At 50.6% G+C, this 121,896-nt stretch overlaps 1 long non-coding RNA gene across 1 annotated transcript; it reads left to right on the top strand.

The window, feature by feature from the left end:
• Positions 1 to 18,245: 18,245 nt before the first annotated feature.
• On the top strand, positions 18,246 to 73,655 carry LOC118543635 (uncharacterized). Its single transcript, XR_004921181.2, has 6 exons — positions 18,246 to 18,540; positions 20,687 to 20,791; positions 23,861 to 23,989; positions 27,046 to 27,175; positions 33,408 to 33,483; positions 73,451 to 73,655. It is a non-coding gene; the product is annotated as an uncharacterized LOC118543635 (long non-coding RNA).
• Positions 73,656 to 121,896: the final 48,241 nt, after the last annotated feature.

Genomic DNA, 121,896 nt, shown 5'->3' with positions numbered 1-121,896 from the left:
GCAGGGGCTGGTGGCCCCTGGGACCCCTTTCCACAAGGACAGAGGCGGCACCAGCTGCTCCACAGAAGAAATATTCCCCGAAGTCAGAGTGGTCGTCTCGTATTTTAAGTGGTCCTTATTTATCACCGTCCTCCTGGGCTCCCTTTCGTGGCAAATGATGATAAAAGACGGCAGTGAGGGGGGCGCGGGGGGCTGTTCCTGGCCGGCCCTGCAGCTGTCGGAGGTGGCAGGGCCCGGGGAGGTGCAGAAAACAGCAACACATGGGCACAGAGACCCCCCCAATGCTCGTGCACAGTGGCGTGCACACACAGACGTACAGTACCACGCATGCTAACGGCGCGCATGCACACACGCACACACACACACACGCCCACGCACACACCTGTACCAACACACAGGTCCGGCGACCGACCCGCCAGCACGTACTCATGCGCCGCACACGTGCACACTGCCCGGAACGAGCATGCGTCCTCGTGCCCGTCCTGGGCACTCCTCGCGCCCACCGTGCAGATGCAGTCCGGACCTGCAGCGGGTCTCGGCGCGGGTGTCTGCCTTCCGTGGCCTCTGTGTGCGCACCTGCAGGGTAGGCCACTTCCGCTAAGTGGCAGACATGGGTACGCACACGTATTCACACATGTGGACGTGCACATGCACTCATAGTCCAGCTGAAAAAAAAAATGAACACCTCACCTCACACCTTGCACAGAAGGTAACTCAAAATGGAGCATAGACCTAAGTGTAAGATGGAAAAACAATAAAGCTTCTGGAAGGAAACACGGAAGAAGGCCTCTGCAAGGTTGGGGCAGGCCGAGCTTCCGTGGGTAGAACACAGTGATAGCTGGAATGGTATAGTTTTAAGCACGGGCTTTGAAATCAGGAAACCTCTCGTTGAGCCCTGTTTTATTACGTAACAGGCTGCATCGGCCCTGGCCAGGTTGCTTGCTGTGAGTCAGACGCCCTGTACACTGAAAGTATTAATATTACCTACCTCTCTGGATGCCTGCAAAGCCCAGAGAACTAATACAAGTGAAAATTAAAAGCTGTGACCTGCCATACAAAAGAAATAAATAGAAAAATGGAGATAGAAAAATAGAAAATAATCAAATAAATAGAAATAGAAAAAATAGAAAATAGAATAGCTAAATAGAAAAAAATCAGTTTTGTGTATTGTAATTATTCACACACGTCTACCTAGGCACAGCTCCTAACTGGCAGTCCGTGACCCGTACACCTTCTAGCCGAGGTGGGGGGGCACGTGGACCTTCCCCCTACCCAGGGAAGCCCCCTCCGGTCCCATACCCTTCTCCATATTAGCCGCCCAGTTGCCAATCAACCTCCTTCCCTATCCTCAGCCCATTAGTACAGCTCCCTGGGGGAATCTATTTTTTAAAGGTTATTAGCAGATTATTGGTTCTTTATCAACCTCGGGGCCCCAATCTCCAATCTCCCAATGAAGCCATGTCGCCTAATAAGATGCACTTGATGATCTTGGCATGAAGGTAGTAGAGGGCCCGGTGGGGGTGGGACAGCCAGAAGGAGGGAAGGGTTAACAGCGCCGCCCCAGCCCCCACCCCCTTGGTCCTCAAATAGCTGAACTACTGTATGTTGTAGTTTTCAACTGCAAATCATCTTTAATAGCAGACATCACGGGATGGCTCATTACATTAAGCTATTTTTCATGCTATCTGCTGTAATATCCTCTAATCCAATGCGTTTCAAATCACCTCGGGCTAAAATAAGAGACATAGCGATGTAATAGCCTAGTGTATTAGTGGGTTAATTGCCCTGTTGTACTCTTTCTAGTAGCTATCTCTGGAATGACTTCTATATTAATTGTAAATTGCTTAATACATTTAACTCCTTGCCATCGCCCTGTCCCCTAACGAAGGAGGCCACTACCCAGTTGCTTGATGGGAGGGCGTGTGTGTTTTGTGGGTGCTCCTTTCCAACCCTGGCCCACCTCTGTCTTCTCAGCCCGAGCTGACAGAGCAGGCTTGGAACATACTTCCCAGACTGATGAGGGGAAGGCAATGAGACGGCGGTTACTGAACACCTGCTATATGCCAGGCCCTGGGCTAGGCCCTTTCACCAAAAGCCGTCTCCTTGGAGCCTCATAAGACCTTGAGCAGTGGCAGTATTCTCTCCAGAGGTCATGTGACTTGTTCAAGGTCACAGAGCTAAGACCTGATGAAGCTGGATCTGTGGCCAGACTTGAGGGCTCCTAGAACCACAGTGCCTGGGAGTGGGACAGGACCCTAGTAGGGCTTTGAACACTACGTCAGCTGTGGTCAGTAGGGTCCTGGGGAGTACCCTGTGGTCTGGAGGGGAGACACACAGCCCTTGACCTGAGGGGGTCCTTCATCTGTTGGGTGAGACAGAAGCCTCTATTCTGGGGAGCTCCAGTCTGATGGGGGAACAAGATCCCCTGACAAGGGAAAGTTCCTAGGCACATGGGGGACACAGCCCCCTTTCTGGGGAGCCCCCTATCTGATGGGAGGGATACCACCTCTGTCCTGGGGGCTCTTCAGTCTGATGAGGAAAGCAATTTCTGTCCCCGGGGGGCAGGCGGGTACCAATCCCACTCATCCACACAGCGGAAGCAGAGACAAGGTACAAATGAATAGATCCGAGGCCACTGCCAATAGTGGATGAAGGAGGATGAAGGCAGAACTCGGCCCCTTGGCATGGCTGGTGCTTCAGACCCAGACTGGGCAGGGGGCCTCTCCGTGGGCGGGTGGGGAATGGGGAGGGGGGTGGGCGTTGGGGGGGTGCGGGGGTGGGGATGTGTGTGTCTCAGCTCAGTGCCTTCCTCTCCCTTCCAGGGCAGATGTTCTCTTCATTTCCCTCTGGACTGACCCCCTCCCACGACTGACTGGAGGGTGGGGGGCGCCTCGGGGTGGGGGAGGAGGGAGGTGGTGGGAATGGAGACCTCCTCCTCTCATGGCTCTAGTTCTAGGTGCCAGCAGCCCCCACCTGCTCCCCCTTCTCCAAAGAGGCCTCAGATGTCCTGCGCTGCCAGGACCCGGGGTCTCTCCCGTATCCCCGCCCCCCCCCCCCCCCCCGCCCTCGTCCCCTCTGGAGAGAGGGCCAGGGGAGATCCCCGAGGCAGAGGAACGAGAAAGATCAGGGAGGGAAAGGGGTGAAGGAAGGGAGCAGGGCTAAAGCAGCCATGTCAGAACAGAGCCACGGAGATGGGTTAAATGGTCACCTTCCGCGGATTAGCACTTTTCCCACACGCACACTCGCCGCATTGTGAGCGGCATTGGATCAAAATCTACGCACGTTGCGTGTGCTCCAGGCCCGCGGCGGGGCGGAGGGGCCCACCGGGAAAGTTGCGGTCGCACGCCGGGCGCCTGGGGCCCGCCAGGGTGTCCTTACAACCCCGCTCTGGGCTGCAACCTAAGCTTGACGCCCGTGCTGCGTTTGGAGCGGGCACTGTGGCCGCCTGGTCCCCAAGATAGGGCTTGGGGACAACAGAAAGAGCGAGAACGAAGAGGAGGAAGGGGAAGGGGGGCGGAGAGGAAGGCGGGGGGCGCCGCCGCGGGGCCGCAGGCGTCCCCTCCTCGGGTCGTCCCGGTGGCAGCGGGGGGCCGGCGGCGGCTTTGTTGGCGGCCGCTCGGGAGCAACCTTGAGCGCGGGCGCTGCGACAGTGATTTAGGTGCTGGCATTGGAGCGTGAAGGTAAATGGCCACATTTCACCGTCAGAAGGTGAGCCGGCGGCGCCCGCCCCTGCCCTTCCCCCAAGGCCCCGGCGGGGTGCGGGTGGGCGCTCCTGCCCACCCTCCCTGGACCGGGGCCCCAGTGCCGGGGCTGCCGGAGGAGGGAGCCCGGCCGCCCCAGCCGCTCCCTCCCCACCCCTCCTAGGAGGGGAGGCCGAGTGCGCCCGCCCTGAACGCCGAGGAGAGGGCTCCCGCAGCCTGGCCTCCTCCCCGAGCTGCTGCGGGAGGGAAGTTGAGAAGACTTAGAGCCAGGGCACTTGGGGGGGGGGCGGGGAGCCCTGCTTCTGCGGGGGAGGGGTGGGTGGGAGGCACCTTCTGGGTGCTGGCTGGTGTGCGGGGAGCTCACATACCCCACCTTAACTCTTCATGGGGCTCCTGAGGCAGGGCCTGCCTTGCGTCCACAGTGCAGATGTGGAAACTGAGGCTCAGAAGGTTAAGGGAGCTGCTGAAGGCCGTGCAGCTGGGAAGGGGTGAGGAGGCTGGGGACACAGGTCCAGGGGACTTTTCAGTCCATGTGGAGCCCTCTCTCCCCCCATACATTGCTTTCAAGAGCTCTGGGATCTAGATGAGGGTGCAGGAAATGAGGCGTCCAGCAAACCTTCTGCTGTTTGGGGGTGTGGCTATAAAAATTAACACACGGTCTTGATATTTAAAAAATCCAGGAATGTGGGCAGGTAACTCTTCATCCTGACCACTCTACCCCTTCCTCCTTTGGACCCAAGTTTCCTGCCCCCCACTCCGCCGCCCTGTGCTGCCCCTTGGGCCTACCAGTTCTGAGTCAAGCACATGTGAGTGCAATGCTGAGATGAGTAATTTAATTCACTTTGTTATTTTGTTGAAAAAAAGAGAGGGAAGAAGAAAGAGGACCCAGCTGGGGGTATGTGTGCATTGCTTGAGCAGGGGCATAACATGGCAGGAGAGCCCCCAGCCCATCACTTTCTAGACTTGGGGCAGGGCTGTAGAGTGAAAGGGAGAATGGGGAGGAGGTGGGAGAAGAGTAAGCCCAGGGCTCAAGGTCTTGGCCACGGAAGCCTTCTTGCATTGCCAACCTTCGCAGAGGCCTCAAGCCAGTGGAAGGGAAGCAGCTCCCTGGCTTCACCTGGGGCAGCTTTGGTTGTTATTGCTCATAATAGCTGTTCTTTGGGGGCACCTCCTACGTGTTAGGTATACCTTTAATCATGCCAGCAACCTGTGTGAAGTGGGTATCGTTATCCCCATTTTATAGGTGAGAACACTGAGACTAGTCCCTTGTTCTAAGACTCCATTGCTGTGAGGTGGTAGAGCTGGGATTGGACCCAAGTTCCATTAACCCTAAAGACTCCTCTCTCTGTAGCCCACTGCCTCTCTACTCCACTGTCTGTGTCTTGGGGGATGCGAGGGGAGCCCACCCAGAGCTCAATGGGAAAGGAAGCTGGCATTTACCTCCTGGTCAGGGCAGAGAGTAGTTGGGTGAGGTGAGTGGAGGTCTGAGTTCTCAGGTGCTCTCTGGGGTCCTGGTCAAGGGTTACCCTTAACCCTGGGCAGACAAGACAAAGGGACGGACAGAAGAATAGGGTCACACTACCGGCTGTGACCTGAGGGGCTATAGGTTCTGGGATCTCAGAAGAAGATGTCCTGGATGGGGCCAGGGGGGAGAGAGGTTCCCTTTCATGGTCTAAAGTACTGCTAGAGGGGCCAAAGAAACCAAGTAGACATCCTATGGGGGTGGAAGGCAGGCGTAGACATCCCAGGGAGTCCATCCTCCCTGGGACAGGGCGTGGGTGGGAGCCAAATTAGCCACAGGACCGAGCTGCACAGCGGGTGGGGTGGTAGTGAAGGTGGGCCCAATCTCAGAAAGTCCTAGTTCCTCAGACCCCAACAACTATGACAACTTCTACTAGCTACCATTTATTGAATATCTACCATGTGTCCCAGACTGGGCTAAGCCTTCCCTCAATCCTGACCACCACTGTATGTGGTAGGAACTATATTTTACTCATTTGACAGATGAGTAAACAGAGGTCAGACTCCCCTCAAGCTGAGACTCTCCCCGGTCTGCTTTCAACCCCCATGGGGGTGGGCAGGAGGGCGCAGCATGTAGAGAGGGGCTTCCAAACCCTTTTAATCTCAGCACAGGGCCTGGCTCCTGGAAGCCCTCAGCAGTCACAGCTCTTACTATTTTGGCTTTAAATGGGTGAAGGCGTCAGGATGGGGCCATCTTGCCTTTCAGCCCATTATTTCTACAGTGTTTGCTCTGAGCACCTGGGGTCCAACTTCCTATCTGGGGCTTCAGGGTACACCTCTCCCTCCCAACTTCTTCTCAGTCTGCCTTTGTGTCCCCATCTGGCCCTGGATCTGGGGAGATGCCTGTGGGAGCATGTGGGAGTGTGTAAACATGCCAGAGAGGGAGTGGGTGGTTTGAGAGGGGTCGCTTGTCCTGTGAAGAAGGCCAGGCAGAGGGCAGGGATGCGTGTTCCCTGGAAAGCCCTTCCCAGGACAGGGTCTGATCCTAGGTCCAGGATTTTCCTAGCTCCCACCTGAGCGAGGAGCTTCAGGATCCCCAACCCCACCACATGGGACAGTCACATGGATGGAGGTGGGCTGTGTCAGGCTAACCTCTTTTCCTTTCATTGGTCTTCACATGGGTGACGAGACCAGGGTTCTCTTTCTGGGTCCTCAGCTCCCTGCTGTGCCCACTCTGATTCTTAGAATCTTTGATTTGCCGGGATGCCTGGGTGGCTCAGTCGTTAAGCATCTGCCTTCGGCTCAGGTCATGATCCCAGGGTCCTGGGATCGAGCCCCGTGTCAGGCTCCCTGCTCCGCGGAAAGCCTGCTTCTCCCTCTCCCACTCCCCCTGCTTGTGTTCCCTCTCTCGCTGTGTCTCTCTCTGTCAAAAAATAAATAAAATCTTAAAAAAAAAAAAAAAGAATCTTTGATTTGCCCCATGCCACACTTATCAGGGATCCGGACCGCAGCTGGCCCAACCCAGTCTTTTGAGAGAGAAGGAGAGGGAGGCACAGAGAAGGGAGTGACTTGCACAAGGTCACACAGCGAGTCAGCGGCAGGTGTCCAGATGATGCTAGGGAAGGCAGCCAGATGAGAATCTCGTAGGTCCCCCACTTTGGAGGGGTCCTGAGTATTGAGGGGTGCCCCTCCCTCCTCTTTCCTGGGGTGCTGTCAGCTTGAGCACTGGCCACCTCCTCCCTCTCCCCACATACCGGGCGGAATTGTCTTAACGCGGCAAATTGTTCATATGTGTGTAAGCAAATATCTCCTGAAATTACCTCTTATCACCAAACAGGCTGCGATACTCACCGGCTGGAGGGCTGGGGTTGTCTTTCAATCCTGTGACGCCGGGGAGGGGGCAGGGGAGGGGGGCTGGCTGACACCAAAAATAAACCGGCGGAGCGGGGATGGTTGTCGCGAGGGGCAGAGCGAAGTTGTCAGGCGGGGAGAGCGTGTGAGGCGGCAGGACGATAATGTGGCATGACACTTCTGAAATGAGCGGCCCGTTGCCATGGTGAGCAGCCAGGAGGGACCGGCTCTCCCGAGGCTGAAATAAAACACGCTTTAAATGATGTTTGATTAGAATTTAGATCATGTAACCGAATACCTCAGTCCTTCTCTTCCTTGTGCTTTTCTGCTTTTCTTCTCAGTTCTATCTTTCTTCCCTCCATCCCCTCCCCTCCCCCACCCCAGGGCAGACAGAGACACACGCACGCACACGGGCACACACCCACACGCACGCACAAACATGCAGTGTGCACACACGTGCACACACACGCACCTACATGCCCTTCTCCTCCCCCTCTTCTCTCCCCCCTCTTCTCCCCCCCCCCGGTTGTTCTACACCTTGGAGGACCTTGTTTCAGAAAATGCAGCTCAGAGCAGATGCCAAGGACCCCTGGGGGTGGGGGGTCAGAGCAGTGGTCTCAGGGTCACGGGTTGGAGTCTCTCTCTTCTGCTCTGATGACAATAGCACTAAAAACAATTAGAATGCGCTAAGCCTCTTGTCTGTGCAGCCCTTCATCCTCCACAAAGCTCTTCCAAATGCAAGTGCACGTGTTATTCTCATCCTAGCGCTTTGCCTAGTTGCGATCATGCCCATTTTCTAGATGATGAAGCTGAGGCTCGAAGAGTCCCAGTGTCTTGTCCAAGGTCACACAGTTAGCGGGAGGTGAGCCCAGTGCTTCTGTAGGCTGCCCTTTGGGCTCTTAGGAGAAACCCCTATAGGAAGAAGGGAGCACAGCCAGCTCTCTGTCCTCTGGGCCCTCAAACCTGTGCTTGTCCAATGCGTTTTCTATTGGTTCTGACCTGTGCGAACCCTTGGAAGGATGGGCGGAGGGGCCCTGACCTGCTTCCAGAGGAATTTGGGACACGTTTTATGATTTTCTGGCCACGTGCCCCACTTTTTTGTTTGGCAACAGATTGGTATCATATTTGTAGTGGTCCTTCCAGAGCATGCTGCCCACCAGGGGCAGACAGCCAGTCCTGCGGCTTGAGGGCCCTGCTGCCGATCACCTAGAGTGGGTCATGGAGGGCAGGCTGGCACGTAGAGACAGGGCAGGCAGGGATGCCCTCAGAATCCCCATTATCTCGCACCCTGGACCTCCTCCGAGGCCCTGGACAGGTTATCAGCTTCCTATTTCTGTGTCAAAGAGACATGGCTTGATCCAGTGTCCATTTTCCCTAGCAGATCAACGTGTCCAGCTTGTCTCCCATTATCAGCCAGTCCATCCATCCATTCAGTCCCATAGCCACCACGGACCTGGTCAGCACCAGCGGTGGGCCAGGACTCTTAGCCCAGGGGCAGGCCTGGTCTCCACCCTCACAAATGTGGGGCTTTGTGGGCCAGGGGCCAGGTAGCTGGAGACAGACACCCAAACACGCACGCACACACAAACACACTCACACACACGCTCACACACACAGAGTCTCCTTTGGCGCAGAGTGTGAAGTTGTCTGATAGAGGAGGGAGCAAAGTGCTCTGGGAATATCAAGGATGGAAGACTCCTAGTGTCTCAGAGGAGGTAATGTTTGAAGGAAGAGTGGGAGTTCTCCAAAGGTCAGACAGGAAGGGGCAGCTCAGGAGAAGAGATCTCGATGTGCAGAGATCCACCCTTCCCCAGCAGGGTGGAAAGTCCCTGGACGGATTGTGTCTCTTCCATAACACTCTAAGCTTTTGAAAGGTAGAGACTGAGCCCCTGCACACTTCTCCCCAGACTGGGGGTTCCCTGAGGGTGCGGTGGTATCTTCTATTTCTTTTGTCTATTGCTCCAAAGAAAAAGGCATTTGTATCTTCGCATATCATGTTTGCTCTGCAAAGACACTCCCTTAAATGTACAAGCATCTGGCCTCCCTAGTGTCTGGCACGGGACCTGTTATATACAAATGACTCGACATTTACTGAGTATTTACTGTGTGCCTGGCATTGTGCCAAATGCTTTACGTGTTATTAACTCCTTCGATCCGTACAATAGCCCTATGAGGTGAGTACCACCATTGTCCCCATTTCACAGATGGGGAAACTGAGGGTCTGGGAGGTTAATTAACTTGTCCCAGGTCACACAACTAGTGGGGGGCAGAGTCAGGATCCAGATGTAAGCAGTCTGACTCCAAAGCCCACACTCTACCCTGAGCTCTTACAAATAGATTTTATTTACCTGTGAAATCAGTGAGCTCAGCTTCCCTTTGTGAGGTGGTGGAGGAACGGGACTTGACCACAACAGCAACCCCCACCCCCGCCGGTGTTTTCAAGGGCAGGGAAGAGCAGGTGGGGGGTTTGGCCCCTGAAACCGACACAGCGGGGAGGTGGTGGTGGCACAAGGGCCGGAAGAGGTGCAGGCTGAGAGGCATCCATCACCTACAGCCCCTTCCCTTCACCTCCTCTATCCCCGTCTGGTCTCTGCCAACGCTTGACTCCAGCCTTTCCCTTCCACCCCCACAGCCCCTGCCCTTGGCTAGCCTTGAGCACCTCTCACCTGGACCTCTGCCTGCCTCCACTGGCCACCAGTTAGCTTCCTATAACTTAGATTTGATTGCTTTATTCCTGCGTGCCACAACCTTCCATGTGTCCCGAGACCCGGGGGCTGCCGCCCAATCACCCAGCCTGCTCTGGAGCCCCCCTCCAACACGACCCGTTCCCAGACTATCTTTCTGGCCTTGCCTCTCTCAGCTTGTCCTGTTCCAGACCGGTCAGTTCTTGCTGCCCTTTCTTCTCCACACCTGTGCAGACTCAGAGTGCCCTCCAGGAGTGCCCTCACTCATCCCCTAGCCAAAGGCCCCCCCCTTTTTTTTTTGGTGGGCTCAGCTCAACTTTTCCCCACTCTGGAACACCCTCCCTGACCAGAAGTTTGGGTCTTAGCTCGAACTGCCTTACAGAATACCATAAACTGGGTGGCTTGAACAATAGGAATTTATTTCTCACAGTTCTGGGAAGCCCAAGGTCAAGGCAGCAGCCGATTTGGTTCCCTGGTGAGTGTCCACTTCCTGGCTTGAAGAGGGCTGCCTGTGGGTTGTGTCCTCACATGGTGGAGAGAGCGCTCTGGTATTGCTTTGTCTTCTTCAAATGGCATTAATCCCTTCTTGGGGCCATGCCCTGGTGACCCCATTAAACCTAATTACCTCCCTAAAGCCCCATCTCCAAATACCATCACACTGGGGATCAAGACTTCAACAGATGGATTTTGGGGGGACACAGATGTTCCGCTCACACAGCATGTCTGTCGTATGTCACGTGGATGCATTCAGATTCCCGTGTTGTCCAGTTGTTTTGGGTTATTTCTTCAACTTGACCATAAGCTCCTTGAGGAGGAAACTGTGGACGGCGATCATCGTGTGTTGATATACCTGATAGGAACAACGACCTACTACAGGACCACGACAAAGTTTACCTCCAAGGATCCCAGCCCTTACCCTTCTGCTGCTGCCAAAGGAGTTTCTGTGTTTGGTCTTTGGGCCCCGTTGGGCTCTGTTAGGGGTAGTGGGTTGGAAGGGAAATTGAAAGAAGCCCAGAAATCTCAGATGAACTTCCTTCACAAGAGGCAGAGCATCCGTCCTGGGTGAGAGGATGGAAGAGGATAAAAGGCAGAGGGGAGAGCAAGGAGACTCAGGCAGCTGCAGGGGCTGGGCTTGGTGAGCCTTAGGGGAGACTGAGGCACGATGGCTGAGCTGCAGGAGGCAGTGGGCGATGGAGGAAGAGGACTCCAGGAAACGCTACTTGGTTTTAGGATTCGGATTTTGAGATGCTTGGACCGCATTTCCATGTGCTTTGGTGATGGACTGCTCTTTTCCTCTGAATGCCGCACCGAGACTGGCTGCAGGGGGGCCCGGAGTTAGCTGGGTCATGCTGTCATTGGGGCCCAGGTGCCCTGCGGCCAGGAGCTACCTTTCCCTGGATTGTTTCCAGTTCTCTAGCAGCACAACAAGGTCAGTGCAAGGAATGATGAGAAAACTGAAACACTAAGGAGGGGGAGAGAGAGAGGAGGAGAGAGAAAGGGGAGGGTCTGGCCCTGACTTAGACCTTTAACCCTTGACCTCTAGCCCCAGAGCTCTATCTTAGGATGGGGCCACCATGCCATTAAGCTGTGTTTTGTGGGAGATGTAGTAGGCTCATTAGGCTGCAAAATGATCATATCAGCTCCACTCTGTCCGTGGGGTCAGAGGTGGCCCAGGCCCAGGTCTCTGCAGCGGTGAGAGCCCAGATGACGTGGGATTCGTGACCAGGGGAAAGCCCTCCTGTGAAGCCTGAAATGGGACGGAATGGAAGGCTGTTCTGAGAGATGTGTCAAAGGAGCAGCTGGGCAACTGGATTACGGGTCAGGAGGCCTTGTGGCCATGGACAATCTCGATCGCATGGGCCACCGTATCCGCAAGCTTCACCTGTTAGTGTGTGGGGCCCCTTTAGTGAGGGGAAACCTTACAACTAAGAATAACCTTATTTGGGAGGTGAGAAGGAAGGCTTGGTTCAGCCCAGTAGGGGAGGAACGGCCAGGGCTTGGAGGTCAGAAAATCTAGGTTCTAGGCCCCCCAAATTTGGTTGTAGAAGAGCCCTGAAATTTTGCTATCTGCCTCAGTTTCTCCACTGATAACTTGTGGATGCAAGAGCCCATGTTGCTCACCTCAGAGGATGCCATAGAAGTGATGATGATTTGGGGGTGCCTGGGTGGCTCAGTCGGTGAAGCATCTGCCTTCGGCTCAGGGTCCAGGGTCCAGGGATCGAGCCCCGTGTCGGGCTCCCTGCTCAGCGGGGAGTCTGCTTCTCCCTCTGCCCCTCCCCCCCACTCGTACACTCTCAAATAAATAAATAAAATCTTTAAAAAAAAAGAAGTGATGGTGATTTGAGAGGTCAAGTCTACTGTTCTCATGTGAGCTTGGTGAGAGTGGGGTCACAACAACTCTTTGGAGGACCAGCCCCATCACAGGCTCACCCTTGGCATTTATAGCCCCATTATGTCATTAATGAGATCCCCACAGGGACAAGAAGGGGACCAGGCATGGTTGGAATCTGGGGAAGGACAGAGCTGGAAGAGGGGATCCTGGCTGACATAGGCTGTCATCCCTGCTTTTCAGGACCCTGGGGGAGAAAGAATTCTTTGTCACCCCCTCCGCTTCCGTCAACTGACTTGGAGCCCAGTGATGAATGGTAATAGTTAAAAATACAGCATCCATCTATTGAGGGCTTACCATATGTCAATCTCTGTTCTAAACACTTTACCTGGATTGGCCCATTTCTGCCTCAGGACAATCCTATGCAGAGGGTACTATTTGTATCCCCACTTAATGGCTGCAGAGACCAGAGCAGTTAAATAACTTTCCCACAGTCGGAGCTTATACGTGGTGGAGTCATGACTCCATCTTGGATGGTCCAGGGGGCGTCCTGAGCTATGCTGTCAGGAAGTAATCCTCAATCATTTACACTTCTGAGCATGAGTCTTCAGCTAGAGGCATCTCACCCCCCCTCACCCCCTGCCCATGCTAACACTAGGCAGAGGCCCTCTCCTCTCCCCCAAACGGAAGACCCAGATTTGAGTTCCCTCAGGTTGCTGCTCACTGCTTATGTGTTCTTGGGCAAGTGAGTCCATGTGTAAAATGGGTGAACAAGCATTTGTTGAGTATCTATTATGTAGTGCATTTATTTTTATTTTATTTTATTTTTTAGAAATATTTTTTTTAAGATTTTATTTATTTATTTGACAGAGAGAGACACAGCAGAGAGGGAACACAAGCAGGGGGAGTGGGAGAGGGAGAAGCAGGCTTCCCGCAGAGCAGGGAGCCCAATGCGGGGCTCGATCCCAGGACCCTGGGATCGTGACCTGAGCCGAAGGCAGACACTGAACGACTGAGCCACCCAGGCACCCCTATTATGTACTACATTTAATTTAAACCTCACCATAACCTTTTGAGATTGGCATTATTTCCTCCAATTTACAGCTGGGGAAGTTGAGGCACAGAGGGCTTAAGCAAATTACCCAAGGCCACACTGAAACAGGCTGCAATCGAACTTAGTCATCTGATTCTGGAGCTTATGCTTTTTTTTGCTACTCTTCATTCCTCAAAGTGTGATCTACAAAGCCTCCTGGGGTGTCCATAAGTGTTATGTGAAAAAAAACAAACAAAACCAAAAAAAACCAAAAAAGGTTCTATGATCAACTGTGTTTAGGGAAGGCTATTTTCTTCCTTCCTCCCTCCCTCCCTTTCTCTCTCTATTTCTTCCTTTCCTTCTTTTTCTCACAACCCCAAGATCAAGAGTCACATCCTCTACTAACTGAGCCAGTAGGGAAGGCTATTTTCAAAAAGTTAAATAGGTCTTGGGACGCCTGGGTGGCTCAGTTGTTAAGCGTCTGCCTTCGGCTCAGGTCATGATCCCCGGGTCCTGGGATCGAGCCCCGTGTCAGGGTCCCTGCTCCGCGGGAAGCCTGCTTCTCCCTCTCCCATTCCCCCTGCTTGTGTTCCCTCTCTTGCTGTGTCTCTCTCTGTCAAATAAATAAATAAAATCTTAAAAAAAAAAAAGTTAAATAGGTCTTTGCAGCAGGACATCTCAGAGCCTTTATTATATTGCTATGTATTGGGTTGTTCCAGGAGAAGAGCAGAGTTAGTATCAACTTCTTCGCCGTGAAAAATTTTGTTGAGGAGAATCTTGCGGGGGGGAAATGTTCCCTGGAGCTCACTTTGGGAAATGCTGTGCTTCGCCCTGCTCCTTCCCGGATGACCGTAGCAATAACAGTAACACCATGAAAGAGATCATCACTATCATGTTAGCTTTGTCTCAGTTGCAATGATATTTTTCTGTCCATAATATGTTGGAGCTTTTTCAGGAAATGGCCCTTCTCATTGTGCCTCCCCGCCCCAGACCTAAGCACCCTACTTCCTTTCTTGAGCTCAGGCAGTTCAAGCCTGTGGGGGCTCATTAGTCCTTGTCCCCGCAGCTCTTCTCCCCTCTAAGTCTTTGCCTGGCCTGTGCCTCTCAGGTGTCCTCCTCTTCCTCCCCCTCTCTGTTCGTGAGGAAAATGAGAGAGGTTTGAAGAGGGAAATGATGTGTGTGGGGGGGTGTGGTGAGACAGGGACCCTGCTGTGCCCTGCATCCACTGCTCACCTCCGCAAGACACCCTTCTGAGAGGCTGATGCTCATGGGTTCATCCCAGGGCCAAGCCCATGGCTACTCTGGGTCTCTCTCCGTCCTGTAATACCTAGTGTCCATTGTACACTGTGCTAAGCCAAGGAAGGGCTTTCTTTGGGCATACCGTATTTAATTTTTCAAAAACAGGTTTGTTGGGGTATAATTTACATATCATAAAATTCGCCCATTATCATTCATTTTAAATTGTTTATTATAATAATTTTTTTACACAAGGAGCACAAATCAGTACCCAGAGCGATGATTTTTCACACAGTCAGAACACCGGGGTGATCACCACCCATCTCAGCCGCAGAACATCTCCAGCCCCCAGAACCTCCCCCGCGCATCCCCCACGGTCGCTCTCCTGCCTTCTAACCCCACAGAGGTTTGTTTTTCAAAACTCACCAACCTTTTCTTTTCTCTTTCTTTTCTTCTTCCTTCTTCCTTCCGTCCCTCCTTCCCTTCCTCACGCTGCCTCTCTTCCTCCTCTACCCCCTCACTCCCTGCTTCCTTTCCCCACCTCGACATGCCGGATAGTCCTCCCGGGGTCAGAGGTGGGGTTCTGGGGAGCGGATGAGTTGCCCAGGGCAGCGCATGGAGGGGACTGCCTGGTGGGAGAGGGTTCAGACTGCCCTGGGGGGGGGGTGCCTGGGCCTCTTAGAAGCATGACCTTCAGCTCAGAGGACACTGAGCTCTGGGCAGGGGTTGGCCCTGTGGGGTGACTATATCCCACCACCCCGGGGCATCGGAGAAGAGCAGCCCCTCCTTGTAGGGCGCTGTCTTGCCAGACGGGCTTCATGGGGTCGGGGATATGGAGGAGGGCCAGGAAGGCTGGGTAGGGGGGTACTTGTGACTCCTTCAGCTGGGGTGTGATTTGTCCTCTAGCCCTGCTGAATGGTCAGTAGACAGCGGGTCACAGACGGAATTCCTGCTATGTCCCCTCCAACAGAGGGAGGGCTGGCCAGGCAGGGGCCACACTAGCTCCCTAGGCTAGTCCTGAGGCCCCGACACCTCCTTCCCACCCAGCTCCTAGAGCCCGTGTCTCTGGGTGTGGCCCCAGGGTGGAGGGCAATGGGGGCATCCCTGCCCGGTGCGTCAGCCTGCCCCTTCCTTCTGGGTGGGCTTGGTGGGAGTGCTTGCCGGCCCTAGCCGGCCCTGTCCTGACCCCTGGGTTCCCTGGGGCCAGCCCGGACATCTGTATCCATCTTGCCCCAAACTCTGGAGATTCTGACACATTTCCTTTCGTTGCTTCCAGCCATGTTATTTAAAGTAATTAACCTTAATTTATAAATTTTTATATCAAACTGCCTTTTAACTTTTAGAACTGGCAGGAACAGCCTTATCCCTGGGCTCCTAATAGTTCTCCATTTAATCAAAATTCATCCATCAGGTTCCAGTGTTAAATCATCTTTTAATTGGGAGTTACATTCTGGTTAATAGTTTTATAATTCGCCTCCTCTAATAGTTTTTACCACAGGGATCTCTACTCCATTTTTCCTCACTCTATTATTGCGGCTCGCGGTTCTGCGGGGACGGCTTTGCCGGGCCCCGCCTCTCTGGCCTCTGCTGGCCGCCTCTTTTGTTCTTGGTGGTCTCATTAATTCCCGAGAAGAGTTCTCGGGCCTCCCCGATACGGGGGGCAGGCCTGCTCTCCTCGCGAGGGGCAGCCCCTTGCTGCCACAGCCTTCCCGCGGCCTCTCTCCCGGGGAAAGCCAGAGACCCAGAACCGGAGAGCAGGAGACAGACTCAGAAGCCCCGAGAGACAATATGGGGAGGAAAGAAGGTTCTGGAGGCCAGCAGGTCCGGCCCACGGCGGACAGGCCAGACCATGGATGAGGAGAGGAGAAGCAGAGGAGTTTGCCAATGGTCGTGGCCGCGGCACGGGCTCTCTCCTGGCTCCTGCCCACCCCCCGGCCATGCCCCCTACTGTCTGGGAGTCGAGGTGGAGGAAGGACACGCTGAGACCCCAGGGTGGCTGGGGCTGTGGAATTCCTGAAGGCCGGCGGGGAAGTCCAGGGCCTCTCCCCATTCACTCTGGGCTGCCCCTTCAAAATCTTCACAGAGAAGCCACCAGGCCTCCTGCCCACCGGTGGGACAGGGCATGGAGACCACAGGATGGGGGTGTGGGGGGGACCCCCGGAAAGCGAGGGAAGGAGGGCAGACAGACAGAGGAGGGGTGTGGAGAAGGCGCACGGAGGTCCTCCAGTCAGGGAGCCCTGGACTGCGAGCAGACACACCTGATGGGCACACGCACACGTGCGTGTGCACACACATGTGCTCCCACAAACCCACACGCTTGCCCAGGCCTGAAACCGACCTAGGAGATGCGAGTGCTGGGTGCTGCCGGGCTGGGGGCCGGGCCTGGGGCCTGTGGGTGGGGGTGGCCAGAAGGGGGAGGGAGGGGCCCGGGAGAGCTGGAAGCTGGGGACCCAGGGCCTGGGCTGAGGCCGCAGCTGTGGGCTTCCCTGGGGAAGAGGTACTAGGAGGCTGGCTCGACCCTGAAGTCACAGCCTACCGAGTCTCCCTCCTCAACCGCCTCTAGTTGGTGACTTTCCATCTCAGTGGGTCGCAGCCCTGACTGCGTGCCGGTGTCCCCTGGAGAGGGTTGAAAATCCCAGTGTCCTGGCCCCCCCTCCCCCACCCTGTGGGGGTTTTAAAATGTATCCACAGATCTTTTGATACTTCTCCCTTCTAGAGATGGGATCCCATTCCCTTTCCCTAGAGTGTGGCCTCCTTCTAAGAAACACCAAAAGCAGACGTGACAGTGTGCTTTAGGAGGTTAGGGCATAAAAGGCCCTGTGGCTTTCTCTTCATGCTCTGTTCAATCACTGACTCAGGGAGAAGCCAGGGGCCATGGCCCAAGGACGCGTCGGCAGCCGCAGAGAGGCCCTTGCGGCAAGAAACTGAAGCCTTCTGCTGAGAGCCAGGGGAGCGAGGGGATCATCGGGCCGTGGGCAGCCTTCAGATGCCTGCGACCCCGTCCGCCGGCTACACTACAACCCCGTGAGAGAGCCTGAGTCAGGACCACCGGCCGCTGCTCCCTCCAAAACCACGTCAGAGGAGAAGTGGTGTTTCAAGGGGCTACATTTTGCAGAGGGGGGGGGAATTTGTTACGCAGCAATAGGTAACTAATATACATTCATTCCACCAGCTTCCCCGGGGCTGGGGCCGGACACAGGTGTGTTTCAAACCTCCCCGGGGCCACCAGTATGTGCCCAGGGGTGAGAGCCACTGCCCCGAGGCCTAGGTGTGCTAGTGTGAGTGTGTGTGCTTGTGCCCCTGGGTGTGTGCACATGCCGTGTGCCTGCGTATGGGGGGAGGCATTGTGTCACACAGGATGCCTAAGTCCCAGCATGCCCCTAGTGTGTCCCCCTCTCAGAGTGTGTCAGGGCATGTGCCCCAGGTCCCTGGCTCAGAGCCTGGCTCAGGAAGGTCTGGGGCGTGGAAAGAGCCTTAGAGATCTTGCGGCCAGACCCATATGGGTCCTTCAGCACTTCCTCTCTGTGAACCTTGGCTGAGCCTCAGTTTCCCCACTGGTGGAATGGGACCCTACAGATCACTGTTCTGCCCAGCCCTGGGAGGAGGCACCATTTGTGCTGGCTCCTGGCCTCGTTTTGGCAATATTTTGGTAGCGCCAGGACTTGCCCTACTGACTCTGCAAGCCATGGCATCAACCCGGTGTGAGGCCTTCTGCAGGACTGGACCTGAGGGAGGGTCTGCCCGGGGGGCATTCCTAAGAGGAGGACAGTTTTAGTCATGGCTGGGTTAGGCTTTGGGATTTGAGACGAACGGCCTTACGCTCCCAGACGCTAGCTGGCTCAGACTGGCAGGATGAGGAGTTGGTCTTCACGTGCTGGAGACCGAAGCTATTGCTTCTGAAGCAGGAAGCAGAAGAGCTGACTTCCTTTTAGCCGAGGTGGGCTGGTGGTTCCAGCTGCGTCGAGGCCACCCCTGGCTTTGTGTCCTAGGCTGAGCCTCTCACCCTCGCTGGGCCTCTGTTTTCTCATCTCTGCCGTGCAGGAGTAAATGTTCTCCTGCCTTGTGCGTGTGACACACTGCCTCTCTTCGCTGCGGCAGCCTGTGAGATTGGGAGAGGGAGACTCTGCCTCAGGGGGAAGCTCCCGACAATCTGCAGACAGAACTGATTCCCGACCCTGGCTCTTACTTGCTGTGTGACCTCAGGCAAGCCACTGCCCCTCTCTGGGCCTTGGTCATCAGATGTAGGTAATAATGCCTGCCTCATGGGGGTGTGAGGATGGAATAAGATGCCACGTGGAGTTTGCCTTGCATGGTGCCTGGCATCCGATAAAGGGCAAATTTGCTTTTTACAAGCCCCAGCCAAACTTCTTCAGGAGTAATTGGAAAACATGCTTTCTTTTCTATGGAAAATGGCTTCTCATTTCCATGGGGCAGGGGGAGGAGGGGATGGGGAGAAGGAGGAAGAAAACAGCCACTATGTGGGCTCAGATTTCCAGCCCATTGTGGCATTTAAACCTCATGACAATGAGGATGATTGATCCCATTTTACAGATGAGGAAACTGAGGCTCAGGAAGGTTAAGGAACTTCCTTGTTCAGTGTCACATTGCTGAGGAATACAGAACCAGGGCTGAAGCCCAGGCCCGGTGACTGCAAAGCCTGGGCTTTTTCATGGGCACTTGAGGGCTGGGAGAAGTCCAGGCTGTGGGCCCTACCTGTTCCCGATGGGGCCCTTGACCTCCTTTCTTGCTCCTTCCGGAGGCTGTCACCAGGGGAGAGGTGGGTGTAGAATTGGTGGTAGAAGAGTCAGTGAGAGGTGTCCAGGAGTGCCCTGGCGCTTGAAGGATATAGGTTAGACATTCAGGAAGAATGCAGTTCCTGAATGCTGCAGGGAGCCTGTGGGGGACTTCTTCCCTGGGGCATTCGGGGACTGTGCGGAGCTGTGAGGAGCCAGGCTCCCCTCCCACGCAGTCGGTCTGAGCTTGGGAAGAGGGCGAGGCTGGTCCTTTGGGGAGGCACAGGTGTTGTCAGATTGACTTCCGCAGGGACCCACCAGCCTGTATTTGGATGGGCAAGCCACCTCTGATTTTGCTGGTGCAAAAAGGTGGTCAAGTTCACAGGCTCCATGTCCCGGAGCTTATATTCCAACCCCCAACGCTTGTGAGCAGACTGACTTGGGACAAGCTGCCTAACTCCCTGTGCCTCCATTTCCTTATCTGTAAAACAGGCAGAAGAAAACCTGTTTCATAGGTGGTGTGAGCCTTAAATGAGAAAAACCCTTTATAGCGTTTGGGCAGGGGCTTGACATGAAAAAAAAAAAATCACCCAGCACGTGGTAATCACTGTTAGGAATTATCTGAGAAGACAGGAGAAAGCAGTACATGGCTTCAGTCTGGAGTCCCACCTGGCACGGCTGATTGGCCTATCTTCGTCCTGCCTCTCCCCTTCTGTGAGATCTTGAAAATAATCCATCGAACCTCTCTGGGCCTCAGTTTCCTTAACCGCCAGATGGGACCTAAGTCCTGCCCTTCTCTGGGGACAGAGAGACATCAGTGGCCAGAAATGTGTTACAGATGCTCTGGGCTGGAGCAGACAGAGCCCACCCCTCACCCTATTCACATGGCATCCCTTATGGGGCTCCCCATAATAATCTTTGTCTTCACCCCCAGAATAATTTGAAAAAACATTAGTTGACCCCCGCCCTCTGGTGCCAGGCTCTGGGCCCATGCTGCCGGGAGCACTTGCTGGGTACTAGTTCTGTGTCCATGCCGCAAGGCCATCCGTAACCTGCAGAAACCTGGGGGCAAGGACAGTGATGGCTCTCGCTATAAGGATGAGGACTGCAGCCTTGGGCTCTCAGGTACCTTGCCCAAAGTCACAGAGGAAGACAGGCATCCACCTCTCCCTGCCTCCTAAGCTCCATTTCTCACTCCCTCCATCCTGTCACCTCCCGCTGCATCCACACAGGGCACTCCTGGGAGCTCAGGGTTATTGTCATTTCTACAAATGAGCAACCAAGATTCCCAGAGGTTCAATATCTTGTCCAGTTCCCTTCCACCGTCAGGTGGCCAAATCCAGGTACCTTTGACCCTGGACTCCTGCTCCCTCCTGCCCCAGGGATACCTCGCCCCTGTGGGACACAGATGCCTTTGGTCCTAATATCTGTGTTCCTGTTTTCTTTGCTACCCTCTGTGTCCCCGAGCAAGCCCCTGATCGCCAGTGATTCTGCCAGCTAGGGAGCTTTATAACTTCACAGGCTGTGTGTAACTGACCTGGGAAATGAGCTCCGTGCAGTGACATCTAAGGATTGTTGGAGTCACAGTCCCCATGGCACATTATCCAGTGCTGCCCCTTACCTTTGACACGTAAACTCTCATTGAGCCCATTTCACAGATGAAACAGCTGATGCTCAGAAAGCCTGAGCTGGTCCCTGTCATCCAGGAGCTTGAGCTGAGGGCCAGGGGATCTGGCCGCCTCCCGTCTCAGGCAGAACAAGAGGTGAGTGCAGGGACAGAGAAAGAGCAGGGGAGAGAGCATGGAATAAGCGAAGCTCAAAGCAGAGCTGGCCCCGGGGGTTGCAGGAGCCCCTGCGTGTTTGTGGAGGTCTGAGGAAGGGGACAGAGGGATCTGCTGGTCCTTCTAGTGCCCTCGGCTGCTGGAGCCAGGCCGGCATTCCCCGCTCAGCGCCAGTGGGGTGGGCCGCTGATCAGCCTCCCGGCCCACTTTGCTACCTCCCCAGCAGGACTGTCCCAGGGGTGGTGGAACCACTGATCGGACAAAGAGGGGACCTAACAGCAGAAGGGGAGCAGGGGAGAGAGGCTCTTCTCTTGAAATCTCAGGGCGTTTAGCACTGCCCGTGGGGGTGGGGGAGGTGTTAGAGCCCCGCCGGCCTTATAGAACGGAGTGTTTCTTTTCCCCAGTGGGTGAAGCAGGTGAGGGAAGAAGTGAGGAGAAGAGGCAGGAGGAGTGGAAACTTGGAGAAACCCAGGGATAGAAGGAAAGAGACCAGGGAGGTCCAGCGACAGCCTGACCAGAGGCTGCCTGAGAGGCAAAGCTTGCATCTTGGGAGTGCTGGTGAGGATCCAGGGTCTCCATTTCTGTGGGGAAGAATCTGGACTCTGCTGCACAGGGAGAAGGTCCAGCTTTCTCTCGAATCCTTTTTGGGGATGGAGGGGCTGCTCCCCTTCTCCTAGCCCAGATCTCACTCCTTAGCCCAGCCCCTCCCACCTTCTGGCTCGCACCTGGGAGAAGCCTCGGGTTCCGAGAACAGGATTTCCAGGACAACAGGCTGCCAGGCTTCAGCCTGACATACAGATGGGGAAACCGAGGCCCTGGCGGGTTTGCATAGATTAGGTTGGACTCATCTGAGCTGTGGTTGAGTAGTGGCATGGCCTGGAGCCCACTGATGCCAAGTGCTGGCCGGGTTGTGGTCCTAGTTATCCTTCTTGGAGGAGGAAGGACATATCCAAGCCCCCTTTCACCCGAACTCCACACAGGAGACTTTCTTGGGGGAAGTGAGTGAGGCTAAGAGGCAGTGGGGGAGTGGAGGAAGGGCAGGATGCATTTATCAGGGGCCTCCTGGGGGTGGGCCTTTTATATACCTGCCCTTTTGACTCATCACCATCTGTGGGGCAGAAATTATTACTCTCATTTTACACCAGAGGAAAGCCAGACTCAGAAAGGTTAATTAAACGGCCCAGGGTCACTCAACCAGTGAATGATAGAAATCAGGATTCGAATCCAGGTCTGGCCCCAAATCTGGGCTCTTTCCATGCTGCCGTGTGCACGGGATTCGGAGTGGACATGAGGGTAGAGCAGCTGTCCTCCAACAGGGCGGGGGGGGGGGGGCAGGTACCTTGTGTCCTCAGACCCGGCAAGCCTCCGCTAGAATCCTGGCTTTGCCACTCTTCACCTGTGTTTGGATGGGTGAGACCCTTCTCTTTTCTGAGCTACTTGAAGGTAGATGGAGTGTCTGTGAGGTATCTCCCAGATGTTTGCTAAGTGAATGAATGAAAAAGCAACTGAAGGTATGAGGAGGAAGCACATTTATTCTAACTTGGGTCTAAGGCTGGAATGCCATCTTCGACTGAGGACAGAGTCCCTGCAGGGATCCCGCCCCTGAATCTCTGCCCCTCTCAATCCACCTAAATGGGGTCCCCCCGTCATCCTGGCATATCAGGGGGAGGCCAAGAGTCTTAGCTGATAGGCAGTGGGTGGGGAGACACATATTGGCGGCCCCAGTCCTGGTGGCTTCTTGTCACCCTATGGCATCCCCTTCCCTATGAAGTCACCCTGAGATCTCTCTTTCTGCGCTAGGTTAGTTGCTGTTAATTAAACCAATTGTTGGACTTAATGCCCATCCCATTAACATGTCTCCTAGACCCATTAATCATCCACCAGTGGAGGAAGGGGATGGGAGGTGTGGGTGGGGGCAGAGGGAGGATCCTGAAAACAGAGCCAAGCAGTCTCAGGAAGAGAAAGGGCCCGAGAGACTCAAGCCCACCTCTTGTTCCCTCTTGGGAGCCTTGGAAGCTTCATTCTAGCCTCAGAATTCCCGGAAGCCTGCTGCCTCTGCATCCTGTGAGGTCCAACGGAGGCCTTTTGGCTGCCATGACCTTAGGGACCTCTTTACCATCCAGCTTCCCTGGAGCCTTTGGGGCAGGGCTAGTGAGAGCAGAGGTGACTGCCTGGGTTCAAGGTGGGGACAAAGCTCATTCTGGAGGTCGGGAAGGAAGGCTGGACTGGAGTGAGGGTTCCCACTCTCCACCCATATGCATCTGTCCCAGTCCTATTCCCTCTGCAGCCCCTTGGGGCCAGGTGGGGCTCCCCCAACACCTCGCCTCTCTGCCCAGGCCATCCTGGGGGTGGGGGGACCTAGAGGCAGATGCTGGGCCCACGCAGGGATGCTCAGACATCTGGTGGGCCTCCCCCTGGTCTGTTCTTCTGTCCTCCTTCCCTCCTGGCGGACCCTGCCCTCTCCCGGCAGTGTCAGGGGCCAGCGGGGCAGGGAGGGAGCTAGGGTGGGGCCAGCAGAAGGTGCATAAATCATTATCGGCGAAGACCTCAGCCCTGAGCTGCCGGGTGGAGGCCGCTGCTCACGGTCCAGGCCAGGGCATAAATCATAATTCCCCTACAATAGATCCTTTTGCAGCCGCCATCAGGAAAACTGTGTTGGTTTTATCGATTTTTTGACACGGGGGCCTAGGCAGCGGGCGGCTCCTGAATCATTATGAAATGAAACTGATTAGGAATTCATGGAATACTAAATAAACTTTACGAGCCCATTGTAAGTTTTTTGATGCATGGGGAGCGGAAAATGAAAACTAATGATATAAAAATTACACAGCGTGCTGAGTATTATTATACCGCTATTGATTTGTTTCAAACTGTACATCAAAATCGAAGAGGGCTGGGGCAGTTCCCGCAGCGATGCTGAGGATGTTTGGGCTCACCGGGGCTGGAAGACTTTTTTTTTTTTGTCTGTTTTTATTTATTTTTTTCTTTCTCCTTCCTCTACTCACCCTGCTCTGAAATCTGACTCCTTTCTCCCCACCCCTATTCTTCCAGGGAAGACCCCAGGGTGGGGGTCACCTAGCCACCTACCCAGCCTCTGCCTCAGCTTGGAACCCACACCCTGGCTCAACTTGAATTCCTGGCCCCCGTTGGTCTTTTTCTCTGGAGCTGCGTTTTCAAACTGTGAGTTTTTCTTTTTCCCTTCTGCCTTCCCTTTGTGTCTCTGGGGGCGGAAAGTATGCTTCAGGGAGAAGAGCTGAAGATCTGTTAGCCTCTTGCTGTGTGCCCTTGGGCATGTCACTTCACCTCTCTGGATATGAAAAAGACTGGACTCCTTAGATTGGGTGTCTCAAAGTATGGTCCATTGACAGTCCACATGTCATCCTCAGGGCTTGTCAAAATTATGAATCGCTGGGCCCCTCCTTAGATGAACTGGCTCTGAATCTTGGGGGGGGGGTCTGGGAATCTCCCATGAGACTCCCATGCATGTTTGATGTAAACCACGTACCCATCGATCTGAAGTGACGAGTCTGACCCACTTATCCCTTTGGGTTGTCAGAAGTGGCCTTAAACCTGTGAAGATTGCCCCCTGTTTTAGATAGCTTTTGCTAGTTGATGATGCAATAAGAAACAATCCCCAAATCTCAATGGCTTACAGGAACAAAGTTAATTTTTTGCTTATGGTACATATCATAATGTTTTTATTTAAAACATTATTTAAAATGTTTTTTATTTTAATATTTAATACCCCAGTCTGTGGGTATTATGTAATATTTAATACCCCAGTCTGTGGGTCATTTGTGGCTCAGCTCTATGTATCTTCATTCTGGGGTTCAGACTGAAAAAACAGTCCCAATCAAAGACATGTTATTCCAGTGGCAGAGAGACATGTGATGTTCTTAAAGTTTTTGCTTGGATGTGGCATATGTCACTTCTGTTCCTATTCTTATTCTTTTTTTAATTTATTTTTATTTTTAAAAGATTTTATTAATTTATTTAATTGACAGAGAGAGAGACAGCGAGAGAGGGAACACAAGCAGAGGGGAGTGGGAGAGGGAGAAGCAGGCTTCCCGCCGAACAGGGAGGCCGATGTGGGGCTCGATCCCAGGACCCTGGGATCATGTCCTGAGCCAAAGGCAGACGCTTAACCAACTGAGCCACCGAGGCACCCCACTTCTGTTCCCATTCTATTTGCCGAAAGGAGTCATATCTTCAAGTCCAGTGTCAATGGGGCAGAAAGTACATTTCTTCCACAGGAGGATGGGCACCAGGGAAAGGCCCCAGAGGGATAGGTTGGGAGAGGAGGCTGTGGAGATGCTAATATCCTTCACCCTCCCGGCTTGGTCTGGTGTCCAGGCTGCCCCGGGATTTGGGGTCCCAGATCTTATTTGGATGTACTGGTGAGGTTTCGCCCAGTGCAATTAGGAATGATGCTGCTACTTTATAGGTGTGCTCATTCTACACAATCGTGTCTCCGGGACAGTGTCCACGGACTTCTTCCTCTGCCAGCCCCGATCCTGGCCTTCCTCTTGGGGGTCCTCAGTGGACATGGCTTCAACTTTTTGTCTCTCTGTTTCCTTCATTTCTGCCTCCCTGCTGGAGGCAGGAGAGGCCTGTAAACACTCCCCCTGGCTCCTCGATGGAACTGCTATAACAATTAAAATCCTCTTATAAAAAATGTCCTTTAACCTCTCAGTTCAGAATGTAAATTTAGATTTTGCGTATTGGATTTTCTTAAAGTGGAACACACACACTAGCTTTCTTTTCAGCAAGTGTCTGACTTTTTCACAAGAGATACTCATGGAAGTTATCTGTTTTACTAGTATCGTTCTTAGTATGGTCAACTTTATATCAGCCTGAGTCTCAGAAAGGTTAAACTCTTGCCCTGGACACGTGGTGTGTCATGCCCAGAATCACATTATTGCCCAGCTCTGGGCATGCCCAGAGTGACATCCTCATGAAACCCATCTATACTTGATGTGCAGAGATCACTTGGGGTGTGGGGGTGACCTGCTTCATTAACTTGGGTCCAGGAGATGTCAGGGATGTGAGTGGCATAAGTTTGGCCCTTGGGGACCTCAGTATCTCTCTGAGGACACAGAAGCATACACACACACACACACACACACACACACACACTCACGCTCAGTACATGTATACTCTGCCTACAGACTTTTTAAGAACTAGACAAAATGGATCACACCATGGTCCAGAAAGGACACAGGGATAAGAATCTTCAGGTTTGCGTTCAAATCTCAGTTCTGCTCCTAACTGTCTCAGAGGCTTTGGATAAATTACTTTTAAAAAAAATCTGTGATTCAGTTTCCTCCACTGTCAAAGGTGGATTTGGACTCAATCCATCTAAGATTCCTTTCAGAAGATTAGAGTGGGCAGAGGTTAGCACACTGGCATAAATCCCACAAGATATTGATACCTGTATCAGTCCCAGCTCTTTTTTAGTTTTGGGAAAGAGGCTGATAGAAACTTAAACTGGCTTAAGCAATGTGGAAGTTATTGACTACTGAAGAGTCCAAAGGATTCTTCAGGTGCAGTGTGATCCAGAAGTTCAGACCACATTATCAAAGATCTGTCTTCTCTCAGATCTTCTCGTCTTTCTCTAGGCTGGTTTCTTTCTCAGGCATGCTTTCTACTCATGGTGACAAAATGGCTGCCAGTAGCACTGGGCCCACATCCTAATGGTTCAACAAAGGGAGTATCTGCTTCCCAATAGTAACAGTAAAATTCTCAAGACTCAATTTCATTGGCCCAGCTTAGGTCACATGCCCACTTGTGCACCAGTCACTATAGCTGGGGGCAGAGGGAGGATTTCAGGCCCATGGCTATCCCTGGGGCCAGGGAGTTGTCTGTGCCCCTGCAGGACCACATGGACTCATTGTGGGAGGAAATGCAGGCTCCCAAAGAAATTTGAGGTACAGTTTCAAAAAAGAGAGATTCTGGGCAGATAAATGCCATAGATGTCCACTGAAGTCCCTGAGGTCAGGGGCAGTAGCAGTGGGCAGGGTGAGGGCAGAATAGGCGAGGCTCTTCGGTCCTAAGTCATGCCTGGAACTTTGGAGACAGCTAGGATAAAGCCCAAGGCTGGGGTTGAGGAGTGCCTCACATGTCGGGGGTGGGGTGGGGTTGGGGAGCTTGGAGACAGCAGAAGAGCATGAAGGCTGTCCAGGGCAAAGGGAAAGAGTGCCCCATTTTTACCATCAGCATCCTTATTTCTCTGAAAGCATGATTGGTGCATCGTGGACAAGGCCGGGCTCTAAAGATCCACACCTGGGTTCACATCCAACTTGACGTCTTCCCAGCTGTGACCCTGAGCCAATCAATCCCTGACTCTTGAGGATTGCGTGAGAAAATGTAAGTGCTGGCCCCACCCTGGCTCCTAGAAGCTGCTCAGGTGAGACTCGTTTGTCCTCTGGCCCTAGACCTTGCGTGCCGAATTCCTCTCGGGTTCTCAGTTGGTTTGGTTGCTGTGTTCTCCTCTCTGGTATTCGATGGAGGGCAGGACCACATCACATTCATGCTTGTTACCAGCCTTGCCTCTGCCTGGCTCCTGGTCTCGGGCCACGAATGGCTGTGGGATAGAGTAATGAGGAGCATCTAATTGGGTGATCCTCCACGTGTGGAACCTGAATGCAGCTGGGCCCCCTTCAGCCTCTGCTCTACCCCTCTACTCGTGCTGTAGCATGCATCACATCTATATCCCATTCCCGGAGTACGGGCGAGCAACGTGGATTTTCCTGCCATGTCCACGGGAAGACGGGGTGCAGATGACATCACACACCACACCCCAAACTAATCATACCACCCACAGGGCTTCTCTCTTCTCTTCCAGACATCTCTCTTCCCTCCCTCTCCAATTCTCAGTTTCTTAAAAAACACACACACACAAAATTCAAACCCTTATTTTGTATGCAGGCAGCAGAAGAAAAGCCTGATCGGACACAGGTCACCTGGCCTCATTCAACCTGCTTCACCCCCTTGTTTGCACTGTGTGTGCAAACCACAGGCTTTGGTGTCCCTGTGTGCCCAACAGCCTCTCAAGCTGTCCCCCATGTTGATTCCCTGAGGTTCAGAGCGGGGACGTGACTTGCCCCATGTCACCCAGCCCTTATGCGGGTTCCGTTTTGGGGGGGGTCTAGGTTTGGCTCCATCCCATGCCCATTTGCCCCTGTTGGGGGGAGATGTGAGGGGGGCAGGATTGCTCCTGGCTGACTCCTCTCGTGCACCTTGGGGTGATACACACACGGAATTTAGATGTGGCTCTGAGAGGCCGTTCATTCATTCCTGACTATATCGACCACAGAATTGAGTGCTACAAGTAAGAAGGAGTTTAGCTATTATTCTCCTACTGATTTGATTTAATGTTTAGTTTATTCCTGTCCCTGCCCCCTCCTCTCCTCGTCAGTTTGACATTTGCATACGGTTTCCCTGCAGTTCTGTTGAACACACAGTTTTTCTGCTAACTCCCTGCTTTGGCTTGAATGGTTTTATTCCGGGGAGTTTGGAGCCCACTGAGGCATCTTCTTGCTTCACTACCCGGAACTTTTTCTTTCCACCTGCTGCGGGGAGGGGCACATAAATAGCCAGATTTCTCTAGTTCTTGCCCCTTTGTGAGCCTCCAAGATTCCCGCTGCCTAGTAGCCTTCCCGCTGAGTGTCCTGGGTGGGTGGGAGTGTGGTGGCTAAGCGTGCTCATAAATAAGTCTGCCCCCCCCAGCTCACTGGGTGACCTCTGCCTCTCCCACCAGGCACCTCTGCCAACACCTCGAAACCCTTAGGGTGATAGAGCTGCCCAGCGATGGGGTGGCATGTTCTGTCCCTTCTGAGCCTGGCTGCTGCCTTTTGCTAGACGGCTCCCACAGCAGGGCTGCTCGTGCCTCGGGGTTTACGGAATACCTGGTTGTCTTCATTTACTGTCTCCCAGAAGCAGATCTCAAGACAAGGATTCAGTAGAGGTGAGAGGGGTATCGGGGAGTGGGGGGGATGTGGGACAGAGAAGGATACTCCCATGGGGAGTTGACCTCAATCCCACCCCAGTTCTTCTAGGTTGCCCAAAACGCCTGACCGCAGGGGTGAGCACCCCAGGGATGAGGGAGGGTCACGTGGGGATCTCTCCTCCCCACTAGAAGGCTGTTGAGCTAAGAAAGGGCCCAGTCGGGTGGTCTTCAGCAGATATCTGCAGATTTCTGAGTTCTAACTCGTGCACCTGGCCTCCTCTGTCCAGCTGGCCCGAGCTAGAACCAGCGGCGTGGGGGTGCAGGGAGGCACTGGATGCGCAAGGGGAGGCCGACACATAGGCAAATGCATCAGCAATAGGATGACGAAAAGTGATCAGCAGAGGTTGAATGATCACTTACCGAGGGATGCCATCAGCAGAAGGCAGAGCTAGCATGCATTAGACGCCTCCTGTGTATCAACCCTGGATCTATGGGGCTAGAATGCAAGCTTCTTAAAGCCTGGGGCCCACGTCTTATTTCCCTTTTTATTCTCAATGCTTAGCATTGTGCTTGGCTTTTGGTCGGAAAAACTGGAATAACAGAAAAAATAGCTACCGTTCTCCTACTAGGTACCAAGTGCCTTACATTCATTGTAGTGAATCCTTATGACAATCACTCATGGTAGGTACTATTATTCCCATTTTACAGATGAGGAAACTGAGGCTCAGTGGGGTTAAATGACTTTCCCAGGGTCAGACAGCTAAGTGGCAAAGTCAGGATTTGAACTCAGGTCTGTCTGCCTTTTAAGTGCCTGATTTTTGCCCTCCTTTGTGGCGTGTTCCTGCACCGGGAGGGAAGTCAGACCACAGATGTCCTTGGAAGGTCCTCCAACCTCTGAGGTTTTGTCTTGTTAGCTGCCATCCCCCTCGGCCCCTCACCAACCACAAAGAAAAGGAAAAGTCCTTTCCTCCCCCTCAGGTGGCTTGTGGCGGATTACTTAGCGCTTGACACGGCGTGTCTCTGTGTCACTGTTCCCGGGCGGAATTAAATCAGGACAGGAAAATATTAATTTGGAGTTGGGGATGGAGGCCGCTCCTTTCCAATTACTCTCCACCCCGTCAGGCTTATCCTGGCGCAAACAAGGAAGGAGGCTGGATTAATTGCTTTGGACTCTGCCCCACTCCAGTCCCAATTACTGGGCCGGCTTGGCTCCCAGCATTATGAAGCGCACTGCTGTGCGGGAAATTGTGTGAGATTTTAACGGATTTTCAGGCGCAATAATGGAGCACGGGATTCGGGGCCAGCATTCGCCGGGTGGCTGGGCCCTCTGTGCCTCGGCTGAGGTTAAGCTGTTTGGGGTTTCTTTGTGTATTCAAGGATCATCTGGTTAACCCCAAAGCCCAGGGCCACCAGAACGGTTCAGACCCTGACCCTGCAGAGGCAGGGTGGGCTCCTGGAGGACAAGGAAGCCCACTGCCTTGATAATAACATCACTTTCTGAGCCTCCACACGTGGCAGGTGCTTACCCACAACATCTGTAAGCCTCCTCCTTTAAAGTTCTTTTTTTTCCCTCTTCATCTTCTAAAGGAGGAAAAGGGGATGCGGAGAGGTTAAATAATTTGCACAAGGTTACCTTGTGAGTTAGTGGCGAAGTCAACATCTGAACCCAGGTCTGTCTCCAAAGCTACCCTGTTATCTGGCACCTCTGGGCCTCCTCCCTCGTCGTCTATCCCTTCTTCCTCAGGACGCATCATACATGTGTCTCTCCCACCACCCTGGAGCTTGTAGGGGGCAGGGTACTTTCTTCTCCCGTCTCTGTGTCTTCAGCCACAGTCAGGGCCCCTGGCACGCAAGAGGTGCCCACGAGAGGTTTGTTGAACTGCCCTGAACATAGCTGAGCACCGGAACTCCAGGATTTGTTTAATGGAATGAAGAGGGTGGGTTGGGTGCCACCCGGAGACATCCCCAGTCGATGAGAACCAGCCCCATCGGAGCGCATCTGGAACCCACAGGAGGGGGGCGTCTCCAATGCTACTGTGTAACAGGTGCTGAGTTCTTTCCGTGTAGAGTTTCTGTTCATCCTCACCATGACCTTAAGAGATAGGTGGCGTCATGCACATCTGAGAGCTGTAGAAATGAGGCTCAGAGATGTGAGTGGATCTGTGTGGGGTCATACAGCTAGGAAAGGATGGCCTGAGGTGCGTAAGTCTGGTGCCCCGTGACTTCGGTTTGTCTTAGGGCTGGAAAGGCCTGGGCCGTGGGTTTCCAGCTTCAGGGTTTCCACACCCATTCAAACCATGGCACCTGCGGCTTAAACGGTAAACAAAATTCTACCCACAAGTTCCATATGTCAGGCTAGTAAAAGGGGAAATGCTCTGGTGAAAGAGGGACCCTGGGACCCTGTATGGCTGCAGAGCAGTTGGGTGACGGGGACAGAGTTAGCAAGAGGGATGACACTTGGAGGAAGGGGTGGTGGCATACAGCCTGGGGCCCGGAGCGCTATGTAGCTCACAAATCAGACTCCGGCGGGGTCCCGCGTGGAAAGAGAATCCCACTTGAGTGGTGGGGCCCGAAGAGAAGGACCCTGCAAGACGATGAGGGTCGTGAAGGAGTGAGGGCGAGGCCCGCCGTGATCACCATTAGCTGTCCGGTTCTCACCTGCCCCTTTTAGCGAAAGGAGAATTAATTATATGCAGGGGATGCCCCCTTGATGGCCATCATTTAGTTTAATTTAAGAAACAGGCCTCTCCGCACACCCCTCAGCCGGCAGTGCTACCAATGCTGGTACACTGATTAATGGCCTCCTGAATACAGGAGAGCTGCGGTTCTCAAACGGGAGCGTGCCTCCGAATCTCTTGGAGGGCTCATTAAAACGTGGTTTGCTCCGCCCCATCCCCGGGGTGGTGTGCAATCATTTGCATTTCTAACAGGGTCCCAGGTAAGGCTGTTGTCACAGGCCTGGGGAACACACTTTGGGAATCACTGTAGTGGAGATGGGCTTTCATGTAGCACCGTCGCTGCGCTTGAGAAGCCAGCGCCTCCCCCGCCCCAGGGGCCCTCTAAGCACGGGGGAAGGGATAGAGCCGGCTCTGCCATTTTGCACTCCCTCCAACAATGTGTAAGACAAGTGCATTTTCTCGGCATCTCCATGGCCCCTACCCTGGGCACTTCTGTTCCTGAGAGGGATGCCAAGGGCTTGATTCTCTGACCGATCCGCTTAGACGCAGCCCCTCCTAAGCTGGATTCTGGGGACACCCGCTTGCTTCATCCTCAGCCCCAAGCCCAGAGGGGCCCAAGGGAAGCTGGGCTCTGTCCAGGTGAGAGAGGTCAGGCAGTGAGCATCTCCGGAGGCCTGGCAGTGGCAGGAGGGGGCCTATGATTGCAGGCTTAATTGTGGCCCCGGGACCTCCGCCCCATTGATCCGGCTCTGCAGGCTTTGCCAGGACTGCCATCCAGAGAGCCCGTTTGCACCTGTGTCAAGGCAAGCTCAGGAAACCCAGTTAGCTAGTTTGGTGTTTTATAATTAGGTCCTTTAAAAGAATTCATAGGTGGTGATAATAAGCCATTTAGAAATCTATTAAGCTTTGGGGGAAATTGAAGGGAAACTTTGTAACCATGTGCACACTTGCTTTCTTTTCCCCCTCTGTGCCTCTTCCTTCTCCCTTTCTCTAGTTCTTCTTTCTGGTTCTTCCTCCCGTCCTCTTTCCCCACCTGCCTCCCCAGAGTTGTTCTGACTCCTCCACGGTGCTAAGTGCTGAGACCTTGTGATTGCCTCTCCAGTCAGGCAGGGACACACACCGATTCCACTAATCCTCCCTGGGCACAGCCATTATCCCAACTGACAGGCGAGGGGACTAGAATGCAGAGAGGTGGGACCGCCCCTCTGAAGCTCCATGCCCTTCAGTGGACAGTCTGGCTCTTGATCCCTCACCAATGTGCACTTTCCTCGGCCTGCATCACCCTGCCCATCCACAGCCCCCGTCCTCCTTGCTCTAGTGCTCCCACTAAACTAGCAGAGCTGTAATTTCACAAATCGCATTCCTGTTTTCCCAGAGAGTTGGCGCCAGGGCTTCAGAGCTAACTTCAGATGGGTTTGTAATGGACAATGGCTTCTAATACGTTTTGCCTCTCTAGCAACTCTTCCCACTTGGATTCCTGCCAAGGTAGTGTGGTGGAAGGAGCAGGTTGAATGCTTCTCTTTCCCTCTCCCTCCTCCTTCTTCTCTCCTTCCTCCTCCCTCCCTCCCTCTCTTCCTTCCATCCTCTTTTCCTTCCTTCCCTGTCCTGGACCTAAGGAGCTAAAGATGAAATCAGCCAGTTTCTAGCTGAGGAGCCTCCATATCCGTATCAGAGATCCTACCTCTGTCCCATCACCCTATGTGTTTCCTTCAAAGCGCTTATCACATGAATATCACATGAAATTCTCTCCAGGATTTGCACACTTCTTCATTTACTTGTTTATTACCTCTCTCTCCCCATCAGAATGCAAGCTCCATTGGGGTGGGGGCAGGGGTGGCAAAGACAGGTCTATATGTATCTGATTCCCTGGGGCTTGCGTTGGTTCCTAGCACAGAGCAGGACCCAATAGTGTTGAACCTGACCTTCTGTTTCCTTATCTATAAAATGGGGATTAAAAATATCTCCTCTACAGGGCAGCGAAGTGCCTGATACACAGCAGGTGACCTGCAGATGTCAGCGCTCACACTCCACCCTCCTACCCCCTTCCGGTAAGCCCAGCAGTGCCCAGAGAACTTCTGGTACTTTAAGAACTTTGATGACTCTTTTTTTTTTTTTTTTTTTTTTTTTATAGTACAAAGAATTTTTCTGTAAAGCAAATGAGCCTTCCTAGATTTATCTACTTTGGAAATTGGGTGTTTTTGTTTGTATTGGGCTTTCTTAAAGTGGGCCAACTGAGTGTGTATAACTATAGAAACGTATACATGTATATATTAGTACCTTGTTACTGTAGTTCATGATTATGCAGATTCTGAGAGAGCAGGCTCAAATTATGCCTCCTTGAAGCATCACCACGACTGCAGATATATAAAGGTCGGATCCGGGGCTGCTACTCCGGAGCATGGCTGGCAGAGGGCTTGCACTCACACAGAGCTGGGGTCCTCCACTTACTAGTTGCATGACCAGTGGGCAAGTTACCGAATCTCTCCAGGACTAACTTTTTTCTTCTGTAAACTGTAGAGGGGGGTAATATTTATATCTATCTTCTAGCATAACAACCCTATTAAATGAGGCCATGAGATCAATCATTTATTGAGTGAAAGCTTATTGAACAACATCTATATATGCCAAGCACTGTTCTGAGCTTTGGTGATTCAGCCATGAGAAAGCCATTCGAGACCCCATGGGGCTTACATTCTAGTGGGAATAATGCATGTGAAGCTCTTGGAACAGGGCTCAGTGAGTGCTGGCCAGGAAGGTGGCTCTGTGTGCGGAGTGGTTCTGTAGTGACATGGCTTGCAGATCTAGGTCCACATCTCCTCCTTCTCTGGGAGAAGAGGTACACGTGGCTGGATACATCTCCCTATAATTGACCTATGGTGGGAGATGGACTCGCTCCTCTCTTTCATAAGGCTGGGATTCTTCGTGTGTGTGTATTTTGGGAATGAGTGGGTGTGGGGGAATGTGTGGCATTCAGTGGACAGGTCTCAATCTCATTTTTCCTTGCCCCCCTTCATGCACAACTCACTGCCCTCTCTCATATGCACACTTCACCTTCCATACTGTAGCTCACCCCGTTCCCTACTCCCAGACCACTTTCTTCCTGACTCTACAAACTCCACCCGGTCCTCCTTCATGAAGTTGTCCCTGCATTGTCAACTGGGAGAAATATCTTCCTTGACTCTCCATCTTCCTCCTTTCCATGGCTTGTGTCCCTTTCCTCCCTAAAGTCCCTTGGCTTGTTTCTGTTCCCTTGGTGGGCTGTGAACTCCTTCAGGGCTAGACCCTATTCTGTTCATCTCCATGTCCTCAGCACCACATTGCTTTACTTGAAATAGATTCTCAACAAACATTTCTTAGGCAATTAAACAAATGTATGGCTCAGCAGATTTATTTAGCATCATCAGACTTTACTCTTTCTGGGGGTGGGAGATCTGAGGCAGGGGCCTTTTGTGGAGCAATAAGAGCCTTTTTTTTTTTTTTGCTTGTGTGCAGAAGCTCCCATGTGTACGCTGCAACCTGCCTCTCTGTGCACTCTTCACATGCATCCACAGAGCCTGGGCAGTTGTTTTGGGTGTGTATGTGGGGGGTGGGGGTATGGTGGCAGCCCAGTGCCCAGTGATGGATGAGGGGGGTGGAGGTGACTTTCCCAGGGGAAGATTAGCGCCTGGCAGCTATGATTTGTCTCATGCCCTCCTGTCCTTTTGCTGGGCCCCACTGCAGAGTCATTCATTACAGAGGCTGCTGTCACAGGGCTGGGGGCAGGGGCTGAGCAATGTGTGTATGTGGGGAGGGGTTGGACCCCTCTCCCAGGGAGACTGTCACGCCAGAGACCAGAGCCCTCTCTGTGGCCATGCGGCAGCCCTCTGAAGTTGTGAAAAAGAGGAACAAGTTGCAATTCACTTTCTCGGTTGTACCCCTGCACCCAGAGGCAACACTGTGTGATGCGGAAGAGGGGTGCTCATTCATTCATTCATTCATTCACTCGGCAAACAATTTCACTAAGTGCCCACCAGACCTTCAGGGAACTCACCATTTCTGGAGAAAGGTGGAAAATGTAAACAGATAGTGTAAGGAGGGTAGCAGTCTGCTGAGACAGGTGTCCTTCTGCCTGGGGGACCTGAGGGCAAGGGAGAAGCCATAGGGGATGGTGGAAAGAACACTGAACTTGGAGGCTGAAAACTTAGGTCTGAGTCTTGGCTCTATTACTTTACTAGTGTTATGGCCTTGGATGAATCACTTCAAACCTGCTATAAAATAGTGTTAATGCTTAAGCCTCAGTGCCTACATCTATAAAATGGGGCCAATGATATGTCTGTCCTCCATCCATAAGGCTGTTTTAAAAGTGAAAATGCTATCAAAGTACTTTTTAAACTGGAAGGTGCTGTATAGATGTGTGAGATCATTGCTTCTTCCATTCTGCTACCAGGATGGTGGTGGGCGTGGGGAGGGGCAGGGGGTAGGTACAGGGCAGCCAGATGAGACTACAAGAAAAAATAACACAATGCCCTCTTGTATTTATACAGCCCTCTACAGTTTACAACACAGTTTTACACTCTTATATTTCTTGATCCTTACAAAAACCTTGCAAGTCAGGTCAAGGCAGGCATTATTAACTCTCATTTTGCAGGGCAGGAAGAAGCTCAAAGAGGATAAACGGCTTGCCCAAGGTCACTCAATTAGTAAGTGGAATCTGGTTCTTTCTGATACTCAGGCCTCTGTGCTCTTTCCCTGTTTCTACACACCAGAGTTTCTCCTCTTTGGTAACAATCTCCATTCATCTCTGCTCCATTCCGGGTGGCATTATCCCCACCCTGTAAGACCCTCCTTCCACGAACGGATGCAGCATCTTCCCCATTCCTTACACCTCCGTTGTGCCAACTCATGACCACTTTTGGATACAGTGGTGCCAGGGAATGGGGGATGAACAAAGAGGGATCTGTAGGTTTGAGAGTGTTAGAGGGAGAGAAGAGGGCAAGCTGAGATTTTCCAAAATCCCTCATCCAAATCTGGCATGCCAACTGCTACATTTGTATGGTAAGGGGAGAAGGAGAGCACTGAGGAGAGAAGACAGAAGGAAAGGAAAGGAAAGGAAAGGAAAGAAGGAAGAAAGAAAGAAAGAAAGAAAGAAAGAAAGAAAGAAAGGGAGAGGGAAATGGAAGTTGGGTTGGAGAGCATGAAGAGGGACTAAGGGGAGGGAGAAAATACAAGAGAATGGGGAATAAGACAGAAAGGAATCTGGGAGACATGAGGAAGGAAGGGGAGAAAGGGGGAAGGACTGAGGCCTGAGAGGCTGGGAGGGCGTTGGGGGAGGGCCAGCTCCGCTCTGGCAAGAGGTGGGAGATTGAAGGCTGAATCACAGCAGGCTGTGGAGGAGAGGAATAAGTCATAAACGCTGCGGGAGCAAAGGTCAAATATAGACTGATGGCTCCATTGTTTCCCAGCCTGTGAGGAGGACCCTGTTGGGGGTTGCTAGGATGCTTAACCCTTCCCTGCCCAGCTTTTTGATGGTGAGGCTGGCATGGGGATGCAGAGTGAGAAAAGCACCTATGTGTCAGGGGTGAGGATTGGGGGGCTGGAATTAGGGTTGGACAAAGACCCCACAGGTTTGGGACTCAATCTTGGGGGAAGAGACTCAAGGGTCCTCTCCACTTCAATTCATAGGAGGTAAATAAAAACATACCAGTTCTCTTTTTCTACTAGTGATAGTTCTCTTTTGCACCCCCGTGGGGGCAGCTTTTCTAGGGGAGAAGGAAATTACTGGAAAATGGCTCTTGAGTAACACCTAGGAACAATAACAACAATGATAATAAATAGTATTAACATTACAAAATAAGTATTTACTCTATTATATCATAAAAACAAAATTACTATCACTTAGTATTTATCATGAGCCCATTAATATGTTGTTATATGTGCAGTGTTTATGGTTTCCACTAACTTTAACAAACATAATATGATTTAAATCTGTGTGATTGGCATTATCAGTACTGTTTGCCACTGAAGAAACTGATGCTTGGACTTAACCAAATTATGCCAGTTACCAGCTTTTCAAATCCTAATCCTCGATCTTTCCACCACTCCACAACTTTCCTTGGGCAGTATCACATCCACTATAGAGAGGAAGAAAGAGGAATTTTGAGGAAATATTTGGTTATGAAATGTCTCTTGCCAGTTGGGAAAGCCAAATGTAATTTAATTGGTTAGAGATGGGGGAGAAAGGTTATGTCCGTCTGTGGGACAGGACTTCAGCACCACGGACAGGTCCACGACTTGGATGCCCTGACACCTCTCGTCAGTTTTGCATCACCCCCACCTTCTTCCAGGGAGGGGTCTATCACCAGACCCCTTGGGCCCTCCCCAGGGAAGAGCTGGGGGGCTGGATGTCGACTCCTCAAGCGCTGTAACCACCCCCTGACCCCCCCACTCCTGCACCAAAGATGTATAGACTGACAAAGGACTTAATGCTGTGAATACATAAAGCGGCCGAGGCTTGGGCGGTGGAGGGTGACAGCTGCCCTTTAATGCTTGGCTTTTTAAAGATCATGGTAGAGTTCAGAAAGTATAGTCATGAGGTTTAATGATTTAATGGGGACGACTGGGGAGCAAAAATAGTTACTGCGCCCTGGGGAAAAGTGACTCCTCATACATATTACTTTAGCCTAATGGCCTATAACGCCCTCCCCCCGTGCCCGCGGGGGGAGTCACGCTACATAGCCGCTGTAATACCGAATGGTCTGATTAAATGCATATTAAACAATACTAAATTGGGGGAAAAAAAGGCAAAGGCAGTGCTAAATGTATTTATTCCTTTCTGTGGGGGGAAGATATCATCCCTCTGGTGTTGGGTGGAAGAGGTCCTCCTTCCTAACCTGCTTCTTAAAAGATGTGGTGGCCCCAGTGGGATCCTGAGGGAGGTGGGAATCTCGGTTCTCTGGGAGGAGCTTATGGAGGGAGACACCTCCAAAAATTGGGGGAGATATTAGGCATCAAGGGTCTGGAATGCCAGGAGTAAGAAGGGTGAGCCCGACCCACTGTCCCAAGAGACCTCATGTGGTTCCCAGCTTGGAGACTTGTCCACGAAATGTGGTTTGATTCTAACCAGTCATTTTTGAGTGGCTGCTTTTTTGTAGGTTCTGGGAGTACTCTGGGATTCTTGGGTCCACTGGGATGGTCTCTTTACCCGTAAACCATTTCCCCACAACCTTCCAACCAAGATCACCAGTTTCTAAGATCTCTGATTAGGCTACAATGAGAATGCACCTTCAGTTCTCCAATACACCTGGGTTCTATAGACCATGAATATGCATTAGAATCACTTGGGGAGGTTTTTAAAATGCCAGTGTCTTGGGGTTATATCTCAAGAGATTCTGATTCATTTGGCCCTGATGCAGCCCAAGTGTTGGTGTTGTATAAAAGCTATCCAGGTGATTCCTGGCCGACCCACTGGCATGAAGAACATGGACTTCAGAGCCAAGCTACTTTGATTTAAATCCTGAACCTATTTATGACCAGTGTAACTTTGGTCAAGCTAATCCCTATGTCCTTCAATTTTCTCACCTATGAAATGGGGATATAACAGTACTGACTTCATAAGGTTAATGTAAGGATTAAATAAGTTAATACATGTTAAAGTACTTAGAACAGCGTCTGGCATATAGTAATTGCTATGTAAGTGATAGCGATTGTTGATTTAGCATTTTAAATGTGCCTCCCTTGAGGCCTCTATCATAGACTGCAATTCATTAAGTTGTTTGTGTATTTATATATACTATTCAAGTTCCTTAAGGATGGATTCTAGGGTCTGTACCTCAGGGATTTTTTTTCCTCTTACGTCCTGAATGGCTCAGGTCCTGTTTGGGACCCAGGTAAGTTCAGATATTGTCTTCCCCAAAGAGAAGAAAAACTTTGAAGCTTGGATGAGGATGGGGTAAGAAGGACAGGAATGTAGTTATGTAGAAACCCAATTGCAGACAAGATTTCAGGATGAAGGCTCTGCCTGTCTTCATGGAATATTTGAAACACTTGAGAGTACCTAAGTAGATGGTGATGGCTCCTACATTAAAAAAAAAAAAAAAAAAAAAAAAAAAAACCACTGGTGAGTGAGTATTAAATAGAGCTCTACTTCTGGCTTCTTGGTGGTAATACAGGGTTGGAGGGTACATGAGTGTACATTCATCTTTTTACTTGCCTATAGGCTAACTTTGTTGAGGTGTAATATTATCTCCAACCAGGCTGCTGGTTTGCCTAGCCACTGACTGGGATGCAGTGGGATGGGCCCAGAAACCATCCAAGGCATGGGCTACAGTCCCCAGTGCTCTTCACCTGCTCCTGGCAAGCACCTGCCCTTGTGTCTTGGGAAGAATGAGGTAGGAGTATGGATGGCAGGGAAGACACCATCTTCTCAGACTAGCTTCTGTAGCTTTGGATGTGTGATATACAGGACTCTCTTTGAGTGGCCTTTCCAATCTCATCACTAATAATGACCCTTTCTAAGCCTTTTGTCCTGGACAGCAGAGCACTGTCCCTCATTCATGTTACCCTTAGATACCTCCCATCTTGGTTCATCCTGTTCTTTTCACCTGAATTATTTCATGTCCAAATTCTGTGCACCCTGCAAAGCCTAGGTTGAATACCATCACCTCTAGCAAGTGTCCTCTAATGGAATGGGCTTTCTCTGTCTTAACCACTTTACAGCTTTTATATTTCCCTCTCTTATTGTCCTTATTACAAACTGCATTGTACCACAGTTACCAGGGCTCCTCCTGGCTCAACCCCTGTACTCTATGCTTCTGGAGGGCATGGGGCCTTGTCTAACCAATCTGTGTGTACCCCACTCTGTAAAATCTAATGCAGGATTTATCTCAGAATTGGCATGTATTGTTGAACAGATGTATGGAGAGTTGAGTGAATGAGTGAGTGTTCTTTCCTATCAAACCTCATATTAAGTAAGAATGCATGAGTAAGCTTTCCTAGACCTGGTCAGAAAGGCTTGAAAAGGGTGGAAAACATCCTACTGGGGGAGTGAGTGTCAGAAAGCCCTCCGCTCCAACCCTAGACCATCCCTTTGGGGGAGGGAAGAGGAAAGGAAAACTGATTGATTCCTCCTTCCTATTCCACAGACACTCCTCCACACACTCACACATTGTCACACACAGAGACCTCACTACTTGCCTTCTTACCTCTTTCCTCCCTCAACTGCATTTTAAATAAATGCCCATTAAAAAAAAAAAATCCTCCTCTTCCCATCACTACATGAGCCAGACCCTCCCACCCCCAGGTCCCTGACGCTCTTAGATTTTCCTGCTGCCACGTTCCACCCTGAGCCATGTCTTCTAGTATTTTGCTTTCAAATTGTGTCTCCTGCCATTTGTGCCACATTTAAAATGCTAACAGTACAGAATGTCATTTACAGAACCGGGGCGTTTGCTCCGGAAAATTAATTTGACTTATTCCTTCTGCCTGTTCCTATCTCCAGGCCAATATTATGCTACTCATTCTACAAGAGTAATACTTAATGAATAGGACTATTAATAATGTCAAGGTCCGCGGGGGCCTGGCGGCTAACGGATAGGCGTAGACGGAAGGAACCCATCACCTGACTCCTGGTTTAATGTCCCATGAAAATATCAGGCACTGCAGTGTAATTATGGAGCAGGGAGAGGCGAGTGGATGACGACCCAGAGTTTCTTAAATATTTTTCAAATTAGTTGATGCTTTTCCTTTTGGGGAGGAGGATGCTTATCCTCCCCCCCATTTTTAGTTCTGGTGTAGAAGAGGAGGTGGACCTGTTTTTATTAAATACACATAAACACAGAGAGAGAAAACAATGTAAAATACAGAGATGCTAATAGCTGCTCTCACCCCGACATGTTGAGACACTATTGGGTATGAGAGGGAGAAGGAGGGCTTAGGTTTTCATTTAGGGGAAAAACAAAAAAGAAAAGTGGAATCAGAAAATCTGATTTACAAAGAGTACCCCAGTGACCCTCCTTTCCTCCATTCACCTCCCCATTTCCCAGTACATGCAGAATCACAGAGCTAACAGGGGCTTCTAGAGAGAATGTGAGCCCCCTGGTTACCTGCAGGCCTAGACCCTCCCTCCCACCCACCCCCCCACCCCGCACTGGCCACAGTCCTGAATACTCAAGGAGAGGGAAGAATGTCCCTTGTTGTACCACTTCTTCTTTGCTTGAAGCCTGATTTCTTTCAAGTCCTGAGATTATGGCCCTGAGTTGGTCCACATGGATGCTTTTATAGGAATGGATCAGCAAGATTGGGCAGGAGTGTGGGGGAGGGGAGGGGGGAGGCCAGGACTGAGAGTGAGGGACTTGGGGTGTCAGTCTTATCTCATGTGCAGAGAGGGGATAAGAATATCTGTCATGCAGGATGGTGGTGAGGCCATGAGATAATGGGTACGAAGGGCCTGGGGCTGTGGCTGGCACATGAAGGGGGCTGATAATGTTAGTTTCTTTTGTCCAGGTCACAGATGGTGCAGTCAAGCTCAGCCAGGCAGGAACCAAGCACCTCTCCTTGGTGCAGGGGTGAATAAAGGATACACACCTCTTGCCCTGAGGAAGATTGATAAGTGGGAGCTTCCAGTGTAGTGGGGGAACCTCTGCCCTTGAGGGGTCCCCATATCTTATGAAGAAGTAATAGTCCCTACCCTGGTGGCCCCTAATCTTGTGGGAGACTCAACCTCTGATCTGAGAGGCTTCAGGTTTGTTGGCAGAACCCCTGTTCTTGAGGGGCTGCCAAGGAATCGTAGTGGAGGAAAGAATCATAGTGCCTATTGTTGGGGGGGCAGTCTTATGAGAGAGTTCCAGCTTCTGGTACTAGGGTAATAGAGAAACCCAGCTTCTGATTAAGGTGGAGGGCTTCTAACCTGGTCAGAGAAGCTGAGCTCCTACCCTTGAGGAAACCCTAGTCTGACAGAGGAGACACAGCCTCTGGGTGTGGGTTCCCAGTTTGCTGGTGGGGGCAAGTCTCACTCCAGGGGAGCTCTAAATCTGGTGAGAGATGTCTAATCCTGGCATAGTAAAATCCCAGTCTAATGCTGGAGACAAAGTATGTCTTGGAGAGATTTTAGTCTGATGAGAGTAACAGCCCAAAGAAGGCACCTCTGATGGGAGTACCAGAGACCATCCTCATGGAGCTCCCGGACTACTGGGGGGCACAGACCTCTTGGCCTCAGGGGGTGCCAGTATGATCAAGAAGAGGCTTTTTCCTGCAGGGACAGATCTCCCAGTCTTATTGAAGAGACATAAAACCCACTCTGGGACTGCTTTACCCTGACAGGGATGGTAGGGCGAGTAAAGGCAGGCAAACTGCAGAAATTCCAAAGAAAGAGAGGCACACACCTTTCAGCTTAGTTGGGGAGAAATCAACCCAAGCCCATCAACATGGCAGATACCCTGGGATGCTGGGCCTGGCCGGCTGGCCCCTTTCCTCCAGGCCTGGAGCTCTCCCTATTCAGCACCACGGCTAGCGGCCACGCTGCGGGCGTGCCCCACAATTCCACTCTCGCGCTGGCCAGGCTTCGTGGCTGGCCCGTCTGCGTCTGCGTCTGCGTGTCTCTCCATCCACAGGGACCCCGGGTTTGAGGGCAGGCGGCGAGGGTGAGTGAGAGGCGATGGGGCGCCTCCCTCGCGCGTCTCTCCGTGAGTATCTGTCTCCCCCATGCGTCCACAGCTCCTTACAGAGGTGTCGGGAGTGCGTGTCAGCATCTCCTTCCTCTGCAGCTGGGCCAGCTTTTGATCCTGTGAAGAGGAGGGGGACATTTTCCCCATCTCCTCTCCCACTCCAGGGTTGGGAAAAGGGTCAAGGCTTCCTTTTGGGGTCAACAGGAGCAGGACAGTTTTCTCTGAAGGCCTAGGTGTGTGTGGGAGTGGTGTTGCTTTGAAGGGGTCCTCTTACTATTCACGTCTTCTTGGGACACTGGACGGCTGACTAGGAGGGGAATTGCCTCCTTCTAAGGTCTGCTTGCCCTGCTCACAGGGTGGATGTCAAGCCTGGGTCTGCCTCTGGTCTCAAATGCTCCCCTCCCCCCAATCAGGAATTGTGGGGGGAGAGTCTTAAGAGAATCTTGGGCAGGAACACTTGGCTTCTGGGAGGGACCCTGAGGGGCTCATCCTGTGCCAACTTAAGATCAGTTACTCTGTGCCCAGCCCTTCCTCCTCATTTTCTCTCCACTACATGGCCCTTACCATCTTCCACAAAAGACATGTTCATGGCCCCTGCTCCTTTCTGCACCTGAACCTTGGACCAGGTGGTCCAACCAGACCCCTATTATTATTACTTCTCATCCCCCAGCCTCTCAGAGGAAAGGTAAAGGTTGAAGGACCTGGACACAGAGAGACACCCCTTCTCCACTCCTGCCTCCATCCTCATAAAAGGCAAATATAGAATCAGCAAAAAGGGAGAAAAAAAGCCAAAAAAAAGTAATAAAGTAATCCAATTAATAATTATTCTGATGGACTCATCAGAATTCACAGCTCAGCCAAGGAAAGGGTAGAAGAAGGGGGTCAGGGAGGACAAACGTGGGGGGCACCTTCTTGTCCCTCACCCTCAGGTGAGAGTAAAAGAGCCTCCTGCCAAGTTCTCGTTTTCTCGCTTGCTCCTTTTTTTTTTTTTTTTTGTATTTTTTTTTATGGGGCATCCTGAGTGTAAAAAATATGACTTGCCTTTATGGTGCTCCAACAGGAATGAAGCTATAAAATTATGAACAGTTTTTATGACGGCTATTCGGGGGATGCTTTTATATTGATGGTATACAGCCTGAATCTGTCTTTTTGCATCCCACCCCCCCCTTCCCTGGGTGGGGAGGGGAAGTCTGTGTAACTATTTTTCATGCATTTAATATATTAATTATCCAGTAAATGCTCCCCAGGCTGTGCTCGGGACATTGGAGAGTGACAGGTTCTCAGTGAGCCTCCAAAGGCAGCGCATCAGCCTGCAGTGTATTATGTCGGCGAGGTCAGGGTGGGGTTAATGTAACTTTTTATTTGCTGATTTTTCATAGGCGGGAGCAAAGCTGGGATGGAGGGAGGCAGGGAGAGGGAGGGAGAGGGGAAGGAGGGGAGGGAGGAGAAGGTGCCAGGAGAGCAGAGATAATGGTGAGGCAGATCTCTCCACCCCCAATTCACCTCTGTCAATGCCAGGAGGCTTGATTAGGTAGGAAAGGAGCTGTGGCCTCTCCTGGCTGGCTCTGTCTCCCAACGACACACATCCCTGGTGACACTTCTGAGCGCCCCCTCTCTGCATCTTGCACACTAGGATGTGTGTGGGCTCAGTTTCACCACTTGACTCCTCCCCACCCTCTGAAACCAAAACCCAGGATCTGGGGCCTGGAAAAACCCAAAAGGTTACATGGGGAGTGCCTGGCTGACTTGCATTTGCAGCTCTCAGATGGGTATGTGTATACAGACACTCGCACGCACCATGTGGACTTGCACACACATGCAGGCTGCCTTGGTCCTGTGGCACGCATCGTCCCTCATGGTCTCACACATCCAATTCTCATGAAGAGCCCTTGCCCATTCACAAAGCACAGCTTCTGTCCATTAAATAAGGGCATCAAGAAATGGGTCCCACTGGCCACGGCTTCTCATCTCTGTCATGACCTCAACTGCCTCATGTCTAGAGTTTGACCCTGTCCACCCTGCAAGACAGAAAAACCACCAGACAATCAGATAGCACGTCACTGCCAGGGTGAGGGGCGGTCCACGATGCCAAGTGCCAAGGTTCTCCTTGAGCCTGTGTGTGTTCTGGGTCTTGAGAGGGTGAAGGTTGCTGCTTAGACCAAACGGAGACCTCTCTGTCCCTGGCCTCCTGCCCCTGCCCCTCCATCTGCCAGCCCCAAGAGGGCAGCACAGCTGGGTCTTCTCTGCTTTTACTAGTCTGTGATCCCCAGTGCCTGACTCCTGGTCTCCCAACCTTCGGAGCCTCTATTTTTGCTTTTGTGTATTTTTTCTATAAAAATGTTTAATCACTCAGGTATAGATATTGATTCGATATTATTGTTTTATTGGTATAGATACTTCTGTGTGTCAACGCAGCACAAGGGCTCCTCCTCTTGAACTAGGAGCCCAGATGTTGGGGTTCGGGGCCTCAGCTCTGCTTAGGTGTATTGTCTGATGCCCACTTTTCCCTTCACCAAAGAAGGCAGCAAGGGTAAATACCTCTGAGGCCTCGCAGAGGCCTATCCATCCTTGCCCATGGTAGCACCGAGACCTGTGTGTATGTGTGTGTGTGTGTGTGTGTGTGTGTGTGTGTGTGTGTATGAATGAGTGAGCCCTATCCCTTTCCAAAGGGAGAAGTTAAGAGTTTGAGTCCTAGAAACATAGATCTGAGTTCAGGTCCTTGCTCTGCCACTTCCTGCTGTGTGGTCTGGGGAGTTTCTTCATTGCTTTCAGACCTGTTTTCCCGTATGGTTATTGGGGGTAATTATATTGGGAATGAAACCTTATAGGAATGTTGTAAAGAATAAAGAAGTTAATACCTGTAAGGTGCTTAGCTCTGTGCTTGGTAGGGACCCTATTGCTATCATCGTGATTATCATTTAGATTCTCCTCAGTCCTACCTACCCATGTTTTCCACATCCCAACCTCTGTGAGGCACCTGCCCCTCCACAGGTTTGCAAATTCTGCATTCCAAGTGGCTATTTCCCCTTAGGCACTTGGTCTGAGTTGTGGCATATTGTGAATAGGTATGTGGCGATGTCTAGTTACGGTCCAAACATCCAAGCAGGCTTAGCACGCATTTGCCTTTGTCATTTTATCAAGCCAGCCCAGGGAGCAGCATGGAAAGAGCTACCATCATGGGCACCTAGTGAGCACTGAGGGTGTCACGTGCATTACCTGCTTTATTTTTCCCAAGGACCAGATGAGGTGTCTAATATCATTCAGCCATCTCACTGTGAGGAGCCTGAGGATCAGGGACATTCAGTCAATGACATGCCAGCCAGAGGTCACCCAGGTGGTGAGAACCAGGGTCAGGATTCAAGGCCACCCTACTCCAAAGCTCAAGTTCTTCCCATTCCCTCAGGCTGCCTCTCACTCTGTTTTTAAAATGATACGTCAAATGAAAGCAGCCATAACAGTCTGGCAACTACATGTGCCTACTATCTGGCCAGCACTGGTGAGGGGCTCACAGGAATGAGATGTTGCGGCCCCGGTGGAGTCTGGAGGACTTGGGGGAGATAAGACATTTAGTAATCCAGGTAGTTGGGGTGCCCTGGCTATTACAGTGCTACTAATAGCACCGTCAGAAACAACCCAGAATAGTTTGTGCTTACTCTGTGTCGGGCACTTTTCCCAGAACATTATCCCATATAAGCTCATTTTATCCTTGTGACCTCACAAGATAGGTACTGTTATTACCTACTGGTCTGTAGATGAAGAAACTGAGGGGCAGAGAAGTAAAGGCACGGAGACCTTGCCCAACTAGCACATCGAAGGTTCTGGAACTGACCCTAGAGGTGAAGCTCTTTTTTTTTTTTTTTTAATAGGTTTTTTTTTTTTTTTTTCAATTCTTTACATTAGGTTTATTTTTTTTTTAATTTTTTTATTGTTATGTTAATCCCCATACATTACATCATTAGTTTTAGATATAGTGTTCCATGATTCATTGTTTGTGCATAACACCCAGTGCTCCATGCAGAATGTGCCCTCCTCAATACCCATCACCAGGCTAACCCATCCTCCCAACCCCCTCCCCTCTAGAACCCTCAGTTTGTTTTTCAGAGTCCATTGTCTCTCATGGTTCTTCTCCCCCTCCGATTTCCCCCCCTTCATTCTTCCCCTCCTGCTACATTCTTCTTCTTCTTTTTTTCTTTCTTAACATATATTGCATTATTTGTTTCAGAGGTACAGATCTGAGATTCAACAGTCTTGCACAATTCACAGCGCTTATAGAGGTGAAGCTCTTAAGCGTGTAACCTGTTGTGTGTCAGAGACCTGCATTTTCATGGCTCCCTCACCAGTTTGGGATCCTTATTCCCATTTAAGTGTATATAAATTTTTGGCCCTTGATTTTTTTTTATCTGGGTGCACGTATTTAATGAAGGTATTTTAAGTGCTGTGTTTCTGATCATAATGGTTCTAAGAATGCTAGTTAACATTTGAGGACCTCCTATATGCCAGGCACTGTGTCTAGGGCTTTAGCTACATGACCTCATTTAGTTTTCTCAACAACCTCGGGAGGTGGGTACTATGATTATCCTCATTTTACAGATGGGGACACTGAGGTTTTGAGGAAGTTAAGCAATTTGCCCAAAGTTACACAATAGGTGGTGGAGCCAGAATTTAAGCCCAGGCGGTCTGTCTCCAGAGCTTGAGTTATTAATCCAAAGCTCTTAATAACGAGAGAGAAGCTTGTGGAGTCAAAGGGATAAGTCAGCCCCCTGTTGCCTCCCTCCATCCCATCACACACTCCCCCACTCCCTCTCTCCTCCTCAAAGAGCTATGAGGTAGGATTTTCCCAGAACCATATATATACGTACGGATTTTTTTCCCCATGAATGTGATCATTTTTTGTACTATTCTATAGCTTGCTTTCCCCCCCTCATTTGATATCGATGTATGTAGATCCATTTTATTCTTTTAACTTCTGCCCAATATTACACAAATGGATTCACCCAAATTCTCCCATTGATGGACATGTAGGTTGTTTCCAATTTTTAAATATAGAATGCAATTGGCAGTGCTTCTCTGAGAATTCTAATACAGGCCTTTTATGTCCATGTGCTCGATACTAGAAGTGGAACTGCTGAATGGAACAGAATGTGCCTTTAAAATGTTTATAGCGGTTGCCAAACTGTCCTCCAAAAAGGCTGTATGCTCCCCATCCCAAGCAGGAGAGGACTCCCATTACCTTATATCCTTGCCATTAATGGCTATTATACATCTTTATTTTTTTATTTTTGCTTAGTTGATATATAAAAAAAATCTGTTGTTTTAATTTCCTTGATTACTACTGAGATTGGGAAACTTTGTATTTATTTGCTATTTTTTCTATCTTCTTTGCATCTTTACTTTTTACATCTTATCTCTGCATATGCTTTGCCCATTTTTTTGATTGGGTTGGGGACTTAAAGTTGTGGGTTTTTTAAAAAAGATTTTATTTATCCATTTATTTTAGAGACAGAGAGTGTGTGAGCTGGGGGAGAAGCAGAGGGAGAGGGACAAGTAGACTCCACGCTGAGCGTAGAGTCCCATGTGGAGCTCTATTTCACGACCCCGAGATCATGACCTGAGCCGAAATCAAGGGTCCCACACTCAACCGACTGAGCCACCCAGCCACCCCTAAAGTTTTTTGTTACATTATTTTTCTGAGTATAAAAGTAACACATTCTAAATGAAGCACATTGGAAACAGACAATCATAAAGAAAAACTAGACATCACACATCATCTCACCACCCTGAGAAATCACTTGGCAACATATTGATGCATTTTTGCCCCCCTTTGTTTTCCTATGCAAATATATGTGCCTCCTACCCCCACTCTTTGCATAGCACAGTATATACAGTCTTATACTCTTTTTCCTACCTGACATTATAAAGGGCACATTTCTCTGTGTTATTAAATATTTTAAGCACAATTTTTATGTTTGCTGGTATTGATCAAATTGACATGTCAAAATTTATTGAACCGTTATTCTAATTGCTATATAGGTTGCTTCCAGTTCTTCACTATTATAAATAATGCTACAGTGAACATCTTTGTACATAAATCTCTGTCCACAGCTCTGATTATTTCCTTAGGATAGATTCCTTGAAGTGGAATTACTGGGTCAAAGGGTATAAATTTTTAAAGATTTTTGATCCATATTGCCAAATTGCTTTCTAGAAGGGTTATATCGATTTACATCCCCCTTGCCATGTAGGAGACATTCCTTTAAGTGCACACTTTATAATTAAAAAACAAACTTTTCAATTGGGAGGTAATTGTATCTCATTATTGTCTTAATCATCATAGGTTCTTGCGGTGACGTTAAACATATTTTCTATACCTCTCAGCCATTTGTATTCAGCCATGAATTGGCCGTCCATGTGCTTTGCCCACTTTCTACTGGACTCTTTATCTTCATTATTTATTTATTTATTTAAATATTTTATTTATTTGAGAGAGAGAGAGAATGAGCAGGGGGAGCGGCAGAGGGAGAGGGAGAAGCAGGCTCCCTGCTGAGCAGGGAGCCTGACAGGGGGCTCGATCCCAGGACCCGAGGATCATGACCTACACAGAATGCAGATGCTTAACTGACTGAGCCACCCAAGAGCACCTCTCCATTTTTTAGAGAAAGTCTGCTGTTCGTGTAAACGAAATTACTGGAGCCCAGCCACGCCCATTTATATACTATCCTCTGTTGCTACTTTTGTACTACAAGGGCAGAGTCTGATAGTTGCAACGAGACCACATGGCCCACAAAGGCTAAAATATTTACTATCTGGTTTTAAGGAAATATTTCACAGAAAATGCTGACTCCTGATCTACAGCAGCATTGTATGCCATATTTAGTCATAGCCACATTTTAAAAAGAAACCGGTGAAACTGATTTCGAGTATATTTTACTTAACTCAATATAACCAAGACATTCAACATAAAAATGATTAATGAGATATTTTACATTTTTTCTACTGTCTTTGGAATCTGTCATGTATTTTGCACTTAGAACACATCTCAATGCAGACCTGCCGAATTTCGAGTGTTGAGCAGCTACCTGTGACTAGTAGCTCACTATATGGGACAGCAGAGCTTGAGAGCCCCAGTGTCTTTCCATTTGTGAAACAGAAGCAATGCTAATATCACTCATTTCACAGGGTTGTTGCAAGACTTGAATGAAATGTATGTGCGCGCAGTTTGTGAGGCACTGCACACACATGATGGGTGATGATTATAATCATGGGCTGGGGGGATCCAGGGATGATTTGTCTTACTTGCCGAAGGATGGGTAGGAATTTGATAGGCAGTGAAGGTGGTTGTTGCCGAGGATAGTTCAGATGATTGATCCCCCCGCACCCCCCACCCTCCCGTTTTTGTTTCTTCCCTTCACTGGCTCAGTGTCTCCTGAATAGTATCTGGGCCCCGAGAGGGCAACAGTTATGCTCACTCAGTCCAGGAGAGATTAGTCCATTCATTTCTTATTAATTCCTTAAATCCCCCATCATTTCCTGTAGGCTCTGCCCAGAGCCACCAGAGCGATCTGCCTCTGAATCACCCTGCTTGGTACCCAAGCAGAATTAAAATTTGGCTTTTTAAAATTTACTACTTCATTCATTCATCAGACATTTATTGAATACCTACTGCCTACCAGCTTCCGAGGTGGGAGCTCTTATTTCATAAAGGATTTTCTCAAGAGATACATTTGCAAGCAAAGTTATTGAAATGAACATGGAAAAACAATGAAGAGGTAAATGTGTTTAGGTATAGAGCCGATATAACATGAAATCATGCTCTGAGCTTCTTGGCAACCAGGGCAAAAAGGGAAATATATTGGATTACATCATTTCCAATCTGGGAGGTTGGAATTCTGGAGAAAACAATTGGCTGAGCCAATTTTGTCAGGGAGAAAAAAAGTATGCCACTGTTTTTCGAGAGAAACAAACTGTTCCGTGGTACTACATTCAGACAGGCAGGCATCACCCGAGGCACCACGCAGGGACTTGGAGCAACGTAATGAACAAAGCCTTCCCTTGCAGATTTACAGCAGGTGCAGCCCTGATCTTCATGTGGCTATTTCTTGTATCTGCCCTCAATAAAAGCCGAGGGCACAATGTGAAAGCTCAGACTCAATGAAGGCGATCCTGCAAGAGGCTGACCTAATGTGGTCCAGGTTTGTGGTTTTCTAGGGATTTAGCTGGAAGAAGGAAAGGGTTAGAAAGCCCACTGGAGCATATGCCCCGGCTGTCTGTCAAATCCAGTCCATCCTATTCTTTTCCTGGGGTGGATCCTCATCATTTCCTGCCCCCTCCCTGGTCTGGCTCCAGACTCTCCTCCACCTGGCAGCCTGTGATCTTTTTAATACACAGACCCCAGCATCACCCCCATACTCCACAGGCTTAAAATCCATCAATGACCCAAGCGTGGCACTTGGGGTGAATTTGTTTGCTCTCAGCTTGGAATTTTTAATTTTTGTTTGAATTCTTTATAACGAGTGTGGATAATGCTCGCAAAAGCAACAGGAAAAAAAAAAATCTGAATCAAGATGCCCGGATGCGACAAGATTCTAATAGTTAATTCTGGGTGGTGGGACAATGGCTGTTTTCTTTGTTCTCTATAATTAAGTATATTTTTAAAGTAAAGAAAAAATGATGAATGCTTCCTTGCTGCTTTCACGTTGTCTGGCACCCATGTCTCTTTTGAGCTTTCACATAGAAACTACATTTATTAGGCACCTACTGTGTGCTAAGCACTGTGCTAGGCACTTTAGAAAAATACAAATATTACTGCATTTACCAGGTGTTGGGTCCATTTCATGGATGAAGAAACTATAGTTACAGCTACAGAACTTTTGTGGTGTCACAGGTGGGAGCGACAAAGTGTGATAGAACCCCGGGCAGCGTGAAGCCAGAGTCTGAGTTTTCCTTTACATCACCTTTCTTTCTTTACCCTAACATAGTACTTGGCATATTCTAGGTATTTGATAAATGTCTATTATGAGATAAAGGTACTTCCTAAATATCATTTCTATGGTAGGATATTTTTTAAATGTTTATTGATTTTTTTTTTCTCCCCTCATAACCACCCTTCCCTCCACCCCTCAGGACCATTGCCTCCACGGAGGGCTGGGGCAGGGCAGAGAGTGGAAATCATGAGGCTTTGGCCTTTGGTCTTCAAAGCCTCAAGCCCTCAAGGGAATGGACAGCATTTCCTGGTTGAGAGTTTAGGTTTTGCTTTACCTCAGAACATGAGGCCCGAGGCCAGGCAGAACCCTGAGAGTTAAAAGCGCTTGGCTGAGAGGCAGGTCCAGGAAGTTGGCATCTAGATGGCTTCCTGGAGAATCCCGTGCCCAGATAAAAGGAGTGGAATCACTCATATGCCTTCCATCAGAGCCTGGAAGAGCACAGAACTAAAGGTGCTACTTGGACAAGAAAGAGTGTCCTCTTCGGGGGTGTCTGGGTGGACAACACCACAGTGGATTGGGTGGCACCCACTCGGCCTCAGCACTACAGAAGGGCCCTGGGACTCGGAAGTAAGTCTAGGATGGGGGCAAGAGCTGGAGAAAACCCAGAAATGCCTGAGACTGAAGTTTTTTTCCACTGCCCGTGGAATGAGGACTCAGGATGGAAGTTAAATTTCATTAAAGAAAAATAAAATTTTATCTTACACTTTATTTTTTTTTTTAATAAACTCTATGCCACACATGGGGCTTGAACTCATGACCCCAAGATTAAGAGTTGCATGCTCTACTGACTGAGCCAGTCAGGCACCCCACTTAAAAAAGTTTTTTTAAAGATATATTTATTTTAGAGACAGAGAAAGCACATGCACATGAGAGCAAGGGGGAGGGGCAGAGGGAGAGGGAGAGAGAATCCTCAAGCAGACTCCCCGCTGAGCACAGAACCTGAGGTGGGGCTCGATCTGAGATCATGACCTGATCCAAAATCAAGAGTCAGCCACTTAGCCGACTGAGCCACCCAGGTGCCCCCAGGCACCCCGTTTTTATCTTACACTTTAGGCTGAGTCTTGGGACTGAGATATTTACTGACTGCTCTCAGCTGGGTATCTGCACGGGGCTGGAGAAATATATTCCAAGTGTGTATTATGCTCTGAGCATGCAGAAGGAAGCCTGAAGTTTCAAATCACCCACTGAGGGTGGGGAGGTTCTCAGGTTTTAGAACCCGGAAGAGTGGAAGACATCCTAAGACAAAAGTTAAAGAGATTGGTAAATGTTCTCCCCACAGGAAGGTCTCCCCAACCATGTGTGCAGGTGGACCAGAGGGCCCCCTTGTGGGAAAACTCAGGGTTTCCCCTCCAGACAGGTCTTTCTTGTACCCATCATGCTCACAAACAAGAACTTGATTTAGACCTGCAATTCCACACCATCGACCATGATAAGAATGATCTTGGCCTGAAAAACTTTCAGAGCAGATATGACTGGTTGCCCATATCCACATCATTAGTGCCCTGGTGGACTGTCTCCTTCTGAGCAGCACTGCTCCCTGGGGGACCTTCAAGATGAGTGAGCCATGAAATGGCCACCCAGGGGATAAAAAAGTTGGGGGGGTGGTGCTGCGGAATGAAGTTACTTACCAGTGACCCTTTGCATTTGAGCCTACGCCTGACAAGAACGATGAATTTGGCCTTGCCATGGTTAATGCTGCCAGAGCTTGGGCTGTGGGGGAAGGAGGGACACCACCAGTGGGCCAACAGGGTGGCTGCCGTGTGGTGAGAGGTCGCTTCCCTGGAAGGTCTGGTTCAAGTTTGAACTCTGCTCCTGCCGCCTTGGGCGAGGCAACCCTCTTCCCCTTGCTGAGCTTTGGTGCCCTCATCTGTTAGAAATGCCTCCCTCACGTGGCTGTGGGGAGGGCACCCGGGAAGCTCTCCTTGGCTTCCCCTAAGGATCTCTCATCCTATTTGATTACAGCTGCCTCATCCAGTCTTAGCGGCAACCCCACATCACGCGTGGAAATCCCGTTATCCCATGAAAATGGTGTGATTCAATGCAATTAGGATAAAGAAGGACTTGGGGGTGGCCCCCAGTGGTTATGCTGCAGGGGCCAGCAAGTGGCCTCTTTATTACCAGGAAGCCCTGGGTGTCTCCCAGCCTGGCTGCTTCCCAGGCTGGTGCTAGGTCTTCTGCTTGAACCTTCTACAAAGCTAGGTATCCCATATTTCAGGCAAACACTTTTATTACGCTCTCGCCCTGGGGTGTGGGGAGGTTGGTGTTAGTTGTAGGGCCATTCAGAACAAATTAGCTTTGAGCCTGGGAATCTCTTGTTTTAGCTGGAATTTTCACAGCAAGAAAGCCACTGGGGTGACAGCCTTTCCTATACGTTGTCTCATTCGATCCTCAGGACACTCTGATGAGGTAAGCTAGGTAGGCATTATTTTACCTTTTAAATCTCTCTCTATCCTGTGCCCCTGCTACCTTCCTAGTCCAGGCCACTGTCAAATCTTTTTATTAAGCTTTTTTTGAGGTATAACATATTTAGTAAAGTGTACAAACCCTAAATGTGCAGTTGGATGAATTTTTACACCAGTGTGACCACCATCCGGGAAGGAGATAGAGAATATTCCCAGCGTTGGGGCACCTGGGTGGTTCAGTAGATTAAGCAACTGACGAGAGTTCAGCCCAGGTCCTGATCTCAGGGTCATGAGTTCAAGCCCTGTATTGGGCTCCATGCTGGGTATGGAGCCTACTTAAAAAAAAAAAAGAATATTCCCAGCTTTACAGCAGGTTCCCTTCTCCTCCACCCAAGGATGACAAGGATTCTGACTGTTCTTCTTATAGAATTCCTTTGCCTGTTTTTGAACTTTGTATAAATAGACATGGACAGTCTGTCTTCTGTTGGGAGATTCATCTATGTGGTTGTATCAGTAGATCGTTCTTTTTCATTGCTGCATAATGTTCCAGCATGTGGATATACCACAATTTGTTTGCCCATTCTGCAGTTCTTGCACATTTGGGTTGTTCTCAGCTTTTTGCTATTACAAATAAAGCTCACGTCTTTTGCTGGGCCTTGTTCCAGGCCATAGGGTATACCTACATTTAACTTTAATACCTATTGCCAAAGATTTTTTTCCAAAGTGGTTGTACTAATTTATATTCCTGCCAGCAGTGTGTGAGAGTTCCAGTCACTTGACATCCTCACTAACTAACCCTTGGAGTTGTCACTCTTTTCAGTTCCAGCCATTCTGATGGCTATGTAGTAGACTCTCATGGCGGTTGTACTTTGTGTTTCTCCGATGATTAATGATGCTGGGCATCTGTTCATTTGTTTATTGCAAGCCACAGTTAACGCTCTCCCAGAGCACTGGGAAGGACTCCTAACGACCTTCCTGTTTCTGCTGTGGGCCTCTCTAATCTCGTCTGCCCCGTACCTCTGCAGCCAGTGGTGTTCCTAACATGTACGTTGGATCACGTTACTCTCTTGCTTAAAACCTATCTGTGGCATTTTCTTGCCTTTTGGATCAAGGGCCAGTCCTTGACCTGTCTGCACCTGTCCAGAACCCCTGCCCATCTCTCCAGATTCATCTATATCATTCTCCCCCTTACACTCCAGCCACCCTGGCCTCCTTTGGGCATGTGAGTTGTTCCCAGTTTTTGGCTATTACAAGTAAGCTCATGTCTTTCTCCTTCTCTGCATTCAGTGCATTCTATAATTATATACCGATGTGACTATGTGATTGACGGCTGTCTCCGCTACAAGACTATAGGCTTCATAGGAGAAAGCCTGGCACTTGTCTTGCTCGTTATTGTATCTCTCGTGCTTAATGTAGTGCCCGACATATAGTAAGTCCTCAATTTATAATTGTTGAATGAATAAATATGGTCTTAGTTTACAGATGAAGCAGCTGAGGCTCTGAGAGGAAAAATGCCTTCAGGTCGCACATCCGAGGCTAGAAGCCAGGTTTCCTGATGATTCCCTGCTCTATCCGCTGCCGTGCCCCATGCCTCTGATAAAACAAAGCACTTTCTGGTCACTTTCGCACAATTCTAGTGTAAGGAGTACTATGTTATGATTCTTGTTGTTGTTATTGTTATCATCTCCCCAAGGCAGCTCCCAGGAGGTGGTGATGGGGTCTGTTTCATTCACCGCTGGATCCTCAGCACCCAGTACAGTGCCTGGAATATCAGAGATGGTTAACATCGGTTAGACTGAGAGTTGACTATTGGGGCACTGAAGCATTGTTAGTATGGACCAGCATATGGGACAGTCCACATGTTTTCATTTTGCTGGGATTTTTATGGGACTGATTATTGCTCAAATTAGGAAGCTCGGTGGCAGGTACCTGGAAATTGGTCATGGGCTAAACGGCATTCGCTCGAACCTCAATCATCTACCACTACCTCGGGCTGCACCCAGGCAAGTCGGCTTTCATTTGGCCTCTTGGGTAAAGAGTTGGCTTGTACCAGGAAGCTGGAAACAAGAGGGCACTCCAAAGGCCACAAGGCACCTACCAAAGAGAATTAGGACTTTGCTCATTGTTGGCAAGCAAATTGATGCTGCTCATTGCAAATGGATCTTATTTGCTCACCATCAAGTCTTATCTGCTCATCCAAGCAGGTCTTACTGCCGTGCTGCTTGGCAGCAGATGGGTCCCGGGGATGGCAGCTCCATGGAAGTAATAAAGTGGCGTTTCTTTTCCAATTGTCTCTCATTGAGACCTCTCGGTAATTCAGATTGATTGTCCTGTAGTCCAACGCAGGGACTGACTGAGTGAGGTTTGTCTGGGCCAGGATTTTTATCACTGTCTCAGGAACGGAGTGCTACACACAGCAAGGGTGGTCCTGAGCTGCCCAGGGACCCTGTCCTTTCCAGGCAGGGGCCAAGGCCTGCGTGTAGGGGATGTGAGGAGACAGTGGAACCAGGCTTCTGGACTCCAGATGCCTCCCCAGGAACAGTTCTGGAACAGTTCCCGTCTCCCTGCCTCTGCCGTGACCGTGGTCCTTCGAATTCCCAATTCCCCGTGGCTTTGGTCTTTGTCTGCAATGGCAATGCTCCTCCAGCCTCTAAGAACTAGCCGCTGGGAGTCCTAACGGGCTTCCAGCAGTGCAGTCCCTCCTTTCCTGCTTTGGCTTGGCCCAAGCTCCGGGGGCTGGCCTCCACCCAGGCAGAGAAGGTGGGGGAGGAGGGAGGGAGAAACAATAGCTCCTTAGTCCTGAGCTGTCTTGTGTTTAGGAGCAGGGAGACACAGGGGTTCTGGGGTGCTGAGGGTGAAGCTGGGGTCTGACAGGGTACTGCATACCCCCTCACGCCAGTAGCTGAGCCACCAGCCCGAATCTCTGCTCAGCTCAGAACCCTCCAGTAAGTCCTGTGTTTAAAGGCCCAGGGCCCGGCCTGCCCCTGGGAACAAGGTCAGCCTTGGCCCCCTCTTCCCCCTTCCTTTCAATTTCTGTGCATTTTTAGTTCTCCTCCTGGTCCTGTCTCTTCTCTGGCCCCCCCTTCCACAGCCCCATCCCCTCAGACCCATCTACCCCTCAACCCCATCCGACTGCCAATTGAAAAGGCCTGAAAATAATGTGAAATAATATAGTTTATCACCCAGAGGCTGCTGACAGGCAGCACGGCCACCTCTGAAAACAGGCAGGGAGGCTGGGAGGGCGAGGAAATTATAGGCTGCACAAAGGAGAAAAAGTTAAAGTGAGAGCTCCATAAAAGAAAGTGGAACTATTATGCTGCAAAATGCCAACTCATTACAAAGCGGCCAAATAAGAGAGAAATACGGCCCTGCCTGTAATAGCGGTTTACAAGGGAACATTGTAGAGCAACAGAAGAGACGCTGCTATAATTTGCTCTAACAACTCCAATTATCCCTTTTATTGATTTGGCAACACATTTAATAGGAGTAGCCACACCTCTTCTGTTACAAATCATTAAAGGTGTTGAACGGTGTAATTTTAAAATTGTCCTCCTACGGTTGTCAGTGTGACAGCATAATTCCCCCTGATTTCGGCTATGTAAACACCGAGGCACGGTCATTTCCCCCTTACAAGGCCAGAGATGTTGTCAGCCTGGGGTTTTTGTGCAGAAACATCCATTTAATACATATCTTTTTTCCCCCAGCCGGCTCTCCTAATTGCAGAGAGGTTTGGTTTAGTTTTTGTGTTCCCCCCACTTCTCTCTCTCATGCTTTCCCTCTTCTCTTCCAAGTAGGAGGTGTGCGTGTGTGTGCGTGTGCCTGTGTGTGTGTGTGTGATGGGGCTAGTGGAGGGAGGGAAATAAACAGGCTGTTTGGCCTTCCCTTTCTTCCTAGGCAGCCTTAATCACTGCTTAAGTCGGGGCCCCGCACTTAACATCCGGGGGGCAGGCCCTGCGCGCCCCCGCCCGCGGGAGCGGACGGCGCGCACGCTCTCTGGGCAGGACCAGCGCGCCCCCGGCGTCCGAGCTGAGCCGCCAGAGGGGTGGAGGGAGGCTGGGTGGAGGCCAGCCGCGCGGGCTCGGCGCGGGTGTTGGGGTCGGGGTCCGGGTGGGCTAGAGGCCCGCGGGGTGCGCGGGGAATCGCAGCGTCGGAAGGGCTGGGGCGAGGGATACCCAGGCAGGGCGGTGGCCGGTAGGAGAGGGCAGCGCGGAGGGCGGGGTTGGGGGGACAGGTGGCTGGAGAGGCCCCGATGTTGAGGGGGACGGAGGGGGGGAGGGGAGGGTGTGCCCGTCGCCCGCCTCTTGCCTCTTTCTCACGCGCAGTGCCCTGATGGAGCCCTGCTTGGGTTATTTACCCTTGCGTTGGTCTCCCTCGCCCACCTACCAGCTCCTTGGGGGAGTTTTGTGGGGTTTAGTCACCAATGCATCCCAGTAAGGAGGTCTCAACAGACATCTGTTGAACGGACAGGGCAACTCGGTGCCCAGGAGGAGTCCGAGCAAATGCGGGGAGGAAGGGCTCAGGCGGTGGGAGGGGGCGAGCAAAGGGCAGGGTGGCTTGTTGGTGTCCGACCCTGTGCCATGAGGTGGGGCTGTGTGGGGGTGGCTGGGGCAGGCTCATGTCCTCCTTCTTGCCCCTAAGACCGCACCCAAACCAGTTTCAGCCCCCTGTGTGTGGGCTGTGTTCACACCTGCCAGGCACCACACGCTCCTACTAGGAAGCGTTGGCCAGGGGCTGGGGTCGGGGAGGGGCGTGCTTTGTCCAGCCAGGACAGCATTCCAAATCCACCTCCGAGAAATCTTTGGGCAAGTTCCCCTACCTTGACTCTTCCTCTGTATGATAGAGCTGGGCCTGCAGCCTCTCTGAGGGGGTGCTACTTCGGCTGAGGGCCAGTGGGCCAGGCTTCTAAGCCGGGGATCAGAATGAAGCAGACAGCCTGCACACACAAGCCCTGTGGCCTTGAACTCCTGCTCCGTACCATTGGAATTGGACTTAAGCTGCAGGAGGAGGGATTTAAGTTAGACCTAAAGAATGTTGGCTCTAAGGACTCCATGGTTCCAGATCAAGTGACTGGGGACTTTCCTAAGGTCAGGAGAGCCCCTTACTCTGCACTGGGCCAACTGAAGAGCTCTCGATTTGGGGAAGGGGGCTGCTGCCTCTGGCATGGTCATCACGGAGACTGCAGGAGCTGGGCCCTCAGCCTTGGCTCCCAGGACGGTTGGGGGATGGGAGGCAGCCCCAGCAGCTGCCATCTCCCTGTCATCTGCCCACACATCTGTGGACCTTGTTTGCCTTCACCAGGGCCTGGCTGCCCACCCCCCACCTGAGCCTGCTGCACCCCTGAAGGAGACAGCTTAGCTCTCCTTAAGCCCCACTCCCTCCTCCTCACAGGAGAAAGCTGTGGGTCTGCCGTCTGTACCCCGCAAGGCCAGGGCGGTGGCGTGCGTGCGCACGTGTGTGTGTGTGCGTGCGTGCATGCCCATCAGTGGCCGCCTCTTTCTCGTGCTCTCTCTAAGCACTTCTGTGTGTCTCCGCTTCTGCCTTCCTCCTCAGCACCTCTGGGTTTCTCTTTGTGTCTCTTTCTCTCTGGCTGTCTTTCTGTGCTTTTCTGGACTTCTTTTCATCTTTGTGTTTTTTGCTCACTGTATTGTCGTTGCCATTTTCATGCCGGCTCTCTCCCACCAGACCGTGAGCTCTGTGGGGGCGAAGACTGTCTTTTATCTCGCTGTGCCTGCCCGTAGTGGACGCCTCATACATTTCTGTGGAGTAAGTGGGTGGGTATCGGACTCTGCCCAAGAATCCTCTTGTGTCTGCTTGCACCCTTCTGCGTCTCTGCGCATCTCTCCGAAGCTAGTTTTGTGGCTCTGTGTGGAGCGGTACCTGGTTTATTCTCAGGCGTATGTGTATTTCTTGGGGGGTATTTCCCCTCTCCTTGTCCTTGACTTCAGGTCTGCTGGTCTGCCTAAATGTCTCTGTGCCCCACGCCTGCAGGTCTCCGACATGGAGCGTGAAGGGTGCTGTGTGCAAAGCAGGTGTCCTTCCTGGGCGTTCCTGTTGGGGGAACTGGACTTCCAAGTCTGCCCCTCTCTCCACCTAGGTGAGCTCCTCTCAGACTCTTCATCACAAGAGGCTGTGAGCACCTGAAACTGCTCACCTCCCTCTCAGCCTTGGATGGGGCGAGCTGTGCTCCTCTCTATCTCCTCTCACCATGACCCCAATCACAGCACCTGCCCTTCTCTAATTGGCCGATGTCAGCGGAAGGGGGGAGGGAAGGCTGATGTCCAAGGAGGAAATCCCATTAGGGGAGCCCGAGCCAAGTTATTAGTGGTTAAGATGTAATTGGAGTTAGTGAATAATCTCATTCGATTCATCTCATATTTATGGCGCACCCAGCTGTGTGACCTTGGGTGAGGTGCTTCACCTCTCTGATGAAATAAGACCTCAGTGTTTGCCAAGGCATTCTGAGTCCCTGAAGCTGGAAGGAATCTCTACTGAACTCTGATAACTTGCTGCGGCCCCTCTCCTGGGATAGACTCAAACCTTGTCTCCGAATTATTTGTGTGGTTGCCCAAGTTCCCCTCCAAAACTCTGCGCTTCTCTGCGTTCCTTATCCCCACAGTTAAGTGCCTTGCACCCAGTGGGTGGTTTATCAGTGTTCTGAGTGGGTGACCGAATGATTGAATGCTAGGCACTGTGATTAATGTCAAAGAAATAGAATTCCAAGACCCTGCACTTAAACAGCTCACAGTTGGGTGATGGTGAGGGGGGAGAGGACCCTGCCCCGTGCTAGCTTTGTGAACTGAACTGAAGTGAATTCCTCAGCCTCTTTGTGCCTCTGTTTCCTCATTAATAATAGACAAGTAATAATGGCTACCACACAAGGGTTTTATGAGGGTTAGAGGAGATCGTGTGTGTAGTTAACTCCCTGATGCCGTGGCTGGCACTTGGTAGATGTATATTCTTGCTCTGTTCCTAAGTGGAGAAGGGGCACGAACCCCACAGATATCAGTAAGAGAGAAATCAGTCCTGGGTGGGTTTTTGGATGGAGGGTGGGGAGTGGGGAATCTGGTACTGGCAGGTAGATCTTGCTTTCTTGTGCCCTGTGGGTTTTTTGGCTTCTTTTTCTCCTCCTCCCTTCCCCAGCACACATGAAGACAGCAGGTGCTCAGAAAGTACTTGCTGAATCGATGAATAAAATGAAACCTAGGGACGCCTGGGTGGCTCAGTCGGTTAAGCGTCTGCCTTCGGCTCAGGTCATGATCCCAGGGTCCTGGGATTGAGTCCCGCATCGGGCTCCCTGCTCCGCGGGGAGCCTGCTTCTCCCTCTGCCTCTGTCTCTCTCTCTGTCTCTCATGAATAAATAAATAAAATCTTTAAAAAAAATAAAATAAAATAAAATGAAACCTATTTTTGTGTGTGGGGGCTAAAGACAGCAGACCCTGAATTAGGCTCTTCAATGGAATCACGTGGCATCTTTAAAAAAATCCACTTTCCCACTCCCAGCTTCTGAAATCTGCCCCCCACCCCCCAACAAATTGGTTTAGAATCTCCAGGCTTGGGTTCAAAATTCAGTATTTTTTAAAGTTGCCCAAAATGATTCTGACATGTGGACAATTTGGGATACCCTGGCTTAAGACATGACCAAGATTATATATGTTTAATGTACATTTGACAATAAAATAAACACTAAATATTATTATTTGAACGTTGTTTATAAAAACCTACGTTTACACCCTGTGTTCCACTCCCATGTCTCCTCAGCTACACTGGGGGTCATTTTCAGGGTAACACTTGGGTCAGGGTGAGGAAGGATGAATATTTAAGTGGGGCTCGGCGTTGGGACTTTGTGTCCAGGCCACAGACACAAAAAGGGTGAAGGGGAAAACGAGCAGCCTGGAGGTTCTCTGCAGAGCTATAGACCTTGGAGCAAGCTACTAGCCCCCACCTCCTAGAGCCTCCAAAGAGCTTCTCCTGAGCACCCCCTTGCCAGCCTTGGGAGGGGACACAGGGGCTGGAGAAAGCAGCTTTACCCCCCACAACATGGCTGGGCTAAGATAAAGGGCAAAGGTAGGAGGAGTAACTTAAAAAAAAAAAAAGAAGAGTGAGTGAGTGAAAGCTTCTTTGTGGAGATTTGAGATGTTTTTGTGTTTTTGGCATCCTTGGTTTATTGTGTCCGTTACGCTTGTCATTACAAGGCATTGCTTCTTCTACTCAGAGTGACCAATACATAATGGGTCCCTACCATGTGCTAACCCAACCCTGTAAGGCACAGATCATTATTGTTTTCTATTAAACAGATGGGGACTGAGGCTCAGAGACATTGACCTGCTTGAGTTTACACAGCTAACAAGAGGAAGAGCTGAGAGGTGACCCCAGATCTTCTGACCGCAAGGCCCATGCTTTTACTTCATGCCTTCCTGGAATGGGCCCAAGCCAAGGATCAGGGAATTCTCTTAATGTGGCTAAGCTCCAGCAGGGATACAACTGTCTGAGTCTAGATCACTGCCTTGATTCCCTTCATTGACTAATGGCTTTGGCTGGTGGAGCCTGGGGAGAGAGGACCAGCTCTGGGCCAACCCCATTCTTCTTCTGGGCCCTCATACCCCCATCCTTCTCCTGAGTGACCCCTCTTCAAGTGGGTGTCTGGTGCTCACAGAAGGTCTCCTCTCCCCCACCTTCTTCCCCTGCCCTGTTCCATTTGACTTCATTCATTCATTCATTCATCTCTCCACCCACCAAATCGCTCAGCAAACATTCATTCAGCTTGACTAGGCTCTGTGCTGGCATGGGCATTCAGGCCTAGGGAAGACCTGGCCCTGGCCCTGGCCCTTTTTAGGCGCTCTCAAGCAAGAGAGGGCAGTGAATTCAATGCCAGTACACTGGGATTGGCACCCTGCAGGAGAGACAAGGGCAGAGGAGGAGGAACCAGCTTCCAACCAGACCCTATGAAAATTGGTCTTTTTATGTTGCATGGGACAAGTTTCAGCTGGAATGGCTAGAAGTGGCCACAGTGTGGCACTTGGGGGACACCGGCTGTTTGGACTGCCTTGAGGATGTGATCTGGTCAGTGGCCTGGACCGCTGGTCGCCCTGGGTTGCAGGAACCCCACCCCCCAATCTGTCCCTAGTGCCTTTCAGAAGGCTTCAGGCCCCTCAAAATGATCTGTCCTTTGAGAAGGACTTCTCCTCCTTCTAGGCTGTGTTCTTCCCTAGAATTCTGTTCTCCCAGTGTGTATGCAGATGTGTGTGTGTGAGAGCGAGAGCGAGAGAGAGAGAGAGAGAGAGAGAGAGAGAGGGAGGGAGGGAGAGCAGGAGGGAGAGAGCAGGAGCATCTTTTATATCCCATCTCTGCTTCTCCTCCATCGCTGGTCTTAGGCAGTAGATGGAGAGTTGGAGCCCCATTCTAGGCAGAGAGCCCCATCCCTGCCCTCTGCAGGAGCACAGTGCCTCAGTCGCCACAGTAGATCCTTCCTCCGTCAGGAAGCTTGCAGCCCGGTGGGGAAGAGATGGGGAAGAGAAGACATGCTCGTTTTGCACAACTTGAGAGCTCTCCTCAGAGCCTAGAAGGAGCCAGGGGGAGGAGAGGCAAGAAGTAGAGGAGGAATAAAGAAAGGCCTTGACTGTGGGAAGACCTAGGGAAGAAGCATGGGATGAAAGGCCAACGGCTGTCACCTCCCTGGAAGACAAGGACCAGGGACCTTTGGCAGGCACAAGACTCCCCCCCTTCCCTCCCCCCAATGGGTGCACCTCCAGGGCCAGAGTCTAGGCTGTGTCCCCCGTGGGGGCAGCATGGGTGTGGGGGGAGTTCTGAGGTCTCAAGGCCAAGGGGTTAAGCCAGCAGCAGAAAAGTTTGTGGTGTCAGCCCTTTCCTATCTGCCTCTCCCTCGTCCTGCGTGCCCCCCCCAGCCCCCACCCCAGTCCTCCTCCTGTCCTGCTCCTCCTCCCTTTTCCATTTGGAAGAAGGAGGCTTGCTGTCTTTGTATTTTAACTGTAGCAAAAAGATTAAATTGTTTACGAGCCGGGAGCCTCGGCTGGCTGGATGAGCCGGAAGAGACAAAGATAGACATTCTAATTCTCCCCTGTTCTCCGGGCCTCCGTCCCCCTGGCGGCTGCTAATTCTTTTATCTGCCCCCAACACTCCAGGCATTATGTGCATTCATAAAAAAAGGGGGGGGGGAGTGGAGAGAGCCCTCGCCGAAGCCAGCAAAATTACTGTTCTCTGCGCGGATTCTCCGATAGCAATCTCTTGAATGCTGATTACTTTTTCCCCCTCTCCCGTGCCCCCTCCCCCCTTCCCCAGCACCCAACATAAGTTGGTCTTTAACCCTTTATCTTTAGCAAGCAGAAAGACACGGAAAACATCTCACTCAGTGGGTGGAAAAAAAAAAAAGCAAGGCGGGGGAGGGAGAGGGGAAAAAAAAAAAAACAAACCCCAGCACAGAGAAGAATTACTGTTATCTTCCCACCAGAAGAGGAACAGCAGAGATAAGGGAGGCCTGAAGAATTAGAAGAAACGCAGCATTGGGGGCTCTGAATTCGCGCCGAAGCTGGTTGTATTTGTCTGTCACGGGGGTTCATAATTTTCCGAGGTTGTTTTGATAGACTTATTGTGCGGACCGCGTAGAAAGCTCATCAGCATTTGTTGCCTCTGAGCATTATTGTCAGAGGTAACTGCGTGTCTATAGACTGGGGGACATAATGGCTGAAGCAGAAAGCAGATAAAGCCTGGGCCCTTCTCATTAAGGACTATCTCTGCCTCCGCAGACCGGCTGGGATTGAGTGACCTGGGCAGCCGCACAGGGCCTACGTTATGCCCCAGAAAGCGAAAGGCGGCGGCGGGACCAGGCAGCCCAGTGTGCACCGCCCCAGGGGCTCTGTCCTCGGCACCCCCCCCCCCCCCCCCCCCCCGGCCCCAGCAGCTCGGAGGGCGCCCCCCGCGTGAGGGGGTGGCCCCGGGGCTCGCTGAGCTGCAGGGTTTGTGGTACTGCAGTGTGTGTGTGTGTGGGGGGGGTGGTGGAGGCAGTTCTTTGGTTCAGATGAGGTCCAGAGAAGGGGACCACTGTGCTTGAGGCCTCGCAGTGAGGGGGGGCAGAGCGGGTTCTTCAGATTCTGGCAGCTTCCACCTTGGTCGGTGCCTCACAGGGGGAGTCAGTGAGAGGCAAGCTTCCCTTAACGCAGATCACTGTCCCCGCACGTGCCGGGAGGGGTGGGGGGGGCTTATGCTCTCTTAGCACCTAGGACCTGTGGGCCTCTCTCCCTCCGCTCCTCCCTTCCTCTAGCACATTCTTTTGGAGTGCCCGTGAGGAGCCAGGTGCTGTGGAATGCTGCAGGTGTGCTTTCTGTGTAAACCCACTGGCCATCTCCTTCCCTCCGTCTACCGCGGAACCACCCTCCTTCTACCTCCCTCTTTCCCCAAAAAGCCAGCAAAGTGGAGCGGATACATCTAGGCAGAGAGGCTCATATATGTCCTCAAGCCAAGTCCTAAAGCCAGGCTGGGATCAAGCCATATACTGAGAGCGGAGGCTGGGGTCCGCAGAAGAGGGCTCTGTGTAGCCTGGGGGTGGGGGGCGGGGGGCTCTCTCTCTGGCCCTTCTCCCATCTGTGAAATTGTGGATAATAATGTCGCCCGCCTCACGGGGTGGTTGTAAGGACAGATGAGAACATTTATTTAAGGAAGTTTGTTAGCACAACGCCTGGACATACTCAGTGCTCGTAAACCTGTTGTTACCTTCACGGTGGCTGTCCCTCTGTGTCTCTCAGGCCCAGTGCGTCCTCCAGCATCTGGCCAAGCCTGTGGGGCGGGGGGCCTCTGGGGGGAGGTGTCTCGGCTGTAAGCGAATGCTTTGTTCTTGTCTTCTGCTCCCAAAAACGTGAGACCTTGGTGTTTCCTGAGCCCATCCTTCTCAGTTGGCTGATGAGAAACAGGCCCAGAGAAGGAAAGGACTGGCCCAGGGCACACAGCAGGTCCCAGGCAAAGCTGGACAAAGGACAGCGGCTCACAGCTCTTGGGAAGTGGCTTCGGTTTCTGCCTGGGAGGCTGGCCAGGCAGGAGAGAACACTGGTGCTTGTAGCCACGGGCAGAGAGGACCCAAGGCCCTGCCCCTGGCCCAGGGGCCCTGAGCCCATAGCTGAGGCCATTCAGGTCTGCAGCTTATGTGGAATGACCTGGGCCAGGCTCAGGAATGTGAACACTTTTAGCAGTTGATTGATCTGCATTTGGTTGGCTCAGGCCAACTGAGAAGGGCCAGGGTCAACAACATAGGGATTTAGTGCTGGGGCGGGTAGGGCAGGGGGAGGATGCAGTCAGGTCAGGAGGAGGGGCCCCAGGCAGGGTATGCTTATGGGGGAATATGGTCACCTCAGGGTCGCTGGCCACAGCGTCTGCAGTGTGGACAATGGGGAGCCACCAGACACAGCTTCTCCTGATATAGCGGAGCCCCAGCATTGCCCCATGCACCCCTCATGGGCACTTCGCCAGAATCGGAAACTGGGCAGAGGGTAGGTCAAGGGACTCAGCATCCATTGAGCACTGCCTACATGCCACAAGTCGTACCTGTCTTCTGTCATCCTTACTAGCTTTGGGCCTCCTTAATGCCCTAAGAGGAGGGTGTCACCATCCCCAGTTTACAGCGAGGAAACGAAGACCCGGAGAGGCATAGTAACAGGCTTCAGATCACAAAGTTAGTAAATCAGAACCGGGACTTAAATCCAGGATTCCCTGACTCCAGAGTCAGGATTCATCACTCTCCATCTGCCCCATATCTTTGGGGTTCACAGACCTTTCCTTCCTCCCTTCCGCCCTTCCCTCCTTCCTTCTGTTAGGGAACATTTACCATGCCCTAGGCACGGTGTTGGGTGGGTAATACGCCGCCCAGCACTCCAGGACTAGCGGGGAAGATTGTCAATGTCAAGTCGGAGAGGGAGCCAACAGGGTAAGGAAAGGAGGGTCCAGGGGACAACTGAATCAAAGCTTCAAGATCAGAAGGCAGACAAGGCGGTAGGGGCATTCCAAGCAGAGGGAACAGCCTATACAAAGACCTGGAGGCAAGGAGGAGCGTGGAATGGACGTTGAGCTGGGAGCTGGGTGTTGGGGTGGGCAGGTTGGGCTGGGCCTTATCCAGTGCATCGCTGGGAGCCCCCACGGGTTCCAAATAGCTTGGAACTCCCACCTTCTGGAAATTCGGGCTCTGCCAGTGACTGCTACCCTCTTCAACCCTACCCTCCTCAACTGTCACCGGTTCAATGAGAGACTGATTCCTGATGGCAGAATGTGGCAGGAGTGACAGAACGCCGAGCGGAAGGAACATAGACTCTGGAATGCCTGGCTCTCGTGGACTGAGATTCAAATCTCCACCTCCAGCTGCGTGGCCTTGGGAGCCAGGAGTGTAATCTCCCTCGACTCAGTTTTCTAATCTATAAAGTGGGGACAACATCTACCTCACCGAAGTACTGCAAGAATTACCTGAGGATGGCATAATGGGCCTGGCACATGGCGGCCTTGAAACAGAAGCCATTTCTCCCTTCCTCCCCCCCAGCCCCACATGCTGCCAGCGTTCTGGTTAGGGCCAGTGTATTGTGGTGCCTCTGTCCTTGCCCTTCTTGGGGGGAGCTCACCTGCAGGGCTCACCCTCCTTGAGTCCTCAGGAAGCTCTATGGTTTTGGTCACTCATTGTCTCCTGGTGTCCAGGCACTCCTACTTCTCTTTCTTGCTTTTGCTGACGATGACATCATGGCATCCATCCCAGCCTGCCCTCCTTGGCAAGACACCTAGCATTTTTAAAAATAATTTTATTTTATTTTAATTCAATTAATTAACATATAGTAGATCATTAGTTTCAGAGGTAGAGTTCAGTTATTCATCAGTTGCATATAACACCCAGTGCTCATTACATCACGTGCCCTCCTTAATGCCCATCACCCAATTACCCCATCCCCCAGGACACCTGGCATTTGCACCCCATCCCTGTTCCCCAGCACAAATACCCATCAGCCCAACCTTGCTGTGGCCAACGTCCCTGGACATAGCTTCACCTGCCTAGACCTACGGACTGTTCCCTCGACCTTCCTGCCTCTCCAGGCCAGACATGTCCCTTGTCCACGTTCCAATTTTGCTCCTTGTGACAGAGCTAGCTTCAGGGGGTTTCTGACCCCTGGAAGGCCTTAGAGTCATCCTGCAGTTTAGATTGGGTGGAGGGGTAGATTTAGGCCATCCTGGTGGCCAGCGGGCTCTGAATGAGGAAAACGGCAGGGACAGTTCAACCTAGTGGAGAGAATTGTAGCTAAGGATCCGGAGATTTGATGGAGACCTGGCTCACCTGCTGTGTGTCCGTGTTAAATCACCGGCTCTCTCTGGGCCTCAGATTATTAACCTGTAATCGGAGATGACCCATCTCTAAAGCCTGATCTGGCTCTAACGGTCTGGGATTCGGGAGGGGAAGGGCCAGAGGCCACAGCAAAGGTCAGGTCGAGAGCTCCTTCTTCTGGGGCAGTGCAGGGGGGCAGCGGGGAAGCCACCCACCCCCCCCAGCTCAGCCCCGCCCCTGCTGGCTCCGAGACCGCTCCCTCCGCAGGATTTACAATGGGCTGAATTCATTTGCATGACAAAATTGGCTCGGGTATCCAAGTGTTGCGGGAAGACAAGTGTAACATTACACAGAACAAGCAGCCGGGAGGAAGGTTACCGCTGCCTACAATGAGGGAACAAGCAGCCCGCCCACCCGCTGCTTCTGCCAACCTTTCATCCGCTGGCGGAGTGGGGGGCTGCCCTGGGGCGGTGTCAGGGGCGGGTGTGGGGGAGGGGAGGAGATGGCATCTGCCCAAGGATCTGGGGTGGGGGGACTCCTGCTCCCAGTGTCTTCCCACCATTAGGGTGAGGAGGTTTCTTTGCTATTTCTAAATGCCTACACCTTTTAAATGGCTGCCAGGTTAGTTCCCCACTCTCAGGACTTGATAACATAAACATTTTCTGAACCATTATCCATGCCATCATCCACCCATCCACTCACTCATCCATCCATTCACTCACTCATCCATACATCCATAATCTATCCATCCACCTACCTACCCACTCATCCACCCATCCAGCCAGCCAGCCATGCACCCACCCTTGCCAGTCACCAATCCATCCTTCCACATGCCCACCCACTCCTACCTACTCACCCTACACTCACCCATCTACCAATCTGTCTGCACACCCCTATACACCTATCCACCCATCCTTTTATATACCTACCCATTCATCCTTCCATCAGTCCGTTCATCCATCCATCCTATCATCAATTCACTCATCCACCCATCCACCCACCTACCTATCCATCCATTCATCCACCCACCCATCCACCCACGCATCCATCCACCCATCCACCCATCCACCCACCTACCTATCCATCCATTCATCCACCCACCCATCCACCCACGCATCCATCCACCCATCCACCCATCCATCCTATCATCAATCCATTCATCCATCCATCTGCTCATCAATTCACTCATCCACCCATCCACCTACCTACCTACCTACCCATCCATCCATCCATCCATCCACCCTTCCACTCATTCATTCATCCTTCCATATGCCCACCCACCCCTACTCAGCCACCATCAGGGATACACTCATTCCTCCACCAATCTGTCTGCCCATCCATCCACTGATCCATCCACCAATCCATTCATTAACTCACCTATCCTTCCTTCCATGTCTCTAACAAAAACAGATATTGGACACTTTTTATGTGCCAGGTTAAGCTCCAGACATTTCTCTGTGCCTTAACTTCCTCCTCGATAAGATAGGGATAATAATAGTATCTACCTCACAGGGTTGATCCTGGCCCAGAGTAAGTGCCATGTAAGTGTTTTCTACCATTAATCTTATTAGGCACTGGAGATGTAAAGGTAAATAAAATATAGTTGCTACCCCAGAAAAAAATCACCGTCTTTGGTGAGGAAAGGTGATACAAGAACATTGGTGTTACAGTCCTATGTGGGTTGTGCTCTATTATAGGGAAGTATAAGGGACTGTAGGGGGTCAGAGCTGTGGCATCTTGTCTCATCTGTGACTCTGCTTGCGAGGTAGGTCGGGACAGGAAGTATTGTTATCAGTCTCCCTGGGTGACAAATGAAGAAACTGAGGCTTAGGAAGGCCAAAGGACTGCCCATGACCCCACTCCCACAGAGCCACCAGGACTGAATGCTGTGTTTTCTGATTTGGGGACATCCCAGTGGCCTGGGCCATGCTCTCCCTGTCCCCTTCAGGCTGCTTCAAAGCTGACTCTGGTGCATGAACAACACCTCGCCGTCCAGACCCCAGAGGAAGAGAATGGCTGAGCTCTAAGGTGCCACCCAGAGCCCCCCACCCATTCTGAGCCCCTCATGTAAGGTAAAGAGGACAGTGGCCAAATGAGATGGGTCAGCTCAGGAGACCGGAATGGGGGAGGGGAAGGTGGACATCCGCTTGGTCTTTGGAATGGCTGCCTGAGCAATGAGTTGCTGGCTAGGCTGCAGGGGGTGATGCCAATGGTAGAGGAGGATCAACCCGTGAAAACCCAGGGCAGCACATTTGATCATTTATCATTATAATGCTCAGATCCTAACCAACAGAACTGCCCCTGGCCAGGCGGTCGTTTCCTTATCCTGAAAAGTCTGAAAATATTAGAGAAAGCAGAGTGTGATAGAAGGAGGGTGGCTTTTGGAATGTTTCAGGCCCGGTTTCGAATCCAACATCACCTAACACTATCTGTATGATCTCAGGCAAGTCACTGAACTTCTCTGAGGCTGGTCTGAAAAATGAGACTAATACACCTCCATCCCAATATTCTGGGACAATTAAGTCATAATCACCAATACTTATAATGTGCTTACTACATCTTTCTCACAACAAAATCATATGATGGTCTTTTAATTTTTTTAAATCAAGATTTATTTTGGAGTAATTTTAGATTTACAGAAACACTGCAAAGATAGTACAGAGAGTTCCTGCCAACCCCTCCCCCATTCCAGAAACACTGGGTTGGTCCCGGGCTCCATGCTCTCTCACTAAAGGGCCCCACAGGCTGGATCCCAGCCTCTGCATCTGCGTCCCGCTCCCGTCTGGGTGACAGCCAGGAGCCAGCGGAGAGGCAGCTCTTGGAGAGTACTTTATACAGAGCAGAGATCGATGGAGCAGTCCTGGATGGCAACGGTTCTGTCCAGGCTGGCTGTCTGGTCAGTGCTTACTAGCGGGCCCACAGGAGGTGCTCAATAAGAATTTTGTTAAATAAACAACAAATGAGTGAATGAAGTACAGGGCATTCGGCTTTGTGTCGAAGATTGAATTCAGGCACTTCTAGGAGCTTTTCCAAATCTAAAAGTTGAGAATTCTAAAATGACTTTTCCCTTGAGAAATGGGAATCACCCGTCTGTGTCTTGCATACCGTTAGGTGCTCAGTGGATGATACCCATGCTGATATCTCTATGCACATTTTCCCTTGGTCTCAATTTCATCTCCACTTATGTCAATTTTGTTTTACCTTATTGTGGGTTTCTTGCAAGCTGCCTTAGATCCTTAAGGGGTGTGTGTGTGGGGGGTATGATGGTACATAAAGAACCACATGAGTTAATCATGGATGGTAATGATGGTGGCATGTGTTGAAGGCGAGGTGGGCGAGGTCGTAGGTGGTCCCCCACCTCAAGATTCTTGGGGGCCCTCCCTTTGGAGGTTCTTTTTTGTCCGTTTAGTCACTTAGCCTCCAAATGTGTTAGGTGAGTCTGACTCCTCCCCCAACAAGACTGCGAGAGTCCCTAAACAGGAACGGGGCTTCCTTTTTGACTTCTTGCCAGCACCCAGCATAATCCCCAGCATGTGGGAAGCACACAAATGATGTCCTGTGCTCTCCAGCACTCGGTGCTCGGGTACACATCTGGGGCTCAGCCCCTCCTGGCCAGCAGCCGGCACTGGTCTCGGGTTACTGGTTACGGGGTGGGGGGAACTCCAGGTGGCTGGGCCCAGAAGGATAGGGTCAGATCTGGGGGCACTACTGGTCTCCCCTCTTCCGTGGTGACCCAGAGAGCCCCAGCAGTGGGTTGAATTGTGTTACCCCAAAAGGATGTGTCCAAAACCTAACCCCCAGTATCTGTGACTGTGGCTTTCTTTGGAATTAGAATCTTTGCAGATGTAACTAGTTTAAGGACCTTGAGATGAGGTCACCCATAGGGTTGGCCCCCGAGCCAGTGACTCGTGTCCTTACAAGAAAAAGAAAGAGATGTGAGACACAGAGGTTGGAGCAAAGCAGCTGGAAGCCAAGGGTTTCTGGCCACCTCCAGAAGGTAAGGAGAGAGGCATGGAGTAGACGCTTCTTCAGAGCTTCCCGAAGGAGCCAACCCTGCTGACACCCGCATTTCAGACTCTCGGATCTCGAACCGTGAGAGAACACATGCCCGCCGTTTGAGCCACTAAGCCGGAGGGGATTTGCTGCGACAGCCCGAGGACTGTCTTCCCCTTCCCCAATCTCGCCCCGCCTGCCTCCAGCACAGTTTTCTGGCAGCCTCTTAGGACAAAGAGAGGACATCACCCATCCTTGCCCCTCAACCCAGGGACTGCAGGGAAATCTCGCAAGCAGCACTGCCCACCCAGATGCTGGCGACTCCCAGCATGCACTTCTCTGGGCCTCAGTTTCCCCATCTGATGGGAGGTTGGACAAGTCAAATTTCCTAATTTCTAGGAAAGCTAGAAATTCCCCCCTTTCTAGCTCTACGGCCTGAATGAGTTTTGCAACGCTTCCTCCATTTTCCCATCTGTGAAATGGGGATGAGAACTCTGTCTCACTCATAGACTTGTGAGGATTAGCTGAGCTCATGCATCAAAAAAGAGCTGGGGACACAGGAAGGTCTCTCATCAGGCAGCGCTGGCCTTCATCAGCATCATGGTTTTGTTGTCATTGTTATTATTACTCCTACTATTACAACAGCGACGGCATGCCAAGCACAGCACTAAATGCTTTATTATCTCACTTAATCCTCACAGCCTCTGGAGGACGGGAAGACCGGGGCTCTGAGAGGTCACGTGACTGCTTAGTCAGGTGGTTCGTCAGTGGCAGAGCCCAGAGTCACCTGCCAGGCTGCCTGACTCCCAAACCTAACTGGAACCCAGCACAGCTTTCCAAAGACAGAGCTGCCCAGGTTCAGTGGGAGGAAGAAGGAAGCATTAATCGGGCACCTACTATGTTTCTGTGATCAAATTAACCTTTACAACTGGCATAGCTGGCTGGTCTGATGATTCCTAATGTAGAAACGGGGGGCTCAGAGAGGATCCTCAGCTTCCCTGTTGCACCTGGTAGAGCAGGACTGCTACACTGGGGTGATTATACCTGGCAACAGAGCCAGAACCTTCCCACACTGGAGCTACTTTCCCTGTACGTGTGTGTGTGGGGGGATCTGGCTGCTCACACTTGCCAGGTTGTGTGAATCCGTGGGTGTGGGTGTCTGTGAGTGTGTGGATGAGTGTGGGAGTCTGTGAGTGCGTGGATGAGTGTGGGAACAAGTGTTTGCCTCCTTCTTCCTGCTGACCCCAGAGCATCTCTGCTCAGATCCGAGCTGTCCGATAGGAGCAGCCAGGCTGTGTGTGTGTGTGTGTGTGTATTTGGCCAGGGATGGGGGCCCTTTGTCTCCTGGGCTCTGTACCCCAGGGAGATTGGTGGTGGTGGGGGCGTGGGGCCACCTTGGAAGGCCCGAGCACTGGGAGTAGGGAGGAAGGCAGGGTAGCCCATTAAAGCTGCCCTCCTGGTGGGGGGCAGATAAGTGGCCCCAGGGGGCTGTGCTGAGGACCCTCTAACTAGCTTGTTGCCATGGGGACACTGGCTCTGAATACAGGCCTGGAAGTCCAGCTTGAGCCTTCCAACCCCTCCCCTCCCTGGCAGGTGGAGACCCCCAGCTGGGGTGTGTTTGTCTGGGAAGGGGACTGAAGGGCCATCTCATCTAGCCGCTCTGTTATTTAAAGCAAAGGCCTCCATTCCTTCTCCCATCTCTTCTCCATGAGAGTTCTCCCGGGTCAAGGGAGAAAAGGACTTTCTCCGACTTACTGGGGGAACAGGAGGCCTCAGGATTCGGGGTTAGCTTCCTGTCTCCTCAGGTCTGGCAGGTGACTCGGGCAGGAAGAGAAACGTATGTGGTCACACAGGTACACGTGGTTTGCCGACAACACAGCAACTCCACTGGGAGCCCAGACCCCTGCTGGCCCGGGGGACACTGAGGGACATGGGACTTGTCCCAGTTTATCTGAGAACCACCAACTCTCCTATCATGGGGTCTGGAATCAGAACCCCTGGGGGTTTTTGTTAGTGTCTTTATTTCGAAAAATTTCAAACATTAAAAACCAGAGAGAAGTTTCATGAATCCTGAGTGCCCATTGCTCAGTTACAACAGTTATCAGCTTTGCCCATCTTGTTCCATCTGTCCCTTCCTTTTTTTTCTGCTGGGGAGGTTGAAAGCTAATGCCAGAAAGCGGCCGTTTCATGTGGAAATACTTCAGAATGTACTTCTCACTGATCACTGACCAGCCATGATCACATCTAACAAAATGAACAGTAACCGCATGATGAAGATTCTCTGGATCTCGGTCTAACTGCAGATCCGTCATCAAATATGTGGACCCATGCTCTGTGGGTGAATGGAGGCCATGAGGCAGGGGCAGCTCTGTGCTCTAGCTTTGGAGCCCCAACAGAGTGAGGGGTGAATGCCTGTGGCTTTGGAGGGGGGTTATTTCGCTTTATGGGGCCTCAATTTCCTCCTATGCCAGAGGAACTTACTTACCTCTTCCAAGGCTATTGGGAGGATCGAATGAGATTATATGTACACAGTACTGGGCACACAGTGAGGACTCAGTAAATGATGGCAGTGATCATGATGCTTCTAGAGGAAACTGAAGTTCAGAGAGTGACTTGCCCAAGGCCACCGAGCTCAGAGTAGGGAGTCTGGGATGGAAGCATAGATCTTCTAAGTATGCTAGGATGTCCATTCAACACAGGCTCCTCTCACCCCCCTCTGATCCTGCCCCTGCTCATTACCACCCCGCACTACATATGGAAATGCCACAGGGGGTGACTTCAACAGGTCCCTTTTTTTCTTGAACCAGTGGGTCAGTCATGGTGGCGTAAGCCGAACAGGTGATGGGACGCCAGCAGACCTAGCTCCAAGACACCTAGAACAAGACCCTTCCCCTCCCTGGGCCTCAGTTTCACCATCTGTACCAGGAGGGCACTGACCTCTGCTTGGTCTCTAAGAGGTCTTTAAGTTCTACTTTGCCCCCATGAGGGTTAGTAACCCCGGGAATGTGGGGGATATTTGAAATCGATGGGGGCATTCACAGCAGTCCAAGACCCCAGGCTGCAGGACTGTGGGGGCTGGTGAGGGAGAACATTCTGTATTGGGGAGCAGAAACGGGGTGGCCCAGCTTAGTAGAATTGAAGCTCTCCCCTCTTCCTGGGTTGTGGGGCCCTGAAACTGAGTCTGTGACTTGCTGATTGTAAGTACCATATAGGCGAGATATAAAATTCCACTGATGTAATGGACAGAACTAGATAGAAGATCAGCAAGGAAACAGAAGGTTTGGAAAATACTCGAAACCAACCAGGCCTAACAGACACTATTTTCAAATACTGGTCTACTAGAATATTCCACCCAACAACTGCAGGATACACATTCCCAAGTGCTCATGGAATGTTTTCCAGCAAAGAGCATATCTTAGGCCACACACCAAGTCTCAATAAGTTTAAAAAGATTGAAATCATACAAAGTACATTCTCAGACAACAGTGGAATAGAATTAGAAATCAAGAACTGAAGGAAATTTGGAAAATTCACAAATATGTGGGAAACAACACACTCCTAAATAACCGATGGATCAAAGAAGAAATCACAAGGGAAATGAGAAAGTACTTTGAGATGAATGGAAACAAAAATACAACATTCCCAAGTTTATGAGGTGCAGGGAAAGCAATCCTGAGAGGGAAATTTATAGCTGTAAACATTGACATTAAAAGAGAAGATCTCAAATCAATGGCCTAACTTTCCATCCTCCTAGAAGAAGAGCAAACCAAATCCAAAGCAAGCAGAAGGATGAAAATCATAAAGATTAGAGTGGCGATAAGTGAAATAGGGAATAAGAAAAAATAGTGAAAAATCAACAAAACCAAACGTTGGTTCTCTGAAAAGATCGACAAGATTGACAGACCTTTAGCAAGACTGGCCAAGAAAAAAAGTGAGAAGACCCAAATTATTAAAATCAGGAATGGATGTAGAGACATTACTACTGACCTTATAGAAGTCAAAAAGATTATAAAATGTTATGGACAGAGAGGTTCAAAAGAAGCTCCACACCCTTTCTGGAGATAGAGAGAAAAGGACCAGGAATGGCCACCAGTAGTTGCCTTCAGGGAGCAGGAGGGGGAGGAAGGGCATTTGCTTTTCATTATAAGCCCTCCTGGGCTGTTTCTGTTAAATGATTTTAGTGTAAAATATAACATATGTACAGAAAAGCGAATAAAAAGAGAAATACTCAGCTCAGAAATTTATCACCAATGAAACAACCATGGAACCATCACCCAGGCAAGAATTAGAACATTGTTAGCTGCCCGGATGCCCCTCTCCTATCCTCACCCAAGCCCACATCCCCTAAGGATAGCCACCATCCTGACTTTTATGGAGAGTACTTCCTTGCTTTCCCTGATAGTTTTGCCATCTCTAAACACTATAGTTTGGTTCAGTTCATGCTTTGGGCTTTATATAAATCAAACCACACAGCAGGTCCTCTTTTGGGTCTGGCTTCTTGCATTTAACATTATGCGTGAGATTCACCCGCGACGTTGCACGCGGTAGCGTGTTCATTTTCTTTGCTGTGTTGTATTCCATTTTAGGAGTGTACCACAATCTATGTGTCCATTCAACTACTAATGGAATAGGCTTAAAAAAAAAAACACCATGTACATGAAGATAAATTGATAAAAATATTTTCAATAAAATACGAATTAAAAACGGAACTCCGCCAGCGTGAGTTTAATTTCCATTTCTAAGACGCTCACTTTCTTTTTCTGCTCTCATCAGTCATGAAGCCAGTGTGGGAACCAGAGAAAATAGGTCGCTTAGGGAGGAGCCCAGGGGGACAAGATCCGAGAGATGCCATGTGCCCGTGCGGTCCTCTCCGAAGCCCTCCTCCCCGATTTTCAGCTTTAAACAGGGGAAGTCACACGGAGGGAGCAAAGATTACTCCATCCTTCCACCGAGGCCTGCAGCTTCCCAGCAGAGCTAGCGTGCACCTGCGGGAGCTGGGCAGGAGCATGCACACGCATGGGCACGCACGCACGTCCTGGAGGTGCAGCGCCTGCAGGCAACTGACCAGCGGGCGAGGTCTGTGCATGGAGTAGTTGGTGGAAGAAGAGGAGGAGGAGGGGGAGGAGGGGGAAAAATCCCCTCATTTCTGAAGAAATGTCCCAGATTAGATTTGTAAATCAAAAACCAATATATAACATGCAAGAATTGATCTGTTTTATATTCCTCAGTTACATTTTTGTGAAGCACATTTAGAAGATTTAGAACGTATTTGCGCCTGCTGGTTGGGCCATTATATGCTTGAGTTCATACATCTATTTGTGAGGCTATAAAACAGGCATCGACTACCATGTAAATTGTGTTCTCCACAATAAATTATATGCATACTTGCAAAAATACATAACTGCCGTGGCTGGGCCAACGCGGCCAGAATACTAATGAGGGCAAAAGTTGCTTTGTCCCTCTCCTCTGGCCTAATTTAGCCTCTACATCAAAAATTATGTAGGAAAAATCACTTTATCCTCTCACTGAGAAATAAAATAGCACTCACGGGCACCCTCGTCTCTTCCCACCCCCTTCCTTTTAACCGAACACTACCATTTTCATACTAATTTTAGCTGCTCCAGGTTTATGGGGAAGGAACCTGGCTGAGCCGAAGCCAGGGAGTGGCTGGGCTTCCTGCACGCACGACAGGGCTGTTGGAGCTGACACACGCGTGTGCACACACACGTGTGTGTGCGCACACGTGCACGTTCCCGCCTCACAATGTGCATTCACTCGCACCGGGGCATGGTCACGACACGCAGACAGACCCACGTGCAAGCATGGAGACTGGCCCCAGACACGCCTGCACCGGCACTTGTGAGCGTTCGCCCACGTGGCACACAGGCGTTTCCTCTCCCTGGTACGGACTTGTACGCCTAGAGATGCACCAGGAAAACTCAATCCAGTTCAGTTGAATTCAATCAGTTCAGTCGAGTCCAGCGAATGTTGATTGAGCACCTACTATATGCCGTGGACTTGGCACAGGGAATATTGAAATCAAAAGAAAAAAAAAAGACAAAATCTCAGGTTATAGTTTGGGGGAGTAGGCAGCCTTCCCGGCCAGGGCAGCAAGTCAGCGTGCTGAGGGCTGGCGTGCCTGTGGGGGGCCTCGTGGGTGCGCGCTTGCACTCACACCCCGGGCAGTAGGCTCCGTATACTCCGATACTCACATGCGCACATACATCTCTGCGCTCGCACAGACACATACCCGTGTGGGCGCTCACCACCCACACGGGCTCACGAATGCGCGCACGTCACACACACACACACAGATGGGCACGTGCAAGTCATCAGCATAGGCACCTTCCCATTCTTTTTTTTTTTTTTTTTAAGGATTTTATTGTTTGTTTGTTAGAGAGAGGAGAGAGAGCAGGGGCAGGGGGAGGAATAGAGGGAGAGGGACAAGCAGAATCTGCGCCGAGTTGAGAGCCTGACATGGGGCTCGATCTCACGACCCTGAGATTATGACCTAAGCCGAAATCAGGCATCGGATGCTTAACCGACTGAGCCACCGAGGCCCCCACCACCTTCCCACCCTTAGGGCTGCGTGCTGATGCCTACCTGGCCTCTGTCTTCTCATCGAGCCTGAGTTAACCTCGTCTATCTGGCTTGCCCAGTTCTTTGGGTTTGGTTGCTGGAAACAGCCACTCCCAACCCTAGGCTGGCTAGCATCGCTCCCACTTCTCCCAGAGACCTCACCCAAGGTTCTATCCTGGAGGAATCCCAGAGGGCTCACAGAGGGAGGAGAAGAAGACACAAAGCAGATCTTGCTTCCACAATCTCACGCCAGTCCTTGGCTCGTCCTGGGCCTCGGTTTACCCATTTTTAAAATGTAACGATTGGATAGTCTCTGAGGCCATCAACCTCCCGAGGTCCATAGTTTGTTGGTGACGGTTGGGGCTCTGGCCAGGTCAGAGAGTCTGAGACAACTACAGAGACAGCCCCACACTGGAGAAGGCTCAGCCCAGCTCTGAGCTCCCTGCACAGGAGGGGCACTGGCCCTGGGGGCAAGGCCAGAGGTGGCAGCCTCCTGAGAGTACGTCCTTGAGAAAAAGAGGGCCATATGTGGTGGAGAAGTCTTGGTGGGGCCGGGACCCAATGTAACCCAGCTCAGATATTTATAGGTGCCAGACACAGTTCTAGTGGTGTTTTGTTCTGTCCTCAAATACCTGATGGGATTGCTGGGGGCAGAGGAAGGGACTTCTGAGTGACCCAGTTGGTAGAACCATCACAGTGGGAAAGTGGGTAGAAGCTCCAAAGAGAGACACACTTCGGTTCAAATAATGATCAATGTGGTGTGTGTGTGCGTGTGTGTGTGTGAGAGTGTGCTCATGTGTGCTCGCATGTGTGAGTGTGTGAGGGTGTGAATTCTCCAGTTGCATTTGTAGTTTCCCTGTAGTCCTTTATCTTATCTACTCCCCTACATCTCATCCTATTTCTTTTTCATACCATACTATTTCCTCTTTATCTTGGCCTGCTCTTTGAGTAGAAGATACTTTCTTTTTAAAAAGTAAATAGTATTTTTATTGTGGAAAAAGTACTACATGCACATGATGAAAAATTCAAATTGGTCAAAGGTGTATAGTGAAAAGGAGGTCTCTCCCCCTACCCTGCTCCCCAGGTTCATTGAAAGCTATCAGTTTTCCTCTCCAGAAATAATCACTGTTACCAATTTTCATGTTTTCTTCCAGAAATATAATGTATAGGCAAGCGTAACTATCTATCATCTATCTATCTATCCAATCTATCATTTATCTATCATCTCTCTCTCTCTCATCCCCTTTATTTTAACATAAATGAGGGCATACTCTATGATATAATGCTTCCCTCCCCATATAGCTTGGAAACTATGTGTAAGACAGAGTTTCCCATCAGGCAGCGTCCGGCAATGGAATGCACTGTGAGTCCGTCCCCCCGGCCCCCCCCCCTACAGTGGAGATGCGGGAGCCCAGGTGACAATGTGGAGAAAGGAAGTAAAAGAGCTGAGTCCTTGACTGGAGGCGCCAGGTCAGACTCGTGCCCTTTAGGGCTCTATCTGTCAATGAGTTTCTCGAATACAAAGAGATCAGCCCTTGATCTCACTCCACCCTTTCTCCCCACCCCTCCCCGTGCCCCCCTCCCACCCTGACCCTGCAAGCTGGCCACGGTCACCAGTGTCTAAAGCTGCCCGACCATGGCTTCCAGCCCTCCTGTAATTGACAAGAACCCCCCAGAGATAGCCTCTCTCTGTGCCAGCCACATGCCACTAAACTCCAAATTAAGAGGCCCAGCTGAGATTTCTGTCTTATTCCACCCATACCTCTGGGGCCAATCCTCTCTGATTTCAGGAGGGGAATGGAACTACAAGTTTGGATTTGGGAAGGGGGGCACAGGGGGCTCACCACCAAAGCTGGTGCCTCTATGCTCCAGAGAGTTGTGCGTGTCCTACCATGCAGCTTAAGACTTCTCCAAAACACCGTCCCCCCAAATCCAATAAAATTGCAAATTTCACTGTATTTCACAATATCCTAAATAAACATGAACAGCATGCGTTTCTCTTCCTTGCATCAAATATTAATCTGCCCGTGGCCAGCACCCGTTCCCCCGCGTGTGTGCGCACGCTGGGTAAACACCGGGGAGATTGTGATGCCAGACCTTCCCTTCTCTTCCCCAAGTCGAGAGCATGACAAATTTTTCTCCTAATTACACCTGCCACTGTTTGCCTTCTAATACTGTAAATCCTCCATCACATAGTTTTTCGGATTCGGGATTAGGTTCTCTTCCTGTCGTACAAATGATTGGAGGGGGCAGGGATGGGGGGATAGGTGGGGGGTGGTGTGGGCTGTGTGGCATTGCTTTTTGGGGTTTCTCCATGGGGGGCCCCAAGTTGGGCACAGACAGTGTTCCCAGGCTCCTGACTCTCTGCAGCATGCAAAGGAGATTTCAAGGGAGAGGGCAGAGGAGAGATGGAGGAAAGACACCTGCTCAGGTGAGCAGAACCTGTTCACCCTCACTTTATTAGCTCCCTAGTTGCCCCCAAAGCCTGGGCATGATAAAAATCCCACGACGAAGGGAGAGGGTGAATGAAAAGTGCCCAGTGCAGTGGCCAGCACATAGTAGGTGATCAATAAACCATAGCTCCCTCCCCCTTTGCTCTATCTCCCGGCTGAAGCCATCATCACCTCTCTCCTGGACCATGAAACCTGCCTCCCCACAGGTTTCCCATCTGGCCTCAGCCCTCCCCAACCAATGAAGCTGTTGTCCCCCATCTGCCAGAGTGCTCCTTGCAAAGCCCAAGCTCTTGCCGTGGCAGGCCCTGCCTTAAACCCCCCATGACTTCCGACCACGTTTGAATCATATCCAAGCCTGGCAGGTAAGGCCCTCCGCTGCTGGGCCCACCTTGATTCTCTGGCCTCATTCCCAGCCCTCCCCATGCCTCTGTGCATCTGCACTAGATCGTGGCCACCCTGCTCAACAACCCACCCTTGCCCACAAGTGCCGTGCAAGTTGCCACCTCCATTCCTTTGTTCAGGCTGCTCCCTTAGCCTGTTGAAATTTCAGCTTTCTTTCCAGCTGTTCACCCCTGATGACAGCCCCTCCTTGAGTCTTTCTTTATCTCCCAATCGTTATAAATCATGGCTTCCTTTGTACTCCCATGGGGCTTCGCAGCTACCATGTTTTGGCTCAGACCTTCACCTTGTCTGTCAGTGGTATAAGAGAGTCTGTGGGTTCCTTCGAGGTAGGCACCAGGTCTTAAGCATCCTCTGTCCCCCCAATGTCTCTCTTATTTCCAAGTCTTGATGGTGCAGGGGGTGATATTTGGTGTGTGGTTTCGGGGAAGGAGCTTCCTATTGCCCTAAATCTCTTGACCAACTCAACTGCCCACTCCACGTACGGGTGAGAATGGGCTCCCTAGGGCCAGCCCCTCCCTGCCTCTAGGAGCAGCCAGCTCACCTGGTGGAGATAGCATGGGGGGCCCACCAACTCAAGAGGTTCAACCCTTCAAGGCCAAGGTGGTGGAGGAGGAAGGAGGCTGAAGATCCTCCCCTCTCCCCACTCCTGTGACCAGACCCCCCTCCCTGATTTCCCTCCCTGAGCTTGGGCTGGTCTGATAGAGTGCCCTCCCATTTATCTGTGTGTTTGGAGCACCCAAGCTGTACAAACAACACCCAAATCATTCTTGGGGGGTTTGGCATATGCAGTCTCATCGGCTGCTTATATTTGGTGGGACGGTGTAGGGAACAGCTTTGCCCTTCTTATTCTCCTTGGTTCCTAGAGGCCCTCCTGCCTCTAGGGATGCCCCAGCCCATCAGCTAAGGAGGGGACCCCACCCTCTGGGGCTGGAGGCCTAGAGCTGGGCTAAGGAGGGCAGTCCTGGGCATGCTCAGATCTACCCTGGTCAGGTCTCCATCTTCCAAAGCTTCCCTGAAGCTGTTCTTGAAGACTTCTCTCAGAGTCAGCTGGTTCAGCTTGAATAATAACTGTCCCTGGCCCTGTCCCCTCCCCACACATTTCACCTTCAAAGGGCTGGGAGAAATTTCCCTAATTAATTAACTCCTCTGCAGCCTGCCCTCCATGTCATCGGGTGATTAATTGTCACTGTGCCTTTAAATCCAGAGGCGGAGGGAAGGTGGGTTGAGTTGGCAGTGGTGGATGCCAGAAACAGCCATGCTGGGGTGGGGGTAGCCTGAGGGCATTTCCTGGGGTTGGAGGACCCCTACCTCCACCCCCCATTCCTGTCCTTGCCCAGGGCCTGACTGAAAGGCCCTAGAGCCAGACCACAAATGCATCCGTCAATAATCAATCGATGAGTCTCAAATATGAGACTGTGGGAACTGGGGCATTCCGGGAGAGGCGGGGTGGCTGGTGCCTGTCCTAAAGGCTGCAAAACAGGGTAGCAGTTCAAGGCATGGGCTTGGGAGTCAGGAAGAGCTGAGTTATAATCCTGACTCTGCTTCTTCCAGCCACGTGATCATGGGCAGATCACTTTGTCTTCCTGAGCCTCAGTGATCTCACCTACAAAATGGGGGCTGGTAATAGGACCTACCTCCCAGAATAGCTGGGAGGGTGAAACAAGATTAATGTATGCGAAGCTCTCAGCGCCGTACAGGGTATACGGCAAGTGCTCAGTAAGGGTGGCAGCAGTCCTCATCAAGAAGGGGCTGTAAGGTCACACTGGTCATCCCCAATGCCCAGGGAGGACCTTCCCTCCCCCGACTCTATTCTTAGAAGCACCACCTCCCACCCCCACCCCACACCTCCGTGTGGAATCACCTGCCCTAATCCCAGCAACAGCACTCACCTGCTGCATGACCCCGGCAAGGTTCTTACTTTCCTGTGTCATTTCCTGATCTAGAAAATGGGGATGAAGTGACCCCATCCTCGTGTGTGCAAGGCACTGGGACACAAACAGAGATAAGGTCTCACTCTTCCTCCAAGAAGTTCCACATCAGGAAAGACAGACGGGAAAAGAAAGCATTGCAGATCCGGTGTGGAGCTGTGAAGGAGCATGGACATTCAGTAGGAGGAAGGCATCCTGGGCCCAGAGTGCAAAAGGAGCAGACTCAGCATATAAAAGCTGCCCCACAAAACTCTGTTCCCTTCTCCAGCCTTCCCCTTCCTCTCCTGACCTTACTTTTTAGACTCAGCTGCTTTTCACCCTACAGCCCCAATTTCTGTCCTTTCTGCTGAGCCTGCAAGGTCTGGAAAGAGGGGCAGAAGGTGGATCCCCTCCGCTCAGCTTCACCCCACCACCCTCCCCCCATCACCAACATTAGCTAACATTTATTGAGTGTTTCCTATTGCCAGGCTCTGGGCAGGTGTTTGCAACAGCCCCATTCGTCAGTGTCAGTCGAGGAGACCGAACCAGAACCTGAAAGAGACAGATTGGGGGATAAACCCATGTGGGTTTAGTCTGGAGCTGCGGAAACCAAAAATTGGAAAAATGGGTGCGGCCAAAGAAGGTCGGTCCAATCAGAAGAAGCAAGTGACCAGCCCACAGTCTCCAGGCAAAACCCCGGCTGAGGCTTGTGGCTTTCAGGTGTATTCACTTCATTCACTCGAAGCTTCATTGACCTTGATCTCTGTTGCCAGAGGGAGTCTGGCAAGCCCAGCCCCCATCTCCTCTCACGGCTCCGCCCCCCAGAGCTCAGCAAGCCCCGCCCCCGTGAACCGCAGAAGTGCGCAGGGACTGTGGTGGGAGCCTTGGAGGGGCGCGTGCCCCTCCTCTCTGGAGAGGACAGGTGCCTGGGGCTTAAAGCAGGCCCAGAGGGATCTACGAGATCTTCTAATGCAGCCCCTGCACTTAGCAATGAGGAAGTAAGTGTGTACAGGAGGGGTGTAGAGGGGGCAGGAACTTGCTCAAGGTCACATGAGTTCTTGGTAATAGAACCCAGACCCCTGGGCCAGGGTTTTTCATCAGAGAATTCCCAGTGGGAATGGGTAGGGGGAGGGAGGAGTGTGATTGTTGGCTTATGTGGAGAAGGGAGGAGGGAACCGAAGTGAGGATGCCTAAAGTCACCCAGCACAGGGTGAATCCGACAGGTTTGGGAGCACAAGCCGTGTGACCCTGGGCAAGTGACTTCACCTTTCTGAGCATCAGTCTCCGAAGTGGGCAGGGCGCAGCTCACAGAAAGGCTAAGATAAAGGTCAGGGTTTTGTTTTTTTTCCTTTTTCTCTCTCTACTTGCCCCTTCCCTGGGAACTTCATCCTCATTCCTGGTTCCTGGTAGATTCATTTATTCATTTGACAGAGGACTGACTAGGTACAAGGAACTATTCTAAACACTGGGGATAAGAAGTGAACAGACAAAAATGACTGCCCTCATGGAACTTACATTCTAGCGGAGGGAGAAAGACAGGAAGCAGCATCAGGTGGTGATAAGTGCTACAGAAAAAAAGAATGAGGAAAGGGGGCGCAGAAGGTATCGTGGAAGTGGGTTCAATTTAAAACAGGGTAGTCAAGGAGGACTTCACGGAGGAGGTAACGTCTAAGCAAGGACCTGATCCCAGTGAGCCATACAGAATTCTGGGGGAAGACACTTGTGGGCAGAAGGCACAGCTGTGCAAAAGCCCCGAGGCCAATTTGGGAGGATTTAAGGAGAGGCAGGGAGGCCAGTGAAGCCAGTGGAATGAGAGAGGGGGAACATGGTGGGACGTGAGGTCCGAGAGGGGAGGGCAAGGGAGCGGATAAAGTGGTCCTGGTGGGTCATTGCAAGGACTTTGAGGGAAGTTGGGAGCCATAGCAGGGTTTGAGCATGAGGGGCATTATTTAATACTGTAGCTCTCTCCTCTGACTTAATATCTTTACTTAGCACTTTGTCACCATTTTTCATATATTTTACTTATTTTGTGGCATGTCTGTCTCCTTCCATTAGAGTCTAAGCTCCATGAGGGCTGGGACTTCTTTTTTTTTTTGGTTATTTTTTCTGTAGTAAAATATACATAATATTTATCATTTTAATCATTTGTAAGTTTGTGAGTCAGTAGCATGAGATACATCTGCAGCGTTCTGTAACCATCACCACTGTCTATATCCTATACTTTTTCTTTTTTGAAAGCCCAGGGTAGTTACCGTAGTTATATTAGAGTCAGGTGAATACTATAATGCCTCGGCAATTCTCTACATTGCTCAGCACTCGTCCCCATAAGTGTTCTCTTCATCCCCTTCTATGTTCTGTACTTTTTCTCTCCAACATAAACTCCACGCCCGTTAAACAGTAACGTCCCCTCTCCTCCTTCCCCAGCTCCTGGTATCCCCTATTCTACATTCTGTCTTTCACTTTGCCTCGTCTGGGTACCTCCTGTAAGTAGAGCCATGGAATATTTGTCATTCTGTGGCTGGCTGATTTCACGTAACCTAATGCTTTAAAGGTCCGTGTATGTCGTAAGGTGTATGAGAGTCTCATTCCTTCTTATGGCCGAATAATATTCCATCGTGTGTGTACGCCACATTTTGGTTATAGCGTGTGCTCGGGCCGGGCATGGTGCCTGACTCGTAGTCCGTGCTTGATAAATATTTGTTGAATGAGTGAGTGATTCATTTATGAATGGGTGGGAGGTGTGGTGAATCTTTATGGTTTTGCTTTTGTTTTAGAACCATTGCGTTTGCGATCCTAGAGGGACATTCAAATAGAGATGACAGTGCATGTCCCTGGGTGTTGAGGATGAAGGGGGCCAAGCAGTAAATGGGCCACTGGGGAGATGAGTCAGGGTACAAAAGGGTTCCTTCCTGCTCTGGGCAAAGCACCTCCACCCTTGCTTCCTCGCTCCGGAGGAGACTGGGTGAGGGTAGGGGGGAGATGGTCTTCGGTGGGGATGCCATTTAGAGCTCCCTGATGCCAAGCTGATCTGGCTTTTCTTCTCCCTTTGGGGTGCCGTGGGGTGCTCTCTGCCTGTGGAGGGGGGCCAGCTCCGGCATGCTGGAGATGGTGTCCCTGCCGGGCAACTGTCCTCAGCCTCAGTGTGCTGAGGGTCTGAACGCACCCGTGAGAGGGTCCAGATGTCCAGCCTCATCCCTGCTAATTAGTGCAATTAATTAACAAATGGCTTTGTCTGATGGGAGTCCTGGACTCCTTTGGCGTGCTGGATCAGGGGGCAGCGCTGGAAACAGGTGGTGGGGGCCTATGAGGGGTGGCAAAAGAGACAGGACTCCAGGCTGCCCCTGCCCTGGGCAGGGAGCACCCTCCCCCCGAGTGATTGCAGGGGTCTCTCTGGGATTGCTGGGCCCAGGAGAGCTTCAGTTGGGAAAAGGTGGGATCCAGGATGCCTTGATGGGAGGGGTTCAGCCAAGCTCCACTGGAGGAGGCCCAAGTCCCACCCACGGAGCTGTAGCAGGAATAGGAAGCATGGTATTACCTGCTCCAGGTTGGTGGAAGAGACCTACGGCTGCCAGGGAGACGCAGCCTCCGGCAGGAGGTCTCCCTCATCTCATGTGGGAGATGGACCCTGTCCTGAGGGATGTCTCCAGTCTGATGGTGGAATCACAGCTGCTGCCCTGGGGAGAGCTCCTAGTCTGATGGGGGAGACACAGCCCCCGGGCTAGTGGAGGAATGAAATAGAGCCCTTTGGGTGGTGTAGGGGTAAGTGCCCGAGGAGGGTGTTCAGGAAGGGAGGGCAGGCCAGGTCCTGCGGGGAGTAGCTGCCCTGCTGCCCTTTGAAGGAGTAGAAAGGGGTTGAGGACACTCAAGCACATTCTCAGCCAGGATGCCGTCGGCCCCTCCTGGGGACAGTGACCTGCAGCACTGAGCTGGGACTTGGGCAGGCTGGCGTATGGCAGAGGACTCCTGCGGAGCAGGGCCTGGCCACGGCTGGGTTGAGTCCTGGCATGCAGCAGCCTTGGGGTTTCAGGCTAGAGATGGTGGGGACCCACAGGAATGGGGGCCGGAGGGGTGCTGGGCTGGCTGGAATGGTGGAACCAGAAGGAACAGAGGATGTTCCCGGGGAATGTCGTTGTGACCAGCTGGCCTGGGGCAGGAGAGAGATGGTGGCCAGGGAGAAGGAGTCTGGAGGGAGGTGTCTGGGATGAGGTGGTGAATCTTTTCAGTTGACCATTTGTTCTAACTTTTAGAACCCCTGAGTTCAAGGTCTGGGAGGAGCATTCAAATAGGGATGATGAGTCATTGGGAGGGTTGGCTGAGGAGGGGTGTCACACAGAGGTCAGGATTCAAGGCAGCCTGAACACCTGCGCCTGGTACGGGTTCAGTGTTAATAAGTAAGCCCCTGTCCTCAAAGTGTGGGCCACAGACCGGCGGCAGCAACTCCCGCAACTGGTCAGAACCGCAGGCTCCCGGGCCCTGCCCTGGACAATTAATCGGGATTTGCATCTAAGCAGGATCCTCCAGTGATCCGCGTGCACACTGGAGGTCCAGCAGCCCTGCTCCAGGTGCCATGACTATTCCCCTAATTTTGAGGTTGAGGAAACAGGCTCCCAGGTGGGAGAAAGTGGTGAGGCATTGGCTGGTGTGGGGAGGTCAGGTGCAGCACGTACCGGGGCTTAAGGCACGCTCAAGGCCTAAGGTTTCCCTTGGGAGCAGGGAACGTGCGGTTGTGTGCTGGTGAGTATTCAGCAGTTGGCTCTCGGGGAAGAAAAGTCCCGACTTGCAGCATTCGCCAATTTCGATGGTGTAAATGCTCCCACCGTCGTGGGGTTCAGGCTATCCAGGCGAGGTCACTGAACATGGACTTGGGAAGAGATGAGTGTCCTTGGCCCTTGTGGGGGAGGAGCTGGTTCCAACGTGTGCACATTTCTTTTCTTGGCCTGAGAAGACTATCAGAGGAAGCAGGACCGACCCCTCTGCCGCCAGCCGTAACGTCTGCCCACTCCGCGCCTCTGAGTGTGGACAGGTGGCCAGAAAAACTGACGGACAGATGGTCCTGTGCTTCTGCATGTTGGCTGTAGGTGCTGTACGTACACATGTCCCCTCCTTGGGGACAGCATCCATGACGTGGTGGCCTCTGCCCTCTATCCTAGCTGAATGTCACCCCCTGCCAGCCTGCTTTCCAGCGAGTTCTCTCTAGGGCATGAGCCCTGGGAGCGTGGAGCCGGGGCAGCGATCAGTGGCCAGATCTGTCTAGTTCCCTCTTTTCACCCTAAAACCCTGATCTCTGCTGAGACCCAGATCTCCGCCTGGGAGCAGCCTGAGCAAGCAGCCCTGCACCCGCTGGAACCTGTCTATCCCATGCCTCCTGGGCCCTCTGGTCTGGGCTGCCGCCCCCTCTCCTGAAAAGCCGCGAGTAACGGAGAGCCCAGGCAGAGCGTCCAAAGCTCTGGGTTCCAGTCTTCCCATTGCTGGTGCTTCGCGGTGACCCCGGGGACCCTTCTGTGCCATTTCCACACTTGTGCAGGGTGCTTTTGCGTTCACAGAGCACTTGGACAAACACTGTCTCATCTTCTAACAGTCCTGTGGACATGTGCTGGGTAGTCGAGGGCACAGGGGTTCCGTGGCACCGAGAGAATTGCCCGAGGTCAGCCAGTTGGCGAGGAGAGAGCGGCTCGCTGTGGGGCTTCGGAACCCACTCCCCGTAGGCTTCCCTTCTCTACCGGGGCCGCGCTCTGCCCCCCTGGAAGTGAGTTACTGACTCCATTCTCTCTGAAGTCCCGTCCAGCTCTAACATCCCGGACATTGGAAAGGTCAGAGGGAAAAAAAATGCCAGGGACTCTTTAATTATTTATTTTTTGTAGACAAAGCTGGCAAGTCCGCAGAGTGGCCCAGGTAGACTTGAGCGTGTGCGCGGGTAGAGGTGAGTGTGTGCACGTACTGAGGGTACGCGGGTGTGGACGTGTCTGCGTGTGAGGTGCACGGGAACACTGGGTGTCGATGCTCTGAGCCCGTGGACGTGTGGCATGGGAGTGTGCAGGTGTGTCACGGAGGGTGTGAATAAGTGTGTATATGTGAGTGAGTGTATATTGGGGAAGAGAAACATAGCAGGATGGTTGATGTCTGTCTGTCTGTCCACCTCTCCTAGGACTCCAACATCTTCCTTCGCACACCGTGGTGCCTGCGGCCGGCCACTCCACGAAGGATTTGAGGGGGGTTTAGAGCTGAACCAGACCCTGGCTGCCCCCTCACTGAGGGCCAGGACCCCCTCCTGGCCCTTTCCAGTAGGCCGGTGCCCACAACGGGTGCTGGATTAGTGGATGAGTGAGACAATGGGCACATATGGTCCCGAGTGCCGGGTGCGGCCCAGGGCCCCTTACTCAGCGCCACTAGGATTAGACCTAATGAATTGGAAGGAGTTAACAATGCTTTGGGGCCCAGCAGAGGCCCAGGAGGCCTGCTCAGGCCCTGCGCTGTGTCCGCCTTTCACCACTGAGGTGTAATCCGCTTTGAAATCAAAGGTGGTACAAAGTATGAATTTAAATTTGACATTTAGAGCTTTGGTGAGATGATGTATTCTGGAAAGGTCTCTTCTTCTTTAGGGGGGCTGGGGTGGGGAGAGAGGAGGAAGGAGAGGAGAAGAGTGAAGCCATCTGCTCTCAGAGGAAGCCCAGGCCAGCCCAGTCCGGGCCAACTTTGCCCCATGCCTTGGGCCGGGGAAGGGGGGTACTTGGGGGCAGCTGGAAAGAAGTCCGGGGGGAGTACAGTTCATTCCCCCAGCCTCAATTCAGAGGGTCCACGCAGTGCAGGGCTCCCTTGGTCTTAGAGCAGGCCCGAGGAGACAGCTAAAGCAGAATTCTTGCCACAGAGGCACTTGACCTGACTTGTTTTCCAGTTGGATTTTTTTTTTTTTAAGTTTTTAAAAAATGGTGGTAAAATATACAACATAAAATTTGCCATTGTCACCACTTTGGAAGTGCCCACGTCAGTGGTATTAAAGTCCAATGTTGTACGACCATCACCACTCTCCCTACTGGTACATCACCCCAAGCAGAAACCCCGCACCCACTAAGCAGTAACTTCCCCTTTTCCACTCCCCACAGCCCCCCGGGAACCTCTGCTCTACCCCTGTCTCTGTGCATTTGCCTCTTAGATATTTCAGATAAGTGGAATTGGACAATAGTTATCCTTTTGGTGTCTGGTGTCTTTCGCCTAGCATCATGTCTTCAGGAGTCATCCATGTTGTTGCACGAATCCTAACTTTATTCCTTTCTGTGGCTGAATAATATTCCCTTGCATGTCCACACCGCACTGCACCATGTTTATCCAGCCATTTCTTGGTGGACTCTTGAATCGTTTCCATCTTTGTGGCTAGTGTGAATAACGCTGCAGTGGACATTGGCATGTAACTCTCTGTTTGAGTCCCTGTTTGTAACCCTTTGGGGTATATACCTAGGAGTGGCATTGCTGGGTCGTATGGTAATTTTATGTTTAACTTTTTGAAGAAGGTCCAGACTGTTTTCCATAGAGCCTGTGCCATTTTGGTTCCAACAGCAATGCACAAGGGTTCCAGTCATCCTTGCCAACATTTATTTTGGTTTTTTTTTTTTTTTTTTTTAATTATAGCCATCTTACCTAGGGTGAAATGGTATCTCCATTTCCCTAATGACTAATGATGTTGAATATTTTTCCATGTGCTTATTCGCCATTTGTATATCTTCTTTGGAATCTGGCCCCATTTTCTAGATAAGCTGAGGCTCTAAGCTCCTAGTGTGGTGTGGCAGGCTAGGCCCTGGCCCCTTCAGGCTCTCTCCCCTCATACCCCTGCAGCCACAAGGGACCCCCACGGTCCCCAGACACCTCTGGAACTGTGCTGAGCTCTGGGCCGGACGGAAGGAGAAAGGGGAGGTTGCTGCGTGCCAGCACGGGGCTGGACCTTCCCCTCTGGCCGAAGCCCCCTTCGCTCCATGCCCCGCTGTGATGACTTCCTCCTCATTCTTCCAGTCCAGGTCAGACAGCATCTCGTTGGACAGAACCATTCTCCTCCTCTGGGTCCCCAGAGAACCCCGTCCGTGTCCCAACGGTGAGCTCCTCACAGCAGAAGGTAAGTGTTGGGGTAGATCCATTTTTAGGACTTCCCCGAGAACAAGATCCATGGCCCCTCCCGTGGGGTCCTCCGCATGGAGCCCTGGGTCAGGTAGGAGTTCCGCCTGCTTCTTCTCCTACTGCAGCACATCTCAATCAGCGTTTGTTTGGGAGAGGAAGAGGGACTAGGAGAACACCCACACTTTCTAACATTTATTGAGCATGTCTGCCCATATGCCAAACTATAAGCCAGATCATACTAAAACCTTATATAATTTGTCTCAACTTCACAACAACCCCGTGACGTGGGTACTTTTATTCTGTCCTTACAGAAAGATTCAACTCCTCACAGGAGGGCACAAGGGGGCCTGTTTCCTATTGTCCTTACATCTTTGAGACCTAGCCTCTGCCTCTGCCGTCAGCCTTCCCTACTCTGGCCCAGGCCTTCTGGCTCCTCATCCCATTTCATCCCATGCCCTAGATTTGGCTGGGGGTGACCCCCAGGCTTGGTAATGGGAAAATACCATCTACACCCTTATCCAAGTGTAGGCCTTAGGGATTCCAAAGCTCACCTGTAGGAATTAGCTCTTTTTGATAAGTAAGGTGGAGGTTATTCTCCCTTTGTTACAGATGAGGAAACTGAGGCACAGAGAAATTAACTTGTCTGGTAGTGCCAAGATAGTGGGGATGGAGTCTGGCCTCTGTTTCAGATCTTGTGTTCTCAAATCCAGAGCTCTTTTCTCTAACCAAGTTGCTTCTTTAGATCCAAGAGCTGGTTTCATCAACCTGTAACAGGCATTTGAAAACACAGCCCCAGGCTTAGGTCAACTTTCCTCCAGCCCTCAACTTTCCCATCCCTAAAATGGGCATAATAAAACCTACCTCTCACAGCTGTTGGAAGAAGTTACGATGAATGAAGAGCATCTAGCACGATGCCTGGTCCATAGGAGGTGCTCCATGATGACTTTCCCTTCACTCTTTGGGCACATAGCACCCTTTTCTTGGGGGGTATGCTGCGGTGGGAAATGAGAATTTCTGGGTTGGGGGGTAGTCAACTGCGTTTGAAGTGACAGTGACAGATGGGTGCGGTGGCTCTCCCAGGCGCCCGGCCAGCCCTGCGGTGCGTGTCCGCCAGTCCCCGGACATTTCCTCCCTCCTCCTGGCCACGATGAGGTGTCATTTGCCGCCTGTCCCTCCTCGTCATCGATTTCCAAGTCGTTAATTAACGGGGCTTGTCAGCTGGGAAGATGAATTCTGTCCTCGGCTCTCGGGGCCTTTTGTTTTGGGATTGTAAATGTTATAGATCTCCCATGATGGAAGGCCATGGGGTCAGGGGGCACTGGGCTGCCCAGTGGGGGTGGCAGGCAGGGAGAGGAGCCTGTGGGCCTGGCTGGGCTCCGCTGGCCTCGGACAGGCCCCCCAGTGGCCCCTCACAGCGGCCTCTCTGGCTTGGCTCCCTGGGGTTGGGATGGGAGGAATAGGGGAGTTTTTCCGTCATCCAAACCTTGATTCCGGGAGAAGCTGCCCTGTGCCAAATGGTGTAAATTTGGCTGTGCCTGGGATGGGGATTGGCTGAAGGAGGGGATACAGACCCTACTCAGTCTGATGGGGGAGACAGTGTTATCCTCTGGGAGTAGCTAGTCTGATGGGGGAGACATATTGTTGTCCTTGGGGAATAACCAGTCTGATGAGGGAGCTCTGGCTTTGGAAGACCCTCAGTCTGATGGGAGGGAGACACAATTCCTATCCTGGGTGCACCCCCATAGCTCTACCTTGGGAATCCCGAGTCCGATGGAAGAAACACAGACCCTGCCCTGGGGGAGTTTAAGGCTTGGGAAAAAAAAAACATTTGCAGACAAAGAGCTACTCAGAGCTTGACTCAACTGGGTTTGGATCCAGTATCCTGAGGCAAACCACTCTGTGCACGCGGGCCCCCTGCCTTCTCTGTGATGTCTCAGTGCAAGCCAACAGTTTCAACAACAGCTGAACTGAATTCCAAGTGGGCAAAACTGATGCCCAAGAATACAGGCTGATATAAAAATAAAAGTTGCACATTTGTTTTTGATGATAAGAGCCATGGGATTTGTGTTTTAGGAAGAACTTATCAACTACTGACCGACAGCCACGGGGCAGCACATACATTGAGGAGACCCGGCTTCTCTTTTTTTTTTAAAGATTTTATTTATTTATTTGAAAGAGAGAGACACAGTGAGAGAGGGAACACAAGCAGGGGGAGTGGGAGAGGGAGAAGCAGGCTTCCCGCGGAGCAGGGAGCCTGATGCGGGGCTCGATCCCAGGACCCTGGGATCATGACCTGAGCCGAAGGCAGACGCTTAACGACTGAGCCACCCAGGCGCCCTGAGACCCGGCTTCTCTTATGAGGAGAGGCTAAGGACAGGGGGGTGTCGTGGGGGACGGCTCTGCCCTGGGGCTCACCAGGACTGATTGACTAAAGATCAGAGCTCAGGCTTGGCCCTTGGAAGACCCAGTTTGAGCCGCAAGATTGCTTCGGTCTTTCTGTGTGGCCCTGGGGGATTTTCTCCTGTCTCTGTGTCTCTGCTTCCCATAAGAGGAAGCCGCAGAGGTGTGACACCCTCTGATGCTCAGGGTGGTAGGTGGAACTCGGGCTTCTAGCCAGACCACTGGGGCTTGCATCTGGCCCTGCTCTTACTTTGGCCAAGCAGTCAACCCTTTTGAACTTCATTTCCTTCTCTGTAAATTGGGGATAACAGCACACACTTCCTAGGATGGCTGTGATGGCTAAACCAGCTGTTAGGGTAAAGTGCTTAGACAGTGCTTGGCTCAGCAAGGTAGCTGTTGTTGTTACCTGCCCAGGAGACGCTGTGGACGGGGCCAAGAGCTGCTTTCAGCCCCCTGAGCATGTATGCGAACCGCGGTGGTTGCCCCTCTTCCTTCTGATCCCTGGGGCCCTGACAGGGGGCGCTTCCCCAATATCCACCTGCTGCTGGGCGTGGGCAGAGGAGTTTCAGCAACCCAGAACTTTTGGAAGCTCTCGGCTCCCAGTTGGAGGAAATGCAGCCTGGTGGGGGCAGTCCTTTCTGGGATGGGTGGGAGGGTGGGCACAAGAAGCCCCAGATGGTGACTTCAGCCTCAGGGTGACCTTGAGAGGGAGCCAGAAGGAGAAGTCCTACTGGTGGGGGCTTTTCAAGAGCCTGTGCCCTTACACTGAGGTGAGAGGGGCCCTTTGCCTTTGTGACAGCCCCGGGGGTAAGGGGGACACTAAGCAGTCGAGGCCCAGCCCCTCTATCTTACAGATAGGTCCAGGACAGCGACCCCACCCTCAGCTTCCCCCCAGAATCGGGGAGTAGGAAGGGGCAGCGTGACATGACTTGGGGTCTGGGCTGTTGCTTGGGGAGCCAGATCAGTGAATGCTATCCCAGTACATGAGGTAGACCTGGGATGAGGGGGCAGTGAGGGGTGTCCCTCAGGGTCCCCACCCCACCTGACCCAGGTGCCCCATTTTACAGATGGAGGAACTCATGTCCACAAAGGGCCATTTACTCAAAGGACAGTGAGAGCTATTGGCACAGCAGGGACTGGAATCCAGACCTCTGGACTCCTAATCTGGTGCTCTTACCTATCACCACCCAGTGAGGCAAGGCCCAGGCCCATTCTGTCCAGATACTCCACAGCTTCCTTTCTGTGCAGTCTGGGCCTTGACTTTGAGAGAGGGAGTGAATGAAAAAGAAAGCACGAATGCTGTGGGTTTCTCCTCCGCTCTAGCGGGGCCCTGGCTAGAGCCCTCCCCATTTCAGAGTGATGCCCCAGTAGTCCCATTGGACAGATGGAAAACTAGAGGTCAGGAGCAGTGGCTGTGGAATGAGCCTCTGTGGGATGTGATGCTTCCTGGCTTCCCAGGGAGCCTGGTGGGGTGGGCAAGGTGACGGGGACCCCAGCCAGGCCGCCGGAGAGCCATGCCCATGGAGGGTGTTGGTGGAGGGCTGGGGTCTCTGCCCCAGGCCTGGGGTGAGGGCAGCCCTCTGCCCGGGCTGCAGGTGCTCACTTCCATCCTGCAAGGCAGCTCCTGAGGCTCCTACTTCTCTCCCTCTGTAAATCATGAGCTAAGGGGCTGGAATCTGGGAGGAGGAGCCGGGCGGGCCGCTGTTGGGGAAATTTACAGCGGTGATTTTCTCCTCCACGTTGGGAGCTGAGGGGGCTGCAGAGATGCTGCTATGGCTCCTTATAAATATCACCAGCGTCCCCTAGCCTGATGCTCCATTTACCACGCAGGGGCAGGGGTGAGGCTAGTGCAGGGAGGATGGAGGGTGGACTTCAGCCAGAACTTCCCAGATACTGGGAGGGTTGGAGTACACAGAAATGGGTGACTGATGGAGGCTGCGGTTGCAGAGGCTGGGGGATAGATGGGATGGCCCATGGGGTACCACTCATCCATTTGACAAATATTTAACAGGTGCCTAGTATGTGCTTGGCTCTGTCTGCCAAGTGCTATGGAGCACGACGGATGCGAGCTGAAGACGCTGGAGCCCGGGGGGTGAGATGGCCTTCTGGGGACTAACCCCACACACACATCCTCCCTGGGGGTGGCGGGCCTGCCTGCTGATTGCTTATGGCCAGAGGGGATCTGAGGGAATCCCTGCCCTCCCATGTCTGGGCCTGGCCTGAGGTCCTGGGAGCCGCCTTCTCTGCCCACGCGGACCTCCAATCAAGGTCTTCATTACAGCTGCCTGCCCTGCTCTCGCCTTGAGTGGTGACATCTTCATACGGCCCTGGGACTCTGAAGTTTGCTCATCTTTCCTCCCAGTCTCTTCCAAACAAGGCTCAGGGACCCCAGCATTCTGTGGGGGTCAAGCCTGGCGCCTGGCCAGGCTGGGCTGTGGGGATAGCCCTGCCCCTCTCCCTCCCACCCCTACTTTTTAAAATGCCCAGAGTTGCAGGATAAGGACCAGGAAAAAGACACTTCTTGAGCAGGGGAGACGAGAGCAGAAGGGGAAGGGCCAGGGTCATCTCCAAGACCCTCAGAGAATGATTTAAGATGCTTAGGAAAGATGCCAGACCCAGAGACAGCTTGATGAGGAAGAAGAGCACCAGAGACATTGGGAAGCCTGATTCTTGGCTTGGTGACCTTTCTGCTCTGTAACCTCGAGGAGGTCACTCAGCCTCAGTTAAATGGGGTTAAAATGGGGTTAAACACACCCAACATTGTCCTGAGAATTAAGTAGGAAAGTTGAATTTGTAAATTGAAAGGTGTACATAGGCAGGCGGCATACGGAGACAAGATTAAGAAAAACAGACTTGATCGAGTACTTATGATGAGCCAGACATTGCTTTACTCAATTCTCACTGGAACCCAGTGGGGCAGACGTCATTATTTTAACATTTTGTAGGCAAGGAAGCCTCGGTTCAGAGAAGTTCAGCAATTTGCCAGTTTCACGAGGACTGGCAGGGGGCGGCGGGTGGGGGGTGGCGGGGGTTGGGGGCTTACACCTTGGCTTCCAACGCCTCAAATCTCCGTCAGGCAGTGGGTGGGCGGGTGGGGCGCAGCGGGCCCTGATCTCCCCTGAGCCCTGTTAGCCAAGGAGTGTAAGAACTAGAACTGTCTTTTTCCAAAGTATTCTACCTACTTTTACTAGCTAACGCACGCACTAAGTACAAAATTCAAAAGTCCAAGTGGGTGAGAATAGGGAGTAAATCTTCCGCCTACCCGTGCATCCGACCCCCCAGTTCCCCTCCTTGGAGGCGACCGTTACTGCTTGTTTTATCGCATTCCCTTCCAGAAAGAGCTTATCTGTGTATATTAGGCACCTATGTGTTTATGTGCAGATTTATATATATTTATAGAATTTAAATTTTTTGCAAAAAGAGACATATGCTAGGTGCACCTTATTTCTAGGAAGCAATTCCTAACAGTCAGAGGTAAGCTCCCCACTACCAGGGGTGTTTGGGCAGATGCTGGGTAACTGCCTGGGATGTTGCAGAAGGCAGCCCAGCATCAGATGGGGCTGGTCTGTGCTTCTATCCTGAATCTTCTCTGTCCCCACGCGCTGCATCAATGGACATGAGGTGCGGGGAGGTGAGTGATCGGTCTCACAGTGAGTCTGTAGAAAAGTTAGTGAAGACCAGGTGGATGAAAATGATGCTGGGGCCAAGCCCAGGGGGTGATACCCAGTGGTGCTTGAGTCTAACATGGGAGCAGGCCGGGGAGGTCCAGCACACCTTGAAGGTGATCAGGGAGGAATGGTGGCATGTGTCTCCCTGCCCCCCCACCCCGAGCCCTCATGTTTGTTTGTAAAGTCTCAGGCAGGAATCTGCCCTTGTGATCCTGAGGCCTCAGGTTGCAGGGCTCAGAGCTGCCCCTGGGGACAGAGTGGGGGCAGCTGGCATCTGACCCCCTAAAACTGGTGTCTCCACTGATTGCCGGGCCAGATAGGGGGCAGGTCACCCGCTGACCTTAGGCCTTGGGGGTCTTGGTGGGGAGGGGGTGGTAGTGTTATAGCTAGAGGATCTTGCCCTCAGAGCTTCTTTCCCATTCTTTCTCAAACTCTGGTCATTTGCATTCCACTTTCATAATGTTGGCCATTTCTGAGTTTCCCCTGTATTTGCAAACTTAAAATGCACACATCTCAAGTGCACACCTTGATTGGTCTTCATATGTGTATTCGCCCTGTCCCCACGTGGAACATTTCTGGCACGCAGGAGGCTCCTTCTTACCCCATCCCAGTTGGTACCTCCCAGAAGTAACCATAGACCAGTTTTGTCTGTTTTTGAACTTCAGGTGAATGGACTTGTCCCCTAGGCCCTCTTCTTTGTCTTGCTTCCTTCACTCAGCGTCTTACTTGTGAGTCCCATTTATGTCGTTGGGCAAAGCGATAGTCTGCCTTTTTTACATGCTGTGTATATTCAGTTGTATTAATATACCACAGTGTATTCATCCAGTCTCCTGTTGATAGACATTTGAGTTTTTTCTGATTTGGGACTATTAAATAGAGTGCTGCTGTGGACAGTCCTGTATGTGTCTTTTGGTGGACACGTGAACATATTTCTGTTGGGCATACCCCTGGGAAGAAGATGCTGGATCATGGGGTTTCACCCTCTATTACTGTTTGTATACAGTATTGTTAATGAACCTGCTGGTTTTTTTTTTGTTTTTTTTTTTGGATTTATTTATTTGAGAGAGAGAGAGCAAGAGAGCGAGTAGGGGGAGCGGGAGAGGGAGAAGCAGACTCCCTGCTGAGCAGTGAGCCTGACACAGGGCTTGATCCTAGGACCCTGAGATCATGACCTAAGCTGAAATCAAGAGTCAGTCGCTTAATGGGCTGAGCCACCCAGGCGCCCCTGGACCCACTTTTATGTAAAATTTTACCTACAGAAAAGTATACAACTTACAAGTGAATATCTCAGAAGAACTCTTCACAAAGTGAACACACCTGTGTGACCAGTACCCAGAATGAGAAACAAAACATTATCAGAACCCCAGAAGCCCCCATGGGCCCCTTTGTAGTCAGTCCCAAACCCCCTCCATGGGGAGCTCTCTCCTGACACCTGACACCGTAGATCAGTTTGGTAGAACTTTTTAAAATAGAGTCACATGGGATAGACTCTTTGGTATTGACTTCTTTTTTTTTTTAAGATTTTATTTATTTATTTGACAGCGAGAGAGGGAACACAAGCAGGGGGAGTGGGAGAGGGAGAAGCAGGCTTCCTGTGGAGCAGAGAGCCCGATGCGGGGCTCGATCCCAGGACCCCGGGATCATGACCTGAGCCGAAGGCAGATGCTTAACGACTGAGCCGCCCAGGCGCCCCTGGTATTGGCTTCTTGCACTCAACATGATGTTTGTGAGATTCGTTCAGGTTGTATGTAACAGTAGTTTGCCCTCTTTCATGCTGGGTAGTATTCCATTATGTGGCTACGTCACAATGACTTTATCCGTTCTTTCACTGGTGAACTTTCAGCTATTACCAATAGCGATGCTCTGAGGAGTCTTGGATAGGTCTTGAGTATACACGTGACTCTATTTCTAGAAGTGGGATTGCTAGTGGACAAACTTCTTAAGCTTAAAAACTTGAAATTTATGTAGTTTCCATTTCATAGACTTTATTAGAGAACTTTTTAAGTTTACAGAAAAAGTTGAGCAGAAAGTACAGAGAGTCCCATATGCACCCTCTCCCTCTGCCCACGGTTTCCCCTAGTACTAACATCGTGCATTACTGTGACACATTTATTACCATTGATCAGCCAGTACTGATGCACTAGTATTAACTGAAGCCCACAGTTCATATTAGGGTTCACCATTGCTACTGTATATTTCTGTGGGTTTTGACAAAGGCGTACTCTCATCTGTTCACCTTTTCCAATATTACATGGAATAATTTTACTGCCCTAAAAATTCTCTGTCCTTCCCCTGTTTATCCCTTCCTCCCCCAGCCCCTGGCCATCATTAATCTTTTTACTGTTTTCATAGTTTTATCTTTTCCAAAATGTTGTATTGTTTATATCATGCAGTGTTTAGACTGGCTTCTTTCACTCAGCCACATGCGTAAGTTGGCTCTGTGTCTTTTCATGGCTTGATAGCTCATTTCTTTTTAGCATTGAATAATATTCCATTGTCTGGATGGACCACACTTTGTTTATCCAGTCATCCTTTGAAAGACATCTGGTTGCTTCCAAGTTTTGTCAATTATGACTAAAGCTGCTGTATACATTCATGTGCGGGTTTTTGTGTGGCCATAAGTTTCCAACTCACTTGGGTTAATTCCGAGGAGTATGATTGCTGGATTATATGGTAAGAATATGTTTAGCTTTGTAAGAAACTGCCAAAGTGGCTGTACCATTTTGCATTCCCACCAGCAGTGTATGAGAGTTCCTGTTGCTCCATACTTAATGTTGTTAAAATTTTGGACTTTAGCCATTCTAATAGGTCATTAATGGCATCTCATTGTTATTTTAACTTGCAGCCTAATGACATATGTGGAGCATCTTTTCATATGCTTATTTGCCATCTGTATATCTTCTCTGATGAGGTGACTGTTCAGATCTTTTGCCACTTTTTGAGTTGTTTTCTTGTTGTTGAGTTTTAGACTTCTTTGCATATTTTGGATATGATTCCTTTGTCACATATACGTTTTGCAAATATTTTCTCCCATTCTGTGCTTGTATTCTCATTCTCTTAAAATATATTTATTTTAAAATAAAACTTTATATCCCAGCAATAATGGGGAAACCAGAATCATTTGTCATGAAAGAAGGGAACCATAAAAATAAATAAAATAGAAAGCCCCACGTTATTCCATTCTAGGGAGTCTTACCACTGCCTCGGGGGCTCTGAGCCTGAGACCTAATCTTCCTGTTAAAAAAGGGAGCTAACAGTGGTAGAGAGGTGCATGCTCTTCTAGCACCAAACTGAGACTCTCTCTCCTGGTCAAAATCAGACATTTTGAAAACTAATTGAAGGAATAACTTTTTTTCTTCTGTGTAAGAAATGTTATTTAATGCTGATCAGTGTGTTTCCTAAAATAATCTTGGGGAATCACTGATACAGTCTACCCCTTTGCCCCTGCGTCTACCTATCCGGTGCTAAAATCCTTTGATCTTTCATCCTGTGCGTGCACACCTCCAGTGAACAGAAAACCCCTCCTTTCCCAGGCAGCCTGTTTTTCTAGAGCCAGCTCTAGTAGGAAGCCCTTTATTGCACCAAGCCACAATCTCCCTGTAACTTCCCCCATTGGTCCGACCTCTCCGTCTTAGGGATCCCAGAATCAAAGCTAATCCGTTTGCCCTAGAGAGCCATTAACCTATCAGAGCCTCATCTTTTCTTTATCTAAAAACTGGGTGGGTGGGTGGAGAATAATACTTTCCAGGGAGTTTTTAATGATCAAATGAGATACAGCATGTAAAGTGCTCAGGCCTATGCCAGGTCCCCGGGGAGGTGGGAAGAAAGAAGCCCTTCTGTTGATTCTACTGTGAATTGATTCATAGGAGAAGGTGGGGAGGGGTTGGTATGGTTTGGCCTAGGAATGTCTTAGCATCATGAGAGGGGTCAGGATCTGAAAGTCTGGGGAGGCCCTGCCAATAGGAGACTGGGTCGGTATCCTAATAGAATCTTAGGGGTAATCTGACCCAATCTCTTCATTCCCTACAGTTTAAGAATCTGAAGATTAGAGAGGCTGAGACATTTGTCCAAAGTCACATGATGAGAGGCAGAGCAGAATCCTCTGGGTTTAGGTAGGGGGTTCCCAGTGCTATGTAGAAGGAGCACTGAACTTGGAGTCCTGAGTCCTAGCTATGGGCTGTTAAGCTTTGTGGATATTTTACTGTGTGACCTGGGACAAGTGTTTTTCCTCCTATGGCCTCAGTTTCCTCACTTACAGAATGAGGCATTGACCTAAATGATTTTTGAGGTTCCTGCTGGCTCTAAAATTCTGTAATCAAGAAAGTGGTTTTTGAACTTGAAGGAAGGATGGGATCAATTTATCTGAGAGACAAGGGCATCCAGATGGGGAAAAGAGTACAAGCAAAGATTAAGGAATTAACTAGATGGGACATTTGAGGAGATGAGACCCCAAGGCATTTTAACTGTACAGGAAAGCACTTAGCATGGTGTCTGACTCAATAAATCCCTTTCCCTTTCTCTGAGCAAAACTTCTTATTTCTACAGTTCTACCTCATCCATTAAATAGAGGATAATATTTTTAAGCCAAAGCCCACTCTCCTCTTCTTCCAAAGCTGTAATGTTGTAGCTTGGCACATGGTTACCCAGCTAGGGACCAAATTCCCTAGCCCCCTTGTAGCTTGGTGTGGCGACATGACAAAGTCCTCACTAATGGAATGGGAGCTCAAAGGATATGTTGCTACTTCTGGGCCTGGCCCTTAAAATACTATTCATGTGCTCCTCCCACTTTTACTCCTTCCTGAAGATATTATGTGGACATGGCTGGGACCCAGCATGACTGTGCAGACAGGAGAATCACCAAGGGCTTGTGAAGAAAACCTCACGGAGGGAGCAGGTTCTTGTCTGGCTCTGTGCATCCCTCCTATTTATTCTGTTATATAAGAATGTGGTAAACCTTTCTGTCTGTTTTTTTTTCCTTAAAGATTTGATTGATTGATTGATTGATTGATTTGACAGTGAGAGAGTGAGCACACAAGCAGGGAGAGTGGCAGGCAGAGGGAGAGGGAGAAGCAGGCTCTCCCTTGAGCAAGGAGCCTGACATGGGGCTGGATCCCAGGACCCTGGGATCATGACCTGAGCTGAAGGCAGACGCTTAACCGACTGAGCCACCCAGGCGCCCCAACCTTTCTGTCTTTTATGGCAGCTCGGCCTTTTATCAGAACTAACTCAATGTCTCTAGGTGACTAAGGGCAGAGGGGAGATTAGGTAACTTCTGAGTGTTGGGTTTGAGAGTTTCTGAGGGCCAGCTTGCTGCTTTCCTGAGGAACTCTGTCCTTTGGCCCCTCTAGGGCCCTGGGGGATGGCTATAAGCCTATTAAAATGAATGGAAGATCCCTATTAAAAAAAAAAAAAGGAAAGAAGGGGGGGGGCAGAGTCGGGAAAATAGAAGCAAACGGGAAGCCAAGGAATTCTAGGGTCACAGAGGCCTTAGAGACAGTCTTGTTCACCTGCAGCCCTCCCAGCTGCCTCCTTCTCTCCCTTTTACAGAGATGGACATCAAGTCTCCAGAAGATAAAAGTCTGGCATAACTCAAATGATTGAGAGCTGGGGGGGACAAGCCCGTGAGGGCGTGTGTGGTGCTGTCCCTGGTGCTGAAACTTCTCCTACTCCAAGTCCTGACTATTTCTCCCACTCCGGAACATTGATTACTGTTAGTTTTCTTCTAGGAATTCTGAATCAAGGAAGAGAAAAGGGTATATGTTGGGGGTGGGTGGGTCATGGGCCAGAAAGGAGGTCACTGAAAGAGAAGGCATAAGGACAGAGACTATAGAGAGACATAGCTGTGACAGACTGTCAGGGAGAAGAGGAAAGAGATTTGTTTTGACATTGTTTTCAAACAACTACAGTTACCTGGAAAGAAACCAGCCACTACCAACTGTAGCCTAAATATACAGCGACTGAAGAAGAATAAGAAATGTGTGTCTCAAGTGATGCAAAGCTGTGCATGTGTCAACATGAGCGAACTAATTCATGTGGGCATGCGGAACACAAAGGGGAGGGAGGATGAGGTTGAATGTAGTTATTCTTTGTTTTTCTTTTCTTGCCTGATGAAAAATTTGCAATTTTTACACTGTCACAGAGCAATCAAAACTGTGATTATGTTTCACAATTTTGACAGCTAGTTTCATGTACTTTAAGTAGCTCTATTGTGTTTGAGACGATTTGAACAATTTGCTCTTCTCTGGGAAGTTAAGGGAGGACTACACATACCTCCACTTCCTACTTAACTGTATGGAGAGCAAGCCATACAGTTGGCATTTGTTGAGCAATGCGCTGAGTGTGTGGTGCATAAGAACTCATTCATTCCTCATAATGACTCAGGGAGGTAGGTACCTACAGCAGGTGAGGAGGCAGAGTGTCAGAGTGGTGGGTACCTCTGAGGTCACTAGCTGGTACATGGCGGGCTGGAATTTGAACCAGGTGGTCTGGCTCCATACCCTGCATTTCAGCCCTTGGCTAGTCCAACCCCTGGTATCTTACTTGGCAATAGCAGAACCATACCAGACTTCCTGATTTCCAGAGTAGATCTTTCCTCCCCACCATCTCCAGGTAGGTCCATCATAGAACCAGGGCTTATTTGCCAAAGGGAGATGCAACGGTAAGGAGTTTTGCAGATCTGCTCTGTGATCGAGGCACAGGGCTGTTCTTAGTGGGAGACCTGGAGAGAAGAAAGTAGGCTCCTGCTGAGACTTGGGCTCCAGCCCCCCCCCCTTATGCCCCTAGGGAGCTCTGGCCAGGGAGGAAGATCCAATTTCCAGACATGGTTGAAACCGGAGCTGGGTTGCCCCCTCCTGCTGGCCTCCTGTGTCCCTCCCCCATGTGTGCTGATGTGGAATAGGATGAGGGCACAAGGGGAAGTATTGTTCCTGCCCCCACTTTGTGTGACCTAGCTCCCAGCAGAGCGTGGAGGAGTTTGTGTAACTTTCCTGGGGGTTAAGAGCAGGTCAGCACAGGGCTGCAGCCCAGGCTACTCTCCCAGCAAAGGGAGCCTTGGGCTAAGCCGGGCGGCCCCGTGGGAACAGCAGTGCATACCTGCTGCCCATGCCCTGAAACGGGAGGGCAGCTCAAGCTGCTGCGCGTGAAGGCGCAGACCCCAACCCCCCCCAGCTTCCCTCCTCCCAGCCTGGGCCTTGGGCATGGAGGCAGATCACAGAAGCCAGAACTGACAGGGAGCCTGGAGACAGGCAGCCCCAGGCCCTCAGGTAGGCAGACTGAGGCTCAGAGAGGAAAGAAGAGCAAACATGAATCCTACACCCTACTGAGTGCCATTCATTCTCTCTTTCATTCATTCAATAATCACCTGTGGAATGTTAAGTGTGGACACTATCCTAGGAGGTTTATTAGATTTCTCCTTCAGATGGCATTCGGGGAGGAAATAGAGGCTCAGAGAGGACATGAGATCTTTCCAAGATCACACGGCTAGTTGGAGACAGGTGTGATGAGCACCAGCCCGAGACTCTCACCCATGCCCCAGACATGCGAACGTGTGTATGTGGTACAGAGAAAGTCAGATGGAGGAGGGGCCTTAAGAACCTATCTGATTCATTTTCCTTTCTCCTGGCTAATATGACAGAGTCAATTTCACTCAACAATTTATTTTGTGTCTACTCTAGGCAAAGTACTTAATTGATTCTCTTCTTCTGGGAAGATTTCCAGGAACCAACCAGCCTCCTGCATTGGGAAGTTAGTCCTAATAAAATCTTCCCTTCTTTAATTTAAGCCATTTTCCCATTTGTCATACACAGGATGTGAACACAGCTTGTGTTTCAAGCAAAGTTCTTCCCCGTCACAGGATGAGTGAAGGCTGGAGTAGGATCACAAATGGGGAATTGCAGAGGATTGGGCACTCCCCAGCCCCTGGTAGAATCAGAACTCAACAGAGGTTGGTGGGATGGATGAAAATGCACACAGAATTCCACATTTAAGCAGAACTTCCAAAGTTTACGGAGGATGTTCATATTTATATTCATTCTCTCTTTTGGTCCACAAAGCAATCCTGGAAGGCAAGCATTTTATCTCTATTTCACAGATGAAAAGGTGAGGCTCAGAGGGTATAAGTGGCTTGCTGAGAGCCACAGAGCTCATGAACAGCAGAGTTGGACCTGCACCCAGGACTCTTGACTCCTAGTCCAGTGCTGTTTCTGTGATACCATGTGATTTAGGTACATGTGTACGGTCCTAGTGGGTAGTGTAGTGTAATGATGGTGGCCGGTGTGTGTCTCGGGCATTCTTGCAGAGAATGAAATGCTCAGTTGGGCTGGAAGCCCAGTTTCTTCCTCCCCTGGAGGGGCAGTAGAGGCAGAGGAGGGGCCTCTGTCTGGCCAGATGTGTTGGAAGGGAGAGTGAGTTCATGGCTTAGGTTAATGATCCCTGTAGCCCACATCCCTGGGCGGTGGGAACAGGTGGCCAAAGCTGGGCTGACCGTTCAGGGAATGGGTTGGCTGAGTTAGGAGGCCCCGGTTGTGGTCCATTCCCCCCAGCCCCGGGGGGACATATATGGGGTATCTCATCCCACTGTCCCCACCTTAGTTTAGCCCCTCATTGGCTTGCATCTGGACCATTACAGCTGCCTCCCAGCTGGTCCCCTGTCTCCAGCCCCATCCAGTCTCCTGCTTCCTCCTTGCTACTGGCAGAGTAGCATTTATACAGCACAGATCAGCTCATGTTACTTCTCTCCAGAGAATCCTCTAATCATTTAGCCTGAGCACTTCTAAATTTGATCACAAAACTCCCCTTTTTTCACCTTGTGCCTTCACAGAGGCTTCCTACCCCCACACCTTTGTCTTCGCTGTTCCCTTTACCTGGAATGCCCTCCTGCTCAGTCTCTGGCATTGATTTTTCTCTCTTTTCAACTTACAACTTAGTTTTTCTTTTGTGACACTTACAACCTTCTTACTTGTGTTTCTCTGCGTATTATCTCCTGTCCCGGACCATGAGCTCCTCAAGAGGTATCTCATTTAGTCCCTCTGGCCCCTGGCATGGCACTTACTCGTGGTAGGGGCTTAGTAGCCTACAACAGGCATGGGCTGGAGGGTGGAGTAGAGGGGAGTGCTCCCAGTGCAGACTCCAGAGCCAACTTTGCCTGGATTCAAATCCCGACTCTGCTAAGTATTACCCGTACGACTTTGGGCCAGTCGTTTAACATTTGTGCCTTAGTTTCTTCATCTGTCCAATGGGGATAATAGTATCTTCCTCATGGGATTCTTTGAGGATTAAATGAGATAACAGATGGAAAATATTCAGAGCAATGTCTGGCACATAATAGTCAATAAGTTGGAAATTATTTATAATTTAGTTACATTAAGGGACTAGATGAGATTTTACTGTCAAATGAGAATTTAAAGTGGAGAATGAGAACCAACATTTATTAAGCACCGGCTGTGTGCCAGGCAGTGTGCTGGGTATTTCCACATGCTTTTCCTCATTCAGTCCTCACAGGGATGCTGGGAGGAAGGAAGTATTCCCATTTTTTGTATGAGGAATCTGAGGTTCAGAGATGAAGGGATGGGCCGGTGGGCACCCAGATAGGAAACAGTAGAGCCAAAGTTGAACCTAGAACTCCATGCTCTGACTTTTCTTTCTTTTTAATTTTTTTTAAAGATTTATTTATTTGAGAGAGACAGAGATAGTGAGAGAGAGCAGGAGTGGGGAGGAGAGGGAGAAGCAGGCTCCCCGCTGAGCACGGAGCCTTACCTGATGCAGGGCTTGATCCCAGGACCCTGGGGTCATGACCTGAGCCGAAGGCAGCCACTTAACCGATTGTCACCCAGGCGCCCCTGAGTTTTTTTCTGTCTAGCCCTATTGACTTGGGAATCCAGAGGAAGATCCCTATGAAGTGATCCCTGGAAAGAGGCATACCCCCTCTAGGCACCCTTCCCAGTCCCTCTCCAAGGCCCACTCCTCCAGAGAGCAGTGAGTTGGTGCTGAGGTCAAGGTGGGGTACCAGGGGGTGGGGAACTTTCCTGAGTCCCTGTGGACCCTTCCTCCCTCTCTTCCTGTCTCCTCCAACAGCTGAGCTGGGACTGCCTTCTGGGCTCAGCCTGGTTGGCTCCATGCCAATTCCAGATGTCACACATCAGGCCTGGGCTCCCAGGAGGCTGCAGGATATGGGCAGGTGCTTCCTCCTGGAGCATCACAGAGGTGCCATTGTACCACTTATCCAGGCCCCAGGTGGGTGATGGAGAACAGGAGCTCTTTGGAACCTAACCCGCCTGTGCCGGAATCCTGCCTCTGGTACCCTGCAGCTGGTGTTGGGCAGTCTACTTAGGGACAGAGGGACTCAGTTTCCCTGTATTCAAAATGGGGAGAAGAATTGTATTCCCCAGATTGCTGTGAGCGTTAGTTCAGATGGTGGACTTAAAGCACTAGTACCTGGCAAAGAGTAGGCGCTTGGTAAACACTAACTTCCTTCCTCTGGAACTCTACCAGTACTGTCCTCTGACGACCTTGTCTAATGTGTTTCAGAGGGAGGGCTGTCTGAAAGGGTCCCCTCCCCCATTGCGCCCAGGGAGCCTGTACTGGGCACCTTCTGTCCGAGAACCTGGTCACTTTAACCGTTCCCTCCAGGTGTGGGAGGGAGAGGATTCAGCCTGGCCCTGCCTGGACCACTTTCCTATCCCCATGGGGTGCCGGTTAACTTCCCCTGCAGGTACCCTGGCTGACTGGGGGGAGGGGCTGCACTGGGCCCAATTCTACCTTGTCCGTTGACCAAATTCCCGGCATTCTCGCTGTGAATCTTAGGAACTGACCTTATCCTTGCTTCTGTGAAGCCTAGGCATCTGCACCCTTCCCCCCACCCATGCACCATTTGGACCCCAGTCAGCCAGTTGTTTTATCAGCTCTATGCTCTAGGGTCCCTGTAGAGATGGCAAACTTATTCACAGATGGAGAACTTGAAGCTTAGAGAAGTTAAACAACTGGCCGCCCTACTGGGAAGTGCCAGCACCAGAGCCCAAGTTTCTCTAACTCCAAAGTCCCTGGTCTTTCCCCCACATCCCATTGCCTCCCTGGATGTCGGCCCTGAGAGGAAACACTACAACCTCACCACCTACTTAATGTGGCCTTTGAAGGGCTTTGTTTCTCCTTGCCTAGAATGGACTCCCTTTGATCCATCCCAGAGAGGGGGAAAGAAGAGGTGAGGAATTCTGTGGAGGGAGGTAGAGAGACTCTGAAAACCACAGTGGAAGGAAACGGCCACTAACACTGAATGATAACAGTGTGGGCCTTGCCCTGGACTGGCCTCGTTGGCCAAAATCCCCCGGTGAACATGGCAGACCCTGGAAGGGAGCAGGCTGCCTATCATAGAAGTGAAGGAAGACAGATTAGGGGATCTGGCTTCTGGCTTTAACTTGTGTGGACTTGCTGGGTTCCTTTAGTTCCCTGTGATAACCCTTCATCACACACCATACATGTATGTTAGGACTCTTGGTTGCCAATGACAGAAAACCCTCCTCAAGCTGGCTTCAGAAAATGGAGGAGAATTATTGGCTCTCATAATGGAATAGTGTTCAGGCGTAGGTGTGGCTTCAGGTGCAGTTTGACCCAAGGCCCAAATGATACAACCAGAATCCATCTCTCAGTCCAGTTGCCCATAGTTATCTCCATTCTTTGGCTCTATAAAGTGGCAGAAATAGCTATTCTGCTCTAGGACAGACACCAGCCCACTACAGTGGAAAGGAGGGAACTTCCCTCTCCCAGAAGCCCCAGCATTTCATTGGCTCTGATTGGTTTGTATGCTCACCCTTGAATTAGTCACTGTGGCTGGAGGTGAAGGTGGTGAGTCAAAGAGTGAATTAATCCAGAGCCCATTCCTGAAGCTATGGGTGGTACAGTGCCATCAAACCACCCAGGAGATGGGGAAGGAGTAGTGTACCAAGGCGAATTTGGGCTTTGGTTTGAGGAAGGGCAGTGAGTTGGGCAGCCACCAGCAATATCCCCCATACCATCACCTGCAGCAGAGAATAATTCTCCTCATCAGTCACTCATTGGTTGTGGGCTGCCCTAGGCGTGTGTAATCTCTCAGGGGAGGCAGCTGTCATTCGCCAAGGGTGATGCTCCAGAGCTGGGGGCAGCTAAGAGCCATTAGCAGCTAAAACTCATAGCGGCAAAGAGGATTTGGGCAGAGCATCCCCTACAGCTCCTTCAGCCTTGCCCTTAGTCCTGTTTCCTTGGCAATGACCTGACTCCCTCAGTGACCCCCTAGCCGAAATCACCTTCATACTCCTCTGGCTGTTTATAAATACCTCTCCAAGCTTGGCAGACTCTAAGGGCCTCCTACCTTTGACATTTCCCCTAAGGTGGCCCATGCTTCCACCTGCTCCCTGGAGCAAGAACCAACCAGAGAGAGCTGCCCTGTACTGGGACGGCCCCTGCTGCTGGAGCAACGTTCATAAGGGGCTGCCACTGAGGAGGGCACAGTCCCTGGCCTCCTGGTTTCCTCTGCCCCTCTCCTTTCTAGTCTGACCTTCATCTGCTTCAGCACTGGGCTTCCTGGGATATCTCCTACCCACTTCTAGTAGACACAGTTGAGTCTACACCCAAGATGGTCAATTCTGTCGGCCCTTCTGGTTCCCCAGCACTGGATTCTTCGTTAGGCAGCTGATCCCCCTGTCAAGAGAAGTTAAAGTTAACTCTCTTGCCAGGTGTCAGCTGCTTCTGAAGGGCTTATACTCTGCCTTGTTTGGGGACTTTGCTTGTCTTGGTTTTAAGGGTGGCCACCCTATATAAACTTAAAGGACAGACGACAGATGTTTGTAGACATATGACAAAGGGTTAACACTGTAATATACAAAAAGGTTCTATAAATCAATAACAAAATATATGAATGCTGCAATTAAAAAATTGGTCAAAGGGCTTGAACAGGCAATATCACAAAAGAGGAAGTAGAAATAGTCAATATGCATATGAGAAGGTGCTTGACCTCACTGGAAATCAAAGAAACTCAAATTAAAGCAGTGATGAGGGATCATTTTTTCCTTTTTCCAATTGGCAAATATCCCAATAAAGGTGTGGAGAAATGACCACCTTCTTGCCCTGTTGATGGGACAACGGGAGTAGATTCCCATTGGCTGGAAGGCAACGATTTCTGGAAGGCAATTTAGATGCCCTTGGCAAGCCTTAAAAATGTTCATAACCTTAGAACTCACAATTAGACTTCTTGGAATTTATCCTAAGGAAACACTGGAGGATATGCCCAAGAATGTGTGTGCAGTGATATTTATCTCATGCTATTCGTTCAATCAGTGATGGTTCATTCATATAATGGAATCTTATGCAGCCATTAAAAATGGTGGACATCTGTATCCACTGACATCAAAAGAGCCCCATTATCCATTACGTTAAAAAAAGTTACAAAATATCATGTAGAATATGCTTTATGCTGAATTTTACATAGGCCCAAGAAGGTGTCTGAAAGAGTGTTCACCAGTTACTGGGTAGTGGGAATAGTGGGTTCTCTGGTTTGTGCCTTTGGGTGACCAGTGCCACACGACCCTCTGGGCTTGCCACTCACCCCTCTTCTCGTTCTGGTGGCATTGACTCACCCTAAGGTCTGAATGACTAGCTATGCTCCCTGCATGAGCTCAAGGGGATTGACCATGGGGACCCAAACCAACGTGGATTATTCTGGAGCTCTGAGAAACACCGTTACATAACAAAACTTACTGGTATAAAACAACCATTTTGTAATAGATTCTGTTAGGAATTTGGAGAGTGCACAAGCGGAATGGCTTATCTGTGCTCCCACAAAGTATGGGCCCTCAGCCAGTAAGTTGTAGGTGACTTGCACGACTGGCATCCTCTGGAGAGTTCTTCACTTACAGGTCTGACACCTGCGATGACTTGAAGGCTGGTCTTAGCTGGAACTGTTGACTGGAGCACCTGCTCATGGGCTGCTTGTGGCCTGGGCTTCTCACAGCATGGTGGCCCGGTTCCAAGGGGAAATGTCTTCAAGACGGGAGAATCTAGAGAGCATTTCATGAGATGAAGGCAAAAGCTACAAAGCTGCTTCTGACTTAGCCTCAGAAACCATATTGGCATCATTTTCCATCACATTCTATTGGTTACAAGTGAGTCATTAAAGCCAGCTCAGAACCATAGAGGAGGGACATTAGACTCCACCCCTTGATGGGAAAATGCAAGGTCACATTGCAGAAGAGCGTGTGAGATGGGAGATACTGTGGCCTCCTATGGAAAAGACAATCTGCCATAGACAGTCTTTCTTCTCCGCTGGATTCAAAGCTCAGAGATGTGAGGTTTGGAAGCGCTGCAGCCACCTTGGAACCATAAAGAGGAAGCTTGTGCATAAAGGCAGCTTGGAGGAGAGCCAAGGGATGCGGAAGAATGAGAATGGGGGGCGCGGGGGGAAGGTCCAGAGGGCATCATTTGAAGCCAGCCCCACCCCTGACTCCTCAGTCCTGGGAGCCAATAATCCCCTTATGCTTAAGCCAGTTTGAGCAGGGTTTTCTATCTCGTGTAGAAGAAATAGTCCTAATCAATACAAGGAGATTTTACTAGAACCTTCCCCCCCTTTTTTATACTTTTCCATATTGCTTGAATTTTCTATGGTGAGTCTGTCACATTTTCAGTGTTTTAAACTTTTTAAACTAAGCAGCCATCTGTGAGTAGTCACCAATGGCAATAACCGTGACATTAGTAACCTCACATTTTGATCGATCTGAAGGCTAAAGTCCTTTGCCTACTATTATCTTTTGTCTGTCAGAATGCAGTATCCACACTCCCATCCCAGTATCCCTCACTAATTCCTAAGTTTTCTTTAAACTTCAGGTACCTTCTAGTTATTCCGTTTAATACACAGTTAGCTTGTGGGAAGGAGTCTGGCACAGCATCGTTCCTGGCCCCCAGAGGTCCTTGGTCTAGGCAAGACACAGATCATTCTGATCAAGGGCCATAGGTGTTAGAATGGATGTATCGTGTGCTGTGGGACACGATATGGAGAAAGAAAATTCTGGAGAAAGAAAAATTCTCACTAAAATGGAGATGAAGGGGGCATTCCAGGTAGAGGGACCAGCTTGAGCAAAGGCCTGAAGTGAGACCACATGGGATGTATGGTTAACATAATACAAAACAAGTGATTGCAAAATAGGGAGACGATAGGTTGGAGCCTAAGCTGGGGAGGGCCTTGAATGTGAGGATAAGGAATTTGGGCTTCGACGTGAGATCATGGGGAGCCACTGGAAGGATGCAAACAGAGAGGTGTCATGATCAGATTTTGAGATTGGAAGGTATTTCTGACGATGGTGTGGATAATGGACGGGAGAGTCGCGAGACCACGTAAGCAGCTACTGCAACAGTCCAAGCCACCAATAGTGAGGGCCTAAGTTGCCTTGCATTCATGTAGCTACTCTGTCCGAGCCCTACCCAACAACAGGCTTTCCTTGCTGTTTAGGTCCAGGGCCCGTGCTTGGGGAGAGAGGTCACTCTGGTGTTCTCCAGAGCTATGCCCCACCCTTGGCCAGAGACCTTGTCCTGCCAGAGCTCCTTTCCTTGGTTTCCCCACTATACCCAGATCCTGGCTCTAGTTAGGGTATGTCACAGACAGGGCGTGTCTATATCTACCCTCATTCAATCCACTTGACTGTGGAATACCCAGATTGGAAGCAAATCTTCAAATAATAACTTTAAAAAAGTAGTAAATCAAGACCAGCCATCACGTACTGCAAGACAGTATATACACCTGACGTGGATTAGCCCGTGTAATACTCTCAGCAACCCCGTGAGGCCAATTCCAGATGACAGATGAGAAAACCGAGTCTCTGAGTCATTACTGCAAAAGCTGCTCGCTCTGGAGGCTCCCACACAAAGTTGGCCTCCCATTGGGCATCGCCTGAAGATTCCACCCCCAGCTGCTAGGAGGTCCTCGGTCTTCACAGCTGGAATGCATTGGCCTGCCTTCTACGGCTGCTCATCTGTCCAAACTCAGCAAGGAGGTTCCCTGTTCTAGGAAGTCCCCAAATTCTACTGCTCCCCCAGCCCCAGCGGGGGGCAGGCTTCCTACTTCCTGCTCTCCCTGCCCAGCATTCATCTCACTGCCCTGTCATGGCAACTCCACTGTACTAGAGGCCCGCTTCCCGGGGTCAGGCAGGCAGCTCTCCCTAACCCTGGGGCCACGGCGCCAGCACAGAGCAGGCTGGCAATAAAAGGTCAGATGTTGTGCTGAGGGGTGGGAGCCTCCCTGCTTCCCCGCCAGCGGCTGCGGGACCTCTGGGTTCTCCAGAGGGATGGGCTACCTCCCCGGACTCCCCCCTGAAACGTGCCTCGGAAACCGCGTGGAGGTCGGAGGAGGGTCTGCCCCAAGCTCTTTGTCTCCCATCATGCGCCACCACCTCCCCACCCTCTGCCTTCGCTTTTCCAAATAAAGATCCAGTTTCAAAGGCTGATCATCTCTGAATGAGGAGAGCCGGGTCCTGGCGCAGTCTCCCAGACCAGGGTGCCCACCCTGGAAAGAATGAGGAGAGGAAGACGGGGAGGGCCAACAAAGCCAGCGAGCCGGCTGCCCTCGCTGCAGTCGGGACACTTGGAGATGGGGGAGTTGGCGCGGCCTCAGCAGACAGAATGGAGCAGTTGTGGTCGGTGGTGGCCCGTGGCACTTAGGCGCGATAGCTGATCTAATTCCTGGTCTCGTTCTCTGGGAAGCTTTTTGCAGCATTTTAGCACAGAAAAGTGCTGCCTTTCTCTCTTTTGTGGCTCGAGCTGCTATTTAAGAAACAAAAAATAATCGATATGCCTTCTCTGCCTTTCAGTCTTTTCCCCCCAAAAGGTGTTTCTTTGGGGAAGGGGAGGGGGGTGGTGAGGAGCGTTTTTGTCATTCATAAGCTATGGTGACAAATCCTTGACATCATTCGCGGTTCCTATCGATCAGCTCCATCCGCGGCACCAGAGGACAAATAGAAATCATTTGTCTGTCTTGGCTCCCAAACAGCCCAAGACAAAGGGCTCGGCTGGCAATCAGCAGCTGGAGGTATTAGCAGTGGGTCAAGTTCGGAGGTCAGAGGTCAAACAGGTTGTCATCAGTTTCTCACAGCTATCAGAGCAAGGGCAGGGGCGGGGGCGAGTAAAACCCACCACCAACACAGCTGGTTCTTATTAGCCAAATCCTGCCTGCCTGTAAAGAGAGATGGGCCAGCCGGGTCCACACCCACCCCAGGGACACCCTGGGGTGCCGGGTTTCATGGGATGGCGGCGGGGCTGGGGGTGGCAAGGGGCCAGGAAGAAAAGAAGCAAGATGTGAGCTCTGCCTGCCTCTATTCATCCTTCCCTTTCCCAGGGGGAGCCCTGAGTTATTCTGTCCTGGGCCCTGGAAGAGAATGAGAGAGAGAGAGACAGAGACAGACCGACCTTGGGTTTCCTTGGGAGTCTGAGCAAGCAAGTTAATCCTATAAAATTGGAAGTGGCTTAGATGGTCTGGGAAACACGGGATGCAGCCAAGGGACAGTTGAGTCATTTTAAGTCCCTGATTACACACCACCTGTTTTGGTTTCTGCTCCCACCCTTGGAAGGAAGAGCCCCAACTCTTAGGGCAATTAATCTAGAGAAAGATATATATGGTAAGAGGAGGGTAGCAGATCCAGCCCCAGCCCCAGCAGATCCAGCCCGCGGTGACACACATAGGAGGTGACTCGGGAACGCAGAAGCATGACAGATAGGGTGGCAGCTAACCACCCTTTTCATTGAGCACTTAGCACCAAGGCTCTGGGCCCACTGCAGGGGTGATCTTACTTAGCACCAAGAGAGCCCTGTGAGGGCTTATTGGTCCCATTGTACAAAGGGGGAGACTGAGCCTCAGCGAGATGAGATCACCAGTATCGTTGATGCCATAAGGGATCCCAGCATATATCTGAGAAGTGGACCTCCGTGGAATAAAGGAAGGGGGGGCCTTTGAGTGGGGGAACATTCTTCAGGGCATGCAAGTCCGCCTGATGGGAACACGGTGAAAGCTGCGGGTTGCTGATCCTACCAGCGCTCTCGTGGCGTGTCCCAAACCCCTGGGGCCTGTGCTGTCTTTAGAAGAGGAAAGCACCCAGAGCTGGAACTTGCAGCTCCAAAGAGAATCCCCACTTGGAGAGAAAGGGGACTCAGGAGCTGTGGCGCTGGTCCAGACTGAATAGCAGGGCTTGACCACACTCACCAGGTGCTAAATCCGGCTCTCAGGAGCCACCCGTCCCTTCCAGTCACGTACAAGTGTGGCGGCTTCTCTTCAGTTGCACAGAGTGACAGAGACAGGAGGGGGCAGGTGTCATGCACGTCCGAAGACAGGAGTGACTTGCCGCTCAGAGGTCTCTGCCGGAGCAGGGACCCTGCCCAAGTCCAGGGGCCTTCAAGGGACCTAGGGACATGCTCTGGTGGAGCCGAGGAGGGAATTCTCTGATGCACCTGTTACTTGTTCCAGCTCTCTAAGGGACCTTTTAATGTGTGGGAGAGAAAGAAAGGTAAAGGGATAGTAGGGTTGGGTAGATTGGAAAGTTTGAAAGAAACCTCCATGATCCATGGGGGAAATGTCCTTCTGAAACAGGAGCCCTTAAAAAGAACTTAGGGCTCCTGGCGCCTGGGTGGCTCAGTCGGTTGAGCATCTGACTCTTGATTTCGGCTCAGGTCATGATCTCAGGGTCATTGGCTCGAGCCCTGTGTCAGGCTCCCCACTCAGCATGGAGTCTGCTTGTCCCACTGCTCCTTGCCCCACCCACCATGTTCTCGCTTTCTCTCTCTCAAATAAATAAATAAAATCTTAAAAAAAAAAAAAAAAGGACTAAGGGCTCCGGCTATAAAATATACATGTGCATGCAAAACTGGTGAAATCTGAATAGGGTCAATGGATCGTAAGAGTGACAATTTCCTGGTTGGGATATGGTGCTATAGATATTGGTAAGATATTACCACTGGGGAAACTGGATGAAAGGTACATAAGACCTCTCAGTATTATTTCCTACAATTGCATGTCAGTCTACAATTATCCCAAAAGAAAAAAAAAAGTATAAAAAGGGAAAAAAATAGTATGAGCCTTCTGTTCCTTTAACAGAGTTCTATTCTCTGCTGTTTGATGGCAACAGGGAAAAGCGTAGGCAGAAAAGAAGCCTCCATCCAGAAGCTCTCTCTATATAGAAGACAGATAAGAATGATCCACCTTATATTTAATCACACATCATTATCCCATTTTTGAGGGGGAAACTGAGGCTCAGGGCAATGTGTTCATTGGCCTGCAGTCACAGTGGCTGAGCTGACATCCCATTTCCGGTTGGTTGACTCTAAAGTCTGCCTTTTTCCACCATACCGAGTGGTGGTGTTCCTATTTCCAGAGCCCCATAAAGTGTGCTCTCCAAAGGTAGACTTAGCCCAGGAAGCAAAATGTGGCAATACCACCAAGTATCCATTAAGCACTTTGCCACCAAGACTATGGAGTTAAAAAAACAAACAAAAACAGGGGCCCTGTCCCCCTGTCCTCAAGAGTCTGACTCTGTGGAGACCAACACACGTAGGGATGAGCTGGACTTGCATAAGAGTGACACAGGGGTCAGAGAAGGGGAGCTCTGTGGGGGGCAGGCGGGGATGGAGGGCCTCTCAGAAAGAGGCATCTGGGTCTCTTTACCCCCAGCTTCTTTTTTATTGTGGTAAAATACACATAACACAAAATTTGTCTTAATAATGTGTTTCAGTGTACAGCTCAGTGGTATTAAGGACAGTGATGTCATTGTGTGACCATCTCTGGAACTCTTTGCATCTTGCAAAACGGAACCCCCGCACCTATCAAACAAAGGCTCCTCCTCTGCCCTCCTCCCGGCCCCTGGCAACCACCCTCTACTTTCTGTCTCTAGGACTTTGACGACTGGAAGTACTTCCTATACAGTATATGTTGTCTTTTTGTGCCTGCCTTATTGCACTCAGCGTAACGGCCTCGGGTTCATCTGTGTTGTAGCGCGTGTCCGTATTTCCTTCCTTTTTAAGGCTGAAGGATATTCCCTTGTATGGGCGTACCACATTTTGCTTCTCTCTTCATCTGTTGACAGACACGTGGGTTGCTTCCACGTTTTTAGCAATTGTGAAATATGCTGCTATGAGTGAGCATGGGTGTGCAAGTATCTCTTTGAGACCCTACTTTCAATTTTTGGATGATATATCCAGAAGTGAAATTGCTGGATCCTAGGGTAATTCTATTTTTAATTTTTTGAGGAAATAGGGCACCTATGTCTTAAAGATCATAAGGTTTTGGTTTTTAGGGGTTTTTTTTTTTTTGGCTTGTTCTTTAAAATAAGTAATATATGTACATATGATCTATAATTCAAAAGGCCCAGAAAGATATACAGTGAAAAGTCTCCCTCCCACTCCCATCCCCTGGTCACCCAGCCCTCCTGCCTGGAGGCAACCAACATGAGCAGCTTCTTGCTTATTCCTCAAGAGAGACTTCAGGTGTGTACAAATGAATATGTCTATCTATGAGGAGGGTTTTGATGGGTAGAAAAGAAAGAAAGGGCACCAGGTAGGATAGAATATGGGAGAAACTCAAGCTTGTACTCTTAAATTTTCTGTTTGTTTTAGGGTTATCTCTAATAAACAGCATATAATTTTAGTTTTCATTCAGTCTTTAGGTCTTTGTTTTTTGATAAGGAGGCTTTACCATTTACATGTTTTTTATTTTGGGGGTTGTTTGGTTTGGTTTTTTGGGGGGATTGTTCATTGTTTTTTGTTTTGGATTTTTTTTTCAACTGATCTGGTCTTCTTGATAGACAGAAGGGAAAGAATTCCTTTGGCAAAAACAAATGTCTCTTGGTTTTTACCTCCTGGTTAGTTTTTATTCTTCCTTTCAAAGATTCTGATCTAATCCCCACTGCCCCTTTTACCTTTCTTCCCTAGTGTTTTGGAGGATGTATTTATTCCATCGCTGGTAAAATTTTGTTCAAAAAGTGTTAACTGGCAATCATTTCATATTTTTATTTTGAGATCCTTAAACAATGAAGAACTATATGAAGATTACTATAACCAACGCGCATGCTCCTGCTATCCATCACTAGCATGCCATTTATCCACGTATTGCCTCTCAGCTCCAAATCTACCATTTTTTGTCCTGCTTTGTGATCCTGGAGCTGGACCCTGTACGTAGAGAAGTCTCTTATCAACTGGCACGGTGCTCAGCTTTGTGAGGAGAGGGCATGAAGTCTACTGCATGGCATGGTGGGAGAAGGGGTGGGGGGCTTCTCTTCCTGGTTCCTGTGTGCAATTCTCGCTCCCAACTGCCAATAGCAAATGGGAGACCCATGGTGCTCACCCTCCCGTGAGTTACCCTGGCACCCTGTGGCCAGGTGCCAGCCAGCCATAGCCTGCCCTCTGTTGTCCAGCTCTGGTTAAAGCATGGCAGTGACCTTCTCCGGAGGGTCCACAGCCGCACCTTCTCTCAGGCCTATTGGGGGGCCCTTTTCCAAGTATGTTTCCAAGCTCTCTCTTAGCCCTAGACATAGTAGCTGCTCCCCATGTTTGTTCCTTTAGAGGTCTCATTTACTCCTCTTAGAACTTAACCACCTTTCACTGATTAATTTTTTTTATATTAAATTTTCCCTGTGTAGTTCCTGTCTCCTGATTGGACCCTGACTGATACATTTAATATTTTTGTCATATTTGCTTGCTTTTATTTTAAGTAAATGACCCACTACAGGTGTAAAGTCCCCTCTAATGGCCATTTCCGGTTCTATCTATACCCTTTCTCCAAGAAGGAACCATTATTCTGAGTCTGGGATGACTCCTCCCATTAAAAAAATGTTTATATGCATTCATATGTACTCATAAATGCATATAAGTGATATACTTTCCATATCATTCTGAATCTTGTTTCTATCCACCCCGTAGTACATTATTTAAAACTATCCATGTGCATATGTGTAGACTGAATTCATTCTTCTTAAACTGTTGTGTAATATCCCATCACAAAACATATGTCATTAGTTCATTCCCCTATAGATATATTTTTTATATTGTGTCCAATATTTGGCCCCTTGTAAACAGTAATGTAGTATACATCCTGTGTATACGTATGTCAGAATTTCTCCAGGGAATATACCTGGAAATTGAATTTTCTGAATAGGTCATAGAGTAGGTACAATTTTCAATGTTACTAGACATTACTTGTTTGCTCTTTTTGGCAATATTCACACTTCCACCAGCCATGTAAACAGCATTGTTTTCCTCACATCCTCCCCAACACTTTGTATTATTAGGCTTCTTAATTTTTCCTAATGCAATGGGTGAAAAATGGTATATCAGTTTTCTTTTCATGGCTTTAATGGCCGTTTGAAGATCCTCTTCTGTGAACTGTTTATACTGTTTTTTGCTGTTCTGTTAGGTTCTTTGTCTCTCTCTTACAGAATATAGGCGCTCTTTATACATTCTGATGGATACATTGTATATTGCAAATATCTCCTAGTAAATTGCCTGCTTTCTTGCTTATGGTATATTTTGCCCTAGGTAAGATGTAATTTTAATACAATTAAATCTATGTTTTATTTTATAGATTATTCTTATTGTGTCTTTCTGGTTTGAGAAATCTATCCTAAGTTATGACAATATTTTTCTCTAATTTTTTTTCCATTTGGGTCACTCAAACATCTACATTTTCATGTTGTGAATGATGTATCACTGCTGTATTATTAAATAGTCTTTCTTTCCCCTAATGATTAGTGGTGATATCTCTAACATAGGCCATGTTCCCATATATAGATATGAATATGTTCCTGGGCTCTCTCTTCTGTTTTATTGGTTGATTTATCTATGCCTGTGTTAATTAGGATTAAAAAAAAAAAAAAAAAACCAAGCTGCTGTAACAGGAGTTCCAACAAAGACTTCAAGAACAAAGTTTCTATTTTATGCACATAATAGAAGAAGGTGTGAGCTCTGCTCCACGGAGCCATTCAGGAACTCATGCTTATCCATCTTGGGGCTTAGTCATTCCCTGTCGAAATCTGGGTCACTGCCACATTTGGGTTCCAGTCTGGAGGAAGGGCAGAGAAAGAACACGGAGCAAACACTCCTGCTGCTTTAAGAATCCTAGTCTAGGGTGCCTGGGTGGCTCAGTTGGTTAAGCGACTGCCTTCGGCTCAGGTCATGATCCTGGAGTCCCTGGATCGAGTCCCGCATCGGGCTCCCTGCTCGGCAGGGAGTCTGCTTCTCCCTCTGACCCTCCCCCCTCTCATGTACTCGCTCTCTCTCATTCTCTCTCTCTCAAATAAATAAATAAAATCTTTAAAAAAAAAAAAAAAAGAATCCTAGTCTAGAAGGGGTACATATCACTTCTGCTCATGTTCCATTGGTGACAACATATTCTCATAGCTTCACCTAACTGCAAAGAGGGCTGGAGGGTGTTCAGTGCCCAGCTGGGCTGCCACGTGACTGACTACCACTCTATTACCATGCAAAAAGGGGAAATTCAATTTTGGTGGACAGCTAACCTCTCCATCACAAACCCTGGCCAGTGTCACACTTTTTTTTTAATTACTATCCTCACTTGTTAGCTAGCTCCCTTCATGTTGGCAAATGGCTATCATGACTCCAAGTGTCCTGTCCTTATACACTGTTCATT

The sequence above is a fragment of the Halichoerus grypus genome, chromosome 2, assembly GCF_964656455.1.
Source record: "Halichoerus grypus chromosome 2, mHalGry1.hap1.1, whole genome shotgun sequence".
NCBI lineage: Eukaryota > Metazoa > Chordata > Mammalia > Carnivora > Phocidae > Halichoerus > Halichoerus grypus.
Note: the sequence above shows the minus strand (reverse complement) of the source record. Positions and strands in the feature narration are given on the sequence as shown.